The 122,136-nt window shown below is 56.0% G+C and overlaps 8 protein-coding genes across 18 annotated transcripts; 6 read left to right on the plus strand and 2 right to left on the minus strand.

Annotated features, from left to right (window-relative positions):
• Nucleotides 1-17,499: 17,499 nt before the first annotated feature.
• On the plus strand, nucleotides 17,500-26,500 carry PPP1R1B (protein phosphatase 1 regulatory inhibitor subunit 1B). Of its 3 annotated transcripts, none has more exons than XM_082704987.1 (8): nucleotides 17,500-17,627; nucleotides 17,973-18,153; nucleotides 19,844-19,904; nucleotides 20,230-20,252; nucleotides 20,643-20,721; nucleotides 23,965-24,171; nucleotides 25,473-25,592; nucleotides 25,680-26,500. In XM_082704987.1, exons 2-8 carry the CDS (start codon nucleotides 18,073-18,075, stop codon nucleotides 25,727-25,729), a joined length of 621 nt encoding a protein of 206 aa, XP_082561113.1. In that variant the 5' UTR covers nucleotides 17,500-17,627; nucleotides 17,973-18,072; the 3' UTR covers nucleotides 25,730-26,500. The 3 variants fall into 3 exon arrangements, with proteins under 3 accessions (XP_082561113.1, XP_082561114.1, XP_082561112.1); XM_082704988.1 differs by having other exon boundaries at nucleotides 17,505-17,627; nucleotides 20,646-20,721; XM_082704986.1 differs by lacking the exon at nucleotides 17,500-17,627 and having other exon boundaries at nucleotides 17,634-18,153.
• A 493-nt stretch (nucleotides 26,501-26,993) lies between these two features.
• On the plus strand, nucleotides 26,994-49,421 carry STARD3 (StAR related lipid transfer domain containing 3). Of its 6 annotated transcripts, XM_082704946.1 has the most exons (17): nucleotides 27,031-27,117; nucleotides 30,807-30,836; nucleotides 36,926-37,046; nucleotides 39,809-40,081; nucleotides 43,298-43,375; nucleotides 43,758-43,835; nucleotides 43,957-44,010; nucleotides 44,408-44,525; nucleotides 44,736-44,834; nucleotides 45,043-45,095; nucleotides 45,457-45,549; nucleotides 46,204-46,266; nucleotides 46,426-46,521; nucleotides 46,842-46,921; nucleotides 47,013-47,117; nucleotides 48,166-48,259; nucleotides 48,654-49,421. In XM_082704946.1, the coding sequence occupies exons 4-17, from the start codon at nucleotides 39,860-39,862 to the stop codon at nucleotides 48,756-48,758; spliced, it is 1,338 nt and encodes a 445-aa protein (XP_082561072.1). In that variant the 5' UTR covers nucleotides 27,031-27,117; nucleotides 30,807-30,836; nucleotides 36,926-37,046; nucleotides 39,809-39,859; the 3' UTR covers nucleotides 48,759-49,421. The 6 variants fall into 6 exon arrangements, with proteins under 6 accessions (XP_082561071.1, XP_082561074.1, XP_082561072.1 ...); XM_082704948.1 differs by lacking the exon at nucleotides 36,926-37,046 and having other exon boundaries at nucleotides 27,021-27,117; XM_082704945.1 differs by lacking the exons at nucleotides 30,807-30,836; nucleotides 36,926-37,046 and having other exon boundaries at nucleotides 26,994-27,117.
• Nucleotides 49,422-49,673: 252 nt separating this feature from the next.
• TCAP (titin-cap) lies at nucleotides 49,674-52,507 on the plus strand. The gene is made up of 2 exons (XM_082705002.1): nucleotides 49,674-51,405; nucleotides 51,648-52,507. The coding sequence occupies exons 1-2, from the start codon at nucleotides 51,296-51,298 to the stop codon at nucleotides 52,039-52,041; spliced, it is 504 nt and encodes a 167-aa protein (XP_082561128.1). The 5' UTR covers nucleotides 49,674-51,295; the 3' UTR covers nucleotides 52,042-52,507.
• Nucleotides 52,508-54,170: 1,663 nt separating this feature from the next.
• PNMT (phenylethanolamine N-methyltransferase) lies at nucleotides 54,171-55,885 on the plus strand. The gene is made up of 3 exons (XM_082704980.1): nucleotides 54,171-54,530; nucleotides 55,091-55,298; nucleotides 55,387-55,885. The coding sequence occupies exons 1-3, from the start codon at nucleotides 54,329-54,331 to the stop codon at nucleotides 55,826-55,828; spliced, it is 852 nt and encodes a 283-aa protein (XP_082561106.1). The 5' UTR covers nucleotides 54,171-54,328; the 3' UTR covers nucleotides 55,829-55,885.
• Nucleotides 55,886-56,374: 489 nt separating this feature from the next.
• PGAP3 (post-GPI attachment to proteins phospholipase 3) lies at nucleotides 56,375-70,600 on the minus strand. 2 transcript variants are annotated; one of them, XM_082704975.1, is made up of 8 exons: nucleotides 70,272-70,591; nucleotides 69,014-69,111; nucleotides 67,870-68,022; nucleotides 59,952-60,014; nucleotides 59,263-59,324; nucleotides 58,768-58,904; nucleotides 58,255-58,459; nucleotides 56,375-58,084 (listed from the first exon to the last, which is right to left on the minus strand). In XM_082704975.1, exons 1-8 carry the CDS (start codon nucleotides 70,450-70,452, stop codon nucleotides 58,021-58,023), a joined length of 963 nt encoding a protein of 320 aa, XP_082561101.1. In that variant the 5' UTR covers nucleotides 70,453-70,591; the 3' UTR covers nucleotides 56,375-58,020. The 2 variants fall into 2 exon arrangements, with proteins under 2 accessions (XP_082561101.1, XP_082561102.1); XM_082704976.1 differs by lacking the exon at nucleotides 67,870-68,022 and having other exon boundaries at nucleotides 70,272-70,600.
• Nucleotides 70,601-79,725: 9,125 nt separating this feature from the next.
• Nucleotides 79,726-103,751, plus strand: ERBB2 (erb-b2 receptor tyrosine kinase 2). The gene is made up of 27 exons (XM_082704903.1): nucleotides 79,726-79,996; nucleotides 86,628-86,779; nucleotides 87,636-87,849; nucleotides 88,645-88,779; nucleotides 89,056-89,124; nucleotides 89,303-89,418; nucleotides 89,566-89,707; nucleotides 91,103-91,222; nucleotides 91,528-91,654; nucleotides 93,183-93,256; nucleotides 93,345-93,435; nucleotides 93,622-93,821; nucleotides 94,193-94,325; nucleotides 94,414-94,504; nucleotides 95,163-95,323; nucleotides 97,468-97,515; nucleotides 99,105-99,243; nucleotides 99,327-99,449; nucleotides 99,729-99,827; nucleotides 100,109-100,294; nucleotides 100,428-100,583; nucleotides 100,698-100,773; nucleotides 101,103-101,249; nucleotides 101,637-101,734; nucleotides 101,933-102,121; nucleotides 102,397-102,649; nucleotides 102,783-103,751. Exons 1-27 carry the CDS (start codon nucleotides 79,924-79,926, stop codon nucleotides 103,151-103,153), a joined length of 3,783 nt encoding a protein of 1,260 aa, XP_082561029.1. The 5' UTR covers nucleotides 79,726-79,923; the 3' UTR covers nucleotides 103,154-103,751.
• A 491-nt stretch (nucleotides 103,752-104,242) lies between these two features.
• Nucleotides 104,243-105,656, minus strand: MIEN1 (migration and invasion enhancer 1). The gene is made up of 4 exons (XM_082705018.1): nucleotides 105,501-105,656; nucleotides 105,301-105,398; nucleotides 104,781-104,857; nucleotides 104,243-104,701 (listed from the first exon to the last, which is right to left on the minus strand). The coding sequence occupies exons 1-4, from the start codon at nucleotides 105,587-105,589 to the stop codon at nucleotides 104,618-104,620; spliced, it is 348 nt and encodes a 115-aa protein (XP_082561144.1). The 5' UTR covers nucleotides 105,590-105,656; the 3' UTR covers nucleotides 104,243-104,617.
• Nucleotides 105,657-111,154: 5,498 nt separating this feature from the next.
• On the plus strand, nucleotides 111,155-120,179 carry GRB7 (growth factor receptor bound protein 7). Of its 3 annotated transcripts, none has more exons than XM_082704940.1 (15): nucleotides 111,155-111,356; nucleotides 115,628-115,781; nucleotides 115,904-116,057; nucleotides 116,239-116,395; nucleotides 116,508-116,629; nucleotides 116,721-116,798; nucleotides 117,100-117,237; nucleotides 117,780-117,890; nucleotides 118,073-118,171; nucleotides 118,370-118,450; nucleotides 118,553-118,669; nucleotides 119,048-119,102; nucleotides 119,235-119,322; nucleotides 119,428-119,521; nucleotides 119,670-120,179. In XM_082704940.1, the coding sequence occupies exons 2-15, from the start codon at nucleotides 115,633-115,635 to the stop codon at nucleotides 119,814-119,816; spliced, it is 1,590 nt and encodes a 529-aa protein (XP_082561066.1). In that variant the 5' UTR covers nucleotides 111,155-111,356; nucleotides 115,628-115,632; the 3' UTR covers nucleotides 119,817-120,179. The 3 variants fall into 3 exon arrangements, with proteins under 3 accessions (XP_082561066.1, XP_082561064.1, XP_082561065.1); XM_082704938.1 differs by lacking the exon at nucleotides 111,155-111,356 and adding an exon at nucleotides 111,494-111,604; XM_082704939.1 differs by lacking the exons at nucleotides 111,155-111,356; nucleotides 118,370-118,450 and adding an exon at nucleotides 111,494-111,604.
• The last annotated feature ends 1,957 nt before the right edge of the window (nucleotides 120,180-122,136 follow it).

A 122,136-nucleotide genomic window follows, 5' to 3' on the forward strand; every position in this document is an offset into this window, starting at 1 on the left:
TCCTGCTCTGTCCATTTCCTCCCTTGCAGGCCCCCAAAGGTGGGTCAGGGACCAAATCCTCAGGTCTGGAGAAGGGACCTCTATGCTTGCCCCCACTCCGCAGGAGGATCTCCTCAGCCACAAAGGGACAGCTGAGGCCCCCTCCCAGGGTGGGCGTGGGGGGCGTCCCTGGCCCAACCCCATAGGTAGATGTTGGCACCATGCCATCCCTCATCCCTGTCTGCCCCTCCCCCACCCACCCTCACGCACACACAACATATGTGGCTGAACGAAATTCAAACCAAGGGAAAGACAGAGAAAAGGAAAGACTTGCCTGGATGTCTGTGCTTCTGCATGGGCGTGTGTGTCTGTGGGGACATGTGTGTATATCTGTGGAGTCAGCCTATGGGAGAGATTTCCTTAGGTGTTTGGGGGCATATGTATGCTGAGGTGGGGGTGGAGAAGAGCCTCTGGAATAACCCTAAGCCTATGCACCCCCCCACTGGGAGTGAGGGAGAGGGTCTCAGTCTGGATTCCTAACCAGAAATCTCTCATCGCCACCCCCAACCCCCTCCCCCTGCTAGACAAGCAACCTTCCCACCAGTGGCTTCCTCTCCTGGTCTTCTGACTTATTGAAGGGAGGAGGAGGGGGCTGGGCTGGAAATTGCCTGAAGTTCTTGGAGAAGACTCAGCATTCTCTTCCCCCTACAAAAAATACTGAAAATACTGAAGCCAACTCCAGCGGGCTTGAGAGGGACAAAGGGGAGGTGGGTCAGACAGGTGTCTTGATAGAGAAGGTAGAAAATTGCTGTTTTCTCTTACAGATCACCTTTCATCTCTCTCACTGGGCCAGACACAGATGCAAATGGCACAAGTTGAGGGAGGTAGCTTGATACACGCGCGTGTGTGCGCGCGCGCGCGCACACACACACACACCCCCTTGTTCCTCACCCCGCAGTGCAGAAAGTGGAGAGACATCCTGACTCAGACAGATCCATGAGTGTGAGCAAGTAATTACAACCAGGTGAGAAAGACCCTTGCCCACACCCCGATTCAGCATTTGTGTGTTTCAGACCCCCATTTCCAGTCCCTCCCCAGCCTCTAGCTTACACAGACAACTTCAGTTCTATCTTCAGCACACACACTTTGATGTCAACTGCGTGCCAATCGCTGTGGTGGCGCAATGACAGCAAGGCAGGGCTTTGCTCTCAGTCTGGGCAGGGACCGTTTTTCTCCCATAGGGAGCCTCCAAAGGGGACCTTGGGCTGGTAAGACAAGGATTTGGTCCTTGGTAGAATGAATTAAGTTTTGGATCAAGGCACATAAGATGGCTAAGGAGGCCTTGGAGAAGGGGGGCTGGTGCGGTCTGAGGCTCCCAGGGATAGTTGGCCAGGAACTGAAAAGAGCCTCCGAATGAATAGCCCCAACTTGTTTTTTCCTGTGGCCCAGAGGGGGACTGTCTTGCCCAGGAACACACTAATGGAGAGCAGAACCAGACATAGAACGTAGGGGGCCTAACTCCCAGCCAAGTGCTCCTTCCACAACCTCACAATCTGCCTCAGTGGTCAACCAAGGCTGAGAGGCCAATGCTAAGTTCTCCACCAATCCTGTGTGGACCTTAGGTCTGGGAAGGTAGAATCCTACCTCTGGCTGATGGCCTAGGGTGCTCTGGGCATGGCCAGAGGGAGAGGCCAAAGGATAGGCCTCAGGTGGGGCAGAGACTCAGGAATGCCACCCAGCCCCTCTCCAAATGTGAGCACAGCCTCAAAATCTTTGCTGTTGCTTTACCGAGGGTGAGGTCTTCAATCCTGACATGGAGTCCTTCTCCTCAAGGCCCCTGAGCCATGTGACATTTTGGTTACATTCACACACTTTGGGCTCTGATTTCTGCCCAACCCCACTTACTAGCATCCAAGAATGCTAACTACCGGAAGCAGGTTGCACACTGTCTCTTAGTCTTGATTTCTCCATCTGTAAAATGGGGATAATAATACTGCACCTCGTAGAGCTGCTGTCGGTACTAAATGGGATAATACCTATAATGAGGTAGCACAGGGCCAGCAATATCGTGAGCATTCAATAAACAATTAACAATATCTCTTATTTTTATTAAAGCCCTTTGTAAACTGTAACGTGCTCAACCATATTAATTTCTTACACATACCCACACACACATTGAGGATGCTTTGTCTATACAGGAATTGAGTTTTTGTTGAATTGATGGGAGAATGAACGGATGAGCAAGTGAATGAATACTTCCTTGGGGGAGAGAGACCCCCTCTGCTTTCTCCTCTGGACACTGAGAGAGGGGTTAAGCCACCTTTGCTTTCTGCTCGGGGTGGGAAGCCATACCTTGTTCAGGATAAGGGGGCCATTGGGAAGTCACTCCATCTCTCCTGGTCTCCTCTCAAGAATGACCTCAGCTCTCTGGGTCAGAGAAGTCCCTCTCAGCCTCCCCTGACAGGAGGAGGTCTGGGGGTGGGGGGTGGGCACACTGGAGGGTAGGGGCAACTTCATCCCTCTAGGTCTGTTTCCTGCCCCTGTCTTTTCTTCCTTCAGAAAAATGGAACAAGTTTTTCTCACTCGACACGTTTCAACTTTTTTTTTAGAAGATACAATAAAAAACAGGGGAAAATTGGAACAGAGGGAGGTGTGGGATGGGCCAGCCCCAGACATAGGCTTGGAAGAGGTACAACACACACGTGTCCACATCCACACGAGCAAGCATGAACATACAGGGACATACATGCTTCTCTCTGTTCACCCAGAGATGCGGAGATGCAGTAACGGAGAGACAGAAAGAGCCAGAAATGGAAGGAAGGAGACGGAAGGAGAAGGACACCCAGAGATGCCATCTGTTCCTCCCCCTGGCATTGGGGGAAGGGAGTTGGTGAGGGGCCTAGTCCCCTCTGGGTCTCTGAGAGGGAAAGGGGAATGGTGGGTACCTCAGCCAGACCTCTAAGACTCCCTTTCTGCTGCCCACCCCCATGGAGGGAGCTGGGAGCTGAGGGTCTGAGGTTCCCATGGAGACATAGCCCCATCCCAAGGGAGGCCACAGTCTGGGCACCTAAAATGGCTGCCTCAGAGGGGTGGCGGCCATTTTGTGCAGGCTTAGGTCCTGATGGGGGGCAGGGGGGAGGCAGGCAGAGAGAGGGAGAGGGAGGGGACAGGTCATTCCAGAGCAGTCTAGGGGAATCTGGCTCAGGGGACAGTTCTGTAAAACTGCTCTCATTACACCCCCTGCTCCCCCAAGGTAAAGACATACACACAGACGTGTAAAGGCTCCACTCCATTCTGACACCCAGAAGGACACCCAGCCAGCCACTGCCGCCCCGCCGCCACCACCACCATGCCCCAAATAAGACTGGTGGGGGCAAGTGTGCTGGAGCAGGAGACTTGATTTCCCACCAGAGTGCCAAGCCATAGGGAGCAGGTGGATTAGAACCCAGGGGTCCCTTTTCTGGCCGAAGCCATCTAAAGCCATGTCCTAGGGCGGCCCTCCACTGAGGTGGGCAGGCAGGTGGAGAACGAGGGTGGGAACATGGTGAGGAGGGGGCAGCCTGTTCCCCTCACCCCCACCTCCAGTCTGAGGGGACAGGCAGGAATTTGGAGATCCTCTGAGGGCCCGTGCTGCTGGCATGAGCTGTGCTGTGGGGGGAGGAGGAAGGGGAGGGGGCAGGCTGGCACTGCCCAGACGGCGCCTGTTCCATCAGCTTAGGATGCTCGAAGCTTCCTCCTGAAGCATAAGAGCACCTGCCACCCTCTTCCCCAGCTCCCTGCCCCACCTCAAGTCCAAAAGGGCTTTGGGGGAGGGGGACCTGCCGCTTCTTCCTGGCTCTGGGGTGGGCACCTGCCCCGCTGCCCCCTCCCCCGCCCGCCGCAGTGTTCTGGGGAGCGGCGGGCACGCCAGATGGCGTGGCTGAGAATGCGGCGACGTTGCCGGGAGGTGAGGGCTGGCACGGGTGATATGCGGCTGCGTGCCTTGTGGTGCCACGGGGGAGGGGAAGGGGAGGACCAGTGAGGTGTAGCCCCCCTCCTCCGCGCTGACCTCCTGTCCTGACCTCTAGCTCACCAGCAGATTCTCCTTCCCCTGCGCCCTGGGTTCCCATCAGGGCCTAGGCCGCACCCAGAGCTGGGTGGGCACGCACGCAAGGGACAAGGCATGATGCTGAGAGTCTTGGGGCAGAACCCTGCTGCACCCTCCCCCCTCCCCACCCTGCCCTCAACAAAGGGTGATGGGGTGGGAGACCTTCTCATTCTCCTGAAAAGCCAGTCCCTTCAGGATTGTTTCCTTGCTCCAAGAGCAGAGCAGCCTTTGCTCCATAACCTTTGACTCCTGCCTTCTGAGCCCTGTTCTCGTAAGAGCTGCTTCCTTGATGGACACTGGTCTCTGATTCTCCCTGTCATCAAACTTTCCTCCATTCCTCACAAGGTTGGCTCTTGGATGGACACCTCCTCCTGGGAGCCTTCCCAGACACTTCCTGGGCAGGGCCACTTCAATACTTCCCACCCTCTGTTGGGAGGATCCATTTACTCAGGTCTCCCTGACTTGACTGTGGTAGCTACTTGTTTTATACCCCAGCAGTCTCGCGCTTCTCACGGGCTGTACTGAGTTGGCGGTCGATATGTGCTTGTTGCATCAGTGCCTGGCGGAGAAAGCGGGAGGGTGCTGGAGCCTTTCTGCAGAGAATCTTCTCAAGCAGTAAGGGCCAGGGTCCCTGGTGAAGCTCAGAACTCCCTGGCCCTTCCTCCAGCCTTTTGCACAAATTTCAGTCTGGGGAGCTGGACTTGAGATAGGGGGTCACAGTTTTCCCCTGAAGTGGCTGTCAGAGACAGGGCATGGGGGGTGAGGCTGAGCCTAGGAGTGTTTGGCTTCAGTTCACTGGGCACCAAGCTCTGGTTCTGAGGCCACAGGGACCCACAGAGCCCGCCCCCACCCCCGAGTGGTCCCTGCCCAGTATAGATCCCCTTACTCCAGCCTTATACCCCACACCTCTCAGCAAGCTCAGAGCCCCTCCCCTCCCCTGTCCACCTTGTCCCACCCTGACCCTGCATGGGGGTAAGTGCAACTGCCCAGAAAGGAGGGCGGAGGCAGGGAGATGAGGTCCAGGAACAAGGCCGAGGCCCACTCCCACTGCCTTTTTCTCTTTGCTGATGCTACTCTGCAAATCCACCCCACCACCACCCAGCAATATCTCAGACCCCTTCTGTCTCATGAGCCCTGTCCAGGCTCACCTCCCCCATGAAGCCCCTCTGCCCATGGGGTCTTGGTCCTCAGGCTTCTGGCACAGGACCAAGGCTGTCCATCCCTGCCCATCCTCTCTGAAACATGGTATGCAGGCATCTTCACTGGCTTCCCATGCTCTCCAAGAGCAGGCCACACCCTTAGGGACACCCCTGACCAGGCTGCTGCCCAGTTCTCACCAAAACTTGTTCCTGCCTTCAACCCTGCCTTTCAGCGGCTCAAAGTTGCTTCTGCTTTCACAAGCATCATGCCTGTGAGCCTTTGTTCCGGTTGTTGCCTAGGTCTGGTCTGGAGTGCCCTCAGCCTTCTCCTACCCTTTTAAGCCTAAGCATCACTTCCTTCAGGAAGTCTCTCTGGGTTAGATGCCCCTACCCAGTCTTCTCTCATGCTTTCTGGACACTTCTCCCTAGGCAGAGGTATTGACCTTTGCCCATCTGATGGCGCGTTTGTTCCTTGAAGGCAGGAAGTTGGCCCAGAGCCTGGCACACACGATGTCCTCAATACGTTGTGGTCCCAAAGGCCTGCCAGCCACTGTTGGAGCAGGTGCCAGCTGGAGCCCAGAAACTGAAGCCTGCAGGGGGGCAGAACACTCACCTACAGGAAGCACCTCCTTGAAACCCTCCCTCCTTTGCCCTCAGCCTCCCCCACCAACTCTGGAACAGACATGGCATGTCAGCCTTCCTCTCTGTACAATGGGCATGATAATGGCAATAAAACCAGCCTTCCAGGACTGTGTGTCCAATAGGCTACCAGGTGTGAAAATGCTGCCTCAGTCTCCGGCCCTGTCCAGATATGGCTGATTCTGCCCCCAAGCCCTTGGTCAGCTCTCCTTTTCAAAATCTTTGTTCCTGGAGCTCTGGTCCTCAGTGTTCCAAATGAGTGGTCGGGGATGTCCTGCTCCTGCTCCTCCAGGGGTCCGCAGAGGAAGGCAGTCAGATGAAGAGGAAGTTTAAGGTGGTCAAAAGAGCACCCATCTTAGCAGGGTCTTGATCTTGGTCAGATCCCACAACTCTCTGCTTCATCATCTGTAAAATGGGACTAGTGCCACCTGCCCACTTGCTTACCTCCCTCAGGACCTGAGAGGACAGAAGAGACAGCCAGTTAGGAAGTGTACTTGGGGGTGGTTAGGTCCTGTTTGATGGGAGATGGTAGCCCCCATGGGGTAGTGAAGGGCATTACTAAGAGCTGAGGACGGTATGTGTGTTTTGTCCTCTCTTTCCCCCAGGTGGGCTCTGCGGAGAACTTCCTTGCGACCTGGGCATATTCTGGTTTCCTCCCCTGGAAATCAGAGCCAGACATCTGGGCAGGGGACTTTCAGGAAACCTGATACTGGACAGTTCTCTGATGCCTCTCTTGAGCACAGCGTGGGTGGATGGGGCACCAGAGGCTGGGCGTGGGCACAGGAGGGCAGCCCCAAGGGGCCATGGTGGGGGAGTGGGGTGTACATTGAGGAAATGGCCAGGAGGTTTCTATTTAACCAGATACCTCTGGCTCAGCCCCTGGAAGACTGGAGCCCAGGACTTAGCCATTGCTTCCCTACTTCACTACCCCGTAGAGTGGGCACAGGGAGGGAAGGGTCTAGGGGTTGGAGCCTCATGGACTGACACCCCATTTGACAGATAAGGAAACCACAGCACAGATAGGAAGAGTAACTTGCCTGATGTCACACAATAAATGAGTGGCAGAGCAGTAACTAGAAACTAGGACCCCAATTCCTGCTTTGGGGTCCTCCTGTCCCTGGCCTCTGAGTCCCCTATAATAATGGAACATGGGAACCAGAATAATGTAAGCACAGCACTGAATGTTGTCTGTACCAAGCACTGGGCTTCCCATGTGTTATCTTACTCCATTCTCACTCAGACCTCAGAGGCAGGACTACTGTTGTTTTAACCCCACTTAAAGATGAGAATGCTGAAGCACAGAGAGGTTGGCATGGAGGTCGCCATGCCAACGTCACACAGCTAGTATGTTGCATGTGTGGGATTTGAACCAGTTCTGACTCTGTCCGTGCCCTCTTTCACTATTACAAACTACTGCCTTCTCTGAAAGTCCCACTATCGCCACACTGTGGGACCAGCAGCCCCTGTGACAGAGAGGGAAAAGGAGGGTGCCCTGAGAAGGACTGGTGCCCAAGGTTTGCCCTTCACCCAGTCCCCCACAGGAGCCAGTCTCCCAGCGGGTGTCTCCACAGTTCTACTCATGGGTGCATGGGTGCTCCTTCCATGCACCGGGAGAGGCTGTCACGTTACACATGCTTCCCTCTTCCCTCGGCTCTTTCAGAAGCTGCCCTCCTTGCCCTTGCAATTTCGGTGAGGCGCTTCTTCCACCAGGAAGCCCTCCCTGATGTCATGCCACTCCCTCTTCTGGCCCTTGGCACCACGTTGCGCACGTGGGGATGGACGGACCAGCTGGATCAGCTTTACTCCTGATCACCAGCCGCCTGTCACACCATTCTGTTCCCGTCTGCAAAATGGGAATAAGGAGCCCTACCTCACAGAATCTTGGGTGAGATGAGAAGCGAAGCGGCATTTTATGAGGAAGCCCCTGGCACCCAGAGGGACCCTGCCGCTCGCTCCTTCTCCTTGTCCTCCTCCTCCAGGCTTTCTCCCTGTTCTCTCCTCACCGCCCCCGCCCGGCGCCTGGCACAGGGCCCGGCGCGCCCCAGCCGCCCAATCCACGCTCGCAGCCTGACTTCCTGCCCGCCAGGCTCCCTCGGCACGTGCCCCGCGCCCCCCCCCCCCCGGCGTCCCCCCACCCCGGGAAGCGCCACCTCCGGAGCGGCCCCGCGCGCGCCTTGTGGTCCTCCGCCCTGCTCCGGCCGCCGCTGGGCCTCCCGATGGGGGTGCGGCGGGCGGCTCGCAGGTGGGGTCGGTGAGGGCGGAGGCGGGTCGGCGGCGGCGGGAAGGGGACGCTGCCCCTTTAAGGTGCCACCGCCGCGTGGCAGGGAAACAGCTTGTGCCAGCCCCATTCCGCCCGGCTCCGCTCGCAACAAGAAACACAATGCATAACAATCAGGCGCGCGCTTGGAGCCGTGCCACGCGGCGGGGGCGGGGCGGGGCCGCGGGCGGGGCGGGGGCGCCTGGGTCGCGACCCCCGACCGGCGTCCTGCGTCCCCGGGCTGGCCCAGGCCTGGCGCTCTCCTGCGCCGCTGCTCTGCGCCCCAGCGAGGCGCCCCTGCGCCCCGGCGCCCCCCGCCTCGCCCCGCTCGCCTCCCCCTCCCTCCCCGCCTTCGCGCTCCCTACAAAGTTCATTCCCACTAACTCTTTTCCAGGCCACTTCCCCCTCACATCTGACAATCCGGGGCCCCTCATTCTCCCAGTAATCACTCCACTGCACTAATTGCACATGCAAATATGCAAATGCGTATTAATTAATTACTATACTAATTAGTTCTGTGGTATTTGCGAGTAATAAATCATTGGATGGGAGCGAGGAAGCTGGAGACCTGGCCCATTTTCATTCTGCATAAAATTTTAATGGTCTCTCTGGCTGATCCGGGACGGCAGCGCGCGGAGAGGCTCTTAAAGGGCCAGTGGCGGCGGGAAAGGGGCAGGGGCGGGGAGCGCGGGGCGACCCGGGCGGAGCAGGTGCCCGGGGCGGTCTTGGAGATGCAGCCCACGCCCTGCAGAGGCGGTCTCCGGCCTAAAGTTGGCTTTTCCCCTCCCCTCTGAGGCTTAGTATCCTCCTCGTTGGCTTCTAAGGAGAGAATCTGGGCGGGCGGGAAGGAGGAGGCTGAGGTCGTTTTCTTTAAGAAAGGAAAGAGGGCAAGGAGCTGAGAGAGGCCAATGCCAAGCCTTTTGGGCCCCAGGGAGACAGAAATGAAGACTCCCTCCTGAGGATGACTGAGTAAACTGAGGCAGTGGACAGGCCAAGGTTAGCTCTCACCCCTGCCTGTCCCCAGGGGAAGGGAGCTCCTGGGACCGCTTGGGTGCCCCAGTCCTTCCATGTCTCTGGTGGGGGCCACCCAGGAAAGCCTCCAGCTTTCCCTTTCCACATGATCAAACTGCTGCCCCGCCCCCGTGGGCACCAGCTGGTACCCTGGCAGAGCAGTTCTGGGCCTGAGTGGGCCCCCGGGACTCTGCTATATTTCCAGGAGGTAGTCAGGACCTGGGCACAGGGAGGGGTCTGGCTGCTTTGCAAGACCATTGACGTGGGGTTGTGCCTCCCGATTGTGCCCAAGCCAGAGAATGCCAGAAGAGGGAACACTAAGTAAGGGCTGCAGGCCTGCCCTGAGCCGGGGGCCCCCAGGACCAGGGTCTCCAGTCTGGTTCTGCTCACCTTCCAATCTTCTGCCATCAACAAGCCCCCCGGTTGGGGCAAAGCCCAAAGGGGGTCAGTGCTCTAGGGGGGCCAATAATAATAACAACAGCAACTAACAATGCCATTAAATCAGGCTTTCTGAGAGTTGTAGATATCTTACGATTGTCCAGTGACATAGGTTCTGTTACAGTGTCCATTTTGTGGATGGACAAACAGGGGCACCGGAAGGTTTAGTGACCTGCCCTAGGTCACTCAGTGACAAGTAGCAGAGTGGGATCTGAATGCAGGCGGTCCAGCCCTGGCATCTGGGTTCTTTCCACCATACTCTGCCAGCTCTCTCTCTACCACCATGTCCTCAGCACCTGCTGAGAGCCAGGCCCTGGCTGAGAACTTCATGGGCAGTGTCTTAGCCAACCCTCCCAACCGTCTGGGAGGTAGCTTCTGGGATCTTCCCCATTCCAGGGTCGGGGAACCCATGGCTCAGAGAGGTTGACTAAGTTGCTCTGGCCACAGAGGGAGGATGGGGGCAAGGCCAGGTTTGCTTCCAGCCTGTGTGACAACAGTTGAACAGGTTTTCTGACGCCCCCTTCTCTGCATCCCTTTGGGGGTGAGGAAGGATGGGGTCACCGCAGCCCTTGCTGAGGAGAGAACAAGAGAAGGAAGGGATTTCAGTTAGACTCGGGGGAGGACTTTCTCCCAGAGAGGTGGGGGCTCTGGGGGTGGAGTGGGCTGGAGGCTCTTCCTTCTTTCCCCAAAAACAGGCTGCGGAAGGCCCCTGGCTATTGGGGCGGGGGGAAAAGGTGGGGGTAGAGGGATGATAACAGAATGGAAGGAAATGGTCCAGTCACAACCCTATTACTCCAGAATCCCAGTTATTGTTGTTGTTGTTTCTTCATTTTGGCTCCAGCACTCCAACTTGCCCCCGCCCCTTCCTCTGGAAATCTCCTGAACTCCTCCACTCTTAACATTTGCTCTTTGAGGGGACTCAAGAAATCCAGTCTCCGCTCTTCCCAGCAGGGGGAAGGAGACATACTGTACATACTTCTGTGCCAGGCACCCGATGTGCACCAACTTCAATTTTCACAATTTTATAGTCAGTATTCCTATTTTATTAATGGAGGCAGGGTGGAAGAAAAGAGAGGTTAAGTTACTTGCTCAAGGTCACACAGCTGGCCAGCAGGAGAGTAGAATCTGAACTTCTGACCTGGTGTGCTTTACCACCCAGCTCCCCCTTCCCTGCTGAGCTCCTGCGGCTACAGGGGCATGACCACGTTGACCCCCTTGCCCAGTGGTCAGGGCTTTGGGTGGGTACCTTTGAAACTGGCAGATGCAAAGATAAAGAACATGCCTCATGCCTTTCATTCCCATGGCCCCCAACCTACACGAATTTTCATGGAACCTTGTACATGCTGGCAGAAGTTGGATAAGATGAATGTTCAGGAAGCCCAGATCCCTCCTCTCATTTTCCTGGGGATGGACAGCCCCCCAGAGTGGGATGCTATCCCAGCACTCCCCTCTCAGCCCACCCTGGCCAGAACAGCAGGGTCAGGGAGTCCATTGGCTGCTGTCAGGCAGACCACCCTCATTCAGGGAATTGAGATTCCCACTCTCAGGGATGACCCTAGGGTCCTTTTACCTCCCAATGTCTCAGAGGAACTCCCTCAGGGAATCTGGACACCCTCACTCCCCAGCCCCAAGAAAACCTTGGACACCTACCTTCTTAGCCTGGGAGCCCTGGGGGAGGAGGGGGGTAGGGCCCTGGGAGGGATAGCCTTTGGGCTGCAGCCCTCTAGGAAAGAAAATTCATCCTCACCCCTCTACTCCACCAAAGCCCAGAGAAGCTGGGTTCACCAGCACCCCCCCCCCCCCACATGCTCAGTTCTGAGGAGAATGGGGGCAAGTTGGGGAGTTGAGGGAAAGAGGCAGGAGGCTCTGAGCTTCTCCACGCAGCCCTCAGGGCCGGGTGCCTGGGCAGGAGGAGGGGGCAGAGCAGCTGCTGGCGATTTATTAAGCAGTCACGGAAAAATTGGTTTATAAATTAACAGCTGTTTTAACTTTAGGGCCTCTTCTTCAGGGAATGGAAGCAGCCGACTGGACCGCGATCGGAGTGTGTGTGAGGGCTGGTGGAGGGGGTAGGAGGCGGCGGGCTCCGGCAGCTGGCATTCTTCGGGGGCAGCCTCAGCTGGCACCTCGGGGGGCACCAGGCAGTGGCCAGAGCAGGGGGTCTCCAGGTGCCCGGGGCTGAGGCTGCCGCCACCGTGGGCTGCCTGCTTGCTCACTCTTCTCAAAGCCATCCTACCTGAGGGCGCCAGAGGGCAGAGACACCGCTGTACGCATGTCTGCCACCAGAGGGCAGTCTCCACACACGGATTTCTGCTCCCCAACCCTCGGCCCCGCTGTGTGAGTCCAAACTGGGCTGGAGAGAAACCGGGTCCAATGCCCAGCAACAGAGAGGGCTGGTCCAGTGCAAGCTAGCAATCTTCTACTCACCCATCTTGAATGTATTAAAGGCAGCAGTAAAGAGTGAGAGCTCTGGAGTCAGACTGTCTTCTCACGAACCCGGTGAACCCTCTGGGCAAAAGTTCTGAGCCTCATTTGCCTCATCTGTAAAATGGAATGATACTAATGAGGTTTAAATGAGATCATACATATAAATGGCCTAGTTCAGTGCCCAACACAGAGTAAATGCTCCGTATATGTCACCCGCTGACAATTTCTATGACTTGTGTATCCATCCATCCATTCATTCCTCAGTCCATCCCCTGCACGCAGCGCCTCCTGTATTCTGGTCACTCTGGCTGGCAGGTGATGGTGCAAAGACAAATGGTGGGAAGGACACTTCTCAAAACGGTGTGTTAAGAGTTGTGATACAGGGGGACGCCTGGGTGGCTCAGTGGGTTAAGCCTCTGTCTTCTACTCAGGTCATGATCCGGGGTCCAAACCCTGGGATCGAGTCCCGGGGCTCTGCGGGGATCCTGCTTCTGCCTGCCTCTCTGCCTGCTTGTGATCTCTCTGTGAAATAAATAAATAAAATCTTTAGAAAAAAATTTAAAAATATTAAAAAAAAAAAGAGTTGTGATATAGAGACACCTGGGTGGCTTAGTCATTAAACATCTGCCTTCAGCTCAGGTAATGATCCTGGGGTCCTGAGATCAAGTCCTACATCGGGCTTCCTGCTCAGCAGAGAGCCTGCTTCTCTCTCTCCCTCCGTCTGCCGCTCTGTCTACTTGTGCTCTCTCTATCTCTGTCAAATAAATAAATAAAGTCCTTAAAAAAAAAAAAAGAGTTGTGACACACACACTGAACAGGGAGGGAAGATTGACTTGGATGGGCAAAAGAGAACATTTTGGGGTGATGAAATGTTCTATATCTGTGTTGTGGTAGTAGTTGTATGTTGTTAAAAATTCTCAAAAACTCATAGAATTGTATATTTTAGGGGCACCTGTGGCTCAGTTGGTTAACTGCCTGACTCTTACTATGACCTTAGGTCTTATCTCAGGGTCCTGGTTCAAGTCCTGCATTGGGCTGTGCACTAGGAGTGGAGCTTACTTAAGAAAGAAAGAAAGAAAGAAAGAAAGAAATGTATGTATTTATATTTATATTTGATGGGGGGAAGGCGCAGAGAGAAAGGGAGAGAGAGAGAAACTCAATTGGACTCTTCAGTGAGCACGGGCCTGGAAGCAGGGCTTTATTCCATGACACTGAGATCACCACCTGAGCTGAAACCAAAGGTCCAAGACTTAACCGACTGAACGTACCACCCAGGCTCCCCTAAATGTAGATTTTGAAATGATGCATTTTATTGTATATAAACTGATCCAATAAAGTTGATTTTTTAAAAAAAGATTTTATTTATTTATTTGAGAGAGAGAGAGAGAGAGAGAGAGAGAGCAGGGGGTGGCGTGGGAAGAGGGAGAAGCAGGCTCTCCGCTGAGCAGGGAGCCTGATGTGGGGCTCCATCCCAGGACCCTGAGATCATGACCTGATCCAAAGGCAAATGCTTAACTAACTGAGCCACCCAGGTGCCCCCCCCATAAAGATTTTTTATTTTGTTTGGTTTGGTTTGGTGCAAAATGGTGGTTTATTAAAGCACGGGGACAGGACCCATGGGCAGAAAGAGCTGCTAAAGTTGATTTTTTGTTTTTATTTTTTAAAAGATTTTATTTATTTGACAGATCAGGAGCAGGCAGAGAGGCAGGCAGAGAGAGAGGAAGAAGCAGACTCCCCGAAGGGCAGAGAGTACCCTGGGATCATGACCTGAGCCAAAGACAGAGGCTTTAACCCACTGAGCCACCCAGGCGCCCCTAAAGTTGATTTTTTAAAAAGCACCCATTTCGGTGGTCAAACGGATGGGTATAGATGAATAAATGAACGAATGAATTAATATGATTGCGCATCTGTCCTGATAGCACTGTTGTCCTGGCCGAGAGTGCCCTTGCCCTCTCCTCTTCTTGTCCTTGGTTTTCCCCAGAGGCGGGCCTTGGAATTTGCCCCTCCTCCCATCTCTCCACCAGCAGCTTCGACAGGGAAAGATGCCCCAGTGTGCCCAGCTAGCGTTCCCCGGCTTCTCTAAGGTTACTTCCCAGGGCTTCCAGGGCCTCCCTTCCAGCTGCCACATGCCAAGCCGGCCAGCTCTGCTCAGCTCCGTGGTGCCAAGGTCACGGGTGTGATGCCCAACTACAGACCCGCAGTGCCAGCAGTTCAGTCACCCAAACCCTGGCCGACTCCGCCACCTGCTGGCTCTTTTTGGAACCGCACCCCTGAACTCCAGGGAAGGGGGAATCCACTGCAGACCTGCTAGGAGTACAGCACTGGGCTGGGGGCTTTACTCGTTTTATCTTATTGAATCGTCACAGCTACCATGTAAGGTGGGCTTTGAAACACGAGAAAACTGAGGCACAGAGATAGTAAGATTTTATCACAGTAAATTATAGATTCCAGGTTTCCTACCCAGGTCTGTGCAACTCCCCAGTGTATGTTCTGTCCATCTGACAGTATATTGCTTGGGGGAAGGGAGGGAATATTCTCCATCTTCCACTCTCTCCAACTCCCAGAAGGAATTGCACAGCTTCCCACCTCCCTTCCAAAATCATCTTCCAGAGAAGGTGAATGTTGTGCTTCTTGTATGCTGGGCAGTGGGGCAGCAAGCAGGCAAAGCGAGAAGGACAGGTCTCCAAACAGTAGGTTCAGCCCTACCATACATTAATGGACGCGCTACAATTCTTATTTTTGTCTGTCCACACAGAAAGACCCACAGTTCAATCGGAGTTAAGTCAAACAAGGTCTTGATTTTGTTTCTTGGACCCAACCGCCTGTGCTTCTAACTCAAGAATAATAACCGAGGAGTGGCACATTATTTTTACATCTCATTTCCATATGATTAATTCTAAGTCGAAGAGAATGGAGGTCACCCTGGCCCCTTGCTTCTTAGTTCCCATCCCCCATGTGCCTGATCCTGGCCACATCTCGCAGCTCCCCCTGGGCTCCCCCACCCTCACTTAGGCCCACCCCACCCCTTGCCCCTGACTGCATCCCCCCAGGTCCCAGAAGTCCTGTTCCCTTCCTCCTCTGTCACCCACACAGCCCCCGCCACCTGGCCGCCCACCTGAAAAACTTTTCCCCAAGTTCTTGAGAAGTCGCGTAGGAACCAGGAGAGAAAAATCAAAGTAATAAAACCTCATTTAATTCCTAGCGGAGGGCAGAGCTGTGAGCAGCAATTATCTTAATGCTGAGCTATTTTTATTCTCTTTCCATCTCTGTCTTCTGCCTCTCTCCACGGTGAAGCTTTCTTTCTCCCTTTGTCTCTCCATCTCTCACATGTGTTTTCTCTGTCTCTTTTCACTTTGTCCTGCCTCCCCACCTTCTCTCTCTCACCTCTTGTCCCTGTCATCCTTCTTCCCTTCCTCCCCCTTCCTCTGTCCTGTGCCTGTTCTTCTGTCAGGCTTCCCCACCCCTCTTGGCCCAGGTTTTGTGGGCAGAGCTGTGGGGGCCTAAGCTAAGGCTGGGGGAAAGATCCCCCCCTCTACCCCAAGGACCCTATCTTCCAGGCCTAGGCTCACAGGGGGAGTTTACCTTCCCCGCTGCCCCAGCTTGGGTCAGGGGTATTTTTCCAATATGGCCTCCCAGAGCGCCAATCCTTTGGCCAGAAGCTCCATAGCAGAGCTCTGCCTAGTCAAATCAGCCTAGCCGCCAAGGTCCCCAGGGCCTTTCCATTCTGATGCACACCGTCTCATTCAGGTGTGACTGGTGGTGAGGCCTCCCTGTCCCTGTCCTCTTGTCACCCACCCAACTGTCCTCTGTCCCCTTCACCCTGCTCCAGGACTTTCCTACTTCTCCAGCCCTGGAAGCCACAGGTCCCTCACCCTCACCTTGGCCCAGGGCCCACTCAGGTATACTGCCTGTGGAGTGCCTTTCCTGTGCCCCTTTTGGCTTTCAGGCCCTCCTTATTGACCCTCTCAAGGCACTGCCAAAGTGCTCTTTGCCACTCCCCAGCACACCCCACCGGGAAGAGGGGTCCAGCCCAAGCCACGGCTGCCAGAGATGCCCAAAACCCTGTGTCACGATCTGGCCTCTGCCTGTTTCCCTGACTAACATATATGTCAACAAACACAGTGGGATTTGAACCAGGCCTGGGGTTGGGAGAAGTGGAACTGAGTGGCCAGGACTCCCAGCTCCTCTAAGCCAAGCTCTGCTCTCCTGCTTCCCTCTGGGTCACTCTGGGGTACAACATCGTGCCCTTGACCCCATTTCCAGGAGACTTCTCTGTTCTCTTGCTTCCTACTGCCAAGGACCCAGCATGCTGGGGCTAGGAGTGGAAAAGTAGCCAGAGGGGGTGGGGCAGGGGCGTGCTCCTGGCTGTTCCAGGTCTGAGTGTGACCAGCAGAGAAGACAGCCAACACAAATAGAGCCCCAGGAAGACGCACTCTTATGTGCACGTCTACACATGCTCCCTCTTGGAGTTAAGGAGAAGCGTTTCTGTGCTCTCCCATAGGCCTGCAGAGATACTGAGGGCCTGTACACATAAACAGGGACACTATCCCACAGGGCCAGCTCCTCCTTCTCCCCCTCCAGAGACACACACAGACACCTCTGCAAAGAGAGAGAAGCTCACACCTCAGAAATGAGCACACGCACCTCTCCCCCCAGCTCTGTTCCTGAACGCACCAAACTCACACACGTGATGGCACGTGTACTGGTACAGACAGCCCCCCAACTCTGTCCCCCTGGGCTGGCTCAGCTCCCCCCACCCACTTTAGATCTGGGGAGAAAAGGCAGGAGACACGTGACCCCAGGGTACATCAGGGCAGGGACACATTCCCTCTCCCCCGCCCCCCAGGACCACAACCTCATCTCCCTCTTCCGCATGGGCTAGAGCTGTGGATACAGCCCCTCCACCCCCACCCCCCCACCAGCAAGCTGCCACACGCCAGCCCATCACCTTGACAGCCTCTGACATCCTCCCCCACACCCACACCCTCCCCCAGCACACAGCCTTCCCACACCCTGCCACTCACACCCGCATCTTTGACACTCTGACACACTTACTCACATAGACTCACACACACTCATGCCACACGAAACCCCACCCCCACCCCACACACACGAGCTCCTAGCTACAGGCACCACAGGGCCCCGGCACTTATACACTCCCTGGCATGATGACTGACACGTGTCCTCCTACACACACCCGCTCTTTCACACTCTCTGGCTCTCTAGGACACCCCCATTCACAGCGTGACATGCTGGTGGTAGTTTCTCGAGGACCTCTCAGGCCTCCTCGCGAAACTCCGAGGACCCAGGCCACGAAGGGGTTAAGGCCAGAGTCCTGTCTCCCCGCTGCCCCTCTCCTCCCCACCACGACGGCACCCCCGCCCCGCCCCACCCCGCCCCGGCCTCCCCCTTCCATCATCCTCCCCGCTGGACTCCATCAATAATGCAGCTTCAAGTTCTCGGGAGACGGCAGGGGGCCCCCAGCCCGCTCCCCGGGTCCTGGCGCACACTCCGCACCCCCCCTCCCAGCCCGCGGAGAACACGGTTCTCGGCGCTCATTGGCCACTTCCCGCTGGGTCCTCCCACCCAGCCCCCGGGCGCCAGTCCCAGGCGGAGGGGACTGGCAGGGGACCCCCAAGGCTGGGGCCAGAGGGTAAGACCTGGAGGGACGGAGCCAGGCTGAGACAGAGGCGCAGGCAGAGGAAGGGAGGGAGAGAGAGGAAGGCGGAGACACCCACGGAGACCCTCAGGGAGAGCGAGGGAAGGAGGGAGAGGCGAGACTCGGGGAGAGGGGCAGAGACCCGGAGCGGGCGAGCCGGGAGCCCAGGCTGCAGGCTCCCGGGGACCAGCGCGGCCCGCGCGGCGAGCGAGCCCGAGAGCCGAGAGTCGGGGGCGCTCGGAGCCGGCGCGACCCCCTCCTGCTCGCGCGCCCTCCCCTCGCGGCGCGCGGTATTTTTATCTGAGCGTGAGCCGCTAGCCTCCCCCTCGCCGCGCACAGCCAGCGCTCGCCGCCGCGCCCGGAGCAGCGCGGGGAAGCCGAGTCGGGACCGCAGCCCGGGACCCCGAGACCCCCAGCCCCGCCGGCCACCCCGCCCGCCATGGACCCCAAGGACCGCAAGAAGATCCAGTTCTCGGTGCCTGCGCCCCCCAGCCAGCTAGACCCCCGCCAGGTGGAGATGGTAAGGGGATCGGGCCCCACCCCCGGCAGCGCCCCTCAACACACCGCGGGCTCCTCTGGCCGCGGGGCGCTGCCGGGGCCCGACCGGCTTGGGGGTGGGGGAAGACGGGAGAGGCTCCGTCCGTCTCGGACACGCGGGGGCGCGGGGCAGCGCGTGAAGTTCGCTGAGGACTCCGGCAACTTTTTCACCGGGCCGCAGACTGCTGTGCGTCGAGCGCTGGGGGGCCTGGCCGTTCCGGGCCAACCCCGGGTGGGGAGACTGTGCTTTTGACCCTGCACGGTGTCCTCCTGACCGAGGCTGCCCCGGGGACCGCGGCGCCCTGGCCCCAGACGGAGTCGATCGGAAGTGAGACGCGTGGTGCCCTGACCCACGGTACAGAACCGGCCTCCGCCTTGCGGGTCCCGGGCTCTGCCGCCCCTGTGGCCTCACCGTGTGTGCCTGGACCGGGCCGCGAAAGCCTTGTTCTGACCTCCTTCTGCTGCCGGGCACTATCCAGAACCACAACATGGGGTTGGGGGGCACCAGTCATCACAGAAGCCAGACCCCTTCACAGAGTACTGAGTTCTCTGGAGAGCCTTCCTGGGGGTCGAGGCGCCTGCAGCAGTGGTGGGAGTGGACAGAGGAGAAGAGGGCCTCCGCTCCCCCCCCCCAAAAAGTAGCGTGTTCACTTGTTGCTGAGCTGCGACTGACACCCAGCAGAGCAGTGAGAGTGGAGACAAGTCATTCTTCGGGGAGAGGGGAGGCCATGGGGGAAGGGGAGGTCTGGGTCCTGGGTCTAAGCAGCTTTGGATCTGGAGGGCAGTTTGGAGAGCCCGGCGCGCGTGGGGGTGGGGGGGGTGGGGGGGTGGCAGTTTCAGCTTCATTCACCTGGTTCTCTTTGTGCATTTCCCTGGAGCTTGGAGAGGACCTAATTAACTGACAGTTGGTCTGATTGCCAAGTTGGGGGGGCAGGTACTGGGAGAGCTCAGTGCCCCCCCCCCCAACGCACCCTCTCACTCTTCAGCTTGCCTCAGGTACCAAGGAGGGCAACTTTTTGGTTTTTTATGAGCACTGGGCCAAGAGTTTTTCAGCCTCTGAGAGACACTGCTAGAGAGACCCAGACGCAGCCTTCCAGGGATGCCTCCCCGACTGGGTGGGTCTGGGGCTCAGGCCCACACCTGAGCCTCAGTGTGGGGTTGCAGGTGTCTGCCTTGCCCAGACTCAGCCTCCCTCTGTGGTAGGATCCGGTTTCTTTGGAGCCCTTGAGCTGACCTTAGGTGGGTGGGGACAGGTGGGTGCCACGGCCCACAGGGCATCTCCCACAGCCAGCTTCTGGTTCCTGAGGATTGACATCTGGAAAAGCAGGAGAGGACAGGCCTCCTTGAAAGTGAAGGTGGAAAGGGAGATGCCCATTCTGGAAAAGCCATGGAGTGGGACAAGCATGGACTAGGAGTCAGCGATGGGCTTTTCTTCTTTCTCTGCCACTGCGAGCTGGGTGGCCTTGAGCCCTTAGCTCTTGGAGCCCTGGGTTTTCACCTCTCAAATGATGGGGTTGGGTGAACTACAGAGTTCCTTTCAGCTCTGACAGTCTTTGATTCAAAGGCACCCTGGGGATTTCAAAGCACTGTTCCCTGCTGCCTGTGGAGGGGGGGGTGCAGGTGTCTGTCCTGCTCCCCTCCCCCTCGCCCCACCTCTTTCTCCATCTCCTTAGATCCGGCGCAGGAGGCCAACCCCTGCTATGCTGTTCCGGCTCTCAGAGCACTCCTCGCCAGGTGGGCCCTTCCCCCCTTCCCCGCTGCCCCAGCCCTTGCCCCACCCTAGCTCTGATACCTTCTCAGGGCCCATGCCAAAGTCCCAAGAGTAGGAGATGGAGCAGAAGATGAGGGGGAGGGGGTGAGGTCTGGGAACCCAACTCTGCTGGGTTCATTTATTGCCCAGGCACCTTCCAACACCCAGAAGGAAAGGGCACACTTTCCCTTTCCCCAGAGCTTGAGCCTTTGGGGAAAGTAATTCAGATTCTCTTTCTCTCTTCCCTTTCCTCCCCGTCTTCTCTCTTCTTCCTTCGGTTTTCCTTGGTTCATTCATGGCCTCCCTCAGAGGAGGAGGCCTCCCCTCACCAGGTGAGTTTCCAGGGGCCCCTGGGAGCCCTTTGTGGTGGGCTGGACAGGATTCCTCCCAACTAACACAGGGTGCCTCCCAGAGGACACATTAGGATATCCACTGGCACCTTGGTAAGAGGGCCTGGTGCCAGGGTCCCACTGGAACAGACTTTCGAGCCCTTGTCTCTCCTCTGCTCAGACTCGAGCTGGGCCTCCAGAACCCTGGATGCTGCCCTGAGCCAGACCACAACTTATGGAAGAACCCCCCGCCCTGCCCCAACCAAAGCAACAGGGCAGCCTGGCTGGACCAGAGCAGTTGTGGGTGGCCTGGGCTGCCAGGGTGGGATGGAGTGGAGGAGGAGTGAAGGGAGGGGCCTCTGGTGAGCCTGTGTAACCTGGCACTTACCCCAGCAGAGAGCCTCAGGAGAGGGCCACCACCTCAAGTCGAAGAGACCCAACCCATGTGCCTACACACCCCCCTCGCTGAAAGGTACTATCCCCCCCACCCATCAGTCTGGTTGGCTCCTTCACCCAGGAACCAGGCTGACACTGGGGGGAGGGAGGTGAAATGTTGAGCTTTTGTCAATGGGGAGGGATTGTCTTGTAGCCCAACCACTACTTAGGGACCAGATCTTTCTTAACTTGGCCTTGTAAAGAAGGGGCTCAGGGGCTGAAAGGGGTGGCTGAGGGCCTCCAAATCAGGTTGTGGGGTTGAAAGAAAAGAGGGGACTGGCCTGAAATAACAAGTATCATCAACATAAAGAGATACAGCTCTCTACCTCCTCTTTGCAAATGTGTGCCAGACCACCTGTCGCCCCCCCCCTCCATTCCCCCCACCCCAGATCTCCCCGCCCAAACATGACCTTTTCCAGAAGCAGCCCTTGCTCCCTTCTCCCACTGGAAGAACATTTGCAAGGTCAGCAGACTGGTTCCTCCTTGGTCCTGCTTCTCGTTTCTATATTGAAACACAAGTCATTCCTAGAGCACGCACTTAGAGAACACCTAGTGTATGCCAGGCCTCACAGGTGGGCACTGGGCAAGATGGGAGGAGTCAGATTTGACCCTCGCCCTCCTGGGGCCCTTTGCTTCAAAGGGTGGTGGGCGAATTACAGAGGAGAGGAAGGTTAAGCCTGGATTTGAAGGATGAGTTGGGATTCGACAGGCAGTCAAGGCGTGGAAAGGCATTCTAGGAAGAGGAAAGGAAATTTGCACAGGGGAGGCAGTGTGAAATCGCAGGGAGTCTTTAGAGTCCGTCTGGAGACTTGGCTTCTCACGGGGAAGCTGGGGAACCTACACCTGGAGGAGAGAGCTTGGAGCTGGGGGCCTGGGGAAGGTCTCTTCCTAACTTAGCCAAAGAATGCCTTCCCACCCCCATCTCAGCTCTGGCCTGAGGCTCTTCCTGCCTGGCCAGCCCTCTCCTTCCACAGAGGGAGGAGACCGGAAGGGTGTGCTGGGAGCTCCCTCTGGGGTGGGTTTAATGAGTTCCCAGCACCAGCCAAGGTCAACAGGTGCACCTGTCAGCCTACCTGTCTTCCTGCCTGCCAGTGTTAGGAGCAGAGAAGAGAGGGTAGGAGGAGAAGGGAGAAGGGCAAGTTCATTTTCTCTTCCCCCTAGGACAGAAAGAGGAAGGGACAGCATGTGGGCAGTGGGTACAGCACCAGGAAGGACTTCCCACCTGAGCGGTGTGGGGGAAGGCCAGCCCCTGAGGGAGGGATGAGGGAGGTGGTGGCATCTTCTCAGGAGAGAAAAGAAGTTTCTCTCTTTCCTCCCTACTCTGGGCTGAGGAGGGCTGAGTGGATGTGAGGGGCCAGAACTGTACCTCGAACTCTCGGTCATGAGCTTGGGGCAGAAGGCTGGGGTGAAGAGGATGGGGCCCATGGACTTCCCGAGTACCCTGCCAGGGCTAGAAATGGGCTCCCCCTCATTGCTCCTTTGGGCCACCCCTTAGCAGGGTCTGTGTTGGGAGAGGCAGGGCATTCTGGGGGTTGTGCTGGAGACAGTCTAGCTTTGAAAGGGGAGCTTGGGTTGGGCCCCAGACTTGGAGTCCAGGACCCCAGAAATGAGCCAGAGAAGAAGACAGCCGAGGGTGAGGGGGAGACTGGAGAGACACAATGGGAGGCGAGGTGCGAGGGAGGCACACGGGGTGCCAGCATGGGTGGGCTCCGCATACCTATTGTCACTGTGGCTCAGGAACTAAACTCTCCTCCCCTGATTGGGGGAAGGGGAGAGGGCGGTGGCTGGAGCAGCCACCTCCTCTCCGCCCTGCCCCCCAACCCTCAGAGGACCCTTCTGTACCTGGAGAACCCTATTTTGCAGGCTTTAGCCCCTTTCCAGGCAAGGGAAATCTCCTGGCAGGGTTGGGGGTTTGTAAGGGGAGAAGCCGAGGGTTCCAGGGGAGGGTGGACAACACCGGGGTCTTGGCTTGAGGGGGACTCTCCAAGGCCAGGCTCTCACTTGGCTCAAGGTGATGCTCTGCCGCGTCCCCAAGGCCAGGGCAGGGCGATCTATTGCATTTTTATTGCCTGGGTAGTTTGCCCAGAGCCCGCGGGAGGCACTGGGCTGGGAGCCTGGGGCAGGGCAGGGCAGCGGGCCCACACAATGCGCCCTCTGTGCCTGTCCCAAGTTGGCAGGAGTGTGGTGCCCTGTTCGTTGCACCGGAGGTTTCCAGCCTGGCCCTCCCAGTCTGGGCTTTCTGAGGGGAGGGCCTGCCTGCCACCTGAGAAGGAGCTGTAGCAACCGCAGCCCCTAGCTTGTCAGCTCCTGTCTGTGAGCTGTGAAGTCTGCTACCGGAGGGCTCTGAAGTCTCCCCCCTCGCCCCACCCCCAGTCCCCCTGCTGCTTCTGCTCCCAGACACTCCTCACAGCGTCCCCTCAACCCCTGCCATTCCCCTAGAATCCCCCAGCCCTGGCCCCTTTCTCCTAAGCCCCTGGGCCTTTATATCTTTTGAAAACTTCTCCTCAGCTGCCCACACTGTTCCTTTCCTATCCCAGCAGGCCTTGCTGGTGTTGGGGGGGTGGGTGGTGTTTGCTGCTTTCTAGGTCACCACAGAGGGAGCTGGAAGCTTGGGGATGTGGGTCAAGATTGTGGGGGCTGCGTCTGAGCACGCCACATCCCCAGGCACCAACTTGACGGGCTGTAGACTGTTCTGTCCTCCGTCTCCGAACTGTTCCCAGCTCAGCACCTGGGGCAGAGATGTGTGGAGTGGCACCTCTGACAGGGGCAGTGCCAGGAGGTGGGGACCAAGCCCAGCAGGATCGGGGTAGGCAATGAGCCCTAGGCAGTCTGGACCCTCCACTAGAAACTGAGAGGGACAAAGCCCACAGGCCCTGGGCCCACGGGTTCTGGGCCTTCTAGCCGGGGCTGTAACTAGTGGACACAGTCTCCAGTACCGGGTCCTTGGAGAAGCAAGCATCCCAGCCGCGGAATGTTAAGCTGCTGCTCTACCTGCCTGGTCTTGTCTGGCTTGGTACCCTGTGCTTCTGGGGGGGCCCCCTGGTGCCAGCCTCCAAGAAGGTCTGCCTCACAGGACAGCTTAGGAGCCAAGCGCAATTAAGGGTCTACCCCCTGCTGCTTCTGTCCTGGTCTGGCCACCAGCAAGACTGACCTGTGACCTTTAGCTTTTGAACTAGACCCCTGAGTGAGTTAGCCTTGCACCAGGCCACGTGCCTCTCCAGCGCCATGGGCTCCCGGTCGGCCAGGCTCACCCCTGCCTTCCCGGGGCCCCATGTGCCAGCCGTGCAGCGCATTGCTGAGTCGCACCTGCAGTCCATCAGCAACCTGGGCGAGAACCAGGCCTCCGAGGAGGAAGATGAGCTGGGGGAGCTGCGGGAGCTGGGCTACCCAAGAGAGGAAGACGAGGAGGAGGAGGAGGAAGATGACGAAGAGGAGGAAGAGGAGGAGGACAGCCAGGCTGAAATCCTGAAGAGTAGCAGGGGGCCTGGTAAGCTGAGGGGGTGGGGAAGCCTGGTGGGGTCCTCCCTGAGTGTCCTGGGGCACCCCTCCCAGTTCATAGCTTTTCATACATGTAAACCGCCATCGCACGGCGAGGGCCTCCCCATCCTCCCACCCACCCACAAGGTGCTCTACTGGATATCTGGGCTGCTCCCATCCTGATCCTGTTCCTCTCCTGATCAAGTCGTCCCCAGTAATTCCTCTCTTCCTTGAGGATTACGGCAAGGCCACATGAGGTTTGAGGCTAGACCCAAGAAAAGACTTCCCGGCCATGGCCGTGAGGGGCTACAGGAGATGCAGGGATAGAAAACTAAAAGGGTCCAATGTCCCCATTTCCTGCATTTTTAAACGTAGGATGTGGTTTCTGCTGGGAGGCAAAGAGCAGGTTCCTAAGTCCTCCCCAGGAGGCTGTTTCTCCCCCTTTTATTTCCTGGGCTGGGGTGAGGGGGTGGGGGTGGTGAGAGGGTGCCCTCTAGTGTCTAGATGAAGAATCTGGGATTCTGCGTTTCAACTCCAACTGTGAGGTAAGAGAGGGTCCAGAAGGGACCTAAGACCTATACCAAAGACCCAGAGCTAGAGGCCCCAGACCCAGAAATCTCCACGGAGGGTCCCAAGGCCCAGAGAATTCCTAGGCAGCAGAAAGATCTCTGCCCCTCCCATAGCTGTGTTTTCCATGTTTAGCTATGGAAAGCTGTGCCCTATCTATCCCTCCCGGTGCATGTTAAACTTTCTGGTCCTATTATTTATGGGAATGAGAAACAGTCGACCACCCCTGCTTGCAGTGTCCAGCCCTTGCACCCAAACAAAATGGTTTGGACCCCCTCTGCATCTCTGGCAGTGGGGGATCAACACTGGAACAAAAGCTTTAGGTAGAAGTTGAGTGAACTCCCCGGTGAGACCCTTAGGACAGGTCGAGAGGAAGCAAGAGCAGACCTTCCCTCTGGAAAAGCAGCAGGGCAGAGGGTCAAATGGCAAGATTACCAAGGAGAGATATTGATCACCACCACTCCCAGAGTGCGGGTTTGGTCTGGTCAGCATATTAACTAGTCTCTTATTTAAGATAATCTATGCAATTTCCTTCTCACCATCCCCTTCAGAGAGGTAGTAACTGACTTATCGAACTCACATAGCTAGTCACTGGGACAGCATTCTTAGTCCAGCGTTCTCTCCATCATACCATGATGCCCTCAGAAAGCTTAGCCTCAGCCATTAGGCTCCGCTCACGCTCCAGGAGGGCTGCTGAACGGATACTTAGAGTCTGTGTTCTTATCCCTTCATTCCCATTCCCAGCTGGGCAGAAGACAGCTTGTGGCCAGGGTCTGGAAGGACCCTGGGAGCGCCCACCCCCTCTGGATGAGCCCCAGAGAGATGGAAGCTCCAAGGAACAAGTGGAAGATCTGGCACTAAATGGTGAGGCGTGGTGGTGGCGGATGGGGAGGCGGGGCTGGGATTTTTGTAGGCGTGGCCAAGCCCTGACTCCCTCCGCTTGCCTTGCAGAGCCTGGGGAGGAGCCACAGCGCCCCGCCCACCCTGAGCCTGGCACATAGGCAACCGTCCTCGCATCGCTCAGAAGGAAGTGGAGGGGGCATTGCTGTTCCCCAGAAACCCGCTCTGTCCCCACCCTATTCTGTATCCTTCCCCCTCACTCGCTAGGGCTGTGGCTTCTGACTTCTAGAAGACTTAAGGCTGGTCTGTGTTTGCTTGTTTGCCCACCTTTGGCTGATGCCCAGAGTCCCTGGGCACTTGCTGCCTGATGCCTACCCCTGCCAGTCATTCCCCCATTTACCCAGAGGGAGGCGGGATGTGAGAGAGTTTGCAGTGGATAATCCGGTAAGGGTTGGGGGCAAAGGTTTATCCTTCACAGTTCTACTCCCCAGACCCTTCTCCTGGGCACAGAAAACCCACAGGGCAGGACCCTAAGATCTGGGGAAAGAGGGTACTGAGAACCTGTAGGTGCCCTTAGACCCTTCTCCATCCCCTCTCCTATGGGGGATTTCAAGTTACCACCCCTCTCTGTCTTCTACCAGGTCCCAGGATTCAGGCATCCTTCTCCTCAACCTCATCATTTTAGAAATCTTCCCTTTATCACCCCTGCTCCCCAGCCTGGGTGCCTGGAAGATGGACTAGCAGAGGCTGCTTTGTTGCGTTTTGTTTGTGCTTTGATGCCAGGAATGCCGCCTAGTATATGTCCTTAGGGGGGCGCACGGTGGGGAAGCCAGGTTCTCCTTGTCCTCCAGCTGCTCTGCCCCCTTCCCCTCGTCCCTGACTCCAGGCCTGAACCACTTCTGTGCCGTAATAAATAAATCTTTGTAAATAACCGTGCTGAGACTTCTCTTTCAGGTAAAAGGAGAGGGAGGAGGGGGAAACGGGGTCCCCTATGTGGAAGACCTGGTGGGTAGCCACCTCGACCCTAGTGTCTGGTCCTCTAGTCTGGATCTTTCCTGCAGACAAGGTCAGAGCACTCTTAGGAAGGACCACAGGAGTACCCTAGGATCCTGCTAGGGGGTGGCTGAATGAGGCAGGGAGGGAAAAGAACTTTCAAGAGTAATTGGGTTTCTCCAAAGGGACCTGTCCGCCAGCCCCAAAAGCCTCCCCTCGGTTAATTCCCCTTTTTAACCCCACAGTGCCAGGCCTCTGTGGCCCAACAATGATGATGATCCTGGGATTCCTTCCCATTTCCCCCACCATTAGTAAGACCCTCTCAAGCAGTCCCCACTTCCGGCCCTCCAAGCCGGGCCCTAACGCTTGGGGGCGGAGACTGAGGCGAAGGGGCGGGGCTGCACCCTACGTACGGCCCCGTCGCTCTCGGGGGCGGGCGCAGTGGCGGAAGTGGCGCCACCGGGAGATCCTGTTCCGTTCGGAGGCGCTCCGGGGGCTGCCGAGCCGGACTGCGGCTGAGGCAGGAAGAGCCTGGGCGGTGGCTGATATGGAGCAGGTGGGTCCGGGGGAGGTCACTGGGGCTGGGTGGTACGAGGTCTGTGTCTTGTCAACGGATTCCACCTCCCTGCCCAGTGTCCGTTGTTGGTTCCGTCCGACCCTTCCCGCACCCGCCGCGTCTCAGGTTCCGCCCCCTTTCCCTGCTCGGCCTCGCTCCGCCCCGCGCGGGGTTCTGGGGGGCTCCGACGCGGACCCTCCGCGGCCCCGCCCACCCGAGAGCGCCCGGGAAGGGCGTCCCGGATCGCCCTCCCGAGACACGCTCTTCACTCTGAGGGGAGAGGCGAGGCACGGAATCTGGGTAGTGGGGGTCAGGAGTTGGATATGGGCAGGGGTCAGGGTCTCTGAAAGAGGAGGAAAACATCTACACGTCCCGATAGGTCTGCGTCTCACTGTCTTCCGGTCTCCCCCAACTTCCTTTGAAAACGGCAGTGAATGACTTCCCTAACTGACATCAAAAGGGCTCTTTAAAGAATCTCGAGTTCTTAGAGGTGCATTACACCAGTGACACTCGTTCCTAATTGATGTAATTGACACGCCCCTCCCCCTTGGCGTCCTCGGCGTCTGCGTCTCCTGATTTTCTTCCTCCTGTCCTGACAGTGGGAGTACCGTTTCCCAGTCTCGTCTCCTGCCCAAACCGCCCGCTCTATACACTGAGTTTTGATGGTCTCATCCACTCTTTTGGCTTCAGCTCTACACCACCTAGGTACCCGAAAGGCACCCACATCGACCTCTTTCTTCAGCGTAGTCCCTCCCTGGAGCCCCAGACTTCGGCGTCCCAGCTACCAGTGGACAGCTCCACTTCAGCGGCAGCTCTCTTGGCCTGGTCTTTCCCCCCTGCAAGTGCATTCTTCCTGTGCCATCGCATCCCAGCGCGAGACCAGGAAATTGTATTATGCTTCCTCTTCTCCCTCAGTTCCCATATCTGTGGGGTGCCCCGATCCAGCTGACTTCCTGAACATGCTGTACACCTGGTCCTGGGCCTCCATCTCTTCTGGTACCACTTGGATGTGTTTCTCACCAGGATAACTGTAGTGGCTTCCCAGCAGCTTCCAATCCTGGCTGCTTGCAACCCAGTCTCCACACTAAGCCTTAGGATCCTTTTTTTTTTTTTCTTTTTTTTTTTTAAACTAAACTTCTGACTGAGCCAGCCAAGTGCCCCTTTTTATTTTTATTTGAAGATTTTATTTATTTATTTGACAGAAGCCAGAGAGGCAGGAAGAGAGAGAGGGAAAAAGCAGGCTCCCCGCTGAGCAGAGAGCCTGATGTGGGGCTCGATCCCAGGACCCTGGGATCATGACCTGAGCCGAAGGCAGAGGCTTTAACCCACTGAGCCACCCAGGCGCCCCTTGTGATCTTTTAAAAACACAAGTCTCATAGCATTACTTTCTTGCTTGTGGAAAAAGCAAACAAGTTGGCCTCCCACTGCTTGTGGAAAAAGGTGGATCCCAGCACAGTTTGCAGCACCGTCTGGGTTCTGGCCTCTTTCCTGCCAGTCTCCTAAGTGCACCCTCAAGTCCAGTAACAAGGTGCTGCAGGATGAACTTGCCCACACCTTGTACTTTTCTGTCTCCATGTCTTTGCACACCAGCCCCTCTGCCTGGGAAGCCCCTTCTCTTATCTGCCAGGCTACCTTCTACTTGTCTTTTTAAGTGCTCAGCTCAGGCAATATGACCTCTGGGTTGACTTTCTCCCACCCACCCCCCCAAGACAATACTACCCCCCTGTGTCCCTGCAACACCCTGTCCATACTAGAACAGTGGTTGAGAATACAGGCTCCTGATTCAGACTTTGTGGGTTCTGATACTATTTTGTCCCCTTGGTGAGGAAAGTGCCTCAGTTTTCTCATTTTTTTTTTAAAGATTTATTTACTTATTTGACAGAGCAAGAGAGATCACAAGTAGGCAGAGAGGCAGGCACAGAGAGGGGAAACAGGCTCCCCGCTGAGCAGAGAACCTGATGTGGGGCTTGATCCCAGGACCCTGAGATGATGACCTGAGCCAAAGGCAGAGGCTTAACCCACTGAGCCACCCAGGTGCCCCAGTTTCCTCATTTGTAAAATGGAGGTAGCACTGCATCTACCTCATAGAGTTACTGTAAGGATTCAATGAAATAATGTGTGTGTAGGGTTTAAATCAGTGAGCACATGAATGCTCAGTAAATACATGTGAGCTGTTATTGCTTATATAAAAATGTTACAGAGCAGTGGTAGTAATTTTTAATTTCGTAAGTTACTTGAGGAATGTTGATGTGGCTGACTTCTCAGTCTGTCCCAGAGCCCCAAAGCCTGGCTTTTTGTCAATAAATAAAATGCTGAGGTGGAGGGCATGGGGTTCGGGGTTTGGATTTATTGAATGAGGATTCAAGAATGAAAAAGACCCAGGCCTGATGTTAGTCTGCTCAGAAATGACTCTGGAAATGAATGAATGTTACATGACAAGCATTAATTCTGTGGGGATGTACACAGAGCTCTGGGAACCCGTGGGAAAGAAGGGCCAAGAATGGCTTCCCAGAGCAGCTGACAATTAGTGAGGGACCTTAGGGCAAGAGGATGAGCTTACCAAAGAGAGGTAGAGACCAGGGTGGACTCAGAGAGTGGGCAGCTGGGTCCTCTGAACAGAGCTCTTGCAGGGGGAGGGCTAAGGAGGGCAGAGGCAGCCTCCTTTGCTGAGTTTGGGGATTCCTTTCCTTGCTTGGCCATAAGGAAGTGTCCCCTTGGTTTAGGAGCCTGTGGGGACCATGCCAGGAGGGGACTGAAGGCCTGGTGCCTGGTGTTGGGAGCAGAGCCCCTGGTGTGTTCAGCCTGCAAGCTTATGCGCTGGGCCTGTGTTTTATTTTTTATTTTTATTTTTTAAAAAGATTTTATTTATTTATTTGAGAGAGAGACAGTGAGAGAGAACATGAGCGAGGAGACGGTCAGAGGGAGAAGCAGACTCCCCATGGAGCTGGGAGCCCGATGTGGGACTCGATCCTGGGACTCCAGGATCATGACCTGAGCCGAAGGCAGTTGTCCAACCAACTGAGCCACCCAGGCGCCCCTGGACCTGTGCTTTAGACCGGAGTCTGGGCCTTTGGTCATGCTAGTTTGCCTGCCTGAAATGCTTGTCTTCCTTGCCCATGGTTGATATATATGGATTCTTCAAGGCCTGGGTCAGAGGGCTCCTCCCCTTTGTGGCTTTCCCAACCTCACCCACTGCAGCCTGGGTCAGATGTCCCTTCTCTGAGGGCCCATGGTCCATTGTTTGTTCCTCCCTGAAAGTGCTGATTACAGTGAGACACTCTTTTATGTATGTGTTAGCTTCCCTCACCAGACCCCGAGCCCCCGAATAGCCCCAGGGACTAGCACAGGCTCCGATTTAAACTGAATTCTTGGGGGGGCACGCCTGGGTGGCTCAGTGGGTTAAAGCTTCTGCCTTTGGCTCAGGTCATGATTCCAGGGTCCTGGGATGGAGCCCCCCACACACACATCCGGCTCTTTCTCTCTGCCTCCCTCTCTACCTGCTTGTGATCTCTGTCTGTCAAATAAATAAATAAAATCTTTAAAAAAACAAAAACAAAAAACAGAGCTCTCACACACCTAGAGTTGGCGGGGGGGGGGGGAGGTTGTGTGGGTGAGACGAGAAAGCCTGTACATTTGTCGGCTCATACTTGTTCCCTCGAGTGGTAGAGATCGTTGGCTCCATTTTACAGATGAGGAGGCTGGGACTCCAGGGAAGTAAGGTCAGTGTCACTCAGCAGGACCTTCAAGAACTGTCTCTTGACTCCAGGTCCACAGCTGTCTCTGAGAAACTGCCTGGGTACCCCTCCCCCAGGGGTGGCTGCCACATCTGTAAAACAGGGGACAAGCAGGGCATCCTCTCTGACCAGTTGTGTATCCTTGCGAACTTTTTCAGGCTAGGGCTGATCCTGGCTTCTGCCTGGCCAGAGCTGGTGCTGGCAGGGGTCCGTACTGAACTCCCTTCTGCCTGTGGAGCCTTCCCTTGAATGAGCTGACCTGACTGAGCTCTCTCCCGGAAGATGACTGGCCCTTTCCAGACTGACCTTGAGAACTTGACCTCACTAGCTCCCGAGTTTTATCCAGTAGCACTAAGGGTGGGTGGGGCCTGACTCACCAGCCCCTGAGTAGGCCAGGGGTCTTGTCAGCACCAAGCTGGGGCATCCTGGACATTTAATGGGGCCTGGTGTGTGGAGGAGGCAGGGGGCCTGAGTCAGCCTTGGTCTGTTAGGGTTTTTCTGTATTTTCAAAACATCCTGGCCGGAGGGGGCAGTGCACAGCGATGAATGTACTTTCTGTTTTGGCTTGACTCTTCCCCTTTCCACTTCTCCAGAGGGAAAGGAGAAATGGAGCCTGGTTTGTGTCCTCTTCTTAAAGTCTTCCTCTAGGAACTTCCCCAAATTCTTTGTGAGTGAGACAGGGTAGAGGCCAATAAGCCAGCTGTGCCGTGGCTGATGGCACGGGCCACTGAGCCCGGAAGTATAATAGAGCCTGCTGTTGCTGTCTGGGGTCAGCTCTCTGAGGCCAGGGCCCATCTCTGCATCCGGCAGTGCATATGGGGCCCTGTTTGGGCAGAGTCTATGCTGCACGTGCCTGGCCCAGGCCCTGCCCCTAAGACCAGATCCGTAGCCCCTCACAGTAGTCATAGCTGCTGTTACTTAAGCACAGACATTCTGTGTGGGTTATTCCTAATCCTTTCAGTAGCTCTGTGAAGTGGTCACTATACCATCCCCATTTTATAGGTAAGGAGACTGAGGTTCAGAGAGACTCAGTGATTTAGTCAAGGGCTCACAGCCTAGTCATGAATGGTCGGTCTTCAGCTTTTGACTCCAGGTCTGATGCCCAGTCCGCAAACCTGTGCCCTTTCCCCTGTTCCAGGCTGGACATTACAGACCCACAGACCAGTTAACTTCCTGAACAGGTGCCATGGCCAAGCACTGTGACTCAGGCCTAAAGTGTTCAAGGAAAGATAACTTTGACTTTGAACCTCAAGTCTAGAGTAGTGCTGAGCCAGAGTCCTGAGAGCTGGGGTCGGAGGAGCCTTGGATGGTGAGGGAGAGCTTTGCCCAGGAAGTGGGGTTTGAACTGGTCTCTGAAGAACTCGAGTTCTCTCCCAGGGGAAGGAGGTCATTATAGAATGTGAAAGTGGAGGGCAGTGGAGGCTCAGAAGGGAGACTGCCAGCCATGGTGTGTTCTGGAAGCAGCCAGTGGTCAGGAGAGTATTGGGAAGGGGAGGAGCCTCGGCCCCCCCAGCCGGAGAGGAGCGCTGGGATCTCTCCCAGGGAGCATGTCCTTCTTTCTTCTGGACCTTCGCTATCCAAGGAACTTAGCTTATGTCATCTTCTCTCTGCAAATTGGTGCCCAGGAAAAGGGAGGAGGGCATCCGCACCATGCCTCAGGTTGCGGAGGAAACCAGTTCCCCTGGCCTGCTGGTGCCTCGACTCTCCCTGAGGAGAGACACCAGCAGAGGGCGGAGTCCAGCTCCTGGAGAGACAGTCTGGCCTGGGAGGGCTCCTCCTTCAGGCCTGGGCAGGGCTGTGTACATGCACACCCGTGCTCAGGCTAGTTGCTTGACACTTTGCCTGAGTATCTTCCAGAGCCTGGTACCTCTCTGGGTGCTGGGCACACAGCACGGAGCAAAGCAGGGGGAGTTCCTGCTTGTGTGAAGTTTGCATTCCAGAAGAAGACAGGTAGTAAACGCAGACCTGTAAACATATAATACGTCTGGGGTGGTAAGCTCTATGAAGAATAAAGCAGGGAAGGGGATGAAGGGTGGGAGCTAAATAGGGAGTTCAGGGAAGGCTTCTCCAAAGGGACATGTACAGAGACCAGAATGGAGGGAGTACTGCAGAGACCTGGGGGAGAACTTCAGACAGACAGGACAGCAGGTGCAAGGGTCCTGGGGTGGGAGCATGGCCATGCTAGTTATGTCCAAGGAACAGAGAAGGACCAGTATAGCTGGATCAGAGGGTTCCAGGGGAAGAGGCTGGGGAAGAGCAGGCTTGTAGGCCAGGATGGAGACTTTGGCCTTTACTCAGGGTGAGCTGGAAGCCATTGGAGGTTTGGAGCATTGGGGAAGTGTGGTCTGACTTCTACCAGGATCCCTCTGGCTGCTGTGTTGAGACGAGACTTGGGATGTAGACAAGGAGGTAGCTAGGAAAGTGTAGCAGGTAAGAGGTGATGGTTTGGACAGGGTGACAGCGGGCACATACACTGGCCAGATTTTGAAGGAAGAGCCAGTAAGATTTGCTGACGGTTTGGATGTGGAGGGGAGGGTGCTGGGCTCTCCACAGGCTCTTGGCGGGTGGCTGTAGGGCCTACGGGGCCAGCAGAGGTGGGCCAGCTCTGCCCCATCCTGCCCCGGGGGACTGTGGGCAGTCCTCTCCAACCTTCTGTCTCCTCCAGCCCACCCTCACCTCCACAGCTTCTGGTGGGGTGTGAGGAGTAAAGGAGAGGTGTCTGCAGGGGGTCAGTGCAGGCCCCTGCTAGGCTGCATTTGTTTCTTCTGTGCTAGCTCCTCAGGATGGCCTGTAGTCCTGTGTTTTGTTTTCGTTTTTAAAGATTTTTATTTATTTGACAGAGAGAGTACAAGCCGGGGTGGGGGTGACAGGCAGATGGTGAGGGAGAAGCAGACTCCACACTGAGTAGGGAGCCCGAGGCAGGACTCGGTCCTAGGACCCTGGGATCTCCACCTGTGTGGAAGGCAGATGCTCAACAGACTGAGCCACCCAGCTGCCCTGTAGTCCTGTTTGATCTGCTGTCCTGCCCTCCCTGAACCAGCTCCCTAACTGGTGACTGACCAGTGGCAGGACACAGGCAGCAGCCACCATCTTCCAGAGTCTTGGCCTCCTGCCAATCTGTGGAGTCTCCACTCACCTGGGCCTTATAGGGGTGACTTGACCCAGAACAGCCCCAGTCCTGGCCTGAAGCCATCCAACTGAGGCAGTCAGATCTCAAGACTGTGTCTTCCTCTAAAGAAGAGACAGGGGTGTCATCCTGGCTGATCCTTATTCGGTGATCACTCTGTGTCAGGGACTGTTCTAGGCCAGTGCATTTAATAAGCCGTTTAATCCTTACAGCACCTGTAGGAAACAGGTGCCACTGTTATCCTCACTTTACAGAGGAGAGAACTGAGGCACAGAGAGGCTCAGCCGTAGTAAAGCAGGAATCCAGGGTTTGAACCTTCTCCGGGCTTGGCCTTTCTCGGTTCTTTCTCAGTTCTTTCTCAGCTTCACTGATTCCTCCTGGTTTGTACAGAGATAGGGACCCCACTGGGAAGCCTCCATGGCCAGTGTGAGGCTAGTGCTCACATTTGCTGAGGAGTACGGAGTAAGGGAGATGTTGAGAGCCTGTGTCCACTGTCCCATCGGCCTCAAGAGAAGGTTTGGAGAAGCCACACGTCTCAGAGGTGTGGGTCATTTCTGGCTACTAATGAGGCTTGGTTCCTGTACCTGGAGACCAGGATAGCTTAGCTTTGCAGAGGAAGCTCTAGCTGGACCTGGCATAGTTTGGCTGGTTCTCTGTTGGAGGTCAGGGCATGTTAAAGGGCAGGGGGCCTCAGAGGGGACTGTGGCATCAGGGGCTAACGTCTGCTGAGCCTTTACTCTGTGGTTCCAGGCACTGTTCCAGGCACTTCACATGCATCGCTGTGTCTTTTGATGCCCCAGATAGCGGGGTCAAGACAGGTGTCCCCAGTGTCCTGTATAGCCTCTGAGGCTGGTACAGTGAGTACGTGGCACTGTTAAATTGTAGACTTGCCTCGGCTTGGGAACCCCTGGGAGCTGCAGGCCTTCCGGGTGTTGAGCGGCAGAGGTGGCTGGAGCTTCTGGTCTGGGCTGTGACTGAGAGCTGTCAAGGACCCCATCTGTGCCCTTGTCCCCTAAGAGCTGTGGAAATGGGAAACGAGGGGTGCCTGCAGCAGGTCCGGGCCCCAGTGGGAAGCTGTAGTGTTGGCGGTCGGCCCTAGCACTGCCCCTTAGAGCCTGTGCGGGGAGCCAGGACAGCCCCCGCTTCCTGCCACCGCCTGCACCCTGGGAATTCACCTGTGCCTGGAGCTGGAATGACATGGGCCATTCTTTTTTCTTTTCTTTCTTTTTTTTAAAGATTTTATTTATTTGAGAGAGTGAGTGAGAGAGCACAAGCAAGGGGGAGATGAGCAGCAGGCCGAGGGAGAAGCAGGCTCTCCGCTGAGTAGGGGGCCTGATGTGCGACTTGATCCCAGGATCCTGGGATCATGACCTGAGCTGAAGGCAGACCCTTAACACACTGAGCCACCCAAGTGCCCCGCGTTTTAACCATTTTTAAGGGCATGGTTCAAAGGCATTAACTATATCAGTGTTGCCTTTATTTAATGTATCGGAGGAAACTGAGTCTCATAAGGTTGTGTTTGCTCCAGAGTGCCCAGCTCATAAGGGCAGACTGAGACTTGAACCCTAACCTCGGAGTCCAGTTCTCTTTCAGCAGTGTCAGCTGCCTACTATTGTCTGGCCTGAGTCTGGGACCCTACCCGAAAGCCCCTCTTGCAGTCTGGCCAACAGTGGCATTTCCTGGGGTAAGAGAAGGCCTGGCAGGCCCTGGGGGCCCGTGCCTGCCCCTCTTCTTTGCCTCAGGAACTGAAAGAACTGGAGTAATCTGGGGTGGATTGCCTCCTCCTCCTCACCCCTCTTTCCCTTGCAAGCTGGGATGATAAAACCTCCAATTTCCTCGTCCCCTTCCCCAAGCCAGTGTAGCTAAGCTTCTCCTAAAACACAGGCCCTGTGAATGTCAAGTCTACAGCTAACCCCAGGGCGGACTCCTTTACCCCACGCGTCCTGTTCTGCGCCTGACGCCTGGTCAGGGGCTTGGGCGGAGCAGGGGGAGCTGCTTCCGGGGTCCCTGGTGGCAGCCCTGCTGTCTCCCGCCCACAGCACTCATTCCTGCCTCCCTCTCAGCAGGATGCTGGGCACGGTGGGGCGGAGGCCAGCTGCCACCTTCCACCCCCAGGGCCAGGGGACCAGAGCACAAGTGCTTTGGGGACCACTCAGGGGAGTTCCAGGCCGAGATGATTTCCGCCTCTTAGACTGGCAGGTGGCTTGATGAAGCCCAGAGAGCTTTTGAAGTCATCTGAGTGGGCAGTTTTCAAACTGGGCCTAAGGAAGTGCCCCTGGGGTAACCCTGGGGTTTGAGGAATGTCTGCCCAGGGGGACTGTCTGTGGCCACCTTCTGTGGCAAGACCCAGAGCAGTCCCATTTTTATTTTTTTTCTATTTTAGATTCTAAGTAAGGTTTTCTTTTCCTTCTTCCTTTTTCTTTTCCTTTCCCTTTTTCTTCTTTTCTTTTTCTCTTTCTCTCTCTCTCTCTCTCTCTCTCTCTCGTTCTCTAAGTTTCTCTTGCTTGAAGAAAAGGGTTTGAAAAAGCACTTCTCCCCTCAGATAAAGAAGCAGGGCCTTGGGGCACCTGGGTGGCTCAGTGGTTAAAGCGTCTGCCTTTAGCTCGGGTCATGATCCCAGAGTCCTGGGATCAAGCCTCGCATCAGGCTCTCTGCTCAGCAGGGAGCCTGCTTCCCTTCCTCTCTCTCTGCCTGCTTCTCTGCCTACTTGTGATCTGTCTGTCAAATAAATAAAAATCTTAAAAGAAAAAAAAAAAAGAAGAAGAAGCAGGGCCTTGGTGAGGACTTGCCGGGTTACTCAGGGTTAGTGGCTTCCCCAGGACTGGCGCTCAGGTCTTCATCCCTGACCAGTACTCCTTCTACTGTATGTGTTCTTTGGTTTCTGAGCAGCTTTCACGGTGGAGGGTGATGTAGAACCACTCCCCCACACCCCCTTTCTCTTGGCCAGCTGTCCCCAGCCCTGCCTGGCTTCCACGCACCCCTGCGTCTGGAACTCTCCCGGATTCCCCCAGCACCTTTGCTCTCAGCCCTCATCTGCGTCTCTCGCTTCACCGAGGACGTCTGCATGTGTGAGTGTCAGTGCCGCTGCTGCTCCCAGAGGAGGGGGGGTGGTCTCACACCAATCTGCTGCCACCCGGGTCCTGTCCCCAGGGAGGGAGGGAGGAAGGAAGCTGGGGACAATGCCAGACAAACTTGGGAGAAGCCACAGCACCCTGCAGTGAGATCGAGAAGAGGGAGAGGAGTGGATAGGGAAGCTCACACACACACACACACTCGCGCGCACGCACACACGGAGGAAGGGAGCGTGAGACCGAGCTGATGGCGGTGCAGACAGACTCACAGATGGGGGAGACTTGGGGAGGAAGACCCATAAAGATGGTCACAGGAGCGGGATACAGAGACACAAAGATAGAAAGGCGGTTTGGGAGAGAGACAGGAAGGAGGAAGAGAAATGGAAACAGGTCTGGCAGCAGACAAGAGAGCCATTAAAGAAACGGAAATGTCACCCACCCTGGAGCCATAGCCCTGTCACAGTGAGCGATGCACTGTGCGTTCTGTCTGCCACCAGGTCCAGCTGACGGATGTTGGGGGGGTCACATTGCCGGCAGCCTGTCACATCTCTCTGACCGCCTCCTTCCAGAGCTGGGCCCAGCTTTCCTTCAGTGCCCTCCACATGAGCCGGGCATGGCAACCCCAAGGGTGTGCTGTTGGGGGGTGGCCTTGTGTGGCTGCCTCTGCTGAGAACAGCCCACTCCTGTCCACTGGGGCTTGCATGGAGGCAGAGGGGTGGACACACTGGCTTGCTCAGAATCCCCTGCCAGTCACAGATGGGGAGCTTGCTCGGGACCTGATAGATTGAGGGGCCCCAGAAGGTAGTAGACATGACAAAGGTATGAGGGGATAGCAGATCGGGGCGGGGGGGCACTGGTTAGGTCTTGCCTTGTCAGGACCCAGAGACCGACATCCAGGGTTCTCCTCCCACTAGCCCCCAAGCCTGGCTCTCTGGCATGAGAGAAGATTCAGGGAGACTCTGACCGAGCCCCAGAAGCCTGGGCACCACCACACTGAGCCTGCTTCCTCTGGCTCTGGGCTAAGCCCCGGGGACAGGGCCGCTGCGGGCTCTTTGCCAGCACATGAGTGGAGCAGAGACCTTGGGTCTGAGGACCGCGTGGCCGGCAGGGAGTCCTCCAGGTCCCTGCCCTAGTGTTCGTAAGAGTTTCGGCCCGTGGCCACACAGGCAAGGGGTAGTTCGGGCCGTTGGCCCTTCAGTCTTGGCTGCCTGCTCTGTGAACTAGAAGGCCCCGTCCTGGCCTGCATGGGCCTGAAGCACAACTGTGGGCACAGGGTTCTGTGGGCAGTGGGGCTCGGGCCTCGCCTCGGGCCGTGGCTGGTTCTCTGTCGAGGTTCGACCCATGTCGCGGCAGCATGGCACGGAGCTGAGGACCAGGACACCCGCTGCAGTAGCCGCCAGCAGGCCGTCGTGCAGCCTTCCTGGGTGCCAGGCCCTGTGCTAGGTGCTGGGAGACGGCAGTGACTCGGCCGGGGGAAGCCCTGCACCCGGAGAGTTGGCAGAACAAGGACTAAGACGCTGGCAGATCGTGACAGGCTCAGGGTCCCTGTCATAGAGCAAGACTGCTGTCCCTGGGGGGTGGGTATGGGGCAGTTCTGAGGAGGAGAGGACTTTTTATTTTTTTTAAGAATTTTATTTATTTGACACAGACAGAGAGGGAACACAAACAGGGCGTGGGAGAGGGAGAGGCAGGATTCCTGCCAAGCAAGGAGCACAATGCGCGGCTTGATTCCATGACCCCCGGATCAATGATCTGAGCCGAAAGCAGACGCCCAATGACCAAGCCCCCAGGCGCCCAAAGGAGAGGACTTTAGAGCTGCTTGTTGGAAGGATTGGGGAGGGGAGAGCTAGGTACAAGGTCCCAAGGCAGGACCTGGCGGCCACACTGAGGGACCGAAAAGAAGGCCAGGGTGGCCGTGGGATGGGCTGTGGGGTGGTCCTGAGTCCTATCTGCCCTGTAAGAGGAGCTTCTGGAATAGCGGGTGGGGCCGCCAGGGCAGGGCCTGGGCTGGAGGGCTCTGGAAGGCGGGCTGTGATCAGTGTTTGGCAGACCTTCCTCTGCCTGTTTCGACAACTCTTTTCGCAGCAGTTGTCGCAGGGTAAGAGAGGCAGACTCACCCCGAGGGCTGGTTGTCACACCAGGGGAGAGGATAGTAGTGGGCCTGACGCTGGAGGGAAGGGACCAAGATGTCCTTCCTTCATATGGCTGTCCCGGCACACAGCACTCAGAGACGCTGCTCTGCTCTAGGAAGTCCCTCCCAGTTGCCATGGATTAGGGGGTGGGAGGGTAGGGCTGGCTGCTGGGAGGGAATGTGGCTTTGTGCTTGGCAAACAAAGAACAGAGCTTGGGGCCCTCTTCTCCTGGGGGGGGTGGGGGCAGGCCCGAGAGGCTGTTGACAGGACCAGAGGCTGAACCTCCAGCGGGCCTGGCAGGAGCAGGCTGTACCCTAAAGCCGCGGGGAGGACCCCAGAGCCCTCCAAGGGTGAACTGTGGGTTGCTGGGCTTTGCGGGGCAGGAGTTGGTGAGGAGGAATGAGAGCGAGAGGGACGCTCAACCCCCTCCAGCTCAGAAGTGGGGCTGCTGGGGAGAATTTGGGCTTAGAGGGCCCTGGGCCACCCTGGGGTTGGGATGTGAGGGGGACAGATGCGTTTGGGAGCAAACGGCGTTGGTGGGGGGGGTGCGCAGAGGGAAGGAGGTTAACTAACAGGACCTCCAGGCTCTCACCAGGCTGCCTAACCCAGCCACCCGCCTCCCTGCAGCCTTGCAGCTGAGGCCCCGCCTTCCCCCCCGTGAGGTGGGGGCCCATCAGGATGAACAAACTGTCTGGGGAGCTGGCCCGCGACTTGGAGCGCAGCCTGCCCGCCGTGGCCTCCCTCGGCTCATCGCTGTCCCACAGCCAGGCCCTCTCCTCGCACTTCTTCCCGCCCCCTCCGGAGAAGCGCCGCACCATCTCTGATGTCCGCCGCACCTTCTGTCTCTTTGTCACCTTCGACCTGCTCTTCATCTCCCTGCTCTGGATCATCGAGCTGAACGTGAGTGGACCGTGAGTGGACCCCAGACTGCACTGGGGGTGGGGGTGTCACCTGGGCCTTCCTCCAGCTGTAGCTGCCACTACAGCTACCAGAGGATGGTCTCTGGCGGGGGTTAGATTTCTCGGTAAAATGAAGAGTGGGAAGATAGGAACATCCGTTCTCATCTTCCAAAGAAAGGGGAGCTCCAAGAGCTGGAGAGTCATTGTCGAAGGTCCCTTAGCAAGTAGGTGAAGAAGGGCAGAGTTTGAACCCGGACCCTCAGGCTGCAGGGTTCACACCCTTGACCTCTGCGCCAAACTGCCCTCTAGTGGACACTCGTGAGGAGGGCGGAGAGATCCCAGTGGACGGTGCTGGTACGGTTGAAACCTTTGTCTTCTTTCTGGCTTCTGTTGCTCTCTGGCTCCATTCAGTCATTCCTTCATCCATCCACTCACTCAGCAGTTTTCAAAGCCTTGCTGCATCCGAGGCGCTGTGCTAAACGCAGAGGACACGGTGCAGGGCCAGCCAGTAAAAACTCCCAGTTCCTGGTGGTTCCTAGCTCCCTCTCCCCATTTTGGACACAACTCCAGTGCCCCCCAGTTTGGGCTCAGCAGCCTGGAGGTGGGGCCGCCTCTCAGTGCTGAGTCCACACCCTCCTCCTTGGCGTGCGGTGCCGGGCTAGCGGGCCATGGCACCTGACCTCCAGGCACTGACGGCCCCGAGCAGGACCCCACCACAGAGGCAGGAGCTGTGAGAACAAAGCTCCCAGGCTCCGTGGGTCTCAGTGTCTCCTCTGTATTCACTGCGGCATGTCAGTGAGGGACTCGGCTTCTCTGAGCCTTCCCTTGTTTTCCTTCTGCGGAGCGGGTCAGAGAGCCTTCCTCCAGGTCTCCAGCTCTGATGACAGGAAAACGACGAGTTTGTTGATGGAAGTGAGGAGTTCGGGGAGGGGCTGGTTTAAGGGTGAAAAGGACAAGTTTGAGGTGTGACAAGTGTTCAGGGAGAGGGCTCTGGGGGTGATTGTCCTTTGAGCACATAGATGAACTGGCACCTTCAACAAGATTGAGCCATGGGGGACCCTAGGGACCCTCTTTACCAGTGAGAAAGCTACGGCCCCATAAGATCCAGGGCCATTTGAGGAGCTTCTGATGTCTTAGGCATTCTTCCTTTTTAACTTTTTTTTTTTTTTTTTAAAGATTTATTTATTTATTTATTTATTTATTGGAGAGAGACACACACAGAGACCTGGGGGAGGGGCAGAGAGAATCTCAAGCCGACTCCACCCTGCATGTGGAGCCCAGCGTGGGGCTCCATCCCACAACCCTGAGAGCACGACCCCAGCCGAAACCAAGAGTCAGATGCTTGACGGACTGCACCTCCCCAGCGCCCCGGGAGGCATTCTTCCTTTTGAAGGTCCCAGCCAGCATCAAAGCAAGCACTAAAAGTTACCCACAGCTCTCATTCAGTATATATTTTCTTGCCAGCAGACAGCTGAAAAAATTTTGATAATTTTCCTTTTGAAATTATCTGAATGTACTGGGTACTGGGTAGAATTGCTCAGCAGTCCTCGTGCGTACTTGGGAATTCTTGCAAACTGAGAAGTCCGATCTCCAAATTGTTTTCAGATGTAATGAAAACTTCAGAATGCTGGGCTTAGCCGTTCGTCGAGTTAGCCATCATGTTTCACTTGATAGACATTCAATTAAAAGGTGATTAATTTTTGGTTTTGTGGCTTTATTTTCATGTTTTGAAGCATATATGTTTTTAGTTCTTGAACAGGCCGGGCGTTGCCCAGTGGCTACAAGGGCCCCAGAAGGGTCTTACGGCCAGAGACTGGCAGGGGTCAGGGCTTGGCTCCCCTGAGTCAGGACACCATCGCCATCAGCACCTGCACGTGCCCAGGCAGGGGGAGACCTCTGAGGGGCTGCAGCTCTTAGGGCTCGGAGGAGCTGTGGAGCCCAAGAGGAGGGCCAGGCTGGGGTGGGAGGATGTCAGTGTGGGGGGTGGCATGTGAGACTCTACGGGGCTCAGGGGAGTCTTGAGGTCAAGATGCACAGTGGGCGGGGCGCCTGGGTGGCTCAGTGGGTTAAAGCCTCTGCCTTGGGCTCAGGTCATGATCCCAGGGTCCTGGGATAGAGCCCCACATTGGGCTCTCTGCTCAGCGGGGAGCCTGCTTTCCTCTCTCTCTCTGCCTGCCTCTGCCTACTTGTGATCTCTTCGTCAAAAAAAAAAAAAAAAAAAAAATCTTTAAAGATGCACAGTGGGGATGTTCAGAGGTGTTCATGTGTCAGCGAGGGGGCTGCCTGGGCTACTGGCTTCTGCTCTAAGCACTGCAGTCACCTGGGAGCTTCACAAAGATTCCAGACGCTCAGCTCGCTCTGGGATTCAGACTCAGGGTTCTGAACATCTAGATGTCAGTAAGCACCCCCTGCACACCTCAGTTTGGGTCACCTGCTAGGAGATTAGAAGCTCTCGTCTAGGTGGTCATGAAGGGTCCTCACTTTGCAGGCTCCTGGGCTTCATTTCCCAGAGTCCTCTTGTTTCCTCCCTTCTGCAGGGGGCTGGCGGAAGCTGAGGCCTGTCGCCCCGTCCCTCCTGAGAAATCAGGCTGCATCCTGGCTCTCAGTATCTGTCCAGATCCTCTCCCTCCCCAGCCAAGGTGTCGAGTCCCATCGAAAATATATGGGTGGCTGGGGCAGGGACGAGTCTGCTCGCTCTCTGTTGCTAGCCGTTCCTTCTAGCAGCCTGATGGATTTTGCCCATTAAGCACAAACCTAATCAATTGATTTGCCACCTGGGGCTCTGTCTGACACCACTGCCCACCCCCGGTCCCCATCACCCCAGATGGACAGTTGGCTGGGAAGATGAAGCACCATAGTGGAGAGGGGGAGATGAGATTATGTGAGAGGCAGGCTCCCAGCACCCAGTCAGCCAGCCCTACCTGCCTGCATGGGGACTGTTGCCTCCCCTGCACAGCTCCGAGGCCCCCCATGCCTCCTCCTCCCTGGGCAGCGTGCCCACAGGTGTCCATGCTGGAGCCAGGCCCTGGCCATCCGGGTTGCCCCGGTGCTTGGAGGAACGAGATTAGTGCTGGGGTCTCAGGTCCTCCCTTGGTGCTTCGGGGCCCTCCTTGGGCAGTGGCTTATCACTCCGCCTGCTTGCTCGCTGTTCCCAGAGGTGAGGCACCCCTGGGGACTTGGTTCTGCCTACAGAGCTGCTCGTATCTTCCTCTTTCAGACCAACACAGGCATCCGGAAGAACCTGGAGCAGGAGATCATCCACTACAACTTTAAAACGTCCTTCTTTGACATCTTTGTGAGTGGACTTAGGGAGGGGGCCTTCGGGGGCAGCGGAGGTGCAGGGATGTGCCTCTGGCTGGGTTCTCTTGTTCCTGCAGCACACATCCTAGTCTGATCGGGGACACTTGGCTCCCACCCTCAGGGAGCTCTTCCTAAATAAGGCCCTCCCTTCAGAGAGCCTCAAGGGTGAGGGAGAAGAGTAGACCCCTGTCCAAGAAGGTCACATCCGAGTCATCCCGCAAGAAACACTGACTCAGTCGTTCTCTCCTGAGGCATCACACCCCATGTAGAGGGAACGTGGGGGAGCGGGACGGACGGGGAAGTCAACCTTCAGCAGGAGCAGGGGGCATTGGCTAGCCCATGATGGCTTGTGTGTCCCCTGCCCGCCTCCCCACCAGGTCTTGGCATTCTTCCGCTTCTCGGGACTGCTCCTGGGCTACGCGGTGCTGCGGCTTCGGCACTGGTGGGTGATTGCGGTAAGATGGCCCTCTCCTGGCAGCGTGTGGGCCCTGGCGGGGCTGGTGTGAGGGGCAGCGTGGCAGAGGACTCACTCCCCAGCTCGCTTTCCCTCTCTCCCTCCTTCCCTCCCCTGGGCAGGTCACGACGCTGGTGTCCAGCGCGTTCCTCATCGTCAAGGTCATCCTCTCCGAGGTCAGTGGCTCACGGTCAGGCTGGTCTGGTGGGCCTCTCACCAGAGGGAGGGATGGGCTTCTCCCAAGAGGGGACCCATTCTCCGATTTGGGGCATCTGTCCCTGTTGTCAGGTTGGGGTGAGGGGGAATCCTGTCCTTGATATTTCCAAGGGAGCATCTTCACTGGCTTCCTCCACCTGTCCCTCTGCAACCCCAAGAACAAAAAGTTCCTCTGCCAGCCTATCCTCAGTTTATCCTGCCGCAGAATTCATTAAGCCACCTCAGAGGCACGTGCCACACGGGGTCCCCAAGCAGCCGGGCCCAGGAGTGGGGTGTGTGCCACAGTTGGTAGCCCCAAGAGAAGACTCTGCATTCGGGTGACCCTCTGCTGTGGAGCTCAGCCCCCTCCCTCCACAGCTGCTCAGCAAAGGGGCATTTGGCTACCTGCTCCCTATCGTCTCCTTTGTCCTTGCCTGGCTGGAGACCTGGTTCCTTGACTTCAAAGTCCTGCCACAGGAGGCCGAGGAGGAACGATGTGAGTCCTGGGGAAGGAGTGCAGGGAGGGTCATTGCAGCCCCAAGAGTGGAGAGTTTCGGGCATGAGAGCCAGTTCGGAGCTATCTTGGCAACTCTGAACAGCCTCCCGGACGGAGCCTGAGGGTGAGCTTGGAATGGGGGGACCCCAGGCTGCTAAGGCATGGCTGTCCTTGTTCTGGGACAATGGCTGCCTGTGTCTGCTCCCCCAGGGTATCTTGCTGCCCAGGCTGCTGTCGCCCGTGGACCCCTGCTCTTCCCTGGTGCTCTGTCCGAGGGCCAGTTCTATTCACCCCCAGAATCCTTTGCAGGTGAGGGCCAGTGGGTGAGAAACTCCTTCAGCGAGGGTATTCATCAGGAGCGGGTTGGCTGGGTCTCTTTATTCTGTTCCTTCTCTCAGGTCCTTGGGGAAGGCGAGCACCCCTCTCCCTATCTGTCCCCCCGCAGTCTTGTACCCCTCCACCTCCTCACAGTCTGTTCCCACTCCTTCCTGTTGTCATCTGTGCTTATTTTCCGAAGGGTCTGACAATGAATCCGATGAAGACATTGGGAAAAGAAGCTTCTCTGCCCAGGTATTTGGCTCCCTGCTCCCACCCGATCTTTGGAGTGGGCAACCCCCCCTGGAGAAGGTGCCAGTGCTGGGCTCAAGCCGAAGTGGGAAGGGGCTTCCCCGAAGAGGGTGGACCTCAGGCAGCCCGAGTGCCAATCAGTGTACCCCTGAGTGTCTGCCTCACCGTCAGTCAGGCCTGCTGGGCCGGCTCACACCTGGGGCCCAGAGGGGAGCGGTTCAGCCATAGCACCTGGGGCCCCCACGGGGCCCGAGAGACAAACCCAGACTCTGTGGGTATGGAGTATGTGGAGAAGGAACTGGCCACAAAGCAGGTGGTGGGCGAGCCCCAGGGTGAGTCCTTCCTGCCTCTTCTCCTGGGCCAGGAACGGGAGTACATCCATCAGGGGAAGGAGGCCATGGCGGTGGTGGACCAGATCTTGGCTCAGGAGGAGAACTGGAAGTTTGAGAAGAACAATGTAAGGAAACTCTCTCCCATCTGACCTGCCCATGTGGTATTGAGAGTTTTTGCTTGCTTTTCTGAGGCCCAAGAAGCCCAGGGATGGCCCAGGTTGGAACCCTATTCCTGTGCCAGGAGAGGGGGCTGAGCCCCCGGGGTCGCTGCTTAGCAGGAGGTGGGGCCGGACTGGATGTTTCCACTGCGCCCTCCTCTGACTGCTGCCCTGCCCGCACCCATCCGTGGTCCCCTACTGCCCTCCGCACTCAGGGGGAAGCCATGCTTTGGCCGTGATCTGGGTGTCTTGTTTCATGAGCAGAACCATATTCTCTAAAGAGATGGCTGTGAGCTTAGAGAATGGGGACACGTCCCTGTCCCTGTGTGTGGCCATTCCCTCTGGCGGCCCAGGATGGCCTGGAGACATGGGTCATCGCAATTGTAACTGCAGCTGTGCTTCTGTCCTTGAATGTGACAGCAAAAGCCTTTCTCTCCTTGTTGCTGGATGTTTGTCAGAACCACTGTTTTTTTACCGGCTGCCGGAATATCACTGAACTCCTGGAGTTTTCCACCCTGAGCTGTTACAAAGCTGCCCTGTTGGGGCGCCCATCCCTTCACCACTGGCCCACTCTACCTGCCCTCCGCCCACCTCCCTGTCCCCATTCTGTCTCTACCGTAGGAGTACGGGGACACTGTGTACACCATCGAAATTCCCTTTCACGGCAAGACCTTCATCCTGAAGGTGAGGGAGAGAAGCAGGGGTCCTGGAGGCTCCTGGTCTGTCTGAGGTTTCAGCAGGGGGCTGAGGGGCCTTCTGGCAGGTTTCTTCCCACCAAGAGGGAAGGGCTACTGTGCCCAAGCACATCTGGCCCCGCTCAGCTCTCTGCCCACCCTGTCCCAGACCTTCCTGCCCTGCCCTGCCGAGCTGGTGTACCAGGAGGTGATCCTCCAGCCCGAGAGGATGGTGCTGTGGAACAAGACCGTGACCGCCTGCCAGGTGAGCCAATTGGGCCCAGCCTGGCCACCCCTCAGGGCAGAGCGACACGGCAGGGCAGGTACAGTCATCCCCCAGCATGACCATGTCCTCAAACTGTCCTGTGCCTCAGCTTCCCTGTCTATAAAATGGGATGATGGTAATGGCACCTTCTGGAAAGGGAGTGCACAGACAGAGCTCAGCCCAGGACCTGGGAGTGGCTGTTAGTAAAGGGACCTGGGCAGAGAAGAGGCTGGTCTGGGGGTTCCCTGAGGTTCTGAGACCCTGTGCTTGGGGTGTTCCTGGGCTGGGCTGTACCTCACATCTCCTCTGATGGCCTTTAGATCCTGCAGCGAGTAGAGGACAACACTCTCATCTCCTACGATGTCTCTTCGGGGGCCGCGGGCGGGGTGGTCTCCCCCAGGTGAGCCCCACCAAGCCCCTCCTCTCAGGCAGGACTCCTGCCCTTGCATCCTGGGCCTGGCTCCCTGCCCATCTAACCCTCCCGCCCCCAGGGACTTCGTGAACGTGCGGCGCATTGAGCGACGCAGAGACCGCTACCTGTCCTCGGGCATCGCCACCACCCACTGCACCAGGCCCCCTACACACAAATATGTCAGGTGAGCCATCCCGGCTGGCCCGTCCCCTGGTGGCTTTGAGGGCAGGGTAGGGGACCATGTGGACCTCTGGGCACTTTGTCCTGCCAAGGCCACCTTCCAGCCCCCTGTCCTGCTGGGCTCTGCCCCTCCCAGCTCCTAGGCCCCGCTAATCTGCTCTGCCTCCTGGAGACTGGGGGATTAAGGGCTGGAACCACACGGCCTTCCAGGGCAGCTCCAGGGACGGCCCAAGGCCAGGGAGCAGTCCAGAAAAGGGGGCTGGGAGCCACGAGGTGGCGCTCGTCCAGGAGATCTGAGCTGAAGGCTCGGTGTCCTGGAGCTTTACCTCCTTGCTGCTGCCCTGCCTCCCCCCACCCACCCACCCAGACTGCTCAGAAGTCCCCACGGAGGAAGAGACATTTCAGTCTTCCTGTCCCACGTCTTGGGGCATCCTCCAGGTCTCAGGCTGTCACCCTAGACCCCAGTGCTGCAGCCAACCTTCTTCCCGATTTCCCGCTCTCCCCGTCCTTCTTGGGGTTCCACAGAGAGCACTGGGCGATGAATATGAGATTTGACACACCAGACCCACGGGTGACCAGCGGGCCTCTTTCTGCGGAGTGGGCTTGAGCATGCTCAGGGGGGCTGTGGGGGAACGGCCCAGGGACGGGTTGTGCCCTGCCCTCCTCCTGGGAAGGTGCCCCCTCCGGGATCCCCCCAGCACTGTACTGCGAGCTGATTTGAGAAATGCGAGCAAATGCACGCAAGGCCCACCCCTCCCTTTCCTAGAGGACCTGCACAGAGAGGGTGACGGCTGCCACCAGGGGTGCGCAGACATCCGCAGGCTATAGAAGGGGGAGCTGGGCCTCATAAGGTGCAGGTGGAGGACTGTATCCTGTGGCCTCCGGGATACCTGTTCTGGGCCCTACTCAGGCAGAGTGGCAGTGGCTAGCTAGACCAGTAGCTCCCTTCCATCCTTCACCCCAGCCCATGATGGGCCAGGAATGGGGTGTGGGGTGAGGTCAGAGGCCTTTCCTGGCTCCAATGTGCCCCCCTAATTGTGCTTTTCTCATAGGGGAGAGAACGGTCCTGGGGGCTTCATCGTGCTCAAGTCAGCCAGTAACCCCCGAGTCTGCACCTTCATCTGGATCCTTAATACAGATCTCAAGGTGGGGGTGCTGGGACTCTGCTGGGGGATCTTGGGAGCGGTCACCTGTCACACTCAGGACCTCACCTACTCTGTCTCCTCTCTTATGCTCAAATTGGGGACCGGGTCAAGATGTTCTCCCAGGTTGCTGGAGGGACTGTACATGCCCTCACTTCTCTGGGCCCCGCAGAGCGGTGGCTGGCTGCCAAGCCGGCCCCTCCTGGGTGTGTTTGTGTGGCCAGAGCCAGGAGCCGGCACAGTGTGTTCTTCCTGCCGGGGGAGGCGGGGTGGGGGGCGGTTAGGCTGCCTTCCAGAGCTGCACCTGCACCTGCAGCTCTGACCCAGGGGAGCCCCCTCCCCCCACTGCTGCTGGCTGAGGGCGGGCCTTCCCGAAACTTCTTCCCACCTTCCCGCAGGGCCGCCTGCCCCGGTACCTCATCCATCAGAGCCTCGCGGCCACCATGTTTGAATTTGCCTTTCACCTGCGGCAGCGCGTCGGAGAGCTGGGGGCCCGGGCGTAACTGTGCCCCCTCACCACCCTGCAGGGCAGGGTCCTGTCACCACAGCCTTTAGAGCCAGAAAGGGGGCCAGCAGGGCTTCCCGGAACCCACAGAGGACCTGGCCTCAAGCACTAGGAAGGAAGACGTTTCCTCTTGGTGCAGCCCCTCGGGCCCTGGTGCCACTGTCCTCCATGCTTTGCTGTGCCTGGGAGCCATGGCCGTGAGCAAGTTGTGCAGTCAGGCACCCAGGTGCCAGGGCTCTGCCACCAAGGCCAGTGGGGTCTGCTCTGCTGATGTTTACGCAGTGACTGGCCTTGCCTTCAGGAGGACTAGATGCAAGATGCCCCTGCCTGGCCCGGGGCAGGATCTGGAATGGAAGGGGCAGACCTGGTGGGAGAACACCAGGGCCCCGAGCAGGATGGAGGTCAGGGCGGCCTGGTCACCTACGTTCAGGTGCAGGAGCCCCTTCATCTGCCTGCTCTCTCGTCATGCTTTTTTAGGATTATTTAAAAGGTCTGGGACCTTTTTCCCCATGCACTTGTCGGGGAATGGGTGGCAGGTGGGGTCGGTGGGTGCAGGCAGTGAATGTCTGCCGCTCCCGGTTTCTCTCCCTCCCCCAGGGTTCCTTGGGGACCTTTGTAATTTGAGCCAATTATTAAAAATGGACTTAAAAAAAAAAAAAAACGGAAAGAAAAGCAGCCCCTCCTTCCTGGCCTCTAGCGGGAAGGGGGCAGCACCGTGGAGGGGGCGACAGAGCCCGACCGCTCTCACACCCTCTCACACCCTTCTGGAGCTGGCAGGAGGTCAAAGCAAGGCGGGGTCCCCGGTCTGGGAGCCCCCTGCTTTCCTGACTGGTCCAACTGGACAGATGACTGGTCAGAGGAAAATGCCCCAGCCCTCAGCCAGGCCTCCTGGGAGGGAAGGTCAGTGGAAGGTCTCCTGCCCAGGAACTTGGGGGAGGTGGGAGTGGCCCGGCAGCATCTGTGGCAGGCCGTGACTGTCCTTGGGATCCCACAGCCAGTCTGGGAGTGGGGCCTGGGCTTCTGGGTCACTGAGGCACCTCTGGGATCTCTGTTTCTCTGGCTCCACTCACCTGCCTCCTCTGCCCCAGCACACTCGCCAGGGGCAGCACAGTGGGATCACAGGCAACGGCCAGAGCAGTGCAGGGCCACCGCCATCCCAGCCATCCCTGCCCTCCCTCCCTCCTCCCTCTATCCCTCCTCCCTCCCTGCCTGCAGGCATCGGGGGGCAGCTCAGCTAGCTTGGAGCCAGGACATGGGCAGGGCATCCTAGCTTGGTCTGGCCAGGTGCGTGACCCTGGGCAGATCTTCTCTAGGCCTCTGTTTCCTTTTTTGTCAAGACGAGACTCGTTATGTCGGACGGCTGTCCTGAGATTAAAGCAAGAATCAGAGCTTGCTTCAGTAATCAAGAGGATGTGGTTCTGCCCTGGGTGGGCACCTACGGGCCTTCCCAGCTGCTGGGTGCTCTGCACCTCCCGCAGGGTCTCATCTCAGCTCCTGTATGGCCTATTCCTGCGCCCTTTGCTGTGTCTGTCTCCTCGGCGATGACCCATCCTCCCCCGCCCCATGCCCAGCGCCCCATGTGCCAGCTTCCTGCACCGTGAGCTGTCCCCCTTGGGTGCTGGCTTTCCCAGCAGCTGTACTGCTCCCCTGGAGAGCCAGGCCCCTCCCAGGTGGCCCAGTAGAGCTGCTCAGGACTTTGTGGCCAGAAAATGGGGCTCAGAGAGGGGCAGAGGTTGTTGCCCCATGGGCACGGAGGCTTATTATGGCTGATTTGGGGGCAGAGCCAGATCTGACTGCCACTCATCAGAGCCCCTGGGTTTGCATTGCACCTGCCCTGGAGTGTCGCTGGGGACAGAGCCGGGGGCCGCCTCCCACATCTCTTTCCACCCTGACTGGCCACTGGGAAGCCATTTCTCTGACTTGTGGCCACCGGAAAGGAAAGCATCTGGCAAACGCTCATGCCTGGGGTCCCAGGTGTGGAGCTAACCAAGTCCTTTTCTGCCAGTGCAGTGGTGGCCATTGAGGACCAGGTCTTGGTGCAGATCCCGGGGGCTTTGCCCTTGGTCCCAGGCAGAGGAGAGCTGTGGGAGCAGGACCCGATGGCCTGGTACAGAGCCCAGAGAGGGCCTCAATTCCTGCCGCTGCCCACTCTGTTTACAGACAGGCTGCTGCCCTCCCTGGGCGAGAGGGAAGGGGTGGGGCAGAGAGCAGATGCCAAGGTGGCACGAGGCTGGGCATGTGCCTGGTCTCAGATGGTGTCAAAGGAGTGTCACACACCTGGAGGTGTCACTCTGAGGACCTCTGCCCCCAGTGGAGCATCTTGATCTCTTGAGAAGCTGACTGCTGACCCCAGGCGGCGGCTGGAGCCCAGGGACCCCCACCCCCACCCTGGGCCGAGAGTCCCATCGGTGAGCCTTGGCTCTGCTTATAGCATCTGACGCCAGAGGGGCTGAAAATAGCCCCTGGAGGAGGTGGAGGAGGGGGCTATTTAAAGGGCCTGGGAGGAGCAGAGCTGAGACCCAGTGAGCACTGATCATGGCCACTGCAGAGCTGATCTGCCAGGTGTCCGAGGAGGACCGTGAGCGGCGAGAAGCCTTCTGGGCTGAATGGAAGGACCTGACGCTGTCTACGCGGCCTGAGGAGGGGTGAGTGCCATGCAGCTGGGAATCCCCTCTCCCCAAGAACACCCCTCCTGAGCCCCAGGGGATCAGAGCACAAAGCCCTGCAGAAGTTTCTGGGGAGTGGGGACTAGGAGGGTCCCAGTAGGGAGAGTGGAGTCACTCTGCACCCCAGGACCCGGCAAGCCCCAGGGAGCCTTCTGCCCCGCTCAGGACTGGAGGGTAGCACATCTCAGGAGCTCGGTACCACCGTGCCCTCTCCTCCCCAGTTGCTCTCTGCATGAGGAGGACACCGAGCGGCATGAGACCTACCACCGGCAGGGCCAGTGCCGGGCGCTGGTGCAGCGCTCTCCCTGGTTGGTGATGCGGATGGGCCTCCTAGGCCACGGGCTGCAGGAGTATCTGCTGCCCTACCAGCGTGTGCTGCCACTGCCCATCTTCACCCCCGCCAAGATGGGTGCCGCCAAGGAGGAACGCGAGGACACCCCCACCCAGCTGCGGGAGCTGCTGGCACTGGAGACAGCCCTGGGTGGCCAGTGTGTGGAGCGCCAGGACGTGGCCGAGATCACCAAGCAGCTGCCCCCTGTGGTGCCTGTCAGCAAGCCCGGCGCCCTGCGTCGCTCCCTGTCCCGCTCCATGTCCCAGGAAGCACAGAGAGGCTGAGACAGATGGTGACTCGGGCTCTAATGTGCCTGCCGTGGGCTGGGCCCTTCCTGGCTAGTACCATGGAGGGGAGCTGCTGGCCATGGACGCTTTGTAGTTTGCCCAGAGTTGGGGGCTAGGGGAGGAGGGAGCCAGAGGCCAGGATGCCTGGGTCCCCTGAGTTCCCAAAGGGAGGGGAGCAAAGACAGTGGGCACAAAGGCTGGAGAGCTGGGGGCTGGCACAGCCAAACATCCCCAGCCCCAGGAAAAAGGACAAAAGATGCTGGTGAGGACAGAGGTCCCTGAGGGGAGTGACCCTGGTCCAGGCTCCAGCTTCAGAGAAGGACGAGGAAAAGGGGATCTGGAATGCTCTAGGAAGGAGGCTTGGAGGAGACTGGAGTGAGAGGGATGTGAGGAAGGCAGAGGCAGAGTGGAGCCCCCAGCATCCTCTGTTAGCGCTGCAATAAATGCTCAGTTGTGTTCCAGACTTTTCTTGTTCCAGTCTCTTTCCTTGTGGGGGCCAGCCCATTGGTGTCCACTACCCCCCCCACCCATGCTCACTTCTGAGAATAAGCCTTGCAACTGAGCTAAATATGGCAGAGCTAGTGGGTACACTCCATGCTGGGTGGGGGTGGGGGAGACGGGACAGAGCTGTAAACAGGGTGTCTGTCCAGCATGGGTCTGCTGTCAGTGCCTGGCCTCTGTGTTCAGTTCCCTGGCACTGGGCAGTGCCCAGCAGGCCAGCTGGCATCCAGGGCCTGCTTAAATTATTTCATGGAGTAGATGGAGGGGGCTGGCACCAGGACTGTCCTTGGCTGTACCTAAGGGTGTGAATGGGGTCACTGACCCCAAGGCTGACCTACGTCTCAGACCTGAACCCAGATAGAATCAATCCTTGGCGGGGGTCAGGCACTCTACCCTCCCTGCCCAGGGAGCCCAGGGTGGGTTGTGGCAAGTAGAGGCTCAGGTTATTGTCTGTGACCCCCACAGCTGCTGTGACTCCTGTCCCAATCTGGTCAGCTGGCTCAACAAGGAGACACGTTCCCCTTGGGACAAGGTGGGGGGCCAGGGAAGGCACACAGGTGAGGGCACAGAAGAGGCTAAGGGCCCATCTGGACAGGGGCTGGTAGCCTCACCCGGGCAGAGCAACAGTGGACTGGCCTGGAGCGTTCCAACTCCAGGAAGACCACGGAGACGGCCCCATGGAATCCACCTCCCATCTGGGGGAATAGGAGGGAAGACCCTGGCATCTTGACCTGTAGTGCCAAGCAGGACCTGCAGACCTGGGCTGGCCCCCTCCCCAAGAGGGGAATGCAGTGTGGGCTGGGGAGAAGAGGGGTCAGAGACCCCAGACTGATGTAACCCTAAGTCCCTTGGTGCAGAAAGCCCAGCCTGCGCTCTCTGGGGCCCGGGGACACGGGGAGAACGCCTGCACCCTTTGCCCTCCCCACCGTCACACTACCCGGACAAGGCCGTGGCCAGAACGACCCGAGCCTTCTGCTCTAGGAAGCCCCCAGATAAGCGGCTCCCAGCCCGCAGGGGCCGCGGGGAGGCCCTGCTGTTCCGCTGGTTAAGTGCATTAGCTTCGCTCACATCCCCTATCTCGGGTGCCATCGGCCGGGCGGGGCTGGAGCTCCGCTCTGGGGCCCCCAGGCAACCGCGACAGAGGCCAGAACGGACTGTCCTTTCCGGGGTGGGGGTGGGGGTGGAGGGCCCTGGGGGACAGGGGTTGGTAGGAAAGGACGGAAAAGGGCTGGAGGAGGGGCGACGGGGGCGGGGGGTGCAGCTGAGGTGACCTAACCAGGGAAAGGTGTGAATATTGGACGGGATGTCCCCGAGGAAGGAGAGCCCGGGGCGGGGGCTGATTCGAACCCTGGCCAGAGAGAAGGGGTGGGGTGGTGGGGGAAGCGGGTGAATGAATGGCTGGGGAGCCGGCGGAGAGCGACGGGAGGAGCTGCGGTCCGGGGTGGGTGTGGGGGAGTCAGGGATCTAAGGGTCCTGGGGGCACGGAGCTGGCTTGGACCAGGTCCGGTGAGGCAAAGGGGGGCGGCGGGAGCAGCTGCGGGGCCGGGGCCGGGGGGGTGGGGGTGGGGTGTGTGGCAGGCAGGCCCGGGCCGCCCCCCACGCGCCCCGAGTGTCTGCTGCTCGGACACTAAGGGAGATGGATGGGGTGGGGGAGATGCAGCGCGGAGCCCCGGGCTGCTCCTGGCGCGGCCGCCACCCCCGCAGCGGAGGGTCGGGCGGGGAGTCGCGCAGCAGATAAAGGGGCAGCGAGGCGAGAGAGGACAGCGCGGACGACGGCGGCGGCATGAGCAAGGCAGACCCGAAGCCCGCTGCGGGCATGGCCCCGGACTCGGACCCGGGCCCGGCGGCTGTCGCCTCGGCCTACCAGCGCTTCGAGCCCCACGCCTACCTCCGCAACAACTACGCGCCCCCTCGGGGGGACCTGAGCCTCCCGGATGGCGTGGGGCCTTGGAAGCTGCGATGCTTGGCGCAGACCTTCGCCACGGGTGAGCGCAGGGAAACTGAGGCCTGGAGGACAAGAAGGCATCGGGGAGCTAAACGGGGATACGTGCGCGAGCCCTATGGGAACCAAGAAACAGCGATAGGTAGTTAAGAGGCAAAAATAGAAGAGGAAAAGAAGCAGTATCTCTTAGGGCGCAGAGGAGAGACCCTCGTAGAGGGCATTGGGAGGTGAAATAGCAGATGCAGGAAAGAGACCCCAGAGACCTCCGGAGACAGAGAGGGAGGCGGAGATGGGAGAGGGAAGAGAGGCCCCTGGCCGAACTGCCAGGGACCTCAGGACTTCCCCACCTAAGCCTCACAGGTAGAGACAGTCATACAGATGTGGAACCGAATCTCAGAGGGGTTCAGTCCCTTTCCCAAGGTTGGCCAGTCGGCGTCAGGGCCAGGACTCAGACCCAGGTTAGCTAATGCTTTTTCCAGAGAGAGGCACACTTCTGGAGGAAGGGAGAACAACTGGGAGAAGCTGGTGAGGGAGGGAGGGACTGAGGCGGGGGAGCCTGGACAGGGCTGGCACAGGACCCCCCTCCGCTGCCCCCCACTCCAGGTGAGGTGTCAGGACACAGCCTCATCGACATTGGTTCGGGCCCCACCATATACCAGCTGCTCAGCGCCTGCGCCCACTTTGAGGACATCACCCTGACAGATTTTCTGGAGGTGAACCGCCAGGAGCTGTGGCTCTGGCTGCGGGAGGAGCCAGGAGCCTTCGACTGGAGCACCTATAGTCGGCACGTCTGCCTCATTGAGGGCAAGGGGTAAGGGGGCTGCCCGTGCGGCACGGGTGGGGGGCAACCGAGGACTGAGCATGGGGTGGCCCTGAGCCCTGGTCTTGCCCCGGCACAGGGAGTCCTGGCAGGAGAAGGAGCTCCAGCTGCGAGCCAGGGTGAAGCGGGTCTTGCATATCGATGTGCACCAGCCCCAGCCGCTGGGTGCTGGGAGCCCGGCGCCCCTGCCTGCCGATGCCCTGGTCTCTACCTTTTGCCTGGAGGCCGTGAGCCCGGACCTTGCCAGCTTCCAGAGGGCCCTGGACCACATCACCACCCTGCTGAGGCCTGGGGGGCACCTCCTCCTCATCGGGGCCCTGGAGGAGTCATGGTACCTGGCTGGGGAGGCCAGGCTGGCCGTGGTGCCCGTGGGAAAGGAGGAGGTCATGGAGGCCTTGGTCCGCAGCGGCTATGAGGTGCGGGACTTGCGCACCTACGTCATGCCTGCCTGCCTTCAGACAGGGGTTGACGATGTCAAGGGCATCTTCTTCGCCTGGGCCCAGAAGAAGGTGGCAATGTGATGGCCCAGTGCACCCAGATCCCCTGTGATGTGAGGTGGCACAAAATAAAGAAGTTCCTCCTGCTGAGCATGAGCTTTGTCTGTGGCTCTCTCTGGGCTTGGGGGGCTGTGGAAGCCACCAACCCTAGCCTTTTTTTTCCAGAAGCTTCCATGACAGTAGGCTTCTTTACCACTCATTCTTCCCAAACTAAGGAAAGCCAAGGCCAGAGGGAGCTCGTTCAGCATCTGCTGTGTGCCAGGCACACTCGGGCCTCACACTCAGCAGGTCCTGTTGTCTTGTTTGCAGGTGAAGCTAAGAAAGGTTAAGTAGCAAACAGCAGCAGAGCCTAGTTTAGACCAGAAGGGAAGGAGAGAGTACAGGGGGAGGGAGTGACAACCAGGCACCAGTTCCCTCCCCCAGAGCACTCCCCCCAGCTCTGCATCTCCTCCCCCATCCCCACCCCCACGTGCCTAGGTAGAGACCCCACATGCCTACTGCCTCCAGCCAGCTGTGTGGTCCTTCCCTCCGGCCCACACTACTCACACAAAGGAGCTAAACAAGGGTAGGTGAGGCTGAGAATTGGTTTATTAAGAATGTCCCTTGCTACCCTCCTATCTTAAAATAGTTCTCAATATCAAAAGAAACACAGGCCACCCAAGTCTGCCTAGCACAGCACCTCTACACCCCAGGGAGGGACAAGGGGGCTGGGAAAGAACAAGAATCCAGATTCCCTGCTCCAATCACAGAGACTGCCTTTGGATGGAAAGTTTCTGGAGCTCCACATGGTATCCTTGTGGAGCAAGAATGTACTCGGGCTGCTGGCAGCTAGCAGGGGTCACCTTTACTGGGGTACAGATACAGCATGGCCCCTGCCTGCCTCTGGGAAGGCCAGAAACCAGACCCAGCCACAGGCCTTCGCCGCTCCTCCCTCAGATTGCCCCCCAAGGTCCAGGCTGTGACAGAGAGGCTTAGCAGGGAGGGCATGGGGAGAGGGGGAGGCCAACCAAGCCTAGGAGAGGAGACGGACAAGAAGGCTGGAGAGGCCTCCAGAGGGGCTGGTTCTGGAGGGTGATTTGAGTTGTGTGCGGGTCCTCTGAGATCTGGACGGTGACTGTAAAGTGGGGGCAACAGACAGGAAGACACACATACAGTCTGGACAGCTGAACCCCACCAAGCCAGCCCCTGAGGACATCCGGGCTCTCGGCCTGGCCTGGGGCTCCGTGCAGAGTTGTGCGCAGTAGACAGTTGGTGGTGGTGACCAGAGCACCTGTTTTCCTCCAACCTCCCCCCACCCCGACGTGGCACACTCATGGCACTCACACTCACCTCACACCCAGTCTCTGCAAACTGCCCTGTCCCACACTCACCCACGTGTCCTGCAACACACACTTTCAAACCACTCACAGCCTTCCCCACTCTCCACACGTGCTCACACCCACTGTCCCACCCAGCAGCCCACACACTCAGGCCTGTGCCCGCCACACTGTCACCTATGCATGCACTCAGTCTAGCTCACACTCCCTTACACACTCATGTGCAGGCTTCTGACCAGGAGACCAGCCAAAAAGCCAGACAGGCACCTGTCCTGAGCTCTCTGGGGTTGTGGCCCCAAAGGCGGAATGCAGTGAGGTCTTCTGGGGGTCTGGCTGAGGCAACAGTCGGGATGAGACCACTCGCCTATCTCAGCAGCTTGGTCCCTCAAGATCCCATGGGGAGGAGACCTGCCAGGAAACTTGGGCAGCCAAAGAGCAAGAGTCTATTGCCACCTAGTGGTGCCCTGAAGGAGGGCAGGGGTAAGAGAAGGGGGGAACCCCCGCTGTGTTCCCAAAGGCCTGTCTCCCAGTGAGACAGACAGGTGTGGGAAGCACCCAGGCGTTGAGGGATGTGAGAAAGAGGCTGATGGGGAAGCAGAGGCAGCTCCCCTCTCAGCGGAGCTAAGAACACAGTTCCATTCCAGTTCTCCAGGAACCAGAGGCACTGCCCATGCTCCAACCCCAGATGCTGACAGGCAAAGCCTGAACAGAACCTGAGATCTGTGAGGGCCATGTTGGGGCAAGCGAGGTGATGGGCAGTTACATGATTCTGGGCCCATACCCTTCATGTCCAAATTCAAGATGCTAAAAGACAAAAATCGTCTCAAGGATTCTGGGGAGAAGGGGAGCCAGCAGGGAGAGGGCAGGATCCCCGGCAGGGCAGACCCACTCCCAGGGCCTTCAGTCCAGCTTGAACTTGGCCTCCGATTCCTTCAGCAGATACAGGCTGTCATCTTTCAGAAAGCTGTGGGCAGAGGGAGGAGCCCGCTGAGGTCCAGCTTTGAAAGCACCCCGTGGGGAGAGCATGGGCAAGCCAGCAGGGGGTGAACCGTGCACAGAGGCCTTAGTGTCCTCCAAGAAGCCAGTGAGGATGGACGCAAACAAGGAGCCCACTGGGCGGCGAGTAGCACCCACCTGAAGAAGAGGACATGGACAGGGATGGTGCTGATGTGCCAGATGGCGTGGGCATCCAGGACCCAGAAGAAAGGCGGGAAGTCGAGCAGCTCGAGCAGGGACAGGCCCTGTAGCAGCAGGACCACCGCCATGCACTTGCGGACGTGAGGCAGCCGATGCTGGTTCCGCAGGCACCAGGCCAGCCACCACACCACGTTCACCAGGCCTGCGAACGGGTGGGGGGTGGGGTGGGGAGAGGCTCACTGCCTGCAACTCCCTCTGCCCCGCCCCCCACGAAGCCTCCCCTGTCCTCATGCTCTTTGACCCCAGGGCCATCTTCCCACTCTCCTTCCAGCCTCCCCCTCCCACCCCAAGTTCTTTCCCCCTCCCCCACCCTAAGAGCCTCTCTAGAACCTTCTCTAGGAACACCACCAAATCCCTACCGGCACCCCAGGCCAGCAGTTTTACACGTGGTCCAGGTGCCCCCCCTTTCCCCACAACCCCTCGGGGCCTCAGTCCCTCCTCCTGCCTCACCAATAGCCACATTGGCCGCCAGGTTGTAGCCATAGTCGAAACGGACGAGGCTCAGGTAGGAGACATGCGCCGTCAGCATCAGCAGCAGGAGGGCCCGGAAGGCGCTGACCACAGCTGGGTGCTGCAGCCCCACGGTCCTGCCCCCGCCATCCAGAGCTGCTCAGGTGGAGGGTGGCCCGTGCCCAGAGCAGCATTCCCTAAGCAGCCCTTCACCCTGGCGTCAGTATGGGGAAGCCACTGCCCTCCTCCTCCAGGGGCCTGGGACCAAGTGTAACTGCTCCTTGGACAGAGTCAGGACCACTTGCTCTACTCCAGAGTCCCCATCCTGAGCAGCCCGGGGTGTGTGTGTGTGTGTGTGTGTGTGTGTATGGGCGCGCGTGCCTGAGTGTGCTGGGCTGCAAGGCCCCGGGGGAAACACCCCTAGGGATAGGTGAGGCCACCCGGTTCTACCCCCAGTGCCTGATTTTGCCCCTACTGGGGCCAGGATGGGCTCACCTGACACAGCACAGATAGATGGAGTGTAGAATGACGGTGGAGGCACAGAAGTAATCCATTTTCTGAGGACAGGGAGAGCTGGATGAGGGGCCAGCATAAGGGAGAGGGAGGTGGGCAGGGCTCCGAGAGGACCCAGCACCGATGGGGCGTAGGGGGCCAGGTGGGGCGGCAGAGGCACTGTCTGGAAGTCCTAGGCCTATGTGGTGGGCGGGGGTGCTGGGGGGCGGTGTCAATGTCTCGAGCACTCTCTGTCTGCCGCTGTTTCACTCCTGAATTTAATGGTCATATCCCTGTAGTCACATTATAGACCTTGTTAAAATGTCCACAGCAGCAAGGCTTTGGGGGCATTGGGGAGGTGCCTGCCAGGGCTCCAGGACGCCACAGAAAGCAGAGCACAGGTGAGTCCCACAGCTGTGGGCCCAGGCCTGGTGGCTCCCTCATTGGCTGGGGGACCTTGGGCAGGCGATTGGGCCTTTCCAAGGTTCAGCTGCCTCATCAGTTAAGAGCCAGTGCTCACACCTGCCTCCCAAGGGTCAAGGGAGGCTCAGGTGTGTGAAGAGGTTAAAAGGGCCTGGGGTGGAGCAAGGGCTCTGTGATCGGAGTCCCTAGGAAACCTAAAGAGACCTCAACCCCTTCTGGGGTCCTCTGGGACTGCCCCACACATGAGGGGGAGCAGGAGGGGCGCTCACCTCTGTGAGGTCGGTGTCCTTGGTGTGGAATACTGTGGACCAGAACCAAGCATTGAGGGAGACCTGCAAGGAGGGGCTAGTAAGCATGGTGTCCTGAGCTGGGGAGAAGCCCTAGGGCACCCACATGGGTCTCACTCTGGAGCACAGAAATATGCTTCCCTCTGCCTCCAAAGCGGGCCGCCCCTCTCCACCAAGCTGCAACCCTGACCCCCAGGCTATGGGGGCTGGGGCCTCCACAGGTTCCGGCCTGGCCTAGGAACCAGTTCTGGCAGAGCCAAGTTCCCTGCTTACTCAATCACTAAGACAACAGCCCCCGGGGGGGCCTCGCCTCCTCCCCCAACCGGCAGGTGATGACAGCCCCGCCCGGGCCAGGGGAGCTGGTGACCTCAGCCTCTGGGGGCGGGAATGAAGTGGGTGGGGTGGAGGGGCTCGAGCCAGCTTGGGGCGTGTCCGGAGCAAAGCAAGCAAGGCAGGGAGATCGAGCTGATCCCGCTGGGGCCAAGTCTCTACGGAGGAGGCTGGCCTGGGGAGCCCAGCTTCCTCCTGGGTGGGCCGGCCCAACCCGCCAGACCAGTGTCTGCTACTCCCAAGCTCTGGGAGGAGCGGAAGGCTGGAGGGGCTGTGGTGGGCACGGGCCCAGGAGCACGTCTGAGGCCTTTCCCCTGGCAATTAACTGCAAGGAGACAGCACAAGACCTCTTGCAAATGAATCCTAGATCTTGTGGGAGCTGGGGCGGTACCCATGGTGGATGCCCAGATCACGGAGAAAAGGGTGGGCTTGGGGGTGGGTGGGGAGACTCCTACACTAGAAAACCAGGCACAGCCCGTCAAAGGGAACGCAGCCAGAGGTCTGGCCTGGGATGCACTGGAGATAGGGAGGGGTGCCCTTGAGGCGGGGAACAAGCCTGCCTGAGATGGGTGAAGGCCAGGAGCTGCTCATTTGGGTCCAGGACAGCAGGAAAACTGGCAAGGAGGATGCCTCTCCGCCCAGTCCTGCAGCAGGAAGGCCAGGCGGCAGGATGGGTCCCTTACTGCAGGCCCAAAGGGGTTTATGAGAGCACAGGAAAAGCAAAGGGGTGGCGGCAGGCCAGGCTCTCTGCAAAGGCAGTCAGTAGTAGAAGTCTCTGGAGGCTCAGGTAGCCCCATGCAAGCCTGTCTGGCCTGGGTCCTACGCTGATTCTCTCTCTCAGCTTCTGCTCCCCATGACCTGGACAAAGGCCCTGCCCTCGGCCTGAGCTTCCTCCTGTGACTCATCAGGGCCTAACCTCAGTGACCCTTCCTCCCTCTCCAGCCCCGACATCAGGGGACTATTCCATGCCAGGCTGCGTGCTCTTTTGAAGATGGCCATCCAGTCCCCATGACCCTTCCCCAGAGATGGTATAAGAGGCATGGCCTGGAGGCAGGGACAGCATGGAGTGGCTTCTCAGACACTGCTCCCAAAAGGTCTGTGAAGCTCAGGGTCAGCATGGGGAGAGGAGGAGACTTGGGGCTGGAGGCAGGGACCCAGGGCAGGCCAGAAATAGGGACGCCCTCGGGGAGGACAGTGGCCTTGCAGCCAGTAGGAGAGGAAGGTGAAGGGGAAAGTGGCAGGGGCTGGCAACCACCCAGGCCTCCCTCTCCCCACAGCAGAAAGGGAGAGGTGACAAGAGGACTGAGCTAAGTGATGGTTCTTGGGCTGGGGGACAGCATGGGTCCAGGGCTTAGCTCCACCAACAGAGTGAGAGTCGCCGGGTGCCCTGTTCAACTGCCTCTCCGGGGGGCCTTCCACTTACAGACCCCCACCTGAAGCCTGGACTCTGCACCCCTGAAAAGTCCTCTCTCCCGGGGACCCTGTCCCATTATGAGGGACTCCTCTTCTGACCTTCTCCTCGGACTTGGGAGAGAAGTGTCATTAAGAATGCAACCCCCTGGGGTGCCTAGGTGGCTCAGTCGGTTTAAGCCTCTGCCTTCAGCTCAGGTCACAATCCCAGGGTCCTGGGTTGGAGTCCGGGCCTGCTTCCCTCTCCCCCTCTGCCTGCCTCTCTGCCTACTTGTGATCTCTCTCTCTGTCAAATAAATAAATAAAATCTTAAAAAAAAAAAAAAAAAAAAAAGAATGCAGCCCCCAGGGTTAGGCTGCCAGGGTTCAAATCCTAGCTCTGCATTTCCCATGTGTCCTTGGGCAAGTTATTTAACCTTGCTGGGCCTCTGTTTTCTCATCTGTAAAATGGGAATGATCACAGTGTTCATAAGGATTTAATGAGCGATACAAGTGCAGTGTACAGCCCAGGACAGGGCAAACATGATGGGGTGTTTCTTCCCAATTTGTTGAACAGAATAGGACCCTCACATCTCTCCACAGACTTGAGGCCAAAGAGGCCAAGTCTGCCTTCCGCTCTCCCCAAAGGCCAGAGAAGTCCAGGTGAAGAAAAGAGGTGGTCTCCCCGTGGTGACCCCTCCCCCAAAACTGTTCATGCTGGGGGCAGAATGTCCACAGCCTCCATAATAAGATGGGCCCTGAGTTCAAGTTCTGCCTCAGTCCCTAAATAGCTCTGTGATCTTGAACCAATAAAATCTCTTGAGTTTCAGCTGTCTCATCTACCAGAGCGGCTTAATAAGGATACCCAGTGCACGAGAGGGTCCTGAAAGTGCTGTCTGCAGAATGCCTGGCAGAGAGAAGCCACTTGTTCGACGGGTGCTGCTGTGGCCACTGGCACACAGTGGGTCCCTAAATGTCAGTATCCCCCCCCATGCACGGAAGAGATACTATTTCTTTTCACGCGAAGTTTGTAACCAAGACTCAAGTGAAAAGGACAGACAGACATGGAAGGAAGGGAGAGGCTCCAAGAGACACAAGTGTGTGGCTCGGGTAGAAGTGGCGGGATCGGGGGGCAATGGTAACTGGCCAACCAGCCAGGCCGGGAAAGCGCTGGGCTGCCCAGCAGGCACCGGGAGCTTTGTGTAAACACTGAGGAAAGGGGGAGGCCAGGGGCAGGGTGCCAACAAGGGTGGGAATGGAGGGGGAAAGGGAAGGCTCCGGGAGGGAGAGCAGGAGGCTGTTTCAGTCTGTCGGAAAATAAGAAGATTGAGACAAATATATCACAGCCGTGAAACTGGTTGGATGCCAAATGAGCCAGATCTGTCAGGAATTTGACCCCAGTGCTAAGCCCCAGTGCTCGGGGCTTGTCACTGACACCGTGACGGTGGGGACATGTGGCTCTTTAAATAGCTTGGTGTCTCAGAAGTGGGGGAGGCAGAATGTTAAATATGACGCCTGCTGCCATCCTGGCCTCCCCCCTCCAACAGGCCACAGTGTCTCGCCCCCTGCCTCAGGCAGGGCAGCCCTTCCCCACCTCCCTCTTGAGAGGGAAGAGGGGAAGAGGCGAATGAGATGGGGGGGGAAGATCGCTTTTCCCACCATCAAAAAGGATTCCTTGATTTCCTGCCTTTGTCTGTTGCACTGGCTTCTGTTTGACCAGTGGGAAGTCCTTCCCGAAGTCTAACCATCATTCTGCTGCAGGCTCAACCTGTCTCTTCTCTTGGTTTCTGCAGCAGGGGCAGAACACAGTCAGTCCCCACCTCCATCCATCAACCTGCAGGGACAGTCTGGGCTCTCCTGGCCCCTCATTCTCTCCCCCTCTACTTCTGAGGACCTTTCCTTACTAGACGAAAGGTGGGGAACTGGTTTGGCCTCCTGGCTTTGCAGAGAGCAGGCACCCCCAGTTTCCAGAAGTCAAAGAGCTCTGGCAAGCTCTCCCAAAGCCTGGCTGATGTCCAGCCCAAGCCAGGACCAGATGTCAAGGCAGAGATTACTCCCTTGTGCCAAAGCTTTGCCAGCCCTGTTTGGGGAGCAGCTCCTCATTTCCCAGGGGTAAAAGACAGAGACAACTCTCCCAAGACTTAACCTGAAAAAGGCCTTCTGATCCTACCCCAAGAGCAATCAGAAGCCTCACTCGCTCCAGAAGACCCAGCCCTAGACAAAGTCCACCGCCACGCCCTCTATTCAGCTCAGGATCCCTCCCTCCCGTAAACACAAGCACGCGGGACTAAAGATCAAGTGTAAAGATCAAGCGTAAAATCAAAGGGAGTGTGGGCACCAAGACCCGTTCCCTCGAGTACTTAGCGCCAGCATGTGGGGGTTCCATGTTCCAGAACCCCATATCCTGAAGATGTCCTCAGGCACAATCCCCAGGTATCTGCCCTCTCTCAACCTAATATCCCCTGCTCTGTCCTAAGTGTTCTCAGTAGACTGGACTGCGGGATACCAGCAGGCCTGACCCTCCCCAAGAAGGAAGCTGAGTGGCAGATACCAGCGAGATCAAAGATCCAAGAGTCAGGGAGATCAAGACGAGAGTTGTGATGTGACCTCTGGCAAAGGCTGGGACCCTCTGAGTTCCCCCCAAGACCCATGGGTCTATCCAAGGCGGCGCTCAGCTTTGTTCAGAGAGGTCAGGCAGGGCTGTCCAGCGTTCTTTAGTAGGGGTGGGGGCAGGGGGGGTGGTGCAGGCTGTGGGCCCAGACAGCAGTGACCCTGGAAGAACCCCCAGGGAAAGGAGACAGGTGTACCCTCCTCAATTTCTCTGCCCTTCCTGCTTTCTTGGCCAGGACCAAGCTCCCTCCTCTGAGAGCGGCCTAAACAGGAAGTGGTGGTTCCAGGCCACCCGTGGCCAGGACAGGGTAAGAGGATGCCAGGCCCCGGCCTACACAAGCATCCCTGCCCCCCAGCACTAGGGGCCTCTCTGTGCCACCTTACCTCTCCCTCCTCTCCTCTCCACCCAGCCACACTGTGCCCCGCTGACCTTTTCAAGGCTGTCTGTGGCTGTCCCACTGCCCCCACTTTCCGCCCCTCTGCTCCTGCCGTGCCTCCAGCCCGAGATGCAGAAATCCAAGCTCCTCTCCCTTCACGTGTATGTGTCTAAGCCTGATCAGGCCTGCGAGTCTCCAATGGAGCCTGTCCCCTTTCTGGGCTTCTCTGACGGACTTCTCCACTTAAAGGACGTAGTCTCCCTCCTGACCTTACTGCTGCCAGGGCTCTGCCCACATTCTGCCCTCCGTGGCCAGCCACACCTGCACCTACCTCCCCCCCAGGGCTCAGCTTTTTGGGGCAGGAGCCTCAGTTCTCACCACTGCTAACCCCGGTCTCTATCCATAGCAAATGCTCAACAGACATTTATTGGTATACGGAAAGAGCCCAGAAGAGGAGCTAAGCCCTCTTACGGTCCTGGAACCAGTCCTAGATGCCAGCCTGTCTCCCCCAGTCACTAACTTGTGAGCTGCTGACTTTGGACCAGGTTTTCCGGCTCTGAGCCTTGCTCAGAGCACCCAGTGGTAACATGAGGATTGAATGAGAAAATATACGTAAAGTACTTAGGACAACGTCTATTATGTAATTCATAACAGTTATTATGGATATTTGTTAAATAGAAAATATTAGGGAGGGTTGACATTTCCCAGAAACTTAACAGCCTCCCCCCTGCCCTCCTTCCAATCCCCGTCTCCTAAGTCTGAGGCGCAGCCTGGACTTCTCAGTACCCTAGTATGACCAGTTTTCCCAAGGTCCTCAGAGACCTTGCGGTGGCCAGATGCAGGGGTGTCCTTCAGGTCTCTTGACTGTCCAGCAGAATTCCAGAGAACCGCCTACCTGCTCATACCTGCTCCTGTCCCAGGGCTATCCTAGTTTCCCCACCTACCCCTCCAGCCACTCCTGTCTCTGTTGCTGGCTCATGCTGCTTTGTCTGAACTTCATGTTTTGGGGGCCCTTGGGGCTCCATCCTAGACCTCTTCTCCTCCCTCCTGCCAGTGGCGCATCGGCCGGGCCTAGATGACACGAGTGCAAACTCAGCCTGGGTTCAAAGCCCGGCTCCTGGGGCAGGTTACTTTTTCAGTTCTTGGTTTTCCAGCGGTAAACTCAGGGTAATAGTACCACCTATTCACAAGCTTATGATGGGGTTAATGAGATTAATATTTATAAAATGCTTAGAATGGTACTTGACATACAGTAAGAGCTATGTATGTGTTTGGTAAATAATTTTTTTAAAAAGATTTTATTTCTTTACTTGACAGAGACAGTGAGAGACGGAACACAAGGGTGGGGGGAGGGTGGAGAGGCAGGGGGAGAAGCAGGCTCCCCGCTGAGCAGGCGGAGATGGATGCAATGTGGGCTCATCCCAGGAGCCCGGGATCATGACCTGAGCTGAAGGCAGACTCTTAACAACCAAGCCACCCGGTTGCCCCAGAAAGAAATTTTTTAAAAATGTTGGGGCACCTGGGTGGCTCAGTAGGTGAAGCGTCTGCCTTCAGCCCAGGTCATGCTCAGCAGGGAGGCTCCTTCGGCATCTACCCCGTCCCTAAGTCATGCACGCGATGGATGGGTGCACGCTCTCTCTCTCTCTCACAAGTAAATAAAATCTTTAAAAAAATGTTAACCACCTCAAAACATAGCTCAAACTAGTTCTCTTTAATATCTCCCTTCCCAAGACCCATGCCCCACCCCAGTCTCGGCCTACTGTGCCCGATGCTAAAACTTACTAGGCCCTGCAGCCACTCCTACCCCTCTAATCTATTTGCTACCACAATAGCCAGAAAATGAGCTTTCTAAGCAAATCTACTCCTGAAATCTCTCCCCTTCAACCCTCAGGGCTTCCTGAGGCTTCTAGAGAGTCAAGATTGAAAGTGTTAATGTGCCCCCAGGCTCTCCATGGGCTGGCCCCCTTCCCTGCCCACCTGCCACCGGTCTCGCACCCACTCTCTGGCTTCCAGCATGGCAGGCCTCCCCGCCTTTCAGGTTCTCTCTCTCTTCTGTGTGTGCACATTCTGTGTCTTCTGTGTAGATGACTCCTCCTACTATCCCTGAATTCACCTAGCTAACAGTCATTCATCATCCTGATCTTCCTTCCAAAGCCATGTCCTCCGGGAAGCCCTCCCTGACTGCCCCGCACTGGTCTGGTCCAGTGCCCCCTCACACGCCTTTATAGCACACATATCCTCCACCACACTTTTCTAGACTTACACTTTTACCTTCAGTTGTGTGCTTGTGTGGTTATGGCTGGAGGGCAGGAACCTGTTTTTGCTTTTCTTGCTTTGTCTTTCTAAGTAAGCTCTACACCCAACTTGGGACTTGAATTCAGGACCCTGAGATCAAGAGTTGCACGCTCTCCGACTGAGCCAGCCAGATGCCCCCTGTTTTTATACACTTTTGGATCTCCAGCACTCAGCCGAGTGCTGGGCACATGGGAGGTGCTTGATACACAAATGAATAGCTGCTTTGGTGGCAGACAGGTGATTGAGCACAGAAGCTTACAGTGGAGGTTCTGAGGGCAGCCTCTTACTCTCACACCCTCCCCAAGGTCGTCATGGTGCAGAGCTGTACCCTAGTCCGTGCTTCTCACATGATTCCCGCCCTTGATGCTGGCTCCTCTGCCCAGTTGCACTGTGAAGCTCCAAGACTACTCTGGAAACTCACATGGGACATATTTCAGTTTCTCCAGGAGGGTCAAAGACCAGGCTGAGCTCTGCGTGGAGTCCTGTGGCTGCCATACCTCCAGGCCTGGGCTGGGACTGAGGGTTGCTTGGACTCATCCAGAGGGGTCCCTACAAGCATGCTCCCTACCACGCCTGTCGCTTCTGTGCTTGTAAACTGCCCTACTAGGTCTCTTAGTGGCTTCTGCCCTCAGGACAAAATTCTCTCCTCCCTCCCTCTCTCTCTTCCTCCTTCCCTCCCCGACAAACAGCCTGGCCTAAGACTCTGCTAGAAAGGTAAGGTCTGATCCAGGACCTCCCTGTTTTCTCTCCCTAGACCTAAGCACCCACAGCTGCAGTTTTTGACCTGGAAAGCACCGAGGAAGGCAGGGGAAGGCAAGCCCTGTTGGGTGAGAATGGGGATCGAAGAGTTCCTCCTTCCTAGATGAGGGTGTAGGGCAGGAGTACTGGCAAGTTACCTACCCAGGCGAAGGCCACGCAGGTGGGATACATGGGGGAGGAGGCTGGCACGGAGGTGTAGTAGCGGCACAGCATCACCAGGCTGGCCAAACCGTTGAGGAAAGAGGCCATGGCAGAAGCTGGCTCTTGGAAGAACAGGAACCGGGAGAAGGGCCACTGAAAAGGGAACACATGGAGGGGGCCTGAGGGGCAAGCAACCCCTAGCCAGCCCGACCTGCTTTTCCTTGACATGCCACATCAACAGGTCTTCAGCTGGTTCCTTAGCTCTGGACCTTGGCCAAAGCCTCAGGTTCAGTCCCTGTTTGGGTCATTGTGCTCTCCTCCAGGCCCCAGCTGAAGGTCCTCCCTCTGTGGGGCCAGGATTCACAGCACTGGTAAGCCTGGTCTCGGGGAAGACCAGGCGGGCCAGTGCAGGTGGCTCAGTATGGCCTGGGGGAATGAGCATAGACTCGCCATCCAGAAACCTGAGGTCCTAATCTGTCCATCTTCTACCACTGACCACAGGCCTCTGAGCCTTAGCTTATTCTGACTAACTGGGGAGAATTATTCTTGTCAACTTCAACAGTCTAGAACAAGGTTATTATTGGGTGACAAAGCACTAGCAGGGGAGGGGGTGAGAAGATGGGGAAAAAGAGTGATGGGCAGTAAGGAGGGCACATGACATGATGAGCACCGGGCATTATATGTGACTGATGAATCACTGACCTCTACCTCTGAAACTAAAAATGTATTCTACGTTGGCTGAGTTTAAATTTAAAAAAAAAGAAAAAGAAAAGAAAAAGCATTAGCAATCTGAGGGGGGTATTACTATTTTAACCCAGAATACTACTGAAGAAGCAAAAGAAAGCATGCTGGGCGGTGGGGTCAGGAAATTCGTTCTTGTAGCAAGATGGACATTCGGCCACCCTAAGAAGTCCACCATCACTCTCTGAGGTCACACAGCTTCCCAGACCTTCTAAGTCCAAATCCAGAGCCAAGACTCACTGGTTCCATCCGATAATATGAAAACCAGAGATTCTGAGAATAAGCACTGACCCTAAACACCAACCCATATCACCCCACAGCTCAGACTGCCTGACTCAAGGGTATCTTTCTCCTACAGCACTGTCACCATATACCATATACCTACCCCGACCCTCCAACTCACCTTGCCATGGAACTGAGGCACTTTGTGACCTTCCTTGAGGTAGAGGCCAACAGTGACCCACATACACTCATACTTACAGTCGTCCTGACAGGTCCAGCCTGAAACACAGAAATGGGACCCGGTGAACTCCCCATCATGGGAGGTACAGAGAGAGGTCAAATGGGACCCAAACTCAAATCCAGGCTAAGAGGGCCTGTAGGTTGGAGAGAACCAGATGAAATCTCAAAATTCTAGCTTCCCACTTGGTTGTATGAGAGACGGTGGGCTACACACATAAAGGAAAGGTGTGTGTATGTGGGTGTGTTTTAGAGGATGGGGGTCTGCTGCGAGCAGAGATGTTTCTTCTCTTCTCCTTCCACCAAGATGGGAACTTTGGCATCTGACAGACTCATCAATAGATAGGTGGGCTATATTTGTTATTGCTGAACTCAGGCTTTGGTCTCACTCGCCAGGGTGACTTCTGAGGCCCCAAACTGCTTATCCAACTTTGTTTTCCATACTTCTTTTCAGGCACCCTGAACCCTGCTCCCTGAGTAAACCAAGCTACCGGAGATGCTCACATCTGCCCAGGGCCTCCATTCTCTCTGTTCCCTCTGGAATGCAAAGGCAGAGTAAAGAGCACAAACTTGTAGTTAGACAGGCCAGAACTGGAAACTCCGCTTTACCACTTTCTGCCTGCGTGACTTAGGGCAGGGCACTTAACCTCTCGAAGTCTCCCCATTGTAAAATTGGGTGAAGGGTAATCACCTTCAAGGGTTGTGAAAATGACCGGACCTACTGTGACTTCTGTCACACACCAGCTGACCACAATGGCCACAGGTCCAAATTTAATGTATCCATCCTGAAGCCCTTCCTTCGAAAAAAGTTCCAAGGATGATCACTGCCCCTACAGTCTCAAAGCCAGAATGATTCCTTCCTTCTCCATATGCCGCTATTGCTGGACTTAGGGGTCTTTTAGGACTCAAATCATCCTCTCCCTTGGGCTGGAGAAGGCTAATGTTCCCCTGAAGACTATGACCCCGAATGCCAGGGCACTGGGTCCAATTTCAGTGTCATTCTAGGGCCAATTCCCAGGAATATTAAATAAATACCTAATTGAATAAATAAAAAAGTAACTAAGACTGGCTGATGCTGCTCTGATCAACCTGGGGCTTCTCATAACGGAGAAGGGGTAAACGAAGGTTCAGAGGTGGTTTAGGGGAGCAAGGGGGCGGAACCAAGGCTGAGGGGGCGGGGCTTTCCGCGGGGTGGGGCTTACCTGCTAAACTCATGTAGATTGGCTGGCGGGAACGGAAGTGCCTCAGTGCGCCCCCCGAGCAGTTCCGCTCTTCGCATCGGTGCACGCAGTCGCGGTACACCGGCTCGCGGTCGCCCTGGGAGCCGCTTGCCAGCGCGGCTGCTCCAGCTAGCAGCACCAGCCGCGCCGTCCGCCCGGCCATCCCTTCAACCTGGCCCTCCGCCGGCGGAGGAGCTTAAGAAGTCTTCACTTCCGGAGTAACCGGAAGTGCCTTGTGTTCTGTATTCTGCTCTCGGGTGACGTCCACCCGCCTTAAATATAAAAGTGCCCGGATTTCTGTGGGCGCCTGCCCCGCCCCTCGTCTTACTGTCATCTCTATATATCGAGGCGACAGGGCTAAGAGAAGGGGGACGCCAGGTGGGTTAAGGAGCAAAATAAACTGGTCTTTTATCAACATGCGCCCTTTTTCTTCTCTATGCTTTCTTTTATGAGGCATGGTTATTTTTCCGTACCAGCCCCGTCGAATTTCGCTTCCTAATGGACCTGGAACTGTCCATTTCTCTCCATCGGCACCACCCTGGTTTAAAGACCTCCTCATCTGTCGCCGAGGCAGTCGCAGGGGCCCCTTCACGAGTCTCCCTGCCCCCTCCTTTTGACCCCATCGACTCCGCGTTCCGTTAACAAATTCAAATTTGACCGTGAAACTTTTCTTCTTAAATGCTTTACTAGCTCCTAAATACCTCTGGATAAAAATCATAATTCCACAAGTCCTGCATGATCTGACCCCTGCGCTAGACCCAAGGGGCCATGTTTGTCAACCCTCCTGGTTTTGCTTCGTCTCTATCATTCATACTCTCACACCTACTTCTTCCTCTAGTCTCAATTTAAACACCATTTCTGAGAGTGGTAACACCTGCAGGGTGATATAAGATACAAGTGGTATGTTTTCCCCCAGGGGGGTGGGGACCTCTGCTGTCTTGTTTACCACTCTACTTCCAGCTCTAGGACAGAATTTGGCTCTGGTAGGCGCTGAGAACTCATTTCTTTTCTTTCTTTTTCTTCTTCCTTTTTTTTTTTAAAACGAATAAACAATGTTAATTCAATGTAAGAATCTGGGTGCTAAACCCAGGGCTCTCAAATCACCAACGTGATACAGACCACACTGAGATGTAATATTAAAAAAAAAAAAAAATCAAGAAGAGGACTTTGGGGTTAGGACACTTGCTCTAATATCCATTTCTTCCTCCCAACATCACCACCAGGACACACAGACATACCCATCTCATTGAAGCACTGAAGCCTTGTAGCTAGATGCCTAATTAGTGTGTGTAGATTAATGACAGCCTTTCCTCCTCTCTCACTCTCCAACCAGGTCAACTTTTCCTTTTTATATTGAGAAGTGGAATGAACCAGAAGTAAAATTGGATTCCATTTACTTACTCATTTAGCAAACATTTCCTGAGTACTTAGCTCTAGCACCATGCTAGGCAAGACTCAACTCCAGGAGGCCCCATTCATATTGTATTTTCTGTGAATAGCGCTCAGGGGTGCACCATCCACACTGTATTTTTTGTGAATGGTTCCTTTTCAAGTTAAGTATAACTTGAATAGTATCCCTTGGAGTTGAACACCCAGTTGATAATGATTGGGAAGCTGAAAGGAACAAAACAACCACTCAGCCCTCCAGGAGCTGACCAGAAGCAATCTAGTGCTAATACTACTTTGCATCTGATAGATCAGTCCTTTTCTACTACATTATTTCATTTTGTCCTTACTATAATGCTGGGTTTACATTTTTTAAAAGATTTATATTTATTTATTTATTTGACAGAGAGGTAGAGAGAGCACAAGTGGGGAGAGCGAGAGGGAGAAGCAGGCTTTCTGCTGAGCAGGGAGCCCCATGCGGGGCTCGATCCCAGGACTCTGGGATCATGACCTGAGCTGAAGGCAGAGACTTTAACCCACTGAGCCTTCCAGGCACCTCTGGGATCAAATTTTTAATGAGCATCCTCATTTTTAAATGAGCATCCTCATTTTAAAAAAATGTCAGGGTCCTGGGATCGAGCCCCGTGTCGGGCTCTCTGCTCAGCGGGTAGCCTGCTTTCCCTTCCTCTCTCTTTCTGCCTGCCTCTCTGCCTACTTGTGATCTCTGTCTGTCAAATAAATAAAATCTTTAAAAAAAAAGATTTAATTAATTAATTGATTAATTTGAGAGAGAGAGAAAGAGAGCATGAGCTCAAAGCCAGGGAAGCGGGGGAGGCAGAGGGGAGAAACAGACTCCCCACTAAGCAGGGAGCCCCTGCTCATGATGGGAGCTGAAGACAGGTGTTCAACAGACTGAGCCACCCAGAAACCCCATTGAGAATTTTCATTTAAAGATGAGGAAACTCGGGCACCTGGGTGGCTCAGTGGGTTAAACCGCTGCCTTTGGCTCAGGTCATGATCCCAGGGTCCTGGGATCGAGTTCCGCATCGGGCTCTCTGCTCAGAGGGAGCCTGCTTCCCTCTCTCTCTCTGCCTGCCTCTCCGTCTACTTGTGATCTCTGTCTGTCAAATAAATAAATAAAATCTTAAAAAAAAAAAAAAAAAAGATGAGGAAACTTAGGGATGCCTGGCTGGCTCAGTCAGTAGAGTTCACGACTCTCTCTCTCTCTCTCTATTAAAGATCTTATTTTATTATTTTTTAAATATTATATTATTTATCTATTTGACAAAGAGAGATAGGGAGAGAGGGAACACAAGCAAGGGGAGGCTGGGGAGGGAGAAGCAGGTTCCCCGCTGAGCAGGGAGCCAGATGCAGGGCTGGATCCCAGGACCCTGGGATCATGACATGAACCGAAGGCAGCCACTTAACCAACTGAGTCACCCAGGTGCCTCTAAGATTTTATTCTTAAGTAATCTCTACACCCAACATTGGTCTTGAACTCACAACTCTGAGATCAGAAGTTACAGGCTTGATCTCTGGTTTGTAAGTTTGAGCTCCATTTTGGGTATAGAGATTACTCAAAAATAATTTTTTTTAAAGATTTTATTTGTTTATTTCAGAGAGAGAGAGAGATAGGAGAGAGAGCAAGCAAGCAAGGGGAGTGGCAGAGGGAGAAGCAGACTCCCCACTGAGCAGGGAGCAAGACGGTGGGGCTCAATCCCAGGCCTGTGGGATCAGGACCTGAGTGGAAGGCAGAGGCTTAACTGACTGAGCCACACAGGCACCCCCCAAAATAAAATCTTTCTTAAAAATGAAGAAATTGGGTGCCTGGGTGGTTCCGTGGGTTAAGCCTCTGCCTTCAGCTCAGGTCATGATCTCAGGGTCCTGGGATGGAGTCCCACATTGGACACTCTGCTCAGCAGGGAGCCTGCTTCCCCCTCTCTCTCTGCCTGCCTATCTGCCTACTTGTGATCTCTCTCTGTTAAATAAATAATTAAGATCTTACCCCCCAAAATGAAGAAATTTAGCATAAAAGAGGATAAAATCCTTTGAAAGCAGATTCTCCCTTTGAGAGAACTCTGGAGTAGAGATAGGGTTCTTTTAAAACCTTTAAATTTCTGATTTCAGAGGCTTCATCCTATATTACATATTACATCAAACATTAAAAAGGAAGGGAAGGGGCGCCTGGGTAGCTTAGTCTGCCTTAGAGATTTAGCTCCTGATTGGGGGGCCTGGGATTAAGCCCGGAATTCAGCTCCCTGCTCAGCAGGGAGCCTGCTTCTCCCTCCCCCACTCCCCCTGGTGTGTTCCCTCTCTCGCTGTCTCTCTTTCTGTCAAATAAATAAATAAAATCTTAAAAAAATAAAAAGGAACAGGAAATGTAAAAAGAACAATTTCAGGTAGTCACACCTGTGGAGTTATATAATTGGATAATGTAAATAGGGAGGGGGGGTAAGGGAATGGGGAGGGAGGAGAAGGCTACTTCGGATTGGGTGGTCTGAGGAGGCCTTTTGGAGAAGGTGACATTTGAGCTGAAACCTCTGTGACCAAAAGGAACCAGTCCTGTGAACACCTGGGGGCAGATTGTTCTAGGCTGAAGGAACAGTCCTTGCAAAGGCCCTAAGGCAGGAACAAATCTGGCATCTTTGGAAAACAGAAAAGAAGCTTGTGTGTTTGGAAGGCTATGAGCTTGAAGTGACAGCCAGAGACTAGATTCTGTCAGGTCTCGGGTCACAGTTAAGAGTTTAGGGCTCAGTGGGTTAAACCTCTGCCTTCAGCTCAGGTCATGATCTCAGGGTCCTGAGACTGAGCCCCACATCCGGCTCTCTGCTCAGCAGGGAGCCTGCTTCCCCCTCTCTCTGTGGCTGCCTCTCAGCCTATTTGTGATATTTGTCTGTCAAATAAATAAAATCTTGGAAAAAAAAAACGAGTTTAGGCATTGGGAAGTCATTGTGAGCTATTTTAGCACTCGAACAAATAAACTTATGTTTCAAACATTTACTTTGGGGCACCTGGGTGGATCAGTTGGTTAAGTGTCGGCCTTCGGCTCAGGTCATGATCTCAGGGTCCTGGGATTGAGCCTTACATGGCGGGGGTGGGGGGTGGGGTGGGTGTCCCTGCTCAGTCTGCTCAGTGGGGAGTCTGCTTCTCCTCTCTCTGCCTCTGTGTTCTTCGTCTGTCTGTCTCTCAAATAAATAAATAAAATCCTTAAAAACAACAATAACAACAAAACATGTACTTTGGCTGTTTTAGGAAAAGAAGGGATGTAGGATTGAGAGAAGGCAAGAGCAACACGTAGGAGATCAGAGGGTAGTGCTTTCACCCAGAGAAGACCTGATAGAGGCTTGGATGGGCTGGATGGCAAAGATGCCAATCCTTGGATGGGCTGGAGGAAAAGCACAAGTATCAGAAGAGGAAGTGCTAGATCTGAGAACGACCAGATGTAAAAGGCCAGAAGAAGAATCATTAATGTGGGTCCCGTGAATGAAATAATCTGAAACTGGAATTGTCTCTCCAAATCAGGACTTTGTGATTGCCACAGTTTTATGCTTCTGGAAACTTCCCAGCCTTCTCTTCCCCAGATTAAAAGCCAGAGGCAAGAGTGTCCTCATTCACATCCCAGGAGTCTGCGTCTTCAGCAGCAAGCCAGGGGAGTCTGGAGTCCTGAGGGGGCTGAGTAGAGCAGGAAAACTCAGTGTTTGTGAAACAGAGAATCTGGACTCTGGCAGAGGGATGGCTCAGTGGGGCTTTCAAGGGATAAGCCTGGGTTTGAAGGAGTCGCTGCTCCCACACTTAAGTCTAAAACAGCGACCAGGAATTATTCAGTTCTCTCATATTTCAGTCAGCAAAATGAAGCCTTGTTCAAGGTCACAGAACCCAGCTACTGTCTGAGGAGAGATCCCTAGATAAACTGAGGGTGCGTGTTAAATGGCCAGCCCAATCACTCAGCACAGGACACAGGAACACAGATCACGACAGTCTTGCATGTACGGGCCAGGAGGGAAGCTCTGTGTACTTCATGCGTTAAAACCAGGTAAGGCTGGGAATGCCTTTTGTCTTGGCAATGCAGCCTAGAGAGGGAGCGAGAAAGACAAAACTCCCTAGGCCTTGGGCCTGCATTCCTGAGATGGGGTGAGAAGGGCTAAGGGAGGTGATCAGCAGGCCTGGGGTCAGCATGTCTGGTATGTTGGCTTGGGCTCTGCTCTTTGCTACCCAGTGACTAAGCTAACCCTGGCCCAGGGAGCAGCCTCCTGGTGGCTGGGTAGCAAGTGTCCTTAAAAGGCCACCTTTAAAAGGTCAGATTTTCTTTCTTTTTCTTTCTCTCCCTCTTTGTTTTTCAAATTTTACTTATTTATTTGACAGAAGGAAAGAACGCACAAGCAGGGGGAGCAGCAGAGGGAGAGGGAGAAACAGGTTCTCCACCAAGCAGGGAGCCTGATGCGGGCCCAGGACCCTGAGATCATGACCTGAGCAGAAGGCAGACGATTAACCACCTGAGCCACCCAGGCGCTCCTAGAAAGGCGGATTTTCTGGTCAGAAGCTTCCAAATTCCACTCTCCTATGGCTCCAGGGAGGCTTTGTGCCTACTCTTGGGGGACTCCTTCCATATAACTAATTCACACAGATGCTTCCCCAGCAACTCCTGCCCCAGACTCAAGGCCCTGTGGAGTAGGCCCCAGTCTGTGGCCCGGACCTCGGACTGTGGACCGTCTCCTCCCTTTATGTGTTTGTTTTCAGTCCTCTGACCCCAGGTTGGCTGGTGAGATAGGCAGAAGGAAGGACACACACACACACACACACACACACACACACAGGGTCTCCTGCTGGTGAGGTAGGCAGAAGGGAGGAGACACACACACACACACACACACACACACACACACACACACACACACGGTCTCCTGTGTCCCCCCAGTCTGAGAGGCTGGTCAATGATTGACTGGCATTTCACAGGCTACTGGTTTCAGACTCCAGCCTGTTGACCCTCAGAGGTCATCTCTTTAAGCCAGAGCCCCGTCCTGCCTCTTCAGTACCACTGGTCTGGCCCTACACCTCCACCACCTACAGGCCCAGTACCTCCTCAGGAGGATCTCAGGCATCTGCCCTCTGCCCCTCCTTGGCTCTCCTCTCCCCTGCAGTTGCCCCTCTCCTCCTGCCTCCCTCTCCACAGGCCCCTCACCAGACCCTTCTGGCAAACTCTCAGGCTCCTCCTCCCTCCCCGCTGAGGCCCCCTCAACCACTGTCCCTTAGACATCCTCTTTCCTTGGCTCTCCAGCCAGGCCCTGCTGGAGAGGCAGTGGAGGGGAGAAACGAATCAGCAGCGCCCACCCCTGCCCCCCTTCCTCTCCTCTTGTCAAACACCAGACAAGGTTTTCCCCTTCCTTCCCGGCTCTGAATGGGCTCATTCTCTTTGGAAGACTGGCCCCTCTCGAGCCTCCTCCCCGGGCGTGAGTTCTGACCCCGCTCCTCCCCCATCCCCACGCCGGCCGCCCCGCTCCTGCTGGCCCCGCCTTCTCTGGGCAACCCACTGGGACTGAGCATTGTCTCCAGTCCTGGGTGGTGGGGGTGGGGGGCGCGGTTCCTGGGATCTGGGATGCGGAGAGGGTGTGCTTGTTGCCTGGGTGGGGGTTAGGCCGGAGGACATAGGATCTTTGTAGAGGAAGGACTGGTAGTTACCAGGATACCTTGGAGAGTCCTTCTCAAGCTCCGCTATGGGAGGAGGGGTGTTGGGGGAGGGGGGGTTCATGCTACTCTCGATTCGGGACTCGAGCAGAACGCATGAAGGTAAAGCCTTCTGGTTCAGTTTCCCTTAGTTCCCTTGCAATTTCAAGGCTCCTTTCATGCAAAATGGGGAAAGATACCATGCGCCTCATTTGATATCCCAGGACTCAGCGTGCTGAGAGGAGTGTGACTCCCAGGACAGCTGGGGGCGTGGAGGATGGGTCCAGTAAAGGACGTTCCATAGCAGCTTTCCTGGCTGGACAGACCCTCCTAACGCCAGAGCAGGGGAGTGTAGGACCTGGCGGAGAAGGGACATCTCTAACACTGACCTTAACACTACCCCATGAAGAGTGACACTCGAGTGTGAGCATGATCAGCAAGTGACTCTTGGAGTTAGGTCCAGGATCTCCTCTCCCTCAGGGCTGAGAGACACCTTGACCAGGACCCTGGGTTTGGGTTTGTGATGGCTGAGGGTGATGGACTGGTTTGGGCTAGCTGTTCCCCTTTTCCCTCATTAGCCCTGAGACAGATGCTCCTGGGGAAATTGATTAACTCACATGAGCATCTTTTCCTTGACCCCACCCTCACACTAATTAACTCCAACTCTAAGGACAAAGAAAATAGGGGTGTTGATGCCCATCCTGAAGGACTGCCATGGTGTTCCCCCACCCCAGCAATATTTCTCAAACATTTGTGACTACTATCCAAGGAATAAATCTGTTGTGTATCATCACCCAGGATATACACAAACTTACCCACACTAACATGTGATGAGCACAATCATTTCTATTCCATTCTATTTCTTACAAAAAAAAAAAAAAAAAAAGACTTGTATTGATCATCTAAATTGGTTTGATGACTGACCTTCCAAGAGAACTTAACCTGCAGTTTGCACATTGCTAGTTCAAGCCAGAGGTGGACTATTCCCGTGGTGTTAAAGAAGGGTAAGCCCCAGGCCCCTCATTTGTATACATGTATATAAGTTTGTGCTCACAACTTTTTATTCCTTATCTTGAAGGGAGCCCCCCAAATTTCAAATTTTAAGCACCGCAAAACCTGCATCTTTCCCAGTGTAAGTAAACCTGTGACTTAAATGAGCAATTACCTTGTGCTCCATACTATTCTGAGCACTTCACAAACACTGTCTCCTTTAATCCCTGGGACAGTATGCCAGATGCTGTTTTACGAGTGAGCAAACTTGGTCACTTGCCTAAGGTCATACTGCTAATATGTGGCCGATCTGGAGATTTGAACCCAGGTGGTTCTGATCCCACCCCCCACCCCCACCCCTGCCTATAATGCTGCTAGGAATATGAAAACAGTTTAAGAAATGCTGGTGTCCTTCATTCTCCAGTCCTCACTAGATGCCTCTGATCCCCTCTTGACCAGCACAGGCATGCTCTGCTCTTGGTGGAGGCATTCCAACTAGAGTTTGCCAGACATAGGAAGTAAAAAATAAGGATGCCCCGTCAAATTTGAATTTCAGCTAAACAACGATTAATGTGTTAAGTATGTCCCATGCATTCAGCTAAACAACGATTAATGTGTTAATTAAGTATGTCCCATGCATTTTTGGTTGGAATTTCCAATGGAAACACACCTTCCTTCTGTCAACCCATCCTATCTCCCACTGGGCCTTAAGAGCAGGATCTGGGGCTCCAGATGGAATGCAGAGTGGGTAGGCAGAATTGGACACGCTAGTAAAATGCAAAGGACAAAAAAAGAACTTTGCATGGATTGGGAGCCCAGTGTCCCCCTAAAACCAACAGAGGAATGTTCTTCGAAAGATTAAGTTGGATGCGCCTCAATTTGACTCTCCTCCAAACTTGTAGACCCCGTATTAAAACTGTGCTTTTCAACCTGGAAGAGATGCCCAAAAAATTCGAGAAGGTATGCCAGGGAGTCCCGGAGGCCACAAGTTAAACACAACCCACCCATCCCCTTTACTATCAATTTGATTTGAGGATGTGGTGGGAGAACCATTGTTGGATATATATTTTTTAAATAGGCACAGGATGGAGTAGGATGCGAACTTGCCGGGAACGTCTGCGGTGAAACCTGCGACTTCAAGGAACGTTAAGGATGGCAGGCTGAAGCATTTGCCCTGGACTCCCCCCGGGTGTGTGTGTGTCGGGGCCGGGGGGCGATCGGCGTCCCCCGCTGTAGGGTTCTCCGTGGGAACGCGCGAGAAGTGCGCAGGCGACCCCGGCGTCCGGGCGCCGGGAGGGGCGCACCCCAGGCCTGCGCGCCGAGGGAGAAAGTGAAGCTGGGAGTTGCCACTCCCAGGGACTCGCTGGAATGCGGTGGCGGGGGTGGGGGGGCGAGCCGGGAGCGCGCTCGCTCCCAATCACGGGAGGCGGAGGAGGTGGAGGAGGAGGGCTGCCTTGAGGAAGTACAAGAATGAAGTTGTGGAGCTGAGAGTGCCCTGTGTCGAGCCCCGGGAGCCGAGCAGAGACCCCAAGCAGCCGTTCGGCCCTTCGCCGCCCGGTCCAGCCCGAGCCATGGGGCGGGAGCCGCAGTGAGCACCATGGAGCTGGCGGCCTGGTGCCGCTGGGGGCTCCTGCTCGCCCTCCTGCCCTCCGGAGCCGTGGGCACCCAAGGTGGGTCTGGTGAGGGGAGGGCGCGGAGCGGAGACGCGACCCTGCAGCCCGGGGCTCCACGCCGAAGTCTCCGGGCAGGCGGGGGGCAGAGGGGGGCCACGCGAGCTCGCCGATCGGCGGTTTCGGACGGTCCCGGCGCGGCGGGCAACCGGCCGGGGCGGGGAGGGGGGCCCCCGGGAAGGTGGGGCAGGGGGCGAGGACGCCCTAGGGGCGTCTTGGTCCGGAGACTGGCGCTTTCCAGACTCCGCCAAGGCTCTGGGAACTTGTCAGAAAAGTTTTCTGAAATTGTTCAGAAAGTTTGCCCTCAAAGGGTGGTACTGCATGGGGCATGTGTGTGAGCGTTTTTCCCCTTTCTGGAGCCCCTTCAGACCTTCTCAAAGCCTTTCCAGTTGGCAGCCTCCGCCTCCAGACTGGACTGGGCTGGATTCCTCGGGGGTCCCTGCGGCTGCCCCTCCCCCTGCCCCCTCCCGGTCCCCCGCCCCCTGCCCGCAGCGGGTAGGGTTTAGTTGCTCCAGCTTCAGGCAGGATCGGGGTGTGGAGGGGGGTGGTGGTGGTGGGGAAAACAACCTGTCCGGCCAGAGCCGGGCCGGGGAGAGGGTGGCCGGTCCGACTGCAGGGTTGCCTCACGCTGGAGTCTGAGGTGGGGGGAGGGGGAGACGTTTGTTGGGAGCGAGTTTCTTTAGGGCCAGCTCGGGGACTGTGCGCTTTGTGACTTTTGGAGAGCATGGACCACGGACGGGTGGTGGTGGGTTTCCTGGTCTGGGGCACAAGAGGGCCAGAGTTCCAAGCGAGGGATTCCTGGGCAGTTGTGGGGGGTGGGGTGGAGAAGGAAAGTTGAAGAAATCCAGCCAGACGCGGGTATCCGGGCGCTGGATCGTCCTTCATGCTGCGTGTGGGGAAGTTTGGTGGTGGGGGCTGTGTGGGTTTTGCCCCACTTTGTCCCTCTGGATGCACTGACAGGTAAAGCTGAGGTGGGCTGGAAAGACACTTTATGCCAGGCATGGTGCATGACGGTTGGTGTGCATTCCTTCCTTTAAATCGTCAGACCGACCCTACAAGAGGAGACCTGCTGGTATTCTGGTTTCCAGGTGAAAACCGGGGCTTAAAGAGGTTAAATAGCATCAAGGAAGTGGTGGGTCCAAGACTGGATCCGGGACAGTGTGACCCGCAAGCACACATTGGAAGTCCCTGTATCGGTCAACCTTGAACAATGGTGGAGACTGCTCTGCATCCCTGGGTTGCAGCGGGCGAGACAAAATAAGAGTGTTCTGGGAGTGGTGGGTGGTCTCCATTGGTCAGGGAGTCTGGAGAAGGGGTGGGTGTCATCCTGTGTGTGTGTTGCCCCTGGGCGCTGAGCGCTGCTGTGTTATCAGAGGGGTTTTGTCCCTGGGTGTTCCGGAGTTGTGTGGCCTGTGTGTTTGTGTGTCTGGGCTTTAGTGTTGCCAAACAGTAGTCTCCCTGCTGGCTTGGGGACTTAGCTGAACTCTGCCCTCAGGAGGAACTCCCTCAAGGTGCTGGGCCAGATCTGCTGTAAACAAGGGGAGGTGGCCCCACACCTTCTCTCCCAGGAAGGAGGCTCGGCTTTCCTGGGAGCCCGTCCTTCTCCCTGTTTCCCAGGCGGGTGCCCTCAGCCCTGACCTTCTGCTGGGATGAGTGAGGCTGGGCTGTGTGGTCAGACGGAGCTGCTGCCTCCCTCCCCTGGGCCTGTGCTTTGAGCACATGGGGGTGGCCTGGGTTGCTGCCGATCTGAGGGCTCAGTTCTCCCACAGACAACTGGGGCCTCCTCAGGTCGATCTCACCCCTCCGTCTGCGCTGCTGGGTGCAAAGACAGATGTTGGGCGTGTCGGGCAGAAAATGGTGGCGGCAACAGCGCTGTGCCCAGCTGCCTCCAGTGTCCCTGTTGTATGGCAGGGCTGAGGGCTAGGGCAGGAATTTGAAGGAAAGGAGATGGAGAGGACCGGAGGGGCAGGATTTTGCCAGGATCCATTCCTAAATATTTATTTATTTCTGAGAAAGGGGGGGGGCAGAGGGAGAGAGAGAGAGAGATTCTCAAGCAGACGCCCCACTAAGTGCCACCCCCTCCTCCCGCGGCTCCCCCCCCCATGTGAGGTCTCAGTCTGATGCCCGTAGGATCCATCCTTAGAGGTCAAAGTTTTGTCAAGTGTAGTAAACACATACTTCTTATCTTGCAGAGCTCGTATTTTTAATTCCCACACTATTCTTCCAACAACTTCCTTTTTACCATACTTGGGGGAAGTAACTACATTTTAATATTCAAGGAGAAGAAAAAAAACAATGAAATGCTAGAATGAAATGGAAAATGGGAAAAGGGAAAACACAGGGCAATCAAATACAAAAGCACCTTTTATTTTCTCTTGGTTTGGAATTACCCATACTCCTGCTATATGAACTTCTCTTGCCTTAAATTAAAAAAAAAAAAAAGAAAGAAAGAAAAAAAAAAAAGTGCAGTGTGCTATCTACGTGCCAGGTTCTTTTCCACGGATGGTTTCATTTCATCTCTGCAACAATCCCATGAAGTAGGTATACACGGTTCAAAAAAAGTGAAGTGACTTATCCATGGCTTCCGAGAGACCCAAACATGTCTAGACCCAATAATAATGTCTAACGAGGAAGCATTAAGAGTTGGGTGAAGTTTTGGGGTGCCTGAGTGGCTCAGTGGGTTAAGTGGGATCAGGTCATGATCCCAGGGTCCTGGGATCAAGCCCCGCATCGGGTTCCCTGCTTGGCAGGGAGCCTGCTTCCCTTCCTCTCTCTCTGCCTCTCTGCCTACTTGTGGTTTCTCTCTCTCTCTGTCAAATAAATGAATAAAATCTTAAAAAAAAAAAAAAAGAGTTTGGTGAAGTTTTATCCTATTCCACAGGAATAGGGTGAGTAAAGCCTCAGGGGCCACTGGGTAGCCAGACTGGGGTAGAGGTGCTACTCTGTAATTCTGGCAAATGACCTCCTTTATCTAGGCTATAGAAAGGGGAGTTAGCTGGGCCCCACCGAGTCCTCTCCCTCCCTGTCCTGCCCATGCTTGCCTTCCTCTCGCGCCCCCCAGGCATGGCAAGGGGCTGAGAGCAGGGACAGGGCAGAAACCAGGGGGGTCTGCAGGGTATGGGACAGCTGAGTGGAAGCATGAGGAGCCAGTAGGGGGCTAGAGTTGGGGGGTGCTGGAGGAGGGCCCAAGTAGTTGTGCGTACCCCCGGGTGCTGAAATGATCTGGAAAGAGATCCCCACCCCCCCACCACATTGTCTTTTTGCCGGTGGGAAGACCTCCATCTCTTGCTGGGGCCACCTTTCTTCCCCACCCCTGGGCACGAGGGGTGTGTGCTCTCCAGGAGTGGGAGAATTATGATAGCCAATATTTGTGTTGTCTCAGTTTTGTTTACAAAGCCTTGTTGTGTTTACAGACTGCTTTTTGATTCATTATCTCATTTAACTCTCATTTAACTTCTCTGCAGAGAGTAAGAGTTGTTATTGTTTTATTATGCCATCCTTACAGCCAAGTTCAGGTCACTAAATATTCATTGAGAGTGCCTGCAAAGTCATAGGCACTGCTGGGCCTAGAGATGAACCTGATGTGGACTCTGTCCCAGAGGTCCAGGGACTTGCTCAGGGTCACACACAAGAAGCCCAGCTAGGGTTCTGGTTTAATGACCCTGAGCCCAGGCCCTTGTCTGATATTGGCCTTGATACACCACGTGTGTGTGGTGGGTGAGTTCTGGGCATCTTACCCACCTGGGCTCTTACCCTTTGGGTCTGGGGGAGGTGAGCTTTGGGGGTGCAGGTAGTGACATGGAGACCAAAGGAAGTATCTCTTGCTGGTGAGCAAAAGAAGCATCTGGGGCTGAAGTGTCATGGGGAGGAAAGAACCCTCTTGAGAGCGTTCCCACAGTGTGGACCGAACCTTGACACTGAGGTCCAGCCGGAGGGGATATGAAAGACCCTGAACAGCCTTTGAGCAGAGGGATGGGCACCACTGCTTCAACTGATCTTTTGGTTTGGAAGTTCTTGATTGGATTCCTTCCTTCCATCCATCCATCCATCCATCCATCCATCCATCCATCCGTCGTCATCCAGCAAACTCTTACCTGGTGTTGGGCTGGTCCTGCCTCATTGTGCTGCACCAGAGAGCTGGAGATCGGGGCTCCTGAAGGTCAGGTGTCCTGGAGACGCAGAGCCCCTCTGTAGAACAGGACTTCCCACCCCCTCCTCCAGAAGGTCAGTGGAGGCTGGGTGGATATGGGGGACTGGTGAGGACTGGAGAGGAGGAGATTGGTGAGGAGAAGGGGAGTGGTGGGAGGGGCTGAGCTTCCTGGTGAAGGGGAAGGAGTCAGAGAGGTCGGGGAGGTGACAAGAGGCCCTTCTTGGCTTCATGTCAACTTGGTGGGGGAATTTGCCTGCCAGCCTCCAGCTCCCTGGGAGAGAGTAGGTCTCCGTACCAATTTTGCCACCTGTTGCAAATACTTAAAGAATCTTAGACTCAAATCAGCCACAGACAAACTCACTAGCGGGGTGGGGCTACCACTCTTTGGTCCTGGACTCAGCGCAGCCCCCCTTCCCTGCCCAGAGCCTATCATGTTTATCAGTGGCATCAACTGAATTGGTGTGTCTTTCCCTTTGCACCGGGCGTTGGGGGGGAATTTGTCCGTGTCCAGTGAAAAATGTAGGATCTAAAGTCAGACTCAAGTTCAAATCCTACCTCTGTTGGCTTACAAGCTTGATGATCTCAGGAGAGTTAGCCCTGTCTGCCTCAGCTTTCTTTGGGAGATAAGAGTTTGCAGTCCCAGCCTCTGGAGGAGTTTTGAAACTCCGCCCAGAGGGCCTGCCTGCATACAGTAGGTGCTCAGTTAATGTCCCTGCCCTGGGTGTTCCCATTGTTGATGTTTTCCTATTGCCTGGTTGCCACAGCTGGTGTCCCTTAGAGGTGGCAGAGGGCCTCAGGGGGTGGAGACAGCCTCTGCCTCAGCTCTGTTTGTCCCTGTCACAGGCTTGGGCAGGCTTGGGCCAGAGCTTTGGGGTCTGGGCCTAAAGACAGCTGTGCCTACACAGCAGCTGAGGCTGCTGAGGCCGCGGGAGGTCCTTGCAGCGGGCGTTATTTTGGGCCTGTTCTGCCATCCCCAGCTCCTATTTCTCTTGGGAGTCTGGAGAGAGGGACCCTTGAGTTCTATTTCTGGGCCCTCCCCTTCCTCCTCCTCCTCTGCTTCCTTCCCTCTCTGTCCCAGGGGTGGGAGAAGAGACCACACTGGCTTTTACTGGTAGACTGTCGGCTCATGGCCCACAGGCCCAGGCGGGAACCCCAGGAGCTTGCCCCACTAGCCTCTTCCCAGCTTTTGGGAGGCAGAGGGATCTTTTGTTATGCCCAGGTCCCCAGGACTGGACTTCAGGCTCCACGTTGCTAGGAGAGCAGGAGCCCTGCTGTTAGACCTTGGAGTCCGCCTTGGAGTCCGCCACCACTGTCCCCTGTAGGCTGGGGGAGGTAGGGTGGCGGCCCACAGGAATTGAGGCGGCTCAGGCACCTGTGGGCTGTGTCTCTGGGGGTGCCCTCCGCCCACCTCGCCCCCAACCCCGGCACACCCTCCTGGGCAAGACGAGCTAGGTGATTCATCTTCTCACCAGAGCAGAAAAACGAGTTCAACTGGGCACTTTACTCTCCCCCCTGCTGGCAGGCACAGAGCCAGCCGTTGTCCACAGTAGCCCCTCACTAGGGTTGGCTTTCCTTCTAGATTCCTGGGCTTCGTAGGCCCTTCTGGGCTCAGGGACACCCTGTAGGGGCCCAGGGGGGCTGGGGAGGCAGTTCGGCTCGATGCCCCTTGGCTGGTGGCTGGCACCGGGCAGGTAGGCAGAGCTGACGTAGTGCCCTTGCGGCAGGCGTTTCGTGGCAAAGACTCTGCCAGCTGGTTCTGGAGCCTTGCCCTGAGGAGGTGGCAAGGGTGAAGTGCCAGCACAGGAGCCATCAGAGGAGGCATCGTCCAGGCCCAAGGTCTGTGGCCTGGGTCCGGATGCCCATTGTTGGGGGTCTGATACTCCTTTTTTTGGCTGGGGGAATTCCAGAGGTCCCTGCAAGTGACCAGGCCCCTAGGGGTCCCCATGCCCCAGCTGTGACTCTACCCGACTTCCTGGGTGGCATTGTGAGGGTGGATATCCCTTGCCAAGAGGTTGGCATGTGGGTGGTATTGGAATGGGGTGCGGAGAGTGCCCTGAGTTTGTTTGCTTGGGAGAGGGGCAGGGGGTACCCCGAAGATGCATGATTCATCATGGCCTCTCTAGGGGGATTTTTACCCCTTGGCCATGGGTCGGGCCTTTGGGACAAAGGGAGGCTTTCTTTGCCAGCCAACACGCTGTATCAGGCAGGCAGGCTCCCCAGGCCTGGCACAGTGGGGGCCCCTTCTGGATGGGGCACGTTAGAAGGGGCCTCTCCTTGGATTTCCCTCCTCTTCCCAAACTTGCAAACCTTCTTTTGCAGTTGTGCCTCCTGCAGGTGTAAGGGACATGGGAAAGGCTCCTTCGCTTGTGCTTTCTCACCGTCGAGATGGCACGACTCGGGGGCAGGGGGGGTGTGGAGGAGGGGCCAGGCTGCAGAAGCCCCTGGGCAGCGCCCTCTGACCCATGCCCTCCCTCCCACCAGTGTGCACCGGCACAGACATGAAGCTGCGGCTCCCAGCCAGTCCCGAGACCCACCTGGATATGCTCCGCCACCTCTACCAGGCCTGTCAAGTGGTGCAGGGTAACCTGGAGCTCACCTACCTGCCTGCCAATGCCAGCCTGTCCTTCCTGCAGGTGAGGCCCCTGGGTGACCCAGCCAGGCCCTGCCTCCAGCTGAGCGGAGCCCTATGCCAATAAGTGCTGAGAGAAGAGGGTGCCGTCTGTTTCTGCTCTCGTTGCCGTTCCTTAACTGGGAAGTCCTTTCTGATGTCTGCCCCCTGTCTCTGCTGCTGCAAGACTGGTTGACTCCCTCTCTGTGACATGACAGGCCACAGACATCTCGGGGTGGAATGGACTCGATTCTATGCTAAGTTTTTTTGCTCTCTTGCCAGCATGATCCCTTCCCCCTGTCCCCCTGCCCTAGTCGTTGTCCCTGCCCTGCCTGGAGTGGCGAGTGGGCAGCTAGGAGATACGGGTTCTAGGTACCTGTTCTGGTACTAACAAGCTATGCAAGTGTGGTCTTGGCCCTTGGCTTTGGAAGCAGTAAGAGGCGTAGACTGCCCTCTGGGAAACCATCAAATGGGAAATGTGTGTGAAAGCGTCTCATGAAAGGGAGAGAGTGGGAACCAGCCTGCTGGGTTGTGGCCACTGTGACCTGGATTGGGGCCATGTGCTTGATACGGGATCAAATCACAGACATCCTCTCATGCAGGTCTTTTCCTTTCCTGGCCGAGGAAGCTGAGATGCAGAGCGGGTGGGACGCTTGCTCTCAGTTCAAAAGTGCTCCACCCACCATCTTGACCCTACGAGAATCTGACTTGGGGAGGTGGAGAGGGGCCTTGGTCTTTATGCCTGAGAGAACTGGACTTCTCAGTGGAGGGGGGCTTGGCCCCAGATCCCAAGCCCTTGGTAACCCTGAGGGGGTCTTGGGAGACTGGTAGTGTTCCAGGGCCCAGGCCTGCCTCAGCCCAGCGACCCTCTTCCCTCCCAGGATATCCAGGAGGTGCAGGGCTACGTGCTCATCGCTCACAGCCAAGTGAGGCAGGTCCCGCTGCAGAGGCTCCGAATTGTGCGGGGCACCCAGCTCTTTGAGGACCACTATGCCCTGGCCGTGCTGGACAATGGAGATCCGCCCGAGGGGGGCCCCTCTGTGGCAGGGGCTGCCCCAGGAGGGCTGCGGGAGCTGCAGCTTCGAAGCCTCACAGGTGGTCATCACTGTCACCATCACCTTCTCCTCGATGTTGGGAGCTGGCGGGGGCCACCGCTAGCCATGGGAGGCTGTGGGTGAATTAGAACTTGAATCCCTCAGGATGGATGCAGGTAGGGCTAAGGAAGGTGCCTTGGTGAAGATCAGGAAAAGATAAGGAAGGTGCCGGGAAGAAGGGAAACGGGAAGTCACGGCTTGTATGAGCCTGCACAGTTTGGTAATGAGGATACAGGCTGGGATTTCTCCACTTCTTGGCCAAGCACCCACGTGCAGTGAACAACCTGTGTAACTGTATGTGGCAGCCTCGGAGCTGACAGTATCCCAGACTCTGTGGCTGGTTATTTTGCACACAGGATCCCATCTTGGTGCTATCTTGTAAAGAAGCATCAATATTAGGCTCTTTTTACAGATGAGAAAACAGAAAGGTTTACAGTGAATGGGTGATTTGCTCAAGGTTACATAGCTAGTTAGTGATGAGGCTGATTTTCAGGCTCCAGAGTCTCTCCTAACCATGAGGCAGTGTGCCCAGGGGGTAGAGGTGGGAGGATAGGAGAGAGTGACGTGGACATCTGGACCAGGTCATGGACAGCCCACCCCTCCCTGGAACTCAGGTTGTTCATGTGTATGTGGAGCAGGGGTGGGGTGGGGCTGGTAGAGCTAGAAGATGCGGGTGTCTTCTCTGTGGGGCGAGTTTAAGAGCCCTGCTCCCCTCTAAAGAAGCCAGGAGGGCCCCACTGGAAGGCAGAAGGTGGCCAGAAGGAGAGGAAGGTGCTAATTATTGCTCACCCTGCAGAGATCCTGAAGGGCGGGGTCTTGATTCAGCGGAACCCACAGCTCTGCCACCAAGACACGATCCTGTGGAAGGACATCTTCCACAAGAACAACCAGCTGGCCCTCACGCTGATAGACACCAACCGCTCTCGGGCCTGTAAGCTATGCTCCTCCCTCCCTGCCTGCCACTTCCACTCTTTCTTGGGCAGCCCGGAGACCCCAGACTCCTGGCTTGCACCCACCATCCGAGCCCTGCGCTAACCCTGCCCATTTCCTCGTTCTACCCCATTCTCTCCGTGTCTCTTCATCTCTGTGGCCCTCTGTCCTGCCTCCCTCTGCTTTTAGAGTGCGCCTCGGGTCCTTCGTTCCTGCCAAGTCTTTCCTTGTTGTGTATTTAACCTTCTGATCTCTGTCTCTCTGTTTCTGTCCCTAGGCCAGCCCTGTTCTCCAGCTTGTAAAGACTCCCACTGCTGGGGAGCAAGTTCCGGGGACTGTCAGAGCTGTGAGTCTTAGGCCCAGAATCTGGGGGGCAGGGGGCTGAGTGGAGGAAAGGGGACATGGGGCGAGGCGCGGGTTACCAGGCCTCGGTGTCTTACCTCGAGTGGGAGGTCGTGATGCTAGGGAGAGTTTGGTGCCCGGCGGGGGACTGCCCAGGCCTCATCCTGCCCCTTGTCTGACAGTGACGCGAACCGTCTGTGCTGGCGGCTGTGCCCGCTGCAAGGGCCCAAAACCCACGGACTGCTGCCACGAGCAGTGTGCGGCTGGCTGCACGGGCCCCAAGCACTCGGACTGCCTGGTACGTGCCCATGGGGCCCCAGGGTGGGCGCAAGGCAAGAGGCGCCCCACCGGCTGCGGCCCTCTTGCCCCTTGAACACCAGGGAAGAGCAGCCCAGTGACCACCAGCTGCCTGTCCCTCTTGTCCACCCACTCCCCACCCCTCCAGGCCTGCCTTCACTTCAACCACAGTGGCATCTGTGAGCTACACTGTCCAGCCCTGGTCACCTACAACACAGACACCTTCGAATCCATGCCCAACCCTGAGGGCCGGTACACCTTTGGAGCCAGCTGTGTGACCTCCTGTCCCTGTGAGTGCCAGGGACAAATGTCATTTCGTAATTTTGCTTGGAGGGGGGCTGGTTTGCTGGTTTATGTAAATGGCAGCTCAGGTGCAACCAAGAGCCCAGGCTGAGGAGCTGGGCCGCCTGGGTTTGAAACCTAGCTCTCCCATATTCTAGTCATGTGACCTGCCCGCTGTACCTTCGTGTTCTCATCTGTGAAATGGGAACGATAGCCCCACCCTTGTAAGGTGGTTATAATGTTTGAACGAGTTCTTATATTTTTATTATTTTTTAAAAGATTTTATTTTATTTTATTTATTTGACAGCAAGAGAGATCACAAGTAGGCAGAGAGGCAGGAAGAGGGGAGGGGGAAGCAGGCTCCCTGCTGAGCAGAGAGCCCGATGTGGGGCCTGATCCCAGGACCCTGAGATCATGACCCAAGCCAAAGGCAGAGGCCCAACCCACTGAGCCACCTAGGCTCCCAGTTCTCATATATATATATATATATTCTTTTTAATTAATTAATTAATTAATTAATTCGACACAGAGAGATCACAAGTAGGCAGAGAGGCAGGCAGAAGAGGAAGGGAAGCAGGCTTCCCGCTGAGCAGAGAGCCTGATGCGGGCCTCGATCCCAGGACCCTGAGATCATGACCTGAGCCGAAGGGCAGCGGCTCAACCCACTGAGCCACCCAGGCGCCCCTAGTTCTTATATTTTTAAAAGATTCATTTATTTATTTTTAGAGAGAGAGATTGCAGGGGGAGGGGCAGAGGGAGAGAATCTCAAGCAGACTCCTTATTGAGTGCAGAGCCTAATGAGGGCTGATCTCAGGACCCGGAGATCATGACCTCAGAAATGAAGAGTTGGATGCTTAACTGACTGAGCTGCCCTGGCGCCCCTGAATAAGTTAATATTTGTAAAGCTCTTACAACAGGGCCTGGCACATACTGAGCACTCCCTAAATGCTGATTTTTATTCAATAGTCTAGATTGGTCAGAGTTTCTTTTAACAGCTTCCCTATTTATTGATGTGCATTCAGGGACTGACCTTGGATGTAGGGCCCTCTTTCTTCCCATCATGGGTGACAGGAGTGGGCTCTCGGGTCCTGGTTGTGCCCTCCCCATGGTAGGTCAGAATGAATGTAGAGCCGGACTGTGCTCAAGTCCTGGCTTCTCCACTTAATAGCACAAAGACCTCGAGTAATTTACATAAAATTGCTTTGGTTCCCTCTTGACAAAAGGGGAGTCAGTGTCCATCACATAGGGTTGCTGTGAGGTGTAAATGAAGGTCAAGTGCACAGACACATAGTAAGGGCATTTCAGTATTGGTCGGTCCTGTTTACTCTGTGGGCACGGGGACATTGCTCATGTTGTGGCATAAGGGGCCAGGGCACCCGGACCCACGGTCTCCCTCTCCTCAGACAATTACCTGTCAACGGATGTGGGATCCTGCACCCTGGTCTGTCCCCTGAACAACCAAGAGGTGACAGCTGAGGATGGAACGCAGCGTTGTGAGAAATGCAGCAAGCCCTGTGCCCGAGGTGACTGCTGGCCATACCCTGAGCCAGGCTGCACTTCCTGTCCCTCTGCACACCCAGCGTTGCCCGCTATCCCGACCCTCTTCAGACCCTCCTGGGACCCCGTCCTTTCCTTCCTCTGCCTCTGTCCTGGCCCTCCCTGGATCGGCCCCACACATTCCCCCATATCTCCTATCAGTGTGTGAGGGGGTATATGGCCCCAGGGCCGGGGGGGGGGTGCAGGCTGTGGGCAGGGCCCCGCAAGTGGAGGCCCTAATGCTCCATGTGGGGGCCAGGATAGCCCCCCCTCACCCCGCCCCTTCCCACAGTGTGCTACGGCCTGGGCATGGAGCACCTGCGGGAGGTGAGGGCGGTCACCAGCGCCAACATCCAAGAGTTTGCCGGCTGCAAGAAGATCTTTGGGAGCCTGGCATTTCTGCCAGAGAGCTTTGAGGGGTAAGGATCTGTGAAGTGCAGGGCGGGCACAGTGGTCTGAGAACGGTCACCAAATCCTGAGTGCTCAGAAGTGGCAGCCTCTCTCTGGGAGATGCTGGGAGACAGAGGTGGGAGGCCAGAGGGTGCGGGGACTGGGTGGCGGCGGGTGTGGGGTGGGGGGAGGCTTGTTCTCATCAATGACATGTTCTCCGCAAACATGCACTTGTAGGGCGGTCCAGCCATTCAAAAATTCTCCTTGAGTTCGTAGTGGCTAATAGATGGTGGTTTATCTAAACACTGGAATTCTCAAGTGATAAAAAAGAGACAAAGTAGACACTGGTGGATTCGACAGCATGGACAGACCTCAGGACCCTTATGTCCCGCAAAATAAGCCAGGCAAGAGAGAGGCCCCATGGCACGATTCTCTTCATGTGAGGCTCTAGAATACGCAGAACCACCCTGTGGTAATAGAAATCAGAACAGTGGTCGTCCCCGGGGTTGGGGGGGGCTGGAAAAGGGACAGGAGAGAAATTTCTGGGGTGAATGGCAGCATTCCGTCTATCAGTTGGGGTCGTGGATACATGAGTGAATGCACTTGTCGAAACTTCTCCAAGTGGACATTAAAATTGTGCATTTTATTGCATGTGAATGAGACCTCCTTAAGATTATGTGTTAAAAAAGGAGAAAAAAAAATTCCCTTTAACCCTTCCTGTAGCTGTGTTCCCCGTTCTAGAGGAAACCACTGCTGACAGCTTGCGTGGGTTCTTCTAGACCAATTCTCCATCTGTGGACACACGCAGAGGAACATAGCTGTAGTAATTTTGTTGAGGAGGTTGACTTAAAGTGGGAGCTCACTGTGGGCCTTGTCTGCCTCTTGCCCTGGAGAGTTGGCCATGACCCTTCGTGTCGGGCTGCCTCTCGCAGGCGAGAGCCGGGGCTGAGGAGCCAGGTGGCCTGGGTTTGGAACCTGGCTCTCCCATAGTCTGGTCATATTACTTGTCTGTTGTACCTTCATATTCTCATCTGTAAAATGGGGGCAAGGATAGCCCCACCCTCACAAGGTGGTTACAACGTGTGAATGAGTTAGTAATATTCATGTGCTGTTAGAATGGTACCTGGCAGATACTAAGTGCTTTTTTTTTTTTTTAAGTGCTCTTAAATGTTAGTTTTCGTCTCTAGTCAGGGTGGATAGGGTTTATATTTAACAGCTCCCCTATTTCCTGATGGGTATTTAGGTCGTTTTCAGTTTTGGCTCTTAGAAACAGTTCTGTGCTGTACGTGTCTCTGGAACAGGAGCCAATGTCTGTCTAGGCCACATTCCTAGAAGTAGGATTTCTAGATCAAAGCATATAAATACTGTTTTGACAGACCCTGCCAAACTAGGGCCTGGGCTTTGAAACTCGGGATGAAAACAGCCGGGCTTGATGGGCAACGGGTTTAAGTGAAGTCATTAATGGAAGGGGGAAGAGGGGTAGGGCTGGGCCAGCTCCGGGGGTCATGCCCACCCGCTTCCTGGCCGTGCTGACTCCTCTCCTAATCCTCCTTCTAGAGACCCAGCCTCCAACACTGCCCCCCTCCAGCCTGAGCAGCTCAGAGTGTTTGAGGCCTTGGAGGAGATCACAGGTGGGCTTTGCCTCTCAGCATGCTGCTCGGATGGGGTCGGGGGTCCTCCTCCTGTCCCCACATCCCTAGCCTCCTCCTGTGCCTGCAGGTTACCTGTACATCTCAGCATGGCCAGACAGCCTGCCTGACCTCAGTGTCTTCCAGAACCTGCGAGTCATCCGGGGACGAGTTCTGCATGAGTGAGCACCGGGGAAGCAGGGCCCCAAGGAGAGGCTGTGGGTGCTGTGGGCACTCGTTCCCCGGGGGGACTCCAGCAGTAAACCTTCCACGGGAGTTTGCCTAGTGTGCTGGGGACGGGAGGGAGGTGAGGGCAGCCCTTGCCGACGAAGGAGGGTCGGTGGTACAGCCAAACTGTCCTCCCACAGCGGTGCCTACTCGCTGACCCTGCGAGGGCTGGGCATCAGCTCTCTGGGGCTGCGCTCGCTGCGGGAACTGGGCAGCGGGCTGGTCCTCATCCACCGCAACGCCCACCTGTGCTTCATACACACGGTGCCCTGGGACCAGCTCTTCCGGAACCCGCACCAGGCCCTGCTCCACAGCGCCAACCGGCCAGAGGCCGAGTGTGGTAAGATAGGGAGCCTGGCACCGTGCGCTCCCCGTCTGCCAAGCACCCACCCGGGTGCCCCGGTGGGTTGGGGGGAGCCTAGCAGCAGCAATCTCAGGCTCGTGCAGATTGCCTGTTCCTGACCGGCTCTGGCTGGCTTGACCTCTGGGCATGGCTTCTGGCTGGGTCCTGCCACACCGCCTGGTGTCCCTGCCTGTCCTCTCTGGTCCTGGAACCTCTGCTCTTTGTGTCCCCTTACCCTCCCCTGCATTGCCCAGCACCTGTACCCACCACTCCGGGTCACGGCCACCACCCCCAGCCTCCTCCCCTGGGTCACTTGGACCTGGAACCTCCCTTGAGTGTCTCCTCTGACCCCTTCCTCCTCACTGCAGTGGGCGAGGGCCTGGCCTGCTACCCGCTGTGCGCCCATGGGCACTGCTGGGGTCCGGGGCCCACCCAGTGCGTCAACTGCAGCCAATTCCTTCGGGGCCAGGAGTGCGTGGAGGAATGCCGAGTACTGCAGGGGTATGCGGGGTGGGGCAGGGGGGTGGCCAGGGAGAGGGCCCAGGGGCTCCTTCCAGACACCCCCCTCATCAGCCACCCCCTCTGTCAGGCTACCCCGGGAGTATGTGAAGGACAGGTACTGTCTCCCATGCCACTCCGAGTGTCGGCCGCAGAACGGCTCAGTGACCTGCTTTGGGTCGGTGAGTTGCCGGTGGGCTTGAGCTGGTGGGGAGGGAAGCGAGGACTGGAGGGAAACCAGGCCAAGTCTGCTCAGCTGTCCCAGGAGAGGGCTCGGAGTTCAGACCTGGATGAGGGGAGGGTTGAGGACTCGGGGGACGCTGGGGACTGCAGGAGTTCTGTGGCAGACCACGTGATCCTGTGGACCATGTAGGCGGCCCAGGGAGGCCCCTGTGCTTGGCTGTGGTTGTGCCATGGCAGTCAGACCTCTGTGCTTAGGCATGAGACTATCGGGATTCGAATCCAGGCCCTGCTTCCAGCCTTGGTTTTTTTCATTTGTAAAATGAGTATCACTTGAGTTACCCCCCTGGAAAGTAGTAAGCATGAATTTAAAATAGGGCTTGGTGCCCTGCTCAAGCACCAGAAGGATTTGCTACATATTAGTTACTGTTAACTTGCTCTTTTATCTTAGTAATAGGCTCTCCTATGGGGTTGAAGCCTGGGACCTGGGGCGGGAGACCCAGCAGGTCTGCAGCAGGTCTGGGCTGTCCCAGGAGCGGGGTTGAGGGGGGAGGAGCGCATGCTGTTGAGTGGGAAGTGTGAAGGGGACACACGGGTCAGGTCCTGCTGCCCTGGGAGGTGTTGGTGCCAGCCCCCTACAAATCCTTCCTCCCCTCCCAGGAAGCTGACCAGTGTGTGGCCTGCGCCCACTACAAAGACACTCCCTTTTGCGTGGCTCGCTGCCCCAGTGGCGTGAAACCCGACCTCTCCTTCATGCCCATTTGGAAGTTCGCCGATGAGGAGGGCACGTGTCAGCCATGCCCCATCAACTGCACCCACTCGTGAGTCTGAGGCCCTTTCTGCAGGCAGGAGCACTTTGTCCCGGAGCCTTTCTGGGGCTCTTATTGTAAAAGGGGGATAACTCTGCCTTTGCTTATCCTGAGACTCTTAGTTTGTTTTGTTCTTTTCTAATCCCCAAAGTAACACTTGTAAAAAAAAAAAATTTTTTTTTTTTTAAGATTTTATTTACTCATTTGAGAGAGAGAGAGAGACAGAGAGAGAGGAGAGTACTAGCAGGTGGGAGAGGCAGAGGGAGAAGGAGACTCCCTGCTGATCTAGGAATGGGGCTCGATCCTGGGGTCCTGGGATTGTGACCTGAGCTGAAGGCAGACGTTTAACTGACTGAGCCACCCGGGGGCCCCTGTTAAAAATTTTTTAATGAGGCACGCCTGGGTGGCTCAGTGGGTTAAAGCCTCTGCCTTTGGCTCAGGTCACGATCCAGCGGTCCTGGGATCAAGCCCCACATCAGGCTCTCTGCTCAGCAGGGAGCCTGCTTCCCTTCCCCTCTCTCTGCCTGCCTCTCTGCCTCCTTGTGATCTCTGTCTGTCAAATAAATGAATAAAATCTTAAAAAAATTTTTTTAATGAAAGCATGAAATATAAATGAATGTTGTTGGCAGTTGTATCCCCACTGCTAATAATTTGTAATATTTTTTCTCCAGTTTTTACCTGTGCACATGCTAACATAATTATTATTATACCACGTTAAATGAGTTTGAATATATATAATTACTCTTAGTTGTTTTTATCTATTCACATTCTAACATGTTATTATAATAGATAAACTGTTAATATACATTATTATTCTCTTACTGTTTTTATCTGTGCGCACGCTAACATACTATTTTTTACTAAAATAAGATCATAGACCATACATATTGTTTGCAAATTGCTTTTTTTTTTTTTTTAAGATTTTTATTTATTTTATTTTTGAGAGAGAGAGCACAGGCAGGAAGGACAGAGGGAGAGGGAGAAGCAGGCTTTCTGCTGAGCAGGGAGCCCGATGCGGGGCTCGATCCCAAGACCCTGGGATCATGATGTAAGCCGAAGGCAGATGCTTAACTGATTGAGCCACCCAGGTGCCCCTGCTTTTTTTTTACACTTAACAGAATCTTGCAATGTTTTTCCATGTCCTAACATGGTGATTTACCCTATTCTATTTTTTATTTTTCATTTAGTTCTTTAGTTACACGTGAGACCCATGAATACATCCTTATGTTGAACATGTTCAGCAATATTAAAGTATAAATACTGCAAAGCAAACGTGCCCTTTTGTTCCACTCCCCTGGGAAGAACCATCAGATTGACTCCAGTTTGTCATCCTCCCAGGCTTTTCCCTACACATTCACGTAAACATATATTACATTTATAGTAGTTGAGTCCTGTAAGAGTGCTGTTTTTGTAGGTCAGAAATGGTCAAGGAACCGCAGTTTCGTATAGTTCCTCTGCTACACCGTCAGGTTTGTGTGCACGCATCAGTTAATGCAAACAGGGTCATGCTCTGTACACTGTTCTGTATTTCGCTTCCTTCCTGTCCCCCCCCCAGTTTATGTATCTTGGGGTCCTTTCGTGTGAATGCACCCATTTTTTTTTAACTACTACATCTGCAGCACAGATGTAGTAGTATTTTTTTCTTTCTTTTTTCTTGCTGGGTTCTTTTCTTTTTCTTTCTGTTGTATTTTATTACACTTGAGCTCCGTGTACGGGTGAGCATCTTGTACGTGCCCCCTGGCGTACAGGTGTTGTCATATTTAGGGTCTATCCCAAGAAGTGGAACCACTGGGTCACAAACAGGATTTCCTAGGTGTCGTCAAACGGTCCCCTGCAGACGTTGGGCCAGTTTTCTCCCCTGGCATTCTTTTGCAGCAGAAGTGGCCGTCCTTTTGGACTTGATGCTCCTTTGGGTGCCCCTCAGTTCCTACCCTCCCAATTCCAGGGAGGTGGAGGGGAGCAGGAAATTCGAGTTCAAGGCCAGAGAAGGAATCTCCTTGTGAGGTGGTAGGAACAGCACTGGTGAACTTGAGTCCAGTTTCTGCCTTTGTCAGATGGTTAATAGCCCAGCCACTGCCATCCCAGGATGGTTGTGAGGCTGGAGTGAGCCCAGGAGGTGGTGTTCAGCGTGGCTGATGGGTCTGTCTCTCCTGCAGCTGTGCAGATCTGGACGAGAGGGGCTGCCCCGCCGAGCAGAGAGCCAGGTCAGCCCAGTCCCCGGGACATGCCCTATGCTGCCCCTCAACCCCCTACCAGTCCCTGGGTGGTTGTTGCTGTTTGGGGGGGGGGGTCTCCTGACATGACACCTGTCCCTTCCTAGCCTAGTCTCCCACTGTTGATTCCCCTTTCAGTTTGTTTCAACGAGTGGATGGAGGATCTCCTTAGGATGTCTAGGGGGCGGGGAACAGGAAAAGATGGCGAAGATCCCGCCACTATCTCCTTACCCTTGAGTAGCTAGATGTCTCATAAGGGACAAAGGGAGCATTCAACTCCCGGGATAAAAGGTAGATTGAGAAGAGAGTGTAACTGCCCTGGAGCGGATGATGAAGTCTTACCCGGGTGGGGGAGGCTTCAAGGAGGAGGTGGCATTTGAGCCAGGCCTTGAAACGGGGGCAGGTAGGTCACTTGCATTAGACAGAAGGCAACCAGGTGTCACAGTGGGGGAGGGGCCAGGAACATCTAGGAAGTGTTCAGTTTGAAGGTTCTGGTGTGGTGGGCCACTGAGTGAGCACATAGAAGGGAGGAAGGGATGAAGTCTGAGTCGGGTTAGGGCATAGACCCTCCTTCACTACTGGGCCACAGGGTTGGACTTGATTTCTGGGCAGTGGGGAGCTTTGGGAAAGACTCTGGGGACAAAAACAGTTCGGAGTGTGTCCTCAGCAATTGTTTGTCCGTGAAACAAGCATTCACGAGAGGTCTGTGGTGTGCCAGGCTTTGGCCAAGCAAGGGAGGGGGGCATGCGTGGCCATGGCGGGGGTCAACCCCCAGGAGCTTCATCTGTCCCAGGATGAGCTGAGGCTGGAACGATGACCCTATGGAGAAATGGTGGTCCAGGCAGAAGTAATGGAATGCACCAAGGCTGGGGGTGTGGAACATCATGACCTATGGGTGAAAAATTTGGCTCAAACATCAGAATCACTGGGTGTGCATTTCTGGGCCCCGCCCCATACGGCACATAGTTTGGAGATGGGGTTAAAAAGGGCTAGAAGTGTCCACCACTCCAAGGTGGTTGGAGCCAAGGGAGAAAGAGAGGATGGAGTCCATGGGTCGTCCTTCCAACTACCCCCCTTTTTAAATTTTTATTATTTATTTTTTTTAAAGGTTTTTATTTATTTGACAGAGTTCACAAGTAGGCAGAGAGGCAGGCAGGCAGAGAGAGAGAGGGAAGCAGGCTCCTGCTGAGCAGAGAGCCTGATACAGGGCTTGATCCCAGGACCCTGAGATCATGACCTGAGCTGAAGGCAGAGGCTTAACCCACTGAGCCACCCAGGGCCCCCCCCCGACCCCCCCCCCCAGCCTTTTTAAAAGATTTTCATTTATTGAGAGAGAGAATGAGCAGGAGAGAGGTAGAGGAACAAGCTGATTCCTGACACTGAGCTTGGATCCCTGCAGGGAGCTTGTTCCCAAGACCCTGAGACCATGACCTGAGCCACCCTGGCACCCCCCAACTTACTTACCAAACACTAGTGACCTGCATCTCCTTCACCCCTCCTGGAAGAATGCCCCTCCATCATCCCTGCACGGCCCAGCGTGTTCCTCACTCCCTAACACTATCCTTGGCTTCCGCCCTCAGCCCTGTGACGTCCATCATTGCCGCTGTGGTGGGCATTCTGCTGGCTGTGCTTGTGGGGCTGGTCCTCGGCATCCTAATCAAGCGAAGGCGGCAGAAGATCCGCAAGTACACGATGCGGAGGCTTCTGCAGGAAACCGAGGTGAGGCTGTCTGAGGGCCTCCCTGTTGGTTTGGGGTCTGCGGTCCAGCCTCTGTCACTGACGCACCACCTCCCTCACCCCAGCTGGTGGAGCCGCTGACGCCTAGCGGAGCCATGCCCAACCAGGCTCAGATGCGGATCCTGAAAGAGACAGAACTGAGGAAGGTGAAAGTGCTTGGATCCGGAGCCTTTGGCACTGTCTACAAGGTCAGGGGTGGGGCCAAAGTTCCGAGGGGGCGGTCCCAGAGGTGGGCGGTCCCAGCGGCGGTGTGGGGGTGTGGCCAGGAGAGTTGAGAGCAGGGTGGAGGAGGGGTGCTGTTTTAGGAGGCTGGAACAAGAGGAAAGGGAGAGGAGGGCGGGATTTAAATAGTGGGGTTGGCCCCGTGGTGGAGAGGGCATTGGGAACACAAGTAAGGACCTTCCGGATGACTGCAGGTTGGATCTGGTGTGTCCTCTTCCTTCTCACATCCTCCTCTCTCTGCGCAGGGCATCTGGATCCCTGATGGGGAAAATGTGAAGATTCCAGTGGCCATTAAAGTGTTGAGGGAAAACACATCTCCCAAAGCCAACAAAGAAATCTTGGACGTAAGCCCCTCCACCCTCTCCAGCGGGGAGTACATGAGGGAACCCCAGACTGCAGGTCTGGGCTCTGGTCTCTCTCTCTTCACTGGGGTTTGGGGAAATATGTTGTGGTCATCCAAACCTCGACTCTTAACCTCCTACCTGTGGGCCACGGTTCTGGTTTGTGACAGATGGGGCTGGATTGACTGAGGGTCCCCAGTGATGCCTCGGCCCTCAAGAGGGGTGTGTGGTTGTTGGGGGGCTCTGGTCTCCCACCCCCTCTCAGTGTGTATCCTTGCCACCAGGAAGCATATGTGATGGCTGGCGTGGGCTCCCCATATGTGTCCCGCCTTCTGGGCATCTGCCTGACATCCACGGTGCAGCTGGTGACACAGCTTATGCCCTATGGCTGCCTCTTAGACCACGTCCGAGAGCATCGTGGGCGCCTGGGCTCCCAGGACCTGCTGAACTGGTGTGTGCAGATCGCCAAGGTACGCGCTTAGAGGACCTGGGCTCTGTGGGTGTCTTTGAGGGCAAGCCTCTCTCTCCACGCAGGGCCAGGATGGGAGGTTTCTTGGGAGAATACAGCCAAAGTGGGGTCCACAGCGATGCCTCTGATCACAGGGGATGAGCTACTTAGAGGACGTTCGGCTGGTGCACAGGGACCTGGCTGCCCGGAACGTGCTGGTCAAGAGTCCCAACCATGTCAAGATAACAGACTTTGGGCTGGCTCGGCTGCTGGACATTGACGAGACCGAGTACCACGCAGATGGGGGCAAGGTAAGAGGAGGGAGCAGGGTGAGGCAAGGTGGGGTGGGGTCTGGCCCCTGGGAGAACTCTAAGAATAGCCATGTCCCCACCACACCTAGTTTGAGAACTTCTTCGCTCTCCCAGGTGCCCATCAAGTGGATGGCGCTGGAGTCCATTCTCCGCCGGCGGTTCACCCACCAGAGTGACGTGTGGAGCTACGGTGTGTGGCCGGGAGGGTTGGGAGGAGAGGTGGACAAGGATCCATGGCCCTGGGGTGGAGGGCATGGAGGGAGGAAGAGAGAAGCAATGGGAGAATGAATGGAGACATTTTAGCATGAATGTGGGAGGAAAGAAAGGGGCTGCCAGGGTCTATGCACTTCCCCGAGACTAGGGAAAGGCTGGGTGGCTTCTGCCCCTTGGCAGTACGCCCTCCCTTCTTTCCCCCGTGGTGCCAGGCTCTTGGGTAAAGCCTCTGGGGCTCAGTGCACTAAAGGGCCCTCCTGCCTCCCCCCACCCCAACCTCTAACCCTACCCCCTTCTCTGCCCCAGGTGTGACTGTGTGGGAACTGATGACTTTTGGGGCCAAACCTTACGATGGGATCCCAGCCCGGGAGATCCCTGACCTGCTGGAAAAGGGGGAACGGCTGCCCCAGCCCCCCATCTGCACCATTGACGTCTACATGATCATGGTCAAATGTGCGTGGCTGAGCTGTGCCGGCTGCCTGGAGGAGGGATGAGAGGTCCTGGGTGGAAGGGCCTCCCAGGGGGCTGGGAGAGGACCAAGTGCAGGGTCCCTAGTATGGTTAAAGGAGCCCTTGGAAGGGTCTCACTTCTCTTTTACACTACCAGGCCAGAGGAGCTCTAGAAGACCAGCTAGTTAGAGACTTACATGCAACATAGAAAGGGGAAACTAGTAGAGATTCTCAGAGGATCTAGTTGAGGACCTGAGTCTGAGTCTTCTCTACCCCACCCGCTCCAGGGGGGGGGCGGGTGTCTAGATCAGACTGGAGGGGGAGAGAGTGGGGCTGGGCCGCACACAGGCTGCAGCCAGAACTGAGATGCTGAGCTCCGTGCTACCTCCAGGTTGGATGATAGACTCTGAATGTCGACCACGGTTCCGGGAGTTGGTGGCCGAATTCTCCCGCATGGCCAGGGACCCCCAGCGCTTCGTGGTCATCCAGGTACTGGGCCTTTCCCCTCGGTCCCTGCCTGTGAGTGAAGAGCATTCACCCACAGAGGGTGGGAAGGAAGAGGATTCCCGGTCCCAGGCCTCCAAGCCCAGCCCTTGCTGGATCTGTCAGACCTGGTCCTCCCTGAGCCTTCCCGGGGAGGCTGTGCATGAGGCCGAGGAGAGGCTGCCACGCTGTCTCCCTCCCCAGAATGAAGACTTGGGCCCCGCCAGCCCACTGGACAGCACCTTCTACCGCTCGCTGCTGGAAGATGATGACATGGGGGACCTCGTGGATGCTGAGGAGTACCTGGTGCCCCAGCAGGGGTTCTTCTGCCCCGACCCTGCCCCAGGTGCTGGGGGCCCAGCCCACCGCAGGCACCGCAGCTCGTCCACGAGGGTCAGTGCGCTCGGTCACACTGTGGTGGGTGGGCGTACTTACCTCCCCCACGGACTAGGGTCTCTTTCTCCTATGTCACCCCCTATCACCTCTCATGGAGACCCCACCATTCCTGAGGACTCCTACTGCCTTCCAGCCCTTGACCTCTTTCTCTCCACGGTGACTGTTTCAAACCCCAGTGGTGACCTGTTTATCTCCTGTGATCTTGTCACTTCCCTTGGAGTCTCCATCCCAGATCCATGAATAACCCCATCACAACCCCCTCTCGTCTCCAGAGTGGCGGTGGTGAGCTGACACTGGGACTGGAGCCCTCCGAGGAGGAGCCCCCCAAGTCTCCACGGGCACCCTCAGAGGGGGCTGGCTCTGACGTGTTTGATGGCGACTTGGGAATGGGGGCAGCCAAGGGGCTGCAGAGCCTTCCCCCACAGGACACCAGCCCTCTACAGCGGTACAGCGAAGACCCTACTGCACCCCTGCCCCCAGAGACTGATGGCTACGTTGCCCCCCTGACCTGCAGCCCCCAGCCTGGTATGGAATCCAGGCCCAACCTGAGAGATTGGGAGGGAAGTGCGGGAGGAAGTTGGGAGTGTGGGGGGCAGTGGTAGCAATGGGGACTCATGGGTTCCTTCCCCTAACAAGGCACCCCCCCTTGCCCTTTCAGAATACGTGAACCAGCCGGAGGTTTGGCCGCAGCCCCCCTCACCCCTAGAAGGCCCTCTGCCACCGCCTCGACCTGCCGGTGCCACTCTGGAAAGGCCCAAGACTCTGTCCCCCAAGACTCTCTCCCCTGGCAAGAATGGGGTTGCCAAAGACGTTTTTGCCTTTGGGAGTGCTGTGGAGAACCCTGAGTACTTGGTACCCCGGGGCAGGGCTGCCCCTCAGCCCCACCCTCCTCCAGCCTTCAGTCCAGCCTTTGACAACCTCTATTACTGGGACCAGGACCCATCAGAGCGGGGCTCTCCACCCAGCACCTTTGAAGGGACCCCTACAGCAGAGAACCCTGAGTACCTGGGCCTGGATGTGCCAGTGTGAGCCAGAAGTCCAAGTCTGCTGAGGCCCTGCCGAACCCTCAGGGAGTGGGGAAGGCCTGACTTCTGGCTCGAGTTGGGGTGAGGCAGGAAATGGGCCCTTGGCCCTGAATCCAGGGCATCCTGCTGCACTGGGAACCAACCCTCCTCCAAGTCCCAGAGAGGGGCTCAGCCTGGTTGGTGGAGGGGACAGCACTGTTGGAGCCCTACCCAGCCAACTCTTTGGTCCCATGGATGCCACAGCCAGTCTCCTCACCTGAGGGAGCAGCTCACTTATTCCAGATCTTTGACATTGAAGGACATGGGGAAGCTGGGCCTCTGAAGGGGAGGAGGCTCTAAGGGAGAGTCTTAAGCAAGAGCAGCCCATTCACAGACGGTCCCTGAGACCTAACTCTGCGCCCTGGAAGACGGGAGCAGCAAAGCCGCCAGATCAGTCCTTGTACAGAGTGCTTTTCTTGTTTTGTTTTTACTTTTTTTAAAAAGATGAAATAAGGACTCCGGGAGAGCGGGTGTTGTGGAGAGGGGTGGGACCCTGGGGTGGGGGTAAGAGTGTCCTTTCTCCATACCCACTTTCTCCATTTGCAAATATATTTTGGAAAATAGCTGGGCATCAGCCTATGTCTGGGGTGGCTCTGTGCCAACCCTTACCCCCTGCCTAACTTAAATTCAAGTCATCTTCTCTGGAGGGAGTGGCTAGGAATCCGGAAAGCTTGAATGAGAAGACTATCCTGTTTCTTGGCTTTTGGGTTGTGGGGGGGGGGGTGGAATCTTCAAGTTGGGATTTTAATCTGAGAGCCCTTTGACAACCAGATCATTCTGGTTTAGAAATAATGAGTTCCTAAGGCCACGCACTGGAAATGAGGGTTATTTCCTCCCCTTGGGGGGGTGGGGAGGGAGGTAATGCATACTGTGTGACTCGTTTTCCTTCCCTTGGCTATGAGTGAGGAAATCATTGAACTAGAAGTAACTATCCCAAAAAAGCCCACCTACTCAGCAGAGCCCCCCTGGTGGTATAAAGGCTGGGCAGGCCCCTATGCTACCAACCCCCCCCCCCCATACACACACACAAACATAAAAACACACACTAGATTGGTACAGGGGTTTGCAGTACCACTTTATTGCCAATAGCTGACATTGCCCAGGGCTAGTGGAAAGTAGAGTTAGAACTGTGGTGGCATTTGACCGGTACAGCTGAGCTGGAGTGGGGAGCAGACTTGGGCGCTGATCCTGGGAAGGGGGTATAAGGCGGCTGTGGAAATGTCCATGGAGAAGTTCTCTCTCCCATCCCCAAGACCACCGCAGCTTCTATTCCCTCTTGGTATCCAAAGGGACAAAGTGGAGGCCAGAGTCTTTTAGCTTACCAGGACCCAGGTGAGGGGAAAGAGGCAGTGGGGAGCCCTCAGCAGGACCAGACAGGAGACCATGGCTTGGGTCCCAAAACTGAGCAGGAACCCAGAATCACGTGTAGTTACAGGATGACGCACGGAGGACGGCTGTTGGTGATCTTTTCTAGGGGTTCTCCGTTACTGGCTCTTCGGATGGCCTCAATGAGCTAGAGGGCAGAGGTGGAATGGAATGATCCACTGCAGGGGAAGGGTGAACCGGGGCCTCCTGACATTATAAATACTCACATCTTTTTCATAAGGGAAGCCCCCATTTTCCAGCTTGGAGAACACCAGCTGTCCATTGATTTCGATCTCAAAGGCACCTGGTATTAAATAAAAGAATGAACTGTATGCTGACAACAGGCATGTAAGGAGAGGCTCTCACACTCCTTGGACTCTTCGCAGGCTCCTTTCTGTCTCCACCGACCCCACGAGAGACTAGTTCTCTGAACCATTTCCCAAACCCGGCTCAAGCCAAAGGAACCCCAGGGAGGAGTTACCTGTGTGTCCTCTGAACTCTGGGTTCATAATTCAAAGAAGCGCTCCCTCCCCTCCAACCCTACACTTCTGCAGTCTCACCCATTTTTCCCTACAGGTTTCCTCTGTGTCCGCCGCCCTCACCTTTGGAAGGGGCCTCGAGTTGGTCGGACGTTTTACTCTGTGCCAGACACTGCTGGACACTATATAAAACAGCCAGTTCCAGGGCTAGAAAGTGGGAGAGTTGAGATTTAGAACACTGACTCAGCAGGTGTTCTGCGGGCCTCACCTGTGCCCCCCAGGCGCGACTCGATCTCAATGCCGGGGTACTGCTCCTTCACGGCACTCGCCAGCTCCAGGTAGGTCGCCTCAAAACCGCAGGGTTCACTAGGGACAAGATGCTTGGGCTCTGCCTGGGTTTCGGAGGAGGGGCCTCCCGTGGACCCACCCCCGTTCGGTCGGGACACCCCACGGGCTGGAAACGCTCACCAGTACTCCACCACGATGCGTACCCCACTACCCGGTTCAATTTCCCCGGGAGGGGGCGCTTCAGACGTCGGCCCCGGCTCCCCGCTCATTGCTCCCGACTCTGCTTCAGCTGCCGCTTCCGGGTGTGACGCGACGCCGCGAGCACGTGACGGGGCGGGGCCTCTGGGCGGAGCGGGCCGCGCGTTACGTCCGGGCGCCCCCTGCAGGCCGCGATTGCTGCTGCGTTTTGACCCTAACCCCAGTTTGAGGGCTGTGGGCTGGGTGCACTGGTCCTGATCACCTTACCCCGCCCGGGTTCTCAGAGCGCCGGACTTGCCCGGCATCTCGTGTCCGCTGGACGTCACGGCTACATATAATCTCATGAACTATCTTAGACTGCAAGTGCTTTACAGTTTACAAAAGGAAGCGAAAGTGATGGGGCAAGTGGATCCAGGGCCTGGGGTTGGCTGATGTTACGAGATGGTTGCTGTTTCTTGCTAACATGCTGATGGCATTTTAAACTACCCCATAGTTCAACACTCCGGGGCTTCAGACTCAAGCTCCAAAGCTGTAGGCACAGTCGGGGACAGTGACTGCTTCTTCCCTGCAGTCTGGAAGCTAAGGCTTTGGGGCTTCCACTCCTTAGGCTCTGCACTCACACCTGCCGGGTTCCTGCACCTCCCCCATCTCATCCTGGCCTGGGCTGGCATTGAACTCTGAAAATGGAGGCTGTTTTGCTGCCTTTTTTCTCTCAGGAGTCCCTGGGATATACCATAATATCCTAACAGGTCACCTACATTATTACCATCCCCTCAAATCATGAATTTTGGGGGGCTCCTGGGTGGCACAGTCAATTCAGCTACCAACTCTTGCTTTCCTCTCAGGTTGTGATCTCAGGGCCCTGATCTCAGGGTCTTGAGATGGAGCCCCGCAGCAGGACCCATGCTCTGCGAGGAATCTGCTTAAGACTCTCTCTGCCCCTCCCCAACTAAAATAAAAAAAATAATCTAAAAAAAAAATGCAATTAAAAAAAAATTCAGTGATTTCCAGAGTTGTGCCACCATCACTACAGTCAGTTCCGGAACTTTTCCATCAGTCTAGAAAGGTCCCTCCTGCTTGTTTACAGTCCAGCCTCCAGCTTCAACCCTGGGCAACCATTGGTCTGCTTTCGGTCTATAAATTTGCCTTTTCTGGACATTTTATATAAATGCTATAATATGTGGTCTTTCGCTTCTGGCTTTTTTCATTCATTCTAAACCTTTTGAGGTTTATCTACGCTGTAGCAATGGGGCTGTTTGCTCTCTTTGGTTGCTGAACGGTATCCCACTGTACAGTTATACCATCTTTTTTGCTGATCTATTCAATATCAGCTGACGGTCATTTGTGTTTCCAGTTCTTAGCTATTTTGGATAATGCTGCTATGAATGTTCATGTAAGTGTCTTTGTATGTTATGTGTGTTGTCATTTCTCTAGGAGTAGAATTGCTAGGTTGCATGGTAAGTTTATGTTTAACTTTTTGAGAAACGGCCAAACTGTTATTCAAAAATGTCTGTACCATTTTATATTCCCACCAGCAATATACGAGGATTTGTTTACCCATATCCCTGTCAACACTTATTGCCTGTCTCTGATTATAGCTATCCTGGTGGGTGTGAGGTGGTATATCATTGTGGTTTTAATTTGCATTTCTCTAATGACTAATGATGTTGAGCATCTTTTCGTATGCTTATTAACCATCCATGGCTCTCATTTAGAAAAACATCTATTCAAATCTTTTGCCCATTTTTAAACATTTTTTTAAAACATTTTCTTTATTAGGTGCCTGGGTGGCTCAGTTGGTTAAGCAACTGCCTTCGGTTCAGGTCATGATCCTGGAGTCCTGGGATGGAGTCCTGCATTAGGCTCCCTGCTCAGCAGGAAGTCTGCTTCTCCCTCTGATCCTGCCCCTTCTCATGCTCTCTCTCTCTCTCTCTCATTCTCTCTCTTTCAAATAAATAAGTAAAATCTTAAAAAAAAATTTTTTTTTCTTTATTTATTTGAGAGAGAAAGAGTGAGAGAGAGCATGAGAGTGGAGAAGCAGACTCCCCATGGAGCTGGGGGCCCAATGCAGGACTCGATCCAGGGACTCTGGGATCATGATGTGAGCTGAAGGCAGTCGCTTAATCAACTGAGCCACCCAGGCGCCCTCTTTTGCCATTTTTAAAAAAGATTTTTATTTATTTATTTATTTTTAGATTTTATTTATTTATTTGACAGACAGAGATCGTAAGTAGACAGAGAGGCAGGCAGAGAGAGAGAGGAGGAAGCAGGCTCCCTGCTGAGCAGAGAGCCCGATGCGGGGCTCGATCCCAGGGTCCTGGGATCATGACCTGAGCCGAAGGCAGCGGCTTAACCACTGAGCCACACAGGCGCCCCAAGATTTTTATTTATTTATTTGCGAAAGAGAGTGTGTAGGAGAGAGAGGGAGAGATCATGAGCAGGGGGGGATGTACAGATGGAGAAGCAGACTCCACCTTGAGTGGGGAGCCCCATACAGAACTCGATCCCAGAACCCCGGGATCATGACCTGAGTGGAAGTCAGACATTTAACCAACTGAGCCACCCAGGCATCCCAACAAGTTGGCTTTTGTTGTTGTTGTTGTTGTTGTTGTTTTTAAAATTTTCTTAGTGATGTCTTTTGAAGTGCAAAAAACTTAAATTTTGATGACGTCCAATTTGCTGATTTTTTTGGTCAGTTGTGCTTTTGCTGTTGTATCTAAGGTCGCTGCCTAACTTAAGCTCAAGAAGATTTTTTTCCCATAGTTTCTTCAGACGTTTTATTTTTGCTCTTACATTTAAGTCTATGATCTATCTTGAGTTAATCTTTGTAGATTGTGAGGTAAGGATCTAAGCTCATCTTCTGGCATGTGGAGAGTTGATTGTCCCAGAACCATTTATTGAAAAGATTAATCTGGGGTGACTGGGTGGCTCAGGCGTTGGGCTTCTGCCTTTGGCTCAGGTCATGACCTCGGGGTCCTGGGATTTGAGTCCTGCATGGGGCTCCCTACTCATCGGGTTGTCTGCTTTTCTCTCTAACCCCCCCCCCCCCGCTTGTGATCTTTCTCTCTCATGCTCTCTCTCTCTCTCTCAAAAAAATAAATAAAATCTTTTTAAAAGTTCAGATATAACTTATACACAGTAAAATTTGTCTTCTTGAATGTACCTTTCTGTGAGTCCTAACCGAGCTGTGTACCTACCACCATGACCAAGATATAGAACAGCTCCACTACTTCCTCACAAGTCCCCTTCCCCTTTGCTGTCAACACATCTCCCTCCTCCCTGACCCCAGATCTCTCTTCTGTCCTTATAGTCCCACCCCCTCCCAAAGCCATATAAATAGAATCCTACAGGGCTCAGCCTTCTGAGTCCAGCTTCCCTCTCTAACTGCATCCTTCAACATCCAGCGTGATCTTTTCAAAATATAAATCTGCCTGCCTTTCTGTGCCTGGAGAGCCACTGCAGGGTCTGGCCTCGACCCATAGTTCCTGCCTGTCTGGACAGACAGGATGGATGGCTCTTAAACCTGGTTTAACCACCTGAGGGCTTGTCAATACCACACATTCCTGGGTCTTGGCCCTGGAGACTGAGATTCAGTAGATGGGGAGGGGCCCAGGGATCTGTTTTTACATAAGCCTGAGGAGATATGGAGGCAGGTGGTCCCTGGCCACACTTTGAGAAACATAGCTGAGTCCAAAGCACTCGCCTTTCTCCTCACCAGCCCGAGCTTAGCTGTGTGGCCTCTTCTCTTTCCTTCTCCTCAACCCCACTGTGCCTTTTCATGCCATGTCCCCTCCCGATAAGGGCTTTAGCACTTGTTTCCTCATCGGGAATGGAACTCCCCCCATTCCCACCCACCCTTCTCCCTGCTTCAGTTTCCCCTCTGCTCGCTTGTCACTTACACAGACAAGGTTCCCCAACTCATTGGGTGAGTCATTCTCCCAGCATACTGGTCACCTGTCACTTCTTATTTGTGTGTGATTTTTTTTTTTTTTAGAGAGGGGGAGGGGCAGAAGGAGAGGGAAAATGAGAGAATCTTCTTTTTTTTTTTTTTTTTAATATTTTATTTATTTATTTGACAGAGAGAGACACAGCGAGAGAGGGAGAACAAGATTCCCTTGGAGCGGGGAGCCCAATGTGGGGCTTGATCCCAGGACCCTGGGACCTCGACCCAAGCTGAAGGCAGACGCTTATCAACTGAGCCACCCAGGCGTCCCGAGACTGAGAGGATCTTAAGCAGGCTCCACACCCAGCATGGAACCCAATACAGGGCTTGATCTCATAACTCTTGAGATCATGACCCGAGTCGGTCATTTCAAGAATCGGTCACATAACTGACTGAATCACCCAGGCGCCCCTTAGGGGATTTTTCTATTAACATCAGTCTCCCCAACTGGGCTGCACGAGGATGAGGGCAGGGTCTGTTTTTGCTGCTCCCTGCTTTTTCCCCAGTACCATGCATGGGGTTTGCCTATAGTAGGTACTTAACAAATATTATTGAATGAAGGAAGGAATCTTTAAGTGAGTAGTCTACTGTGCTTTGCACAAGCTGCTGCTCCAAGAGCCAGGTGACCTCGCCCCTCCCCCACTTCTTTGTTTAGTCCACTCATACTGGTTTTTCTAGGAAAACCCCATTTGGGGAAAGTTGAGGCTTGAGCCGCTCCTTGATAGTACCTCAGGGCAGACTGCTTATCACTCTAAGTACTGTTTGTTTACCCAACTGTCACCCACTTGAGGCTGGGAGGTGGCTACTGCCTTTGATCTGCGCCCTTCCAGGCCCTCTCCCTGACCCTTCTGTTTGCCGAATGCTGGAGGAGAGAGCTAAAGTGATTGCTCAAAGGGGAGTCCCCTGGCACCTGGCCAGAGCTTTCCCTAGATCATTCCTCCTACCATGAGACCCTGTATAACCCCTTAGCTTTCGGAAGAAGCTGAGACCCTGGACTTTGCAAAGAAGGGAGAACTTCGGGGCGCCTGGGTGGCTCCGTTGTTAAGGTGTGCTTTCCGCTAGGGTCGTGGACCCAGGGTCCTGGGATTGGGCCCCGCATCAGGCTCTCTGCTTGGCGGGAAGCCTGCTTCTCCCTCTCCCACTCCCCCTGCTTGTGTTCACTCTCTTGCTGTGTTTCTGTCAAAAAAAAAAAAAAAAAAAAAAAAAAGTCAAGAAGGGAGAACATCTCCCTGGATGCCTCTGAGGGCCAGGGTGCGGGCTGGGTGGCCAGACTGTGGTTGGAGGTCAAGGAGCAGCCCCTGTTCCTGGACACCCTTCTAGCAGTCTTCCCTCTTTGGCTGAGTGCTCCTTGCCCCATCAGGTGGGACCCCGAGGCCCAGACAGGCCCCCCGGCTTGGCCAATGAGCAGACCAGATTTGGTGAGGAGTATGGGGAAGGGTGAGCGCCGTTTCTGTACCCTCCAGCCCCTAGTCCCTCCCTCCCACATCACGAGGACTCTGGATCTTCGCTCTGAGACTGCTCAGCTCCACCATCCTCCCCGCCTCTCCCCTGGCACCTGTTGCCACCCGGTTAAGAAGGGCAAAAACAATCCCGGCCAGCCAGCGTGGAGTGTCAGGGAGTCCCGCCCCTCCTCCTCTGGTTCCTCCTCCTGTGATTCTTCCCCAGGCCCCGCCCCCACCTGCCCAAGATAATTTTAGTTTCCTTGGGCCAGGAGCTTGGACACACAGGACTCTCCCTCCCCCCAACCCTCACTCTACGTCCAAAGTCGGGACACCCTCCTGCCACCTGTAGGGAAGAAGGAGTGGATTTGAAATCAAGTCCAGGTGTCTGGGGTCCCAAGACAGAACCGGACTTTGTACACCCGGTGTCCTGCTACTTCTGTTGGGGCCCTCCAGGTAAGGTGACCAAAATCGGTCCCAGCAACCTGCTCCCACCCCCAGCCGCCCCAGCGCCCCAGGCTGTGCCCATGTCAGGGCCAGGAGCTGGCAGGTTGCCCAGGTGGGCGGTCGGGCGGCCGCCTGACTCCCCCCTCAATGATGTCAGGCCAAGGGCGGGGGCAGGAGGGGGACAGGTAGTTAAGGGCCTGGCGTCTCCCTCTCTAAACCGGTGGCCCCAGCCAAGTGTTCCGACGTCCAGGGTCCAGGTAAGGACCCAGCGGGCACTTCGTCTTGAGGGTGGGAGCAGCGGCAGGTCCGGGGTCAATGTTTAAAGATTCAGCCTCCTGCTGTGTTGCTCTGGCCGCCTCGCTTTCTTTTTCTCCAATCGCCCATATCCCGCCCCTTCCTCACCATCTGCCCTCAGTCTTTCCCTATTCTCATTTCCTGTCTTCCTTATTCCTTCCTTTCCTCCCTGTAGCCCGCCTCCGTCCCGCGCCCGGACAAAGCAGCTGATGGGGATGGGGAAGAAAGATCTCCGATCCTCTCGGCTTTCCCGCTGAAACTAGTCCCTCCCCACCTTCCCAGAAAAAGAGCTAGGTGGGGGCCTGAGCACCCAGGGCTGCCTAGAGGCATTCCTGGCTCAACCTGAGGTTATCCGTTTGAGGTTTTCCCAAGACTCTACCAAGACTGACGTCTCCCCGCAGGGGCGGGGGGAACCCTCCAATTTGGAAGGCAGCCGAGGAGAGGGATCTCCTAAATTGTTAGAGCTCGGTCTCGGGATTGTTTGCCTGCTCAGAATACAGGGTCCTGTCCTAGGAAGGGGAGGTGGAGGCGGGGCAGGCCCCGGGGTCCTTCCTGGCGTCGGAATGAAGGCTGGAAGGCTAGAGGTCTGGATGCGGGGGGTCTGCGGTGGAGCGGGGACTAGGGAAAGTGTGTGTGTGCGTGTTTGGGGGCAGGGGGCAGTGTTTGGAGAAAGACCCGAGTTTGGATCTCCCTGATACCGCGGGGATGGAGAATGCACCTGTCCGCCCTTGGAAGGCCTCCCAACTCTACTGCCCCTCCAGAAGGGCCTGTCTTGGTCGGCCTGTGCTAGACTGCTCGCCCCTCTCCGCCCCATCCCCTTGGGGCTGGGGGAGCCCTCCGGGAAGGCAAGCAGCCTGTAATGATTAACTCCACAGACACAATCTAGCATTCTTCCCAAATTAAACTTTAAGAAAGCTTACCCTCCGCCCCCCCGCCTTTCCCATTGGGCGTTTTTTTCCAGAGTTAGGGAGTGGGCGGGGCCTCAGCGACCTGGGCCCTCCTCCCAACTCCGGGTCATGTAGGGGTTTCCCGCCTCCTTACCTGGGCCCTGCAAGCTCACAACTCCCGCAAGGTTGAAACTTCCAACCACCGCCCGCCCCCCCACCCCGCCCCGGCCCCCATAAATCCCGATGGGGGCGGACGTGGAGTGCTGGGCTGGCTGGACCGGGGCCTTCCCGCCACCTGCTGGTCCCCCGCCTAGGCCTCGGCCCTGCCAGCCCCTCCCCCCCTCCCCTGGCTACGACGGAGGTGGCCTTGTTTTCCAAGGGCCCTTAATACTGGGCCCTGCCACCCGCCCTTGGGGCCAGCCAGGTGGGGCGAGATTCAGGAAGTAAACAAGGAGGCAGGAGGCTGGGAGGGCGGGAAAGAGGGTGGGGCTGGAGCCGCGGGGCAGGAGAGGCGGTTGGGGAAGCTAGGACTTGGGAGTCCTAGTGTTGAGGGGACTGAGACCTTGGGGGTCGGTTCTTTCCATAGAAGCTTTCCTAGGGCCCCCGTTTGAAAGGTTCAGGACTCTTGGGAGAGTGTTCCCCGGGCCCCAGAACTAGGACCTGCTTCTCCTCCCATCCCATCTGTTTGGTTCTAACTGCCCCACTCTTCTCTTGCCTTAGAAGGGTCTGGAAGGCAAGGTGGGAATCCAAAGGCCAAATCCAAGTCTTCACGGGTCCTCCAGCCCTCTCAGGCCAGATTCTAATCTGATTCTGATTTAAATCTGCCATTTCCCTGCCCAAACACTGCCCTGATTCCTTTTCCCTCTGGGATGGAGTAGGACCCCACTTTTGGTCTCTGGGTACCACGCCCCCCAGCTCTCCCTGGAGTGAAGTCACCAGGGTTGGTGACCCCAGGGTAGAGGGGATAGGAGCTGGGACATAGTGCCTCGTTGATGTTCTGGAGACTTGTTGATGTTTGCTGCTGGGTGTGTCTTGCATTCCCCCCCCCACCCCCCGCAGGACCCTGAGCCCCCTAAGCCCCCTCCCTGCCTCACCCTCCTGGCCTTTTCCTCGTCTGCCTGTCTTTGTCTTTCTCTTGGGTGTCTTGCTACTTCTGCTCTGGTAGTACCCCTCTGGCTGGGACATCCCAGAGAGTGTATTGGGAGGACCTCACCCCCCCCAAAGTTGACATAGATGAGTCCTCTGGGCCCACTGTGGCCTGGGTGCTAGGAGTGGGAGGCAGCAGAATGAAAGCCTGGTAGGCCCCAGACAGGATAGGGAGCACTACATGGCTTTTTTGGGTGAGTGAGGGCATCACTGGGGGTTGGGTCTGCTCCAGCTGGGCCTTTGAAGCCAGGCCAGGCCTTTTTTCTCTCCTTAGGTAAGGGGACTCCCGGACTGAGAGGTGACTAGGTGACTAGGGGACCCGGAAAGGCAGATTGCAGGTCCCACCTGGACTGGAGGTGGGCCTGGGTGGGAAGGCAAAAATGAGGTCGGAGGAGCTGCAGGGCCCACCATCTTCCTTCTCCTCCTCCCCTAGCCGATCCCTGCTTTGCGCCTCCCCCTCCCCCCTGTTCTTCCCCGCCTGGTCGGTTGGGGGTGGGAGGGGGGAGAGGTGGGTAGAGAGGCAGGGCTGTTTGTATTTCTCCTAAGTCAGGAAGTCGTGCAGATGAGTCAAGGTTGAATAGAGAGCCCCAGGCAGTGGTGTCCCGCCCCACCCTGACTCACCTGTCCCCCAAATCCTCTCACTTAATGGTTAGGGGCCTGCCCCGTCCTGGAGGGTCAGTGCCAGGTCCTGCAGGCAGCCTAATAGCACTGGCCTAGGTCTCCAGTTCTCCCAGGTCCTCCCAAGTTCCAGCCAGGGGGAGGGGTCCTGCTTCCTGTGGAGGAGGGGCCTGTGCTGCCTCTGTCCCCGGTGGGCATCTTTGTCCCAGCTCTCCTGTCCTTACTTGTTGTAGGTGCCTATGCAGCACCTGTGGGCGATAGGATGTGGGTAGGACCCCAGCCCTGCCTGGGGGTGCTGGGTGGCTCCAGACCAGTGGGTGGATAAGACAGGTGCATGGAATTGGCGCAGAGGCCGCAGCACAGTACAGAGCAGGAGCCCTTCTGTCTGGAAGTGGAAAATCCAGGAAGGCTGCTTGGAGGAGGTGGCCTTGGCATTGGGGCTTTAAGAAAACTGGGCAGGAGGAATCTGGAGAGGGTACCCAAAGTTTGGGGGCTGCTGGGGGATGGCCCCCCCAGGCTAGTCCTGTCCTCCCTGCTGCTGAGCCTGCCTCCTGCCCTCCTGGTTCCTGTCTTTCCCCACCTCCTTCTCCCCTTCTGCGCATCACTCAGCACTTGGGCAGGCGTTGTCACAACAGGCTCTGGCAGCTAGGTCTGGCAATGAAGCACTGGAAAAACCCGGGGCAGAGCCCAGAGGAGTGAATGCCCCATGCTTAGGGCATGCTCAGAGACTGAGAGTCACACAGTCTGTGGCACACAGAGTCTGTTGCCGCTGCTGGGCTTGTGGTGGGGGGACCCTCTTAGCTTTTCCCCTGGGCAACGTAGCGCTGACAGAAGAGCACTGTACTTGGAGTCCAAACACTGAATTCCAGTACCTGACTCACCTGTGACGGGGGCAAGAATGCTTCCTTCTCAGGAACTTGGTGTCCCCTTTTGCAAACGGGCTCATACTACCCTTCCCCAAAAGCTCCAGGGAAACTCCAGTTAGAGGAGGTGCTGTGTCAGCTCCGAGGGGCTCCTTGGCAGCTGTGTGAAGTCAGGACATCTGGGTCCTCTTAGCCCCTCTCTGTGGGACAAGGGCACAAGAGTGGCTGCTTTCGGGGCGCCTGGATGGCTCAGTGGGTTGAGCCTCTGCCTTTGGCTCAGGTCATGATCCCAGGGGCCTGGGATCGAGTCCCGCATGGGGCTCTCTGCTCGGCAAGGAGCCTGCTTCTCCTCATCTCTCTCTCTGTCTGTCTCTCTGCCTATTTGTGATCTCTCTCTCTGTCAAATAAATAAATAAAATCTTTAAAAAAAAAAAAAAAGAGTGGCTGCTTTCAGCTCCCTCTTCTCCCTCAGATGTTATGGAGCTGGGTCTGTCTCCACCTCAGCTCAGCAGCTCCCCAGAAGACCTGTACCTGGCCCCTGGGACCCCTCCTGGGACTCCCCCGCCTCCCGATGCCCCTCTTCCTGGGGAGGTGAAGAGGTCCCAGCCTCTGCCCATTCCGACCAGGTACAATGGGTGGATAGAGCTGAGGAGGGGCTGGTGGTGGTCGGGGTTGGGGGGGCTTCAGTGCTGGGTAAGGCAGAAGCTTGCAGTCCACAAATTCTCTGCCTCCCTTCCTTGGGCCCCAGGAATCTTCTTCGAGAGGAGGAGCTGCGGACAAGCTCTCTGCCTTCCATCCCCAACCCCTTCCCTGAGCTCTGCAGTCCTCCTTCACAGACCCCCATTCTTGGGGGGTCCTCCAGTGCCAGGGGGCTGCCCCCTCGAGACGCCAGCTGCCCCCATGTGAGTTGTCTTGGGAGAGAGAAGGCAGGGATATGGGGGTGCTGTGGGACTGGGGTAGATATGGTGCCGCTCCCATAGAGGTGGGTGGATTTGGTCAGGGGTCCCTGTGGGTACAGCAGGCAGGGGAAGGGAAGGAACCACCCTCGCCCTTCTCCAGTTGTTGGCGATTCCTGGATTGCAGGTAGTAAAGGTGTACAGCGAGGACGGAGCCTGCCGGTCTGTGGAGGTGGCGGCGGGCGCTACAGCCCGCTACGTCTGTGAGATGCTGGTGCAGCGAGCTCGTGCCCTGAGTGATGAAAACTGGGGGCTGGTGGAGTGCCACCCCCACCTAGCACTGGGTGAGCTGGGGTGCCAGGGGCTGTCTGGACAGGGAGGCGATGCTTCGCACCTTGGGCTAGGCAGGTGCCTGCCTGGTCTCCGCCGACCCCTGCTGTTTGCCCTTGACCCCAGAGCGGGGCTTGGAGGACCATGAGTCCGTGGTGGAAGTGCAGGCTGCCTGGCCCATTGGTGGAGACAGCCGCTTTGTTTTCCGGAAGAACTTCGCCAAGTATGAACTGTTCAAGAGCTCTCCAGTGAGTGTGTGGGAGGGGACTCTGGGCACTGGGATACCCCGATCCCCACCCTGGCTCCTCGACCCCTGACTCCGGACTCCTTTCCCCCCAGCACACCCTATTCCCAGAAAAGATGGTCTCCAGCTGTGTGGACGCACACACAGGCATATCCCACGAAGACCTCATCCAGGTAAAGGGACACCCCCATCCCGTGGCATACTCATGATTGCCCAGGACCCCCTATTGGTTTTTTGGCCCTTAAGCATTTTGCCTCCCCTCTGTGTGGTGGAGAGTCTAGCGCAGTGCTCAGTGACTGGACAAGTCATGTTTCCTGGCTGACCATCAGTTTCTTTGTCTGTGAAATGGGACAATAAATGTATGCGGCACGGCTTCTCTCCTGAAGGCCTGTGCGTGTGTGTGTGCGCGTGTGCATGTGTGTTCCTCTTGGCATTTCACCCTCTCACCCTCTTCCTGCTCTCTTCCGGCCCCAGAACTTCCTGAATGCAGGTAGCTTCCCAGAGATCCAGGGCTTCCTGCAGCTCCGGGGATCAGGACGGAAGCTTTGGAAACGCTTCTTCTGCTTTCTGCGCCGGTCTGGCCTCTACTACTCCACCAAGGGCACCTCCAAGGTGAAGTCTTTTTTTTTTTTTTTTTTTTTTTAAAGATTTTATTTATTTATTTGACAGAGATCACAAGTAGGCAGAGAGGCAGGCAGAGAGAGAGGGGGAAGCAGGCTCCCTGCTGAGCAGAGAGCCCAATGTGGGGCTCCATCCTAGGAGCCTGAGATCATGACCTGAGCTGAAAGCAGAGGCTTTAAACCACTGAGCCACCCAAGCGCCCCTCCAAGGTGAAGTCTTGAGGGTTGACAGCCTCAGCCCCTGGGATATCCCATTCCCGGAGCTGTCTCTTCCCTTCCTGGAAGGCCTAGATCTTTCTCCCCCTGCGCCCCGAGACCCTCCACTGCTTCTCTTTCCCTCCTGGCTCACCTACCCCAGGAAGTAGTAGTGGGAAAGGCAGGTGAAGACTGAGTTTGAATCCTGGTTCTCCTTCTGTTTGCTGTGTGACCTGGGGCACTTCTCTGATCCTTTCAGAAATCTCCCCAGCTAGCTTACAGGGACAGCAGTTAGGGGGACAGGGGCTGTCTATAACAGGTCCTGCCCATGCTGCCTAGGATCCGAGGCACCTGCAGTATATAGCAGATGTGAACGAGTCCAACGTGTATGTGGTGACCCAGGGCCGCAAGCTCTATGGGATGCCCACCGACTTCGGCTTCTGTATCAAGGTAAAGACCCCGGCTGGGCCCTGGAGGGAATGGGAGCTGCTTAGGCCCCAGGATCCCACCTAGGGCTTCTGAGCTCCATCTGGGACACCCAGATGCCTCTCCCTGCACCCTGCCCTGCCCCTCGGAGACAGACATCTGGTCCTAATGGCAGATACGGGACCCGCTGTTTGCCCTTCCTACAGCCCAACAAGCTTCGAAATGGCCACAAGGGGCTTCGGGTCTTCTGCAGTGAGGATGAGCAGAGCCGTGGCTGCTGGTTAGCAGCTTTCCGCCTCTTCAAGGTGGGCCTCACCCTCCGGATCCCTTTTGCACAAGTAGCTCTGCCCTCAGGAACGAGGGAGCGCTCTCAGTATGCCCAGGCCAAGGCTGAGTCCTGGCTCTGGCCTCAGAACGCTCCTTATCTGGTGGTAGGGGGGTTTCACAGCCCCGTCCCCAGCACCTGCTTGACCTCAGGCTCTCTTTCTCCCTCTGCCCCGAAGTATGGGGCACAGCTGTATAAGAATTACCAGCAGGCCCAGTCCCGCCACCTGCGCCCGTCCTGTGTGGGTTCTCCACCTTTGGTGAGTGTGCACGGGGGCATTAGCTGGGCCTGGGCACCCAGGCCCCATCCTGGGGAAACATGGGCGCTCTTCTGACTCCTCCACATCCTGTCCCATCTACAGAGGAGTGTCTCTGATAACACCCTGGTGGCCATGGACTTCTCTGGCCATGCTGGGCGTGTCATCGAGAACCCCCGGGAAGCTCTGAGTGCAGCCCTGGAGGAGGCCCAGGCCTGGAGGGTGAGGGGCCCACAGCCATCTGCATGTTTGTCCTGGGGACCTTGTGTGTGTGTGTGTGTGTGTGTGTGTGTGTAAGAAGGGGGAGGGGCAGAGGAAGCAGGAGAGAGAGAGACTCTTAAGCAAGCTCTATACTCAGCATGGAGCCCAACTCTGGGCTCAGTCTCCCCACCCCAAGATCATGACCTGAGCTGAAATCAAGAGTCGGATGCTGAACTGGCTGAGCCACCCAGGTGCCCCCCTCCTTGTGGGTTTCCATGGCATGGGAGGAAAAAAGGCGTAAGGGAGTTCCCCAGGTGCGGAAAGGGGCTCTGTATTCTCGAGGTGTTGGGTCATACCCCAATCACGCCCTGATCCCCTGTGTCCCCCACTGCTCTACAGAAGAACCACCGTCTCAGCCTGCCCACCCCAGGCTCGGGCACGAGCCTCAGTGCAGGTGGGTGAGCACCCAGTGTCCTCAGGGGCGGGGGTTGCTGTGGCTTTTTTGAGCATTCCTGGTGGGGGTGGCTAGGGTGTTGGGGGGGCCTCCTCCCCAGAGTGACTGCCCTTCTGCGTTCCCCAACTCCAGCCATCCACCGCACCCAGCCCTGGTTTCACGGACGCATTTCCCGAGAGGAGAGCCAGCGGCTCATTGGGCAGCAGGGCCTGGTAGACGGGTAAGGGGCAGGGCTGAGCAGGAAAACAGACCCAGGGATAGGAGGGACCCTGTGTTGGGGTGGCAGCTCTGGGTCTTCAGGTGACGGTGCCCTGTCTCCTGGCAGCCTCTTCCTGGTCCGAGAGAGTCAGCGGAACCCACAAGGCTTTGTCCTCTCCCTGTGCCACCTGCAAAAGGTCAAACATTATCTTATCCTCCCGGTGAGTCATCCCCGTCCTCCTCCTCAAGCCCCTGGAGCAGCTCCACAGCTCCTCCCCTCCGCCCCCACCGTGTGTCTGGGGTCTCTCGGGGAGATGCCTACACCCCCGCGCCTCCCCCGACCTGCTGTCCCCTCTGGCTGTCCCCCAGAGCGAGGAGGAGGGCCGCCTCTACTTCAGCATGGACGACGGCCAAACTCGCTTCACCGACCTGCTGCAGCTCGTGGAGTTCCACCAGCTAAACCGCGGCATCCTGCCCTGCGTGCTCCGCCACTGCTGCACCCGCGTGGCGCTGTGACCCGGCTCTGGCCGCCCAGGTGCGTGTGGAGCGGACTCCAGGGCACAGAAGCTCACGCACGGGCTCCGGAGCTCAGGAGGATTCCCCTCCCCCGGAGAGCGCGGTCTGCTTTGCTCTGTTGCCTCTCCCTCAGGCAGCAAGCGCCCCGCCTCACCCCCCACCTCTCTTCTCAAGAAAAGGCACTGGGGGTGGGGGCTCCCCTCTCCCGGAGCTCCTGGGCGCGGCCCTGGGGCAGGGCATTATGGGAGAAATGGGGGCAGCCCAGGTGGTCTTAGCCCCCTCCCCCCCACTTTGTACAGACTGAGAGGCCAGTTGATCTGCTTTGTTTTATATGAGTGATAATAAAGCTTATTTTTTGATACAGCCGTGAGTTCTGTCTGGCAAGACCTGGCTCGTGGAGTGGAGCAGGGGAGTGGGAGAGGGGGGCACCAGGCCTCGGCAAATGTGTCAGATGGCTGGGGCCATGTGTCCTCCAGCCTGGACGTTTCTTGAGGACAGGGTGGTCTTGGTTATGGGAGTCTCCAGTGAATGAAAGCATGTATGAGGGACTGTCATCCAGGTGCCATCTCCTGACAGGCCCTAAAGGAAGTCCTGTGGGCCAGCTGTTCAGATGAGTCCTGGCAAACACGCAGTTAGGAATCTCCCACCCCTATCCGGATACATGGCCCAACACCTCTCCCAAGTCCACATCAACCCCTCTCCCTCCTGCTTTCTTTTCTTTTCTTTTTTTTTTTTTTCCAAAGACTTTCTTTAATTAGAGAGTGAGAGAAAGCACTAGAGCCGGGTGAGGGGCAGAGGGAGAAGCAGACTCTGCTGAGCCAGGAACCCAATGTGGGGCTCCATCCTGGGACCCAGAGATCATGAACAGAGCCAAAGACAGACGCTTAACTGACTGAGCCACCCAAGTACCCCTCCCTCCTACTTTGTCTTATAGTTTGCTCCCTCTAGAAGGCCATATAAATGGGACCCCACAACACTCAGCCCTTTAAGTCTTGCTTCCCTCTCTAACCCAATCTCCAACATCCAGAGTAACCTTTACAAAATACAAGCCCAGGTGGACCCTGTAGAGTCTGGACTCTCCCCACTGCCCATGTTGGTCTGTTATGGTCTAAAAAGAGTTTTTTTTTTTTTTTTTTTTTTTTGACAGAGAGAGATCACAAGTAGGCAGAGAGGCAAGCAGAGAGAGAGAGGAGGAAGCAGGCTCCCTGTGGAGCAGAGAGCCCGATGCGGGACTCGATCCCAGGACCCTGAGATCATGACCTGAGCCGAAGGCAGTGGCTTAACCCACTGAGCCACCCAGGCGCCCCTAAAAAGAGTTTTGTCAAAACCGTTTTACAGGTTTTGCTCTTAGGTGACAGGAGAGCTTTAAAATGACTCAAACTGGCAACACCTGGACCTGCCATTTGATCTTTAAATCACAGAGGAAGACCTCTCCAGACAAGTGAGCTCCACCTCGGCATTATTTTTGCCAAGAAATAGAACCTCCATCTCATCCCTTGGATCTAGCGGCTAGTTTATCAGAAAAAAATGGACAGAGGAACATGTGAAATGACACACGGGGATACGATTACCCAAATCCAGACTAGGAAACTACAGAGCGGAGAACCCAGCTTTGACAACAAAATTACAAGAAAAGATGGGGAATCTCTAGATCTCAAGAAATTCAGCCATACGTGTAATGTGTTGACCTTGTTTGATTCAAATCTGAACTAGCTAACTGTAAAAAACATTTATGAGCAATCGGGGGAAATTCGAACTCTGATGAGATATTTAATGATATTAAGGAATTATGGTTAACTTTTCAAGGGGTGATAATGGTATTCGTGTGTGCGTGTGTTATGTGTTTAAGTCTTCAACCTTGAGAGATTCATTCTGAGGTATTTATAGGTGAAATGACGTCTTTGCTTTGCTTTTTAAAATAACCCCAAGGTTAGGGATGTGAGTATGGTCATAGGCTGGCTGTAAGTTGATAATGGTTGAAGCTGGGTGATGGGTACACGGGGATTTGTTAAATTCTTTAAATTTGTGTTAGCTTGAAAATTCTATAGTACAAAAAATTTTTAATGGAGAAATCTCTCCCTGAATCTTTGAGATTGGGCATGAGGTGGTGGGATCCTGTTTTGTTGGTGAGGAAACTGATGGCTCAGCGAGACCTGCCCCAAATTACGGTTAGTGGGAGAGCCAGGATTTCAACCCAGGTCTGAATACAGGTCTGGGCTGTTCTGCTGCCCCTGCCTGGCTGACTTCCAGGTGGAATTCCTAAGTGGCCTGCGGGGGTGGGGATGGGGAGGAGGGGTGGGGGTGTTTTCCCTTGGAGAGC

The sequence above is a fragment of the Mustela nivalis genome (assembly GCF_964662115.1).
Source record: "Mustela nivalis genome assembly, chromosome: 17".
NCBI lineage: Eukaryota > Metazoa > Chordata > Mammalia > Carnivora > Mustelidae > Mustela > Mustela nivalis.

Coding starts and splice junctions, on each gene's coding strand:
- PPP1R1B (XM_082704987.1), top strand. CDS start 18,073: ATGGACCCCAAGGACCGCAAGAAGATCCAGTTCTCGGTGCCTGCGCCC. Junction 19,905..20,229: donor CTCAGAGCACTCCTCGCCAG/GTGGGCCCTTCC, acceptor GGCCTCCCTCAG/AGGAGGAGGCCTCCCCTCAC. Junction 20,253..20,642: donor AGGAGGCCTCCCCTCACCAG/GTGAGTTTCCAG, acceptor CACTTACCCCAG/CAGAGAGCCTCAGGAGAGGG.
- STARD3 (XM_082704945.1), top strand. CDS start 39,860: ATGAACAAACTGTCTGGGGAGCTGGCCCGCGACTTGGAGCGCAGCCTG. Junction 40,082..43,297: donor TCTGGATCATCGAGCTGAAC/GTGAGTGGACCG, acceptor TTCCTCTTTCAG/ACCAACACAGGCATCCGGAA. Junction 48,260..48,653: donor TCCTTAATACAGATCTCAAG/GTGGGGGTGCTG, acceptor ACCTTCCCGCAG/GGCCGCCTGCCCCGGTACCT.
- TCAP (XM_082705002.1), top strand. CDS start 51,296: ATGGCCACTGCAGAGCTGATCTGCCAGGTGTCCGAGGAGGACCGTGAG. Junction 51,406..51,647: donor TCTACGCGGCCTGAGGAGGG/GTGAGTGCCATG, acceptor TCTCCTCCCCAG/TTGCTCTCTGCATGAGGAGG.
- PNMT (XM_082704980.1), top strand. CDS start 54,329: ATGAGCAAGGCAGACCCGAAGCCCGCTGCGGGCATGGCCCCGGACTCG. Junction 54,531..55,090: donor GGCGCAGACCTTCGCCACGG/GTGAGCGCAGGG, acceptor CCCCCACTCCAG/GTGAGGTGTCAGGACACAGC. Junction 55,299..55,386: donor TGCCTCATTGAGGGCAAGGG/GTAAGGGGGCTG, acceptor GCCCCGGCACAG/GGAGTCCTGGCAGGAGAAGG.
- PGAP3 (XM_082704975.1), bottom strand. CDS start 70,452: ATGGCCGGGCGGACGGCGCGGCTGGTGCTGCTAGCTGGAGCAGCCGCG. Junction 69,112..70,271: donor AATCTACATGAGTTTAGCAG/GTAAGCCCCACC, acceptor TCTGTGTTTCAG/GCTGGACCTGTCAGGACGAC. Junction 58,085..58,254: donor GTCCATGTCCTCTTCTTCAG/GTGGGTGCTACT, acceptor CTCTGCCCACAG/CTTTCTGAAAGATGACAGCC.
- ERBB2 (XM_082704903.1), top strand. CDS start 79,924: ATGGAGCTGGCGGCCTGGTGCCGCTGGGGGCTCCTGCTCGCCCTCCTG. Junction 88,780..89,055: donor CACCAACCGCTCTCGGGCCT/GTAAGCTATGCT, acceptor TTCTGTCCCTAG/GCCAGCCCTGTTCTCCAGCT. Junction 94,326..94,413: donor GAATGCCGAGTACTGCAGGG/GTATGCGGGGTG, acceptor CCCCTCTGTCAG/GCTACCCCGGGAGTATGTGA.
- MIEN1 (XM_082705018.1), bottom strand. CDS start 105,589: ATGAGCGGGGAGCCGGGGCCGACGTCTGAAGCGCCCCCTCCCGGGGAA. Junction 104,858..105,300: donor GTCGCGCCTGGGGGGCACAG/GTGAGGCCCGCA, acceptor ATTTAATACCAG/GTGCCTTTGAGATCGAAATC. Junction 104,702..104,780: donor GCTTCCCTTATGAAAAAGAT/GTGAGTATTTAT, acceptor TCTGCCCTCTAG/CTCATTGAGGCCATCCGAAG.
- GRB7 (XM_082704940.1), top strand. CDS start 115,633: ATGGAGCTGGGTCTGTCTCCACCTCAGCTCAGCAGCTCCCCAGAAGAC. Junction 116,630..116,720: donor AACTGTTCAAGAGCTCTCCA/GTGAGTGTGTGG, acceptor CTTTCCCCCCAG/CACACCCTATTCCCAGAAAA. Junction 119,522..119,669: donor AACATTATCTTATCCTCCCG/GTGAGTCATCCC, acceptor GCTGTCCCCCAG/AGCGAGGAGGAGGGCCGCCT.